The sequence below is a fragment of the Phodopus roborovskii genome, unplaced genomic scaffold (genome assembly GCF_943737965.1).
Source record: "Phodopus roborovskii unplaced genomic scaffold, PHOROB, whole genome shotgun sequence".
Classification (NCBI taxonomy): domain Eukaryota; kingdom Metazoa; phylum Chordata; class Mammalia; order Rodentia; family Cricetidae; genus Phodopus; species Phodopus roborovskii.
The window spans coordinates 1-125,274 of NW_026125207.1; the positions used below are offsets into that span (position 1 = coordinate 1).

The window sequence follows — 125,274 nt, forward strand, 5'->3', positions numbered from 1 at the left end:
AATTCCTCATGATTCAACCCATTATTCAAGTTCTTTTAAAATAAATGACACCATGAATTCAGAAAATGAATCACAAGGATAACTGGGTGGCCAGACAGTTAACCCAGCCAGGAGGAGAGGAGGACTCAAGTAAGCAATTAGACATAGAAGACATATTGCAGAAAAGTTAGTTTAACAAATACCTTCCCAAAGTCACCTGCACCTGATTAGCACATCAAAACACATCTTTTAAACATTCTACAATGGAGAAAACTTTAATCTTATGATGCAAATAAGTATTCAGGGTTTCTACATTTTTTTCCTAAGAAAATTTTTTGTTTTTAGTAAGAGTGAATGAAAATACTCTTACAGTTTATCATTTCTGGGTGAGAAAGGGTGTTAGTATGCACTTGGGAATGAGGGTGCAAGTATGCATGTGTGCACACAGAAGCCAGACATCTTCTGCCGGATGTCTTCCTCAGGTGCCATCATCTGAGTTTGGTTTGGTTTCTGCAATTGGGGTCCCTCGTTTGTCCTGGAGCTAACCATGTAGGACAGGCTAACTATAAGTGAATCTCCAGGAATTTACCTGGTCTCGGATTCCCCCAAGCTTGACATGCTGTCCATGCTGGCTTTTTCTACATGGATTCTGGGGCTGGGAACCCAGATCCTCATGCATAGATGGAAAGTGCTTCCCTGACCCACAAACTATCTTCCCAGCCCCTACCATGTGTATGTGAGTACTAGGTGCTAAAGAACTATATTAAGTCCTTCTATAAGCATTATAGATGCACAAATTCATTTAACCCATCACAACCCTATCTAATGTAGACACAGTTCCTATTTGAGAGCTAAGAAAATAAGACCTGTTAATGATGTATCACACCTCAGCTAAGCAACAAAGTCAGAATATTAATCTGGATTTTTTTTAATCTTCATAATGCCAGTTTTGAAGTCCTAATCTGTATAATCTCCCAGAATATAATAATACCTAGATGTAATTTGTGTTGGTCTCCATTACTGCACAACAAAGTACCAACACTTCATTGTCTAAGAGAACAGCATAATTAATTTTGACCACAAGCCCACCATTAGAGAAGTTCTCAGCATGGATGGATCATTTGTGCTCCATGCAGAATCATGCAGAATTAGAATAGTTCAATGGGATCCAGATCCCGCCCCACAGAAAGCTCCCCAGCAAGGACAGGATAGGTTTGCTGTTGTTAGATTGGTCAACTGGCCTCAGTTCCCTTCCACTGGTCCTCTTCAGGCATTTCCTGAAAGGAAAAGAGATACACTCCAACCCTGTTGTTTGGGTCAGAAGAGAGCTGATAGATGGGAGAAGTGGGGTCCTTGTGGATGACCAGTGGATGGGGTTGCTGACGGACAATGACTGAAGATGGAAATGTGATAGACTATTATTTTAAGGCGTGTGACTTTTGTTTTACGCTGCATTTGTTTAACTCAGTGTAGCTGTGATTCTTTGCCTGTCCAAAACACCTGATTGTTTAATAAAGTGCTGAATAGCCAACAGTGAGGCAGAAGCAAGGATAGGTGTGGCTGGCAGGCAGAGAGTATAAATAGAAAGAGAATCAAGAAAGAAGAGGACCAGACAGACAGACAGCCGTGAATAAGAAGGAAAGTAAGATATACAAAAGTAAGAAAGATAAAAGCCCAGAGAGAGAAAAGGTAGATGGATTAATTTAAGAAAAGCTGGCTAGCAACAAGCCAATCTAAGGCCGGGGGCATTCATAAGTAATAATAAGAATCTATGTGTGATTTATTTGGTAGCTGGGTGGTGGACCCCTCAAAAGGCCAAAGAGTAAAAAAACTAAACTTTTGCAGTACAGTGAAATCTGGCAAAAATGTGAGGATTTGAATCTCAGAACCCATGATACATCTAACGAGAATACACCAAACTCAGACAGAGAATGCCACCTGCAAACTTGTGCTGTTGCCAGCCAACAGTGGCACTGAATATGCTCCTTAAAATGCACACCTGTTCCTGTTTGGGAAGGGTTAGGGTCCTTCCCACCTTTAAACGACGTTATCCAAAAAGGGTCCACAGTAGTGCCTGTAGGCATACATCTGTGCTGTGATTCAGAACCTGAGTTTTCAGGGTTGTCATGTTAACTCTTCTGTGTGAGTGACTGATGTTCAGAGACGCTAACTGCCTCTTAACAGTGGCAGAGCTGGATGAAGACACTGATAGAAGTCAACCACAGTTCTGACTCCAAGGAAGGTATTTCCCAACACCACCATGGTTACAACAAAGGACTTTCAGTTTTCATGCCTTCATTCAGAATTTTGTCAGTCTCTAGGTAATTTGAAATACCAAAAGAATTGAATAGTCAGACAATTTGAATTGCTTAGTTGGACAGTGATTGTCAGCCATCCTTGATTTTGAAATTAATGAGGCTTTGTTATAGTTGTCAGCAAATAGGACTCATAACCAAGACATCCAGACTGCCTTTTTACACAGGGCATAAAGAATATTAAGACAGAAGTTGGAGAGATCAGCAAGACATTTTCTCTGCTTATCTCCCAACCATTGATTTTGCTGTCTCACTGTTTTTCAATGCAGCGGCATTTCTCCACCCTTCCCAACTCTGGAAGGCTAGATTGATCAAGGTGAGCACAAATCTGCTGCGTAGCATGGGGGATGCACATATACTGTTACCATGTGAACCCCACACCTTACCCCAAGCCCCTCCCATCATGATCCTCACAATGCACCACCATTGCATGCAGCAAAACAAAATTCACAGGAGAAAGAGCAACAAGAACATTGCAGTCTAGATTCCCAGATTTGGTCTTGCCCAACCCACATGCAAATCTAACCTTTTGATATTTCAGCATTATAAACACAAAGATGGGGTTTCAGCAGGAAAATATTTACTAAAGGCTTTCTCCCTTATAATCTATTGATTTTAAATATCCCTACCACTTTGGCTGAATGTCAGTTTTACCCTGAGGACTACTATTGCAAATTTGAACACAATTTATTTATTTATGCCACTCAAAATATTAGCACTGGGAAATGAATAAAGTTTGAGTCTTGCAATGTTCCCACTTCAAGTTTATTTTCTGATTTGAATAATGCTGGTAATTTGTTATGGTAATCAGGGCCAAGAGGCAAATGCAGGCAACTAAAGGCAAAAGAACACAAGGCATTTTGTCTTCTGTTTGTATGAAGTACAGAAACACGCAGCTCATTAAATGTGGGATGTGGGTCAACTTTCACACTTAACCTTTGGAATGGCGAAGCACCTGATCACTATCGTTTAACAAAAAGCCAAATCCTCTCTCCTGTGACTGCTTCTTCTCCAAATGTCCAGTTTACACCAATTTAATCATTAAAAGCTTCCATGCTGGGTCTCTCTAGATCTGTGGGAATCTAGGTCTTAAAGAAGGCTGACAGGAGTCCCTCAGAATCTATCTCAAGAGCCCCCTGCTCTACCACCACACCTCAGCTGCCAACATCTATCCTGGTGATGGAAGCCAGGGCTGTTTCAATGAGGTTTCATGGGGCGCCTTGTTTCTCTCTCACTGTATGAATGTGTACCCTGGGAGGCCATGAAAAGCTGTAGAAGACACATTAACCCCTCCCATGCTATCAAGGGACCCTTTAGCAAGCATTTTCTAAATTGCTAAATCACCAACAATAATGAGTACAGCTGGATGGCTCTCTTCTCATATTTAATGAAGAATTGATATGGCAAATTGTTGATTAGTCCCAGCTTTTTGGAGCAGGTTTAGCATCTCCCTATAGAAGTGATCTCTGTATCTCAGAGAAGCCTCTCCCTGCCTCTGTCCCAACTTCTCAGGCCCTCACCTGTCCTCTGGGAAGTATGCTTTCTAGGGATACTGTATAAAGAACTCTGTAGCGACCACCCCCCTACTCAGTTATTCAAACCTGGACCCAGACCCAGACTGCATAGGTAGACGTGCGTGCCTGCATGCGTGCATGCATACAACTACACATGTGTAGATGTGTGTGCGGGTACAAATGTGACATGTGCATATGGAGGCCAGAGATCAACCTTAGATAATATTCTTCAGGAGCTGTCCACATTGGTTTTTGAGACCTGGTCTCTCACTGAGACCCTGCCTGATGTTTTACTGACCAAGTTGGGCTAATTAGCCATCAAGCCCAGAGAACCCATCTGGCTCTCTGTTATCCCAGAACTGGTTTTAGGAGCTTTAAACCACCATATCTTGCCTTTTTTCTGTTGGTTCTAGAGAACAAACTCATGTCCACGTTTAAACTGGAAGCATTTTATTGGCCAAGCCTTTCTTTCTAGTTTTGTAGGATTCACACTGTGTGATCAATTCATGGAATAATCTCAGAGGAGCATCAGATAGTGTGTTGATAGCCCACAGCTCAGAACTTAGACAAGACCACTGCATTCTAGCCTCAACTACCCACTTGTTTATAATTTTAAAAAATGTCAGCCAAGCTACCATTTATACCATATATATGCATCCATATAAAAAAGACAAGCAATCCCCAGTGACACAGGTGGTGAGAAGAAATGATACTGAAGTAGTCCCAGCAGAGTTCTTGTTGAAGCTCAAGAGTCTAGGAAGAATGATGCACAGTCACTGCTGAAGGGACAATGAGTGGCAGGCGGCAAGAGCTACAGTGCAATCACAGTGAAAGGTATTAAGTTCCCCAGGCCAGTAACATTCTTGAGAATTCATCTTAAGGAGGCTGAAAATAAAGCAAAAGTGAAAACTGTGCATCACACAATTAACCAATGTGCCTAATTCATATAATCTGCAAGACATGCATAATAGGTCATATATCCTGTGGTTAAAAATCCACAAATAAGAATAGAAAATGATGGTGCAACTTTTAACCACAAAATAGTTTGTGAGGATCAAGAGCAAAAACTGTAGCTAAAGAACTTAAAAAAGCGTTTGGTACCTGGTAAACTGAGTGTCGGTTGCTAATAATTACTGTTAAGCAACACAGACTCAATTAAAATATTAACTACTTGTCTGCAAGCGCTATGAAGCATTGTGCATATATGACACAAATGGAAGGCAGAAAGATACGGATATAAGCAATATCAAGAGTGAGTTCAGCTTCTAAATCCTACAAGAGTCTGGAAAAGAGACCACTGAACACCAAGACTTCCACATCCAAAGTAGCATTTATAAAGGGACTGGTAATTCAACTATGGTGAGAAACAAGAATAGGTTTGTTTCTTACAGTTTCTATGTGAAATACTCCCATAGGTACATGTATTTGAACACCCAGTCACTAACTGGTAGTACTGTTTGGGGAGGTTACAGAAGCCATGAGGAGGTTCCTTTCCTGGCTGAGATAGGTCATGGAGGAAAGCCTTTGGAGGTGTAACCTGAGCTCTCTACTCCCCTGACCTACCATGCCTTACCTCCTGTTACCACAGACAGAGCCAGTCCAGCTGTCACACCTCTCTGCCATAGTGGACTATATCCTGAACTGTGAGCCAAAATAAACCTCTCCACCCATAAAAGGCCATGTCACATGTTTGGCCATAGCAATGAGAAAGGATAATCAGTATATCTATCTCCTATTATTCAAGTTCAAAGCTTGAATGGACAGAAGTGACAGACATTGTTACAATCACCACAGTTGTTACTGCACAGACTTGTACACAGACAGAGGCTATGAAACAGAGGTGCATGTTGCTCATAATATACAGTGCGGTGTCTTTATCCTCCAAGTAAGTTGAGGTGCCTTATACTAAGCTTCACTTTATCTTTACATTGTTTTGTGCTAAATTTATGCCCATTTATTCACAACAAGAGCTTGAACAGACTCCAGGCAGTACTATAAGCATACCTTGGAATTAAAATTTACAAAACTAATCAGGGACTACAGAAAATGGTTTAGTGGACAAAGCCTTTTGCATAGCATCTGTGAATTAGAGTTTAGGAAACCTGCATGGGGGTGTGCATGGTGACCTGCTTATAATTCAGTACACAGGAAGCAAACTGGCTAGCTAGACTGAGGAAACCAGTGATCTCTAGGTTAAAGAAAGACCCTGACTCAGTATCTAGAGAGCAATCATGAAGGTTTCTTTATCTGGCCCCCACATGTATACCCCGACATGTGTAAGCACAAAAACCCATATGCACACACTGCATGTATATGTACATACAGAAGATGACTAACGAATGCTAGTTGAAATCTGAGCACTTTAGCTGCTTCTAGTGTAAACCAGTTGTCAGGTGGGAAAGCAAATGAAATCGCTGCAAGACCTGTTGAGTGAGGTTTTGCAGTAAACAAAAGTTGACTACATTAGCACTATGTAATTACAATGATGGCTGAACGCTAGTGTCCCAATTGGACAACTATGTTTCCCCCATAACCCAAATTTCTGTATTGCTTCTAAGCTGCACATAATCAAAACTAATGTCAGTTGCATCACACAAATTCAACTACAAAAACTACACACAGATGCCTCATTTAAAATAGCCACACTATGGGAGACAGCAGACACGTGAAGGGCTTTCTAGAGGAAATGGGAAAATAGAAGGATGAAGACTAAAACAGCTCAGGCTGAAGAGATGGCTCAGAGTTTAAGAGCACTGGCTACTCTTCTAGAGGTCCTGAGTTCAATTCTCAAGCAACTACAAGGTAGCTCACAAACATCTATAATGAGATTTGATGCCTTCTTCTGGTGTGCAGACATACATGCCAGCAGAACACTGTATACATAATAAATAAATAAATAAATAAATAAATAAATAAATAAATAAAATACTAATTGAATTTTTTAAAAAGTAAAAAAGCTAAAAGCCATGATTACTCTGGACTTCCCTAAAACCAAACTCCCCCCAATGATTCTTGAAGGTCTGAACATAAAATTATTTGTTCAAAACCCAGGAAAACCACATAAACTATAAAAAAAAAATAAGCATTCTGTCAAGTTATCCTTTGCAAAACCCATTTTAAAGTGCTGTAAGGGTTGGAGTGCACAGGTAGCTCAGTTAGTAAAGTCCTTGCCAAACAAGCATGAATTCAGTCCTCAGTATCCACCTAAGATTCCAGGTACAATGGTACAGTGCTAGGGATGCAGAAAAGGAGGCAGATCCCTGGGGCTTTCAGGCTAGTCAGTCCTCCAATACCAGTGAAGTTCCCTGTCTCTCTTCCCAGTGAACAGTGGTGAATGTAGAAACTCATGTCTGCACAAGGTGTAGCAAATACATGACAAATGAGAGTTCAGCCCTAAATAAGCCATATTTATACAACCCATATAAATATACCATCTCCTCTAAGGCTTGGGAATGTCAAGGAAGAGTGAGACAAAAAAAAAAAAATAGAGCCATAAGTAGGGAGAGGAGTGGAGAAATGTCATTTTCAGGCAAGACACAGTCCTTGCAATAATGAACTTGTTGCATCTGGGGAGGCTTGCACTGAATCTGGACAAGAATGAAGCCCACAACAGTGATGTATAAAACAGAAAATCCAGGATGAACTATATGTTAATGATAGATTTAGGAAGCATGGTTGCCTTTAGTTGGGTATCCACTGATGACTCCATCAGGCTCCAGTGGAAAATTCCAACCCCAATTGTCACATAGTGAGCCCTGGAAACTAAATGAGTCACAAACAAAAACCAAAACCATGTGAATATGAGCAAGCAACTAATAGTGATGCGTGAGAGTTCACAGTGATGGGAGGGAGATAAGGAGACCCTGGAGTTAATGAATAAATTTGAGTATAGCTCCTGGAGAATGACACCTGAAGTTGTTCTCCAACTTCCATGTGTATGTGCCTGCATACACACATACTTAGCTACACATGTGAACACACAAATGAATAAATGAGTAAATAAATAAAAGTGACTTGGGCCAATCACTAAAATGTGCATGTTTAAGCCTTGTACGGTATTACATGCCTGAAATCTCTGCAACAGGGAAGCTGAAGCACGAGTTTAATGCTAGTCTGGCTGCACAGAAAGACATTGTCTTAAAAAATATTGTAGATCAATACTTACATACTTAAAAAAGACAAAGAGAATGAATAGATGATAGAGAAAGAGATAAGACAGATAATTGCCAAACACAAAGGTAGTGTAGGTCTCTGAATATTTAAAGTACTAAGTGAGCTGGACCCCATGGTTCAAGAGATAAAGGATTTGAGCCCAAGAGTTTAAGACTAGCCTAAGTCAGTACAGTGAGCCTCCACCTCCAAAACAAACAAAATAAACGGCAAATTTGTCCTGACAGAATGAGGAGGATAAGAATCCATTATGAACATGACTAAAGAACAACACATTCTGGTAGCATTTATCAGGGGCAGATTCAAGGACTTTAGGAAGGTGGGGCATTAGGGAAGGTGGGGTTTAGGGGGAGGTGGGGCATTAGGGTAAGTTGGGCATTAGGGGAGGTGGGTATTAGGGGAGGTGGGATATTAGGGCAGGTGAGCTATTAAGGGAGGTGGGATATTAGTGGAGGTGGGATATTAGAGGTGGTGGGGTATAAAAGGAGATAGGGTACTAGCAGAGTTGGGGTACTAGCAGAAGTGGGGTGCTAGGGAAGGAGGGACATTAGGGGAGGTGGGGCATTAGGGAATGTGGGGTGTTAGGGGAGATGGGGCATTAGGGGAGGTGGGTATAAGGGAAAGGGGGTATTAGGGAAAGTAGGGTATTGGGGAGGTGGGGCATAGGAAAGGTGGGGCATTAGGGGTGGAGTATTAGGGGATGTGAAGTATTAGGGGAAGTAGGGCATTAGGGGAGGTGGGGTATTAGGAGAGGTGGGGTATTAAGAGAAATAAAGGTTACCAGTAGAAGTCATCTGCTTACACTTGTTATAATTTTCAAAGGGGTGAAGAGTCTCATGGTGGAGCCATAAACAAGACTCATTAAAGTAATCACAGAAAGTAGCTCTGGTTAAACATCAAAGAAATAAATCTTAATGCACAACTGAAAGGCTTTCTTTGTTTTAATGGTTTCACCACTCAAAGTAAAAAAGGGGAGAGGAATCCTTGATTTGCTTTTCTTTCCTTCTTCTCCTTCTGCTTCTCCTTCCTTCTTCTTCTCCTTCTTCCAATCACCTTTATGAAACATTTGTTAAGAAACATGCTTAGTATAAAGTGTATGGATTCCCCAAAGTATTTTTCAAAATAACACAGAAGGAAAGGTTACAGCAAAGGAGATTCTAAGTAGGGAGTGCCCTCACCGAGCCTGCTTGGGCTGAAAACAGCAGATGTCATGTCTGCTCCAAGTCCTTGCCCCAGGCATGAGGGGTTAAGACAACCACAGTCTGTGCATCTGTCCTGGCTGCTCCTGAGCCCCAGCTGATGAGATACAGAGCAACATTCAATAGGTGTTTTATCAAGGATAACTTTAGACCCAAGTTAGGGAAATCTCTAAAAACAAATCCCAAGCCACTCAAATTCTCTTTCTACTGGTCCAAGGTCATTTGACACACAGAAGAGAAACACCCCATGCTTTGTGTCTCTTCATCCATGTGAATCCACAAGGTATAAATTAAAATTCCATACAAGTGAAGCTTCCATAATACCTACTTTCATACTGAAAATGCTCACAACTGGCCAGCAAGAAAACAGGGAACCTAGTCCAGACCATCCAAAAGAAACTGTCTCTAGTACTGAAGACATCTGAACTTGACATGAGATTGAAGTAGGTAACCCTCCACAATTACCATGCTAGCTGTGGTATCTAGCTCATTGTAGAGCCACCATAGGTCAGCAAAAAATCAGCTGTGGATGTGCCATAGCAGCCAGCTATTTTCTACTCACAGTGTTGTCTCTATGGTGTGGAGAGCAGATGAAGTCCTGAGTGAATGTATATCATTGACATGAATGACTATGTCAAGAATCCCAACGCCTCACACCTATAAGAATGGCAAGACCTTCCCTGGTGAAGCTCCAGGGACTAGCAAAGCCTTCCCATGGTCTGAGTACTAAGGGATGTGGACATTGTGTACAGAAAAAACCAACCACAGCTTCATCTTCTAGATGACTATAACCTTAGACGGCTTCCTATAGAGACCCCTGTAAAGATTAGTTAACCCACCTCCTCAGCCAGCTGTATGTAATTAAACACACTGGGACGAAAAATGTGTCTCCAACAGTGACCATGGTTCACCTGTTCCTGGATATTCTGTATGTATGTCTATCACTTCTTCATTCTCCATTTCATCAGTCAGTTCAGTCCCAAGGCTATACAGATCTCAGCAATGAGGACGACTCAGTTTTCTTGAGCTTGATGTTTAGGTTTTATTTGTCATTTTATAATTCATTCCTTTTTTCCTCTAATGTCCTTACTAGAAACTACAACCCCCATATCAGTGGTTTATTATGAATTAAACTATATGGTTTACAACATGTGAGTAACATTGCCTCTTGTCTCTAGTAACAGTATCATGGGAACATAACCTACCCTAGAGGAAGAAGGGAAAAGAGAAACATGAGTAGGGCTAAAAGAGAGAGAAAGACAGTATATAAAAAGAGCTATAGAAACAGACAAGGTGCATCTCTTAAGCATTTGAGGGTTTTACTTACTTAAAATGGTAAATATCATTTCCTCCAACACTCCAAGTCAGTCCTAGTTAACATGGCTCCACAATGCTAAGGAATAAGGAACGGCCATATGTTAAAGAAGGAGAAAACATTCCTGTTGGCACACACCATCCCTGCCAACCCTATTGATCCCCCTTGCTTTGGGTTCTAATTTATACAGCACAAGAGTAATTGGTATGGTACACCATAACTGTCAGACTAAGGCATAATAGATGGTGTTGTTTGAGAGAGTTTGTATTTTGAAATATGTTGTAGATGAATGCCTCTATCTTCTTTAAATCCATACATTATTATTATTATCGAAGTGCCAAATGTGACTGTACTTGGAATGATTATTAAGGTTAAATAAAGTCACAGAAGTATGGTCCTATAAGAAGCAAGCAGGTGTGACTATCCTAATATCTAACAAGTTAGAATTCAAACCAAATTCAATCAATAGAGATGAAGATGGTCATTTTGTATTCATCACAGGAGAAATGCATCAGCACAAAGTCTCAATTCCTGAACATCTATGCCCCCAAATACAAAGGCACCCACATTTGTAAAAGAAATGCTACTAAAACTCAAAGCTCACATAAAGCCTCCACACTCTAGTGGGAGACTTCAACACCTCACTCTCACTGTTAGACAGGACCACCAGTCACAAAATTAACAAAGGAAACAAAGACCTAACAGAAGTTATGTCTCAATTGGGTTTTAGAGACATCTATAGAACATTCCATCCAAACACAAAAAAGAACATACCTTCTTCTCTCTGCTCCACATGCTAGGTAACACTAACCAAACCTCAACAGATTAAAAAAAAAATGGAATAGTCCCCTGTATCTTATCAGACCACCATGCTTTAAAGTTGGAATTCAATAACATCACAAATCGCAGAAACCCTACAAACTCATGGAAACTGAATAATGCAAAATTGTACCATACCTGGGTCAAAGAAGAAATGAAAGAAAGAAATTAAGGTCTTCCCCTAAAATTCAAGGGCTCATACACACCCAAACTTATGGGACACCTTAAAAGCAGTGCTACTGAGGAAGTTCATTGCACTAAGTGCCCATATTAACATAAGGAGGGATAGTCACATTAGAGCATTTACAGCACAAATGAAAGCTTAGAACAAAAAGAAGCAAGCTTACCCCAGAGGAGTAGATGCCAGCACATAATCAATTTGAGGGCAGAAATCAATAAAGCTAGAAACCAGGAAAACAATACAAAAAAATTAATGCAACAAAGAATTGGTTTTGAGAAAATCAACAAGATAGGCAAACCTTTATCCAAACTAACCAAAAAGCAGAGAGAGAGAGAGAGAGAAAAGAGAGAACATGCAAATTAACAAAATCAGAAACAAAAATGGGGACATGACAATGGACACTGAGGGAAATCCAGACAATTTCCAGGTTATACTTTGAAATCCTGTACTCCACAAACTTTGAAAATTCAGAAGGAAATGAACAATTTCTGGACAACTATCACTTACCAAATTAAATCAAGAACAGATAAATGACTAAAAATAGACCTATAACCCCTAATGAAATAGAAGCAGTCATTAGAGCCTTCCAACCAAAAAAAAAAAAGCCCAGGGCCAGATGGCTCCAGGGTAGAATTCTACCAGAAATTCAAGGAAGAGTTTAATACATACTCCTCAAATTGTTCCACACAATAGAAACTTTTTACGAGGCCAAAATCACCTTGGTACTCAAGCCACACAAAGACACAATTAAAAAAAGAAAACTACAGACCAATATCCTTCATGAAAATTGATACAAAAATACTCAATAAAATACTGCCAAACCGAATCCAAGAATACATCAGAGAAATCACCCACTGTGACCAAGTAGGCTTCATATCTGGATTACAGGGATGGTTTAACATGCAAAAATCTATCAACATGATCCACCATATAAACAAACTGAAAAATAAAAACCACATGATCATCTCCCTAATGCTGAAAAAGGCCTTCGACAAAATTCAACACCCTTTCATGATAAAGGTCTTGAAGAAATCAGGGATAATAGAAACATACTTAAACATAATAAAAGCAATATACAGTAAACCAACAGCCAACATCAACTGAATGGAGAGAAGCTTAAGGTGATTCCTCTAAAATCAGGAACAAGACAAGGTTGACTTCTCTCTCTCCATAGCTCTTCAATATTGTACTTGAAGTTCTAGCTAAAGCTATAAGACAACAAAAAGGAGATCAAGGGATCCAAATTGGAAAGAAGAAGTCAAACTGTCTCTATTTGCAAATGATATGATAGTTTACATAAGCCACCCCAAAAAACACTACCAGGGAATTTCTACAGCTGATAAACAGCTTCAGCAAACTAGCAAGATACAAGATAAACTCAAAAAAAAAAAATCAGTAGCCCTACTTTATTCAGACAACAAAGGGGCTGAGAAAGAAATCAGAGAAACATCACCCTTTATAATAGCCACAAACAACGTAAAGTATCTTGAGGTAATGCTAACGAAACAAGTGAAAGACCTATATAATAAGAACTTTGTGTCTTTAAAGAAAGAAATTAAAGAAGATACCAGAAAATGGAAAGATCTCCCATGATCTTGGACAGGTAGGATAAATATAGTAAAAATGGCAATCTTGCCAAAAGCAATCTACAGATTCAATGCAATTCCCATTAAAACCCCAGCACAATTCTTCACTGACCTTGAAAAGATAATAATCAACTATATGGAAAAACAAAAGACCCAGGATAGCCAAAACAACCCTGTACAATAAAGGAACTTCAGGAGGCATCACCATCCCTGACTTCAAGCTCTACTACAAAGCTATTGTCCTGAAAACAGCCTGGTATTGGCACAAAAATAGCAAGGGGTACACCAATGGAATCGAATCGAAAATCCCTGATATTAACCCACACTCCTGATTTTTGACAAAACAGCTAAAGAATGCAATGGGAGGAGGAAAGCATCTTCAACAAATGGTGCTGGCACAACTGGATGATGGGTGTGTAGAAGACTGCAGATAGACCCATGTCTATCGCCATGCACAAAACTCAAGTCCAAATGGATCAAAGACCCTCAACATCAATTCAGCCACACTGAACCTCTTAGAAGAGATAGTGGGAGGTACCCTTGAACAAATTAGTACAGGAGACTGCTTCCTGAACATAATTCCAGTAGCACAGACACTGAGATCAACAATTAATAAACGGGACCTCCTCAAACTTAGAAGCTTCTGTAAGGCAAAGGACACAGTAGACAAGACCAGTCAGCAGCACAAGAATGGTAAAAGATCTTCATCAATTCTAGACCTGACAGGGCTAATCTCCAAAATATACAAAGAACTCAGAGAAACTAGTCAACAAAATGCCAAATAACCTATTAAAAAACAAGGGGTACCAGAACTGAATAGAGAACTCTCAATAGGGGAAATCAAAAAAGGCTAAAAGACACTTAAGGAAGTGTTCAGCATCCCCTTAGCTATCAGGGAAATGCAAATCAAAACAACTTTGAGATACCATCTTACTCCTGCCAGAATGGCTAAAATTAGAAACACCAATGACAACTTATGCTGGAGAGGATATGAAGAAAGGGGAAACACTCCCTCCACTTCTGGTGGGAGTGCAAACTTGTACAGCCATTTTGGAGATCAGTATGGTGGTTCCTCAGGAAAAAATGGGAATCAGTCTACCACAGGACCCAGCAATCCCCCTGTTAGGGCATATGCCCAAATGATCCACATCCATACAACAAAGACATGTACTCAACTATGTTCATAGAAGCATTATTTGTAATAGCAAGATCCTAGAAGCAACCTAGATGCCCCTCAACTGAAAAATGGATAAAGAAGATGTGGAACATTTACACAATGGAATACTACTGTGCTGAAAAAAACAATGGAATCTTAAAATTCACAGGCAAGTGGATGGAACTTGAAGAAGCCATCTTGAGTGAGGTAACCCACTCAGAAAAAGAGGAACATGTTGTACACTCACTCATGTATGGATTTTAGACAAAGAGCAAAGGATCACCAGCCTATAATTCACACTGCCAGACAAACTAGGATCAAGAGGATTCTAAGAGATTCATATAAGGTCCATCACAGAAGGGGAAATGGACAAGATCTCTAGAGCATAAGGGGAGTGGGCGGGCGAGGGGGCAGTGAGTGGAGAGGGAACTAGGGAGAAAGAGAAGGGGAGGAGAGGAAAGCATGTGGGACTGAGGAAGATTGAGTCAGGAGGAGGAATTGATGAGAGGGGGGGGAGAGAGAGAGAGAGAGAGAGAGAGAGAGAGAGAGAGAGAGAGACCTTAAAAGAGGGAGCCATTATAGGTTTGAAGAGAAAACTGAACCTAGAGAAATGTCCAGAGATCTACAAGACTGACCCCAACTAACAATTTGAGCAACCATGGGAAGGCTACCATAAATGCCCTTCCCTGATAATGAGATTGACAACTAACTTATCCACCATCATGGAGCCCTCATTTAGTAGCTGATGGAAAGAGAAACAGACACCCACAACTAAACACTGAGCCTCTGAGGAAGTATGCAAAGTCAAACATATATTAGGGCCCTGATTCCATGGGTTAGCATCCTTAAAGAAGGCACTGGAGTGCTTGCTTCTTGCTTTCTCCCTTTATCCATGCAGGAAGAAGGTGTGTGAGCACACAGTAACATGGCAGTGTAGAGAAGATGAGAGAAGAGGCATCTAGTCTAGACTCCCCTTTGTTCTTCCCCAGCATTCTCTCTGCCCCAAAAACCCTGCCTAGCTATTGGCCATTTAGCTTCTTTTAAAACCAGTCACAATGACATATCTTTACACAGTGTAAAGGAATATTTCACAACAGGGTATTTCTGGCATTCTAAGAATTGGTGGTCTGTAGACATGAGAAAAGACATCGAAATACTGCAAACAAAAATTTTGGATTTTTACATTTTTATTACATTTGTATGTATATATCCATGTGGGGAAAGGTATACATCCATGGTGCACATATGGGATCCAGAAGACAACTTGTGGTCATTGGTTCTGTCCTTCCATCATGTGTGTTCTGAGAATAGAACTCAGGTAAACAAGCTTAGAGGTAATTAAAACCTTTACCCACTGAGTCATTTCTCCAGTGTCTAGAATTTAAAGGACCACAGACAGAGTGGTGTATAACAGATTAATAAACAGGTATGGCAGCCCGGTATTTATGTGTGTTGAGGGGGATGAAGCCCCCACCTACCTGCCCTGACAGGGGATAGTTACTGACAGCCTTGACCTGGCCTTCCCAAGACTGAGTGTGGAATGCCAGGGTCTGTAGTCTAATAATTGGGAACTATATCTCAGGCCTCCTGGAGGTAACCAGATAAGGGAAACTCCGCCTGCACAAACTGTCTCACTATGCTGTTTTTCTCAATCCTAAGCCATCTGTGCTGGCTAGAGGTCTCTGTCACTCTGTGAATAGCACCTGAAGTCCCATCGGCCCATGTGCTTTGCCAAACCAAGTGAGTCGAGGAACCCATCATCTGTGGAAATGCTGAGATCCGAACCAAATGTGATTTGTTCTGCTTCAGCATTTCCTCAAATGACTCCATTAGGGGGATCACTGCGGCTCAGGGCTAATTAACTCATAATGGGTGCAAAGCATCCTGGGATACCAGCCCAGAGGGTGTCAAGGGATCTTGGGCCTTCTGTGTACACCCCAACCCTCCTCACAATGACAGTATAGATTCAGTTATGTCCAGTTACAAACAGGGTATGCAGATAGAACTAAGTCTGTGGGAAGTCTTAAGACATGAATCTTGCTTCTTGCTGGAGCAATTAAGTTACCAATTTAGCATGGAAAGCCTCATATTGGGAATGGAGGTTAAGTTCTGTGTCTGTCACATCCTGGCCAGGTGACTTAGGTGGCATCACTTAAGTAATTAAATGGGATAAAGACGGTACTCTTTTTGGAAGGATTAATGAGATGATACATACAAAGGCTCCAAGTCTCTGTAGTCTGTTTGTGTTGCCATCCGTAAGAGACACAGAGTGATATTCAGATTTCCAAAATGAAGTTGGTCTTTCTATAATTCAGTGTTTGGAGGGAATCTTGTGCTGGGTACTTCAGCAGGAGCTCTATCAGGCACATAAAAAAGAGTTAAGAAATGTCTCCTGGTAGGCCTTGTTATCATCCTTGAACCCTGAAATATTTCAAGATTGAAAGAAAGGACAAATGAATATGCTGTTTTAAATAACTCTAAGGAAGACACAATGCCCAGTGCCAAGAAAGAGATCTTAGAGAAGACACAAGCATGCTTTGCTCTTTGAAAGACTTGGGAACGAGATTAACATGCATAAAAAATTAGAAACTGACTCCCAAGATAAAAAGGCAAATGTCATGTGGAGATGCCAGGATGTGATTGAGGTCCCTGGGGTAGGAAAAGGCATTCCCAAATGATGGAAGTTCAGGACACGTGTGTCAGTAGCATATCTACTGATGTGCTCAAGGGTTGAGCGGAGAAAGGAGAACAAATACATTTTCTTACTTGAAAAATAGAAAATTGAGGAAGGAAACACTAGAAATCCTACTCTCTTCCTTCAAGTTTCAGTTTACATCAAACATCACCTTCAAAGCCCTTCTTCAATACTCTGACCAGATGGGAACATAGGAATGATCTTCTACCAACACCCTCCAAGGGAGCACAGCCCTTTGATATGTGAACCTTGGGCCCCGGCCTCCAGAACTGTGACTCACTGAGATTCTACAATTCTAAGGCCCCAGTTATAGTTATTCCCCAGCACCATGTCTTAGCACACAAAGTGTCTAAAAATGTAGACTGTGGCCCTCACTCTCTAAGACATAAAAGGACAGGGCATTCTCAAGCCAATCCAGGATTATTGCTAAAATTCTTTCTGGCAAACCCCTGGCGGTCATGGTCTCTCACCAAGCAGCTTGAATGAAAGAGGATATGGGAAGAAACTATCTAAAAAGAAGTTCCAGAAAATTTAGGGCTTGCCTCTTCCTTCCCTACCCAACACTACAGCCACTTAAGGGAAGCCCAGTTTGCGGAGTATCTTTCCTTTACAGTGTTTCCATAGTGATTTACAAAGCATTTCAAAACACAAGCACCTGCCATGACAGTAACAATAGAAAGGAAAAAAGGCCTTCAAATCCCAGAGGCTATGCTGGGAAAAAGAAGTCCTAGGCCCTCCCTATTGCCCTGCCTTTATCAATAAAGAATTGGGCAGGAAATGTCAGGTTATTTGTGTGGGCAGGATTGCTTCCTTAGGCAGCCCCATTTGCACATGAACACATTTTAGTACATACAAATGAAATCTTTAACCTGCCAATTTAACTCTTAGTTTTATATAACAGATGTCTAAACACCAGTTGCCTGCACAATTATCAATGTGCACATGACAGAAGCAATAATATCCAAATCACAAAAAAAAAACAGCTGATTTGATTCTTGATATTTTTATTTGGTTGCATAAAGATTTGGTCAATACCTTCAAAGACAAGGGACAATAATAATAACAGTTGCAGCATCATTATTGAGCACTTACCAAGTTTGATGCACTGCACTAAGCATCTAAGAAGTGATAATCCACTTAATTGTTCCCAAAACATGATCAGATGAAAACTTAAAAGGATGACCTTGTAAACTGGTTAAATGGAGCTCAGGGGTTTTGAATGACTTATCCCAGATCATGGGCTTCAGATTTGGGATTTCAACCAAGTTTCTACGCTGCATGTGACAGTCACACCATGCAAGATTTCCTAATGAAAAGACATGGAGTTCCATAATTAGAATGCATGATTGCAGCTGCAGGACCTAGAGGAGTGGTGGCCACAGAGTCACACTTTCTAGGCCTTGCTACTTACTGTGTACATAAGCTGCTTTAATAGAAACGTGAGTTGGCCTTAGGATAAGTTAGGTGTGTATGCACTTGTGTGTATGTGTGTATACACATGTGCCTGCTTGTGTACAGTACTCATTGCATATTGTGAATACATGTATATTTGTGTGTACATGTGTGTGCATGTGTATGCTATGTTTACTATGTGCTATATGTGTTCATGTGTGAATACTTGTGTTCTTGTGTTCATCTGATCTGCTTTTGTTTTTCCAGACAGGGTTTTACTGTATTGTTTTAGAGCCTGTCCTGGAACTTGCTTTGTAGACCAGGCTGGCTTCATACTCACAGAGATCCTCCTGCCTCTGCCTCCTAAGTGCTGGGATTAAAGGTGTGTGCCACCAACGCCCAGCTGTGTTCATCTGTTTGAAGGTAAGAGGAGAGGTTATGACACAAGCTGTGGTGATCAGTTCTCCAGAAGAGTAGCCTGAGGGGTTCTCACACTTAAACACTGGTCTCTGATTCTAAAACAGTGGTTCTCAATCTGTGGTTCACAACCCCTTTGGGGTCATGTATCAGATATCCTGTATATCAGATAGTTACAATACAATTCATAACAGTTGGAAAATTTCAGTTATAAAGTAGTAACAAAATAACTTTTTGGTCAGGGAGGTCACCACAACATGAAGTACTGTATAAGGGCCATAGCATTAGGAAGGTTGAAAACTATTGTCTAAAAAGAAAACAAACCAATATAATGAATACAAATCCCCCTTCAATTCTTTCAGGATGTCTCCCATCAAGTTTCACCTGAATGTCTCCTCTGAGATTGCTGCTTTGTGGAACAAGGATAGGAAGGAACTGTATGTTTTCATGTAAAGGTTGCCTGCTCAGTAAAGGGCACAGGGCAGGGACCTGCTCAGACACAGGGTAGTGACCTGTTCAGACACAAGGTTGGGACCTATTCAAACATGGGGTATGGACCCGCTAGACACAAGGAAGTAACCTACTCAGACCCAGGACAGGGACCTACCAGATGTAGAGCAGGGTCTTTCTCAGACAGGAGGTAGGAACTTGCCCAAATACAGAGGCACAATGACTTCCAGTAAAGGCAATGCTGGGGGTTAATTACTCACATGCAACTCCTTCCTAGCATCCTGAACCAGGGAGAAGCAGGCAGCAGGCAAGTGGGGGCTCCCCCTGGAGGACTATGCAAGGCAGAGCTGAGGAAAGGGGTGTGCAATAGCCAGCTGTCACAAGTTGCTTCTGTCCAGCGCATCAAAGAGCACTGACGCTTGTGTCTTACAGGACTTTGCAGACTCTGTGGCCCAGCTGGTTACACAGAAGTTCCGTGAACTGACAGTCGGTCTGACGTCTGTGTATGCCCGCCACAAAACACTGGCAGGAATCGTCATGACAAAAGGTAACTACCTTTCTTTTCCTGTGGGAATTTTTGTCTCCACAGAAAGAAATGTTAATATTAGCCTGGTCCCTGGAGTTGAAGGATGCTTCCTAACACATGGAGATGGACAAAGGAAGACAATGTAGAAATCAAAGATATCAGTGGCCACTGTTACTATCAGAACAACCACACTGGCAATATTGTGAAGACTTTTGATACTTCTCTTTACCCCCATGAATTCCATAAGGCATTTATGCATAACTTCACTTTCAAGAATGATGCTGATATTGATAAAATGCTTGAACCAGAGGCCAGGCTACTTGAAGCTGACAGGATATGGAGGTGCCCTGCTTCTCTGACACTTCTAAGGTGTCTAAGACTGGTGACTAATGATATCACTCATACAGAATGAGCACACTACATGAGTTTATACACAGAGCAGAAAGATGGAGCCAGTGTGTACAAAAGAAGTCAGGTGTGAAGGTGGACTGCTCAAGGGATGTTGGCTGTCAAAGTATCTTGTTTTCTCATCAAAGAATGCCAATGGGCCCTTTTCAGTGTACACTCTTCACATTGATTCCCACCAGTAGAAGGCTGTGAGAAGCAATGGAGGGAACACCAAAGGGGCATAAGGGGATGCAAAGTGACACAGTAAGGACAAAAAGAGACACAAGAGAGAGTGAGGATATATGGGAATCTAGTCAGGACACAGTGCACAGCAGACACAGAAACATGGGGGACATACAAAGGGACATGAAGGACAGGGGAGGACATGGAGAAGAGTGAAAGACACAGAGGGATACAAGACACTGGAGTACTTTCAAAGTAGCTGCCTCCTGAGTTTAAGGTCCTCTTGCTGGGGTATACACTACTGGGTGAAAGTCCTCCTTCTTATCCAGACTCATCATTCCAATCTGCTCTCAGAAATGCAATTCCATTCCAGAAAACAAGGATGACAAGATCTGATAGGAGGTCCCTGCTACTATATGCAGGGTAGGTAGAAAATGATGACTGGATCTGAACTGTCAGATTTCTGAAATTTTCTAATTACTGAACAAAGGTAACTAATCATCTAGTTGTGTAAACTCAACCATTTTTATCTCCAAAGCAAAGAACAATTATCATAACATAAAATTTATTTGGGAGCAACAAAAGGTTCACAAAAATACATGACTTTGTATAGGTAGGCAACTTCTAGGACTGAGAAACATTATGTGGTGTCCACAATTATTAATAGCTAAAAATAAGAAAAATCAAATAATTGTCAGAGTTGTCACTCTAGACACCTAGGAATCACTCCAATACCCAAGAACAAATAAACAGGAAAACAAACCCTCAGGTCCCATCATATGCCTGGCACAGTGTACATGATCCAGCCTTTCCTATTCCCCCATCTTAGCAAAGTGGAAATCCAATGCTTCCTCACAGTGTAATTTGTAAGATAAAGTACATCAAATGCTTTAAAAGGTGAAAATCACTTTATAAACAATATTCTGTTCTAAAGCAAAGCATATCACTTTTTTCAATGACATTATATGTGGTGTCATGCATACACCTGAACCACTATGAGGGCTACCAACCCCACCCCTTTCACACACTGAACAGCATCTGTCTCTGCAAAACAGGAAATGCTCTAAATTCAGGGCTGAATCAACCTTTGCCAAGACATTCACCATTAGGTACAATCTTGTATCTACCCAGCCACTAATTCTCTTTGCAGTCACCACCATTCTACATGAAAAGACTCAACTATCCAATCGAAAACTAATCCAGCTCCATCTACAGCTAGCTTTGTGACTAGAGGCAGGGGTACTTGGCATCTCTGGGACTTGGTTTTCTCGCTCATAAAAATAAGATCAATATGAGGAATACCTACCTAGTAAGGTTACAGAGAAGGTTAAAGTGTGTGTGTGTGTGTGTGTGTGTGTGTGTGTGTGTGTGTGTGTGTAATATACTTGGAAGCCTTGCTGGTTAGGCTTTACTGTCAACTTGACACATCCTAGATTCACCTGGCAAGAGTCTTTATGTTTTTGTTGATTTATTGAGAAGTTAATACAACATAGTTTATTCTTTTCTCTACCCCATCTCCTCCCAGATCCATCTAACTTGATGTTTCTTCATCTCTCTCTCTCTCTCTTAAAAAATAAAGCACAAAGCACACACACACACACAAGAAACATGGAGTATGAATTGTGTTGGCCAAGGGTCTTAATAGCAGATTATCTAGATCCTTTAGGCTTGTCTGCGTGACACTGTCTTGATTTTTAATTGATATGAGAAGACCCAATCCATTGTGAGAGCCTCCTGACAGGGGCTCCTAAACAGTATAAGGACAAGAAATTTAGATGACATCAAGAAGGTAAGGAATTAGGTCCTCACACACGTGTGTGTCTCTACCTTTTCTTCATTGTGAATGTGATGTAACAGCTTAAGTTCATGCCTTGACTTCCCCTCAATGATAGAGTATAACCTGAATTGTAAGCTGAACAAATCCTTCTTCCCCTGAGCTGCTGTTTGCTAAGATATTTATCATAGCAACAGAAATGAAACTAGAAGAGTTACAATCCATAGTAAGAAACTTGTAATGTTCATTAGTGATCATGCTATCTTCAATGCACAAGTTATTAGCTGAGTGCCAACAATACTAAGGTTCTGAGGAAACAGCAAAAAAATAAAATTGGCCAAGTGTCTAATCTTGGGAAAACTGATAATCAACTGAGGAAAGTGTCATTTAGAAACAAAATAAATAAAGCATACAACCAATACAAAATAATCCTGAGAGTATCATCCACAGAGTCTCAAAACACACAAACAAAATTTGAACACTTTTTAAAAATGTAAAGTGTCTCATAGGTTTCTATCACAGGTTGCTGCCAGAACAATTCAGCAGGAAAGATAAGACAGACAGACAGACAGACAGAGAGGTACTCCACTTCTCTTGTGTAATACATGTCCAAGTCCAAAAGTCTACATGAGTGTGACTCTGTCAGTTGATTTTCAACTTTTTCCAGCTCTGAGTATCTTTCAGCTTTCATAGGAAACTCAAAAATGGCAATGTTTGGAAGCTGTTTTGAGATTTTTGAGACTTCATATTAAAAGCAATTGTATTTTACAAGGCCTTGTGAAAAGATAATGCTTCGGTTGCCAGCAAATGCACTATTTTCTATACAGGTGATTTATTTATTTATGTGAACTAAATTCATTATGTGAAAGAGAGTCTTTACAAGGTAAGGCTTTATAACTAGTTGTCTGTGAACCCTGGAGTATCAATTGCTGGAATTTGCTTTCCTGTTATAAAGGGTATAGTTAATGAACTTTGATTTAGAAAAGATTATAAAGAAATATGCAAAGTAATGAATAAAATACTTGTAAATATTCATTTACTCTAATTTGATGTGTCATGTGATCTTAATTCAGGTTCAGTTATTCGAGAAAATGCCTGAGGAACACTAAGAGATAGTGGTGTGTGTGCTATACCAATTACAACGCCATAAATTAAACTGATTCTGAAATAAACTTCATTCTATTTTCACTGTTTGCAAAAAGAATATTATTTTTTAGCCATTATAAGTAATACTATTAAGAAAACATATACTTATGAACAGACTAAGTTTATGAAATCTTCATCTAATTAACCCAATCCTATTATGATAAAATTCAAATATGAAATAACTTATGAATAAAAACTAATACTCCCCAATTTCATTGTTCACCTTTTCTACCCAATTGAATTGGTTTTATTAATCCTTTGAGAAGTTCTACATACACAAAATATATTTTGATTATATTCATCCATAACTCCTTCAAGATCTTATCCCATTGTAACGAGTAGGGTTTTTCTGCCTACCACCGCTGGTCTTGTCCCGCTGCCGCGCCAACCCCAAATAATGCACAGAGACTCTGTATTTGATACAATGCTACTGGCCAGGTACTAGTTTCTTATCGGCTGGCTCTGTCTTAAGTATTAACCCGTTTCTGCTGATCTATGTATTTTTCTTACCGGGAGCCGGCCGGCATACTGCTTTCTCCAGACTCTCCATCTTGACTCCTCCTTACTACTTCCCTCTTTCCCCCCCTTGTCTCCTAGTCCCGCCTATCTTACTTTCCTATTGGCCAACAGTGCTTTATTCATTAACGCAGTATGAGAAACATATACAGAATGACATCTCCCATCATCTCCTCTTTTCTGTCTAAAATAAAAAGAAGGGTTTTAAACTTAACATAGCAAAATATATCACACAACAGTTATCAAATAAGAATCACAGTTAACAATATTTAGTCCATTAACATTTAGCAAGATTTAAGAAACTATTCTATCATCTATCCTATATTTGTGAGTCTAAAGTCTAAGTAACTTATCTTTAATACTAAGGAAAACTATAACCATAACTCTCTGTCTTCAAGTCCCTCAAAGACCACAGAAGGATAATATATAAACTCTAGAAATGACAGAGACAACTCACTGCCTGATCACCCGAAGTTCTTTTTGTAATCTTCCATCTTCAGCCCATAGGCCATAGTGTGTCTGGCAGACTCTTCAGCAAAGCGGGAAACTTTAATCTGTCTTCTTTTATTGTCAGCTTGTCCATCATTTTTCTCTGTGTCCTGCAGACTGTCTGGCAGACTCTTCCATGAAGCAGGAACTCTGTAGCAATGTCCATCTTGAATCAGCAGTCACTTTTCTGTGGGTCCTGCATGTCCAGTTTATACACCATAAAGTCAAACAGTCCAGACAAGAGCAGTATCTTGTCCAAATGGCTAGTCTTGCCATATTGGAAGTAAACTCCATAGAGTTTCTTCAATGTCCATCTTTCTTTCTGACACAGGTGGTGTTGCCAGGAGCAATTATGTCTCATTGTCAATAAAAACCCTAAAACATTTTAAATGCCATATTCTGTAGGTCTTTGAAAGGTTTGAAGAAAGCCTATCTATCTCAAATACATCTCTGTGTATCTTGAAAAACCTAACTAAACTCTAAGCTTTGAATATCACAGGTAATTATCTATAATCTGTACTACATTATACATTACATTTCTAAATGAGCTATATAAACACAATACCTAAACAAAAGGAGAAATATAAACATCACAAAATTGACCTTAAATTGTATCAATAAATGAAAATCTGTTTCAAAACAAAGTATTCATATCTATACCATAATGCCCTTTTTACCTTTAAAAAGAGATTGGTTGTGGTCATTAACCATTTATAACCAAGCCCAGTTACATGAAAACAAACATTTATAAACACTATTTGGGAATTTAGGCATCGTTCTTTCCAAACTACTTCCTGCTGATAGGGGACGCTGTCATGGGGATCCTAAGAAGATGCAGAAATCCTGGCTATAGTCTGCAAGGCTGGCTTGTTCAAGCTGTTTTGAATGTTGGATCACCAGGAATGCTGTTTCAGGGGGTCTGGCTTGCTCAAAACCACATTAGTCTGAAAGGAATCCACAGCTTTTTATTTTCTAAAACCCTTTTTATTTTAAACAAAAAAGAGGAGATGATGGGGAGATGTCATTCTGTATATATGTTTCTCATACTGGTTAATAAATAAAGCACTGTTGGCCAATAGGAAAGGAAGATAGGAGGGACTAGGAGACAAGGAGGAAAGAGGAAGTAGTAAGGAAGAGTCAGCATGGAGAGACTGGGGAGACCAGACGCCTGCCCCACTCCCAGGTAGGTGAAACCACATGGAAATATATAGAAATGGGTTAATAATTAAAACAGAGCTAGCCTATAAGAAAGAAGTAACTGGCCAACAGCATAATATCAAATACAAAGTCTCTGTGTATTATTTGAGGCTGGCACTGCAGCGGGACAAGACTTGGCGGTGGGCAGAAAAACCGTACACCTTACATCCCATTCCCAAGTTCATGTCCATATTTTTTAAACTGCTAAGTTCAATTTGTGATACACATATATGCATGGGTATTGGGCCATCCACTGAAGTGTGATCAACCTACTAGGAGCCATACCCTTCAAAGAAAGCTGACCTTCCATTTCCCAGAAGTTATTAGTTGTCACTAGCTCCTCGGTAGGAGTAGGGAACTCAACAGCATCTTCCTACTACATGCTTGAATGTTAACTGGCTTGATCCTGTGCAGGTCTTGTGCAAGATACGGCATCTGCTGTGAGTTCATGAGTGCAGCAGCATCCAGTCATTTCAGGAGACACTGCTTCATCCTGGTCCTCCCTTTTGGCTTTTTCAGTCTTTTCACCTCACCCTTGCACAATATTCCCTGAACCTTAGGGGGAGGGGGCTATGAGATAGATGTCCTCTTTATGGCTCAGCCCTTCACAAACACTATCTTTGACTAGTTGTGAGTTCCGTACACGAACCACCATCCATTATAAAAAGAAGCTTCTCTTGTAAGGACTGGGAGTGGCATCTATATTCTGCCAACTTTGTTAACTTGTTCTCAGGACTCCAAATACTCCATTGGCTCTACATTTCTGTATTTCTAATTCTAGCTAATATTTATTAAGCAATGTTATTGTAATCTAACACTCCTTCGTCTGTGATATAATTTTTTGACATTAATAAATATGTGTTATTTTATTCTATTTGGATTGTATGGCTTCCTATTCTGGTAGTTTACCCTGGTAGCCACTCAGCCTTTTACTTACTAGCCAAATTCTCATAACTATATTTTTTAATATTAGGCTCATAATTGATAATACTTATATTCTAGTTAACTCTTCTATATTTTGAGTACTACTAAGAGTTGAAAAACAGTAACACAACATCTGCATAACTAACTAGACACAGATCCAGGCTGTGACCTTGAATTATAATTCATTCTCTACCAACACAATTCTTCTGAGAGAGAGCAACTATCTTATCCAGGTCACAGACTCTCACGTCTACACTAACACAAAATACCATCACTTGTTTAACTCATGTTCACGGCTAGATCGTCTCATGTAGATTTTCAAGTTATGTATCTTTTTCCTGGTGTCTTAATTTTCTTTTCTCTTACTTAAAAAGAGAAATAAGAATAATGAATCCTTAACACATTTGATAAGTCATGTAGCGTATTAGTCAGACTGTCCGCAGAATCAACCCACTTCCTCCACTGACAATGCCTTCAGAGCCCTGTCCCCAAGGACCCCGGCATACAACTTCTTGTCTTTCATCTGTACCACTTTCCTTTGTGGCAGGCCATCATCAAAAAAGGAAATTCAGAGCGGAATAAATGGCTCAGTGTTTTAGAGTACTTGTTCCTGCAGAGGATCCAGGTTTGGTTTTCATCACTAACATAGTGGCTCATAATCATCCATTAATTCCAATCCCAGGGGGTCTGGCAACCTTTCCTGAAATCTTCAGGCACCAAGCATGTACATGGTATACATACACACAGGCTAAACATTCATACACATAAAATAAATTTTAAATAAAAAACAGAATGTCTTTAAAATATGCACAGGAAAGCAAAATGTAATGGTTCATACCTGTAACCTCCACATTTAACAGATCTAGGCCAGTGGGGTACTGTGAGTTTGAGAACAGTCTGGACTACATAGTAAATGCTACACCAGCCAGGACTACAAATCTGTCTCAAGACAATAAATAAATACAAACATGGGAGAGGAACTTTGTGACTAATATCTTGAGCTGGTTCTCTCATGCTACCTTAATAGCTATTCTGAGCAAGGTGACTTAAGTCTCAACAGCATAAGTTGGTCAAACAGGCAAGGGCATGGCTTCATGAAGTAAGTCTAGTATTTCCCTAATAAAGTGGCTCTTGAAAGAGTAATCAATCACAACTGTTTTAAGTCCTCCCTGAAAAACAGCCAGGGCTGGTTTAGTGGGAAAACATAAAATTGCCACTAATTCACCAGTTAAAAAGAAAAAAATCCTGATTTGTTTCAGGTTCTAATTGTAGAGTGTGTTTTACCTGCATGCATTTGCTCTGAACCTAAAATGAGCATATAAGGTAGAGAAATCTGCCTGCAGTGTCCTCAGTACATTTCCAGCTTGGATAGAATCTCACTAATTTATCCAGCCAGATAAAGATGATATTTAAATGCCACTTTCCAGTTTTCACTTGATAAATTATAAAAGTTCAGACATATCTGCAACTTCTTCCATCACAGAGCATGTGTGTACATTTGCCTTCACAAGGGCCTAGCAGAATCATGACATAAGAAGTTTATTCTCCAAGCATCTCAAAGCCTCTTCCTTTCCATTTTCTCCCATAGGTGACTAGAAATCACTTTAATTTTGAAATTAAGCGTAATCTTTTCATTTACATCCAGTCAAGCATGTGGAAGATAAGCTGAAACAGTGAAACTAGACTCAAAACAATAACACTAAGCAGAAACCTCATAGCAGGATGAAAGATGGTAAATTATCATTTTGGTTTCTCAGAATTGATCTTAACTAGGAGTAAACACATACAATACAACATGGAGTTGACACTAGTCTTTGTGACCTATTTGGGTACATTAAGAATCACAGATGCTGATATCCCAGAACAATAAGAACTGCTGATGGGCAATTGATTTTTAAATTTTTGGTTGAAACTGCTCAGACCACAAAATGCAGGATAGATTTTACTACCTCTGTGGCTGACCCTTGTGTAGCTTGAATGACAACCCATCATACTAAACATCTCTCTTTAAAATAAAATCAGAAGAAAGGAGTCCCTGACTGGATGTTTATCCCAGCCCAACCCTACTCATGGCTCATTTAGAGATAAATTGTTTAATTTAAAAATAATTCAGAAGGTGCTGATGAAAACCCTCAAAGCTGAAAGGGAGAGCTGTGTGTCTAACCATGAGCTACATCCTTCTGAGATGCTTGAATTTATTCCTTCTCAGTAAGGAAGAGTTTAGGGAGGAAACATGGATTTTGTCAAAAGGAAGAAGAGGCCTGGAGAGATGGCTCAGGTGGTAAAGTGCTCTCCTTGTAACAATCCCAAGAACCCACATTTTAAAAGTTGGGTGTGGTGGTGCACCCTTGTAATCCAACAACAGGGAGGCAGAGAAAGGAAGACTACTGGGGCTTTCTGGACAGCCATCCTGATCTATTTGACAAGCTCCAGGCCAGTGAGAGACCTGTCTCAAAACGCAGGGTGGAGTGGACAGCACCTAAGGAACTACAACAGAGGGTGTCCTCTGACCTGCACATTTGCACACACATGTGTGCACATGAAGAAACATGTCTGCTTTCCTGAAACCAGGCGCTTCCATCAAAGCTGTTCAAATGTTTCTACATTTTTCTGAACATCGGCTCACAACTGAGCATTCAATTTCAACTCTTCTCAAATGGCCCAAAAGCTTTCACTTACTAAGACAATCCAATACTGTTGTAGCTCAAGACAATAAAACTGGAATCTCTAAAACTACGATCCTGCTTCTCAATGGAACCATAACACAGTTTGTTGATGAAGGAAAAAGAAAAAGACACTGACATCTATTTGTTGCCTAAGTGCCAGGCAGTATTTTCAAGTGGTTAAAGTTATCTTAGCCAGTATGTTAAAATTTAAAAAAAAATCATTCATCCCAATTCTCTCTCTTCCCCCTTCTCTGAGTGAGTGTGTGTGCTTGTCTGTGCCCACAAGTGTGTGCATGTCTGTGTATGTATGTACGTGTGTTAGAAATGATTAAGAAACAGATGTGAAACTGGTCAAAGCTGCAGCCCTATGAACTCCCTGTGGGCTTTCAAATACATGCACTTGGTGTCAAGATTCAAACTCCTTTCTTATCTAGTTGACCTTATATTAAAATTTTTGAGATTTTTTCTGTCTTCATTATGTGATGTAAAAAAAGAGTCGCTATCTTGTAAACATTGAAGAAGGAAGTGGTGACTTTCTAAACAGTTCTGTATGGGGGTGGGGTGTTCACATTACAGTGTACCAAGCAACTTTGTGTCACTATGGTAAAAACCCAAGATCATCACATTATAAACAGAAAGATTGCTTTGGGCTCACAGTTTTGGAGGTTCTAGTCTATAGCTCCTTGATCCAAATACTTTTGGAACTGTAGCAATGTAGTCACAGCAATAGCATGTGATAGAACAAAACCATAGGGCAAAAAGACAGAGGGAGAAAATGGTCCCAAAATTCCCTTTGTAGCACATCCTCAGTGACTTAATATTTCCCCTAGACTCCCACTTCTAGACATTTTCACCACTTCCCTGTAGAACCAAGCCATCAACACATGAGTCTTTAGGAATACTGAATGCCTAACCTTTAGCACACAGCAGAACAACACCCTGCTGGTTTCTTCCCTAGTGTCTTTACAATCAAGACTACAATGGTGACTTAGCTTTGGAGTTGTCCCGGTAATGGTCAGCTACAGAAGTGAGCCAAGAAGACAAAGGGAGTAGAGAAGAGAGGAGAGGAGAAAGTGAAGTCTTGGTGGTGAGCAGCTGAAGAGCAATGGTCTCCGATCAGTGCACACCTGTATTATTCAGTCAGTAATCACTGAAAGGTATTTTGATGACCAACAAGATTTGAACCAAAAGCAAGTCACACAGCTGTCAAGAAAGAATAGTTGGGATTAGAAAGCTGATAGAATAAGTCAGAAGAAAAACTGAGAGCCTGAGTAAAATTTTCCCTTTGAACTGTTTTGAATACAATCCTATATCCATCTTCTAAAAAACAGACAGCAAGAATAGAGCACACGTATATGCATGCATGTGCATGCGCCACACACAGCAGCATGCGCACACACACACACACACACACACACACACACACACACACACACACACACACACACACACACACGGAAATATCAAGTGGTTGCTTACAGACACAGAAAGCACTGCCACTTAAAATGTTTCCTCCGTGAATTATGCATGAGCTGTGGCTTTGTGCTCTCATTATTTCTGGGTTTAGCACCAATGAGGAGACCTTGTCAGTTATCTCTGATGCAGGGAAGAAAAGACTTCTCATCGATCAGACCAGGTGTCACATAGCTGCTCCTTTGATACAAAAGAATGAGTTACTAATGGGGCGAAGAGCACGCTCAGCCCAATCCAAACAGGGAGATAAATAGATTCTTCAATCTATTAATTGCAAAGGGTTCATTGTCATTCTACTTCTTTCCTAGAGCTAGGATGAGGCCACTGAACACATTCACTGAATAAAAAAATTACCATATTTATATCCAGTGAAACTTCATAATTTTGATGTTTGGAGACATAACAACTGACATCCTCATAAGCTGCTCTCTCTCTCTCTGTGTGTGTGTGTGTGTGTGTGTGTGTGTGTGTGTGTGTGTGTGTGTTCATGTGGATGTGTGTGTAAGCATGCATGTGGGAATACATGCATGTATGTGCCTGTACATGTTTATCTGGAATAAGGAGGTTGATTTCAAGTGTCATCTTTAGTTGTGTTCCACCTTGCTTTTTTAAGACAAGACTGATCAAGGCTGTACCTGAAGTTCACCAAGGCTTGCTATCCAGTGAGCTACAGGAATCTTCCTATATCTACCTTCTCAGTGTTGGATTATATACACAAGCTACCATGCTCAGGTTTTCACATAGATTCTAGGGATTGAATTCTGCTCATTGTGCTTGTAGAGCAAGCACTTTACTAACTAAGCCATCTCCCCAGAACAAATTCTTTTCTATTAATATAATATAACTGACAGACTGAACAGGCTTGACTCAAGCCTTTGATGGTTCCAGGGTCTGCCTAAAGTTCCCTCAGCCCATCTCAAGACTATTTACTGTAGATATCCCTGTCAGGCCAGAGCAGAAAAATGAATGTGTCCAAAGGGAATGGCATTACTGGGAGGTGTGGCTTTGTTTCAGTGGGTGTGGTCTTGTTGGAAGAAGTGTGTTCTGTGGAAGCAGGTTTTGAGGTCTCATATATGCTCAAGCCACACCCAGTGTCCCAGTTCACTTCCTGATGCCTGCAAAATGTAGAACTCAGCTCCTTCTCCAGCACTATGTCTGCCTGCAAACCACCATCTGGGACTTGAGATATGCATGGGTGATGATTCCTACCACATCTCCCTTAAACTCTCCTGTTTGGCCGGTGCAGAAGACAGAAGTTAGTACCAGGAACTAGGATGCTGTTGTGATCTGTTGTGATAGACCTGACCATGATTTTGTCTAAAATAATATGGACTTTGTGAGTTTGGGTTAGGAAAGCAGTGAAACATTTAAATGCTTCTCAATAGGCCACACAAGTAAGAGCATGGAAGACATTGGTGCTAAGATTTTGAACGGTGGGGGCCTGGCTCAAGAGGTTTCAGAGGAGAATATTAATATGTGACCTAGAGAACATTCTTATATTTTGGTAAAGAATGTGGCTGCCTTTTGCCCTTATTCAAATAGTCTACCTGTGCTAAAGTGAAGAGTTTTGGATTAATTCTGTTGGCAGAGAAAATCTCAAAACAGCCTAGTATAGATTCTGCCCTGTGGTTATTAGTGGTAACACTAATGAAAATGTACAATGGAAAGGAGCAAGCTGGGCAGGGTAAATTGCAAAATGTAAAATTTGAAGAGAAATGGAGCATTGGAAAGTGGAATGGAGCTAAATCCTCAATTCAAGGAGATAAACAAATTAAGAAATAGAATAAAAGAAGCCAAGTGGTGGTGGCTCACACATTTAATCCCAGCACTTAGAAGGCAGAGGCAGGCAGATCTCTATGAGTTCGAGACCAGCCTGGTCTACAAGAGCTAGTTCCAGGACAGGCTCCAAAACCACAGAGAAACCCTGTCTTGAAAAACGAAAAGAAAAGAAATAGGATAAAAGAACTGGTGACCTCAGGGCAAGATACCAACTAGCTATGTTTCCAACTTGTAAGAAGGAATTAAAGAAAAGGTATGATGGTGCATGCCTTTAATCCTAGTACTTGGAGGCAGAGCCTGGCCGATCTCTGAGTTTGAGGCCAGATTAGTCTACAAAGCCAAGCTTAGATGGTGAAGGAAACTATGGAAAACAGAAAGCTGGTGAAGATATAATTAAACAAGGGGATGATGTTCCAGCCCCAGCAAGCAGCATAACTTGGTAGCTTCAACTACATGATTCTGGACTTAAGTATAGGGGGAAAAAAAGGGATTCCATAACTAAGGAAAGCCATTGAGGCCAGACATATGTCAGGGGGTGTCCCTGAATGGAGACCTCGTAGAGACACCATTGGGTAAAGCCATGAAGTTGAAGCCTGGATTGCTTGGAGATGGCAGAGCCATGAGATACCTGCCAAGGAAATCTGCCAGCAGGGAGTGTGACTAGCCCAAGATGCTAGCTGGAGTTACCAAAGCTAAAAGGAATTAATTTTCAGTATTTCTTTGGTCCAGTATTTCCTTACTATGCTTTCTTCCCTATGTTTTGGAATGGTAATATATACCGTGTGCCATATGTAATCTGTTTTTCTACTTTGATTTTATAGGAGATTGAAGTTAAGAGATTGTGTGAATCTCAGAGTGACTTTGAACTTTAAGCTTTTAAGCACTGTTGAGACTGTAATGGACAATGGAGACTTTTGAGGTTGGACTGAATGCATTTTTGTATTATGATATGGCTACAGGCTTTTGGGAGACAGGGAGTGGAATACTGTGCTTTGAAGGAAAATGGCCCACAAAGGGAGTGGCACTGTTAGGAGGTGTGGCTTTATTACAGTGGTTGTGGCCTTGTTGGAGAAAGTATGTACTGTGGAGGCAAGCTTTGAGGTCTCATACATGCTCAAGCCACACTCAGTGCCTCAGTTCACTTCCTGTTGCCTGCAAGATGTAGAACTCTCAGCTCCTTTTCTAGCACCATGTCTGCCTGCATGCCACCATGTCCTGCCATGATGGATAATGGACTTAACTTATGAATCTGTAAGCCACCCAATGAAATGTTTTCCTTTATAAGAGTTGCCATGGTCAGGGGCCTCTTCACAGCAACATAAACCCTAAGACACTGACTCAGTCAAAAAGGAAGAATCTTATTTTCAGTCCCTATAGCAAAACCAAGAGAAGAGGGAACCATTTTGTTCTAGTGTCCTTTCTATTGCAATGATAAATATCATTGACACAGGGAAGGGAGGGTTTGTTTGGCTTAAAATCCCAAGTTACAATCCATCATTCAGAGAAAGTCAAGGCAGAAACTCAGAAAGCTAGACACATTACCCATTACCTTCACAGTTAAAAGCAGAGAAATAAGCATAGCCTTGTATGCTTTCAGCTAGCTTTCTAATACTATTCAGAACTCCTGCCTTGAGAATGGTAACACCTACAATGGGCTGGGTCTTCCTACATCAATTATCAATCAAGAAAATCCCCCAAACATTCTCCCAGGCCAACCTGATCTGGATATTTCCTTAGTCTGATTTTCTTCCTATGTGATTCTTGTGTCAAGCCAGCAGTTTAAACTAACCAGCAAATAAATGTTTGTTAACCCAATAGGTAGCATATCAATGTATGTATTCACATCTCATTGAACCTTTAAGTTCCTTAGTAGTTTTAGAAACTATACTGTGAAATAACTCAGTCATTAGCTGTGGTGGGAAGAGTTGCAGAAAGGTCTATGGCAGTGGAAAGGACTGTTGAGGCATCTCTATACTCAGTCTTAGTTGTTAAAAATGGGAGATGAGTGTCAGCCACATTGTTTTCAAAGTCAAGTCTAATGGTTGAAATATAATTGTATTTATCTGCCTGCACACTTCCCAAATCAGATTCCACCTTAAACTTCCTTCTGAGGTGCTATTAATATGTATACTGGTTCATACTGTCACTTTGACACAACCTAAAGTCATTGGGAAGAGGAAACCTCAGTTGAAAAATTGTCTCTATCACACTAGGATACAAGGAGGAACCAAAGAGATTCATACAAGGTCCCTCACAGAAGGGGAAAGGAACAAGATCTCCTGAGAAAATTGGGAGTTGGGGGGGTAGCAGTGAGTGGAGAAGGAGTTAGGAGAAAGATAAGGAGAGGAGAGGAAAACTTATGGGACTAGGAAGATTAAGTTGGGGACAAATAGACAAGGCGAAAAAAAAAAAAAAAAAGATAGCATAATAGAGGGAGCCATTATAAGTTTGAAGAGAAAACTGACTCTAGAGAAATGTCCATAGACCTACAAGGATGACCCCAACTAACAATCTGAGCAACAGTGGAAAGGCTACCTTAAATGCCTTTCCCTGATAATGAGATTGATAACTAACTTATATGCCATCATAGAGCCCTTATGTAGTAGCTGAATAAAACAGAAGAAGACACCCACAGCTAAACACTGAGCTGGACTCCTGGAATCCAGTTGCAGAGAGGGAGAAGTGATAAGAAAAGCGGTCAAGACCAGGCTTCAGAAACCCACAGAGACAGCTGACCTGAACAAGGGGGAGCTAATGGACCCCCAGACTGATAGCTGGGAAACCAGCATTGGACAGACTCAGTTCCCCTGAACATGGGTCTCAGTTAGAAGGCCTGGGCAATCTAAGGGACCTCTAACAGAACCAGAATGTATCCCTGGTGCACAAAAGGACTTTGGGAGCACATTCCCCATGGAGGGATACTCTCTTAGCCTAGAGGCAGGAGGGAGTGCCTAGTCCCTACTCCAAATGACTTGACAGATTTTGATGATCCCTCCTGGAAGGCATCATCCTCCCTGTGGAGTGGGGGGGGGGGGTTAAGGTGGTATGGGAGGGAAGGAGGGAGAGGGAACTGGGATTGATATGTAAAATAAGATAAATAATAAATACATAAAAAAAAGAAAGAAAGAGAAAGAAAGAGGGGGAGGGAGGGAAAGAAGGGGGAGGGAAGGAAGGAAGGAAGAAAGGAAGGAAGGAAGAAAGGAAGGAAGGAAGAAAGGAAGATTGTCTTTATCAGATTGACCTATGGCCATGCCTGTGAGATCAACAAGTCAAAATTGTCTCAGCATCATGTCTAGGATATGCCAGCTACCTTTCTCCAAGTTGGACTCTACCTGGATAGATCAGTGTGTATAATCAGTGTGCAAACCTAGTCCTCACAACGTTCAGTACATGCAGTGCAATGGCTGTCATCCATGAAGCAAAAAAGAAAACTTCATAACAACGTACCTGAGACCATTATATTGCCTATTGAGACTGCATGTGAATCCTAAGCCCCTGGCATTTTAGAAGAAGAATGTATGGGTGCCATTAGGATAGAAGATGCATTCACTATTAGCATCCTCAAATCAAAAATGGTGGACACACATTTAAGCCCAGCATTCAGGAGGCAGAGGCAAGCAGATCTCTGTGAATTAGAGGACAGCCTGGTCTACAGAGTGAGTTCCAGGACAGCCAGAGCTGTTACTCAGAGAAACCCTGTCTCAAAAAATAAAAACAAAAAAAAGACCTCAGATGCACTGGCCCTACACTGTTTGTTTACCAGGATTCCTACCAAACAAGCTAGTATTCTTCCTAATGATAGTGTCATCAATCAAAAGGGAGAGACAAGCATATCCTCCAGAAGCATCTTTTCTTTATTTTCTGTTTTATTTTTGAGATAGGGTCTTATGTATGCCAGCTGGTCCTTCAGATCATTGTTTACCTATGGATGACCTTAGACTTCTGATACCCCTGCATCCACCTCTCAAGTGCTGGGGTCACAAGTATGAGCCACAAGTGCCCAGTTTATGTGGTGCTACCATTTGAACCTGGGCAGCATTCTACCAACTGAGCTCCATCTACAACCTATACTTTTCTCTCTTTAAAGGGTGGTAATGAGTCTGTGATTACAGAATCTTTCTAACAAGTGGCATGCTAAAGGATGTTATCAGGTATGTAATTACTATAGTTACTCTAACAAGTGCTATGCTGACACTTAAAAAGCTGGGCTCTTGTGGCTGAGTCACAAAGTCAGCATCAGCACTTAAGATTCACTGGTGAAATGTGAGCACTGAGGCAATGGTCACCATGGTATCGGGGGTACCAGCAGAGTCAGGGGTACCTTGTAGGTATCCTGAATCCTTTGTGCTCCTTATGTGTGTAAATCTCAGTGTGAGATAATCTGCCACTCGTGGTCAGTAGTTTCTTTACTCAAATTGCTTACCCAATCCAACAAAAAAGAGCCTTTTTCTTTCCTTTTATTTCTTTCTTTCTTTTTTTTTTTTTTTTTTTTTTTTTGTGTGTGTGTGTGTGTGTGTGTGTGTGTGTGTTTTGATTTTTTGAGACAGGGTCTCACTATTAAATAGTTCCAACTGTCGTAGAACTCTACATACATCCTGCTGACCCCAAACTCCCAGAGATATGCCTGCCTCCACCTAGGGAGTGCCGGAATTCAAGGTGTGTACCACTACACCCACCTTTAAAAAAAATAAGAAAGAAAGAAAGAAAGAAAGAAAGAAAGAAAGCCTTTTACAAACTGTACCTTTGACAGCTCATAACCAATAAGAGAGATGAAAATTCTGCCTGTGTTTTATCTGTGTATTTGTGATCCTCAAATCCACCTAGCCACAAGCATGACGTAGAAACACTGCTAAAACACAAACTTTCAGGGCCCTAATGAAGGCATATTGCACAGTTCAGCCTTGTATCTTGACAAGAAGCTCATGTGTTTAGTAGTGACTGGGTTTCTCCTGATTAGATCAGCTCAGGAGAGGGGCATTAAGTACTATTAGTTCCAGCTGTGATCCATTCTGCTTCAGGCAGTTTATGTGGCGCTACCATTTGAACCTGGGCAGCACTCAAGGTGCTGGGATTGACACAGGCTGGAGCCCCACAGCATCCTCATCATAGTTTCATACTCCATCTGACCCAATTGACACCTACAGAATCTGATAGCATCAGACAAACCCCTTCTCCTAAGCAGCTCTGTTCCCTCATTCATCTGGAGACAACCCTTCAGCACAGGCAAAGCTTCCTTGTCTCCCCATCTCTGTCAACCACCTACCCTTCCCTCTCAGATACCCACAGGTCTGTTATGTCCATATTGTAATTCCTTCTCTCCTACCATGCCAGCCTCCTTATCCAACCTGTGAGTGTGTGCTGATGACACAGGGTTCAGGCCCTGGAAACATGGGACAAGTTCTATATCCTCACTTTCTGGAGAAATTCAATACTCATCATGTGGATAGATGAATGAAAATAGATAAAAATGTGCCCTTGATACTACCAATACTTTTCACTGAATTTTCACCTCACCAGTGCCAACTCACATTTATTTTTAAGATTCTCTTGAATTGCCTTCCTTTCAGCTGCTCCAAACCCTCTTGTTCCTGTATGAAGAACACACAATTAGTTGTGGATGTAAGCAACAACAAGACACGTGATTTTTTTTTTCTTTTCTTTTTTTTTTTTTTTCTTTAAATTTGAAACAAGGTTCCCTCACCCTCCCATCCTCCCCTATCATCACCACCAAACCCCATCCCATCCCCTTTCTGCTACCCAGGGAGGGTGAGGCCTTCCATGGAGAGTTTCCAAAGTCTGTCATATCATTTGGGGCAGGACCTAGGCTCTCCCCCATGGAACACATAATTTTTAATGTTGTTCCAACTATGAAAATCAGAGAAAAAGATAGGTAAATGTAATTATATGGGAATTGAAACATATGTCACAGAAACAGTTAAAAAGTACAGTGTTCCAATTTTTAAACTTTGCATGATTTTCTTTAAATTATTTTTCCCCACAAGGCAATGGAGTTAATTGAATTTAATGTAGTTAAATAACTTGGCCAGCATTTCAAATAAGTAAGAAATGAAGTTATTTATGCTCTCAACCTCTCCGATGTCTCCTACTTACACTGTACTGCCTGGAGTCCATATCAGGTGTACTGTCTGAAATTCACAAGACATTGACATGCAACTTACTGGATCCACTAGTGATATCTAGAGAATAAGAACACAGAAGATACCGACCTCTCCCAGTTTCTAGAGTTCACCATCAGTTTGCTGCTGAAATAAAAATCTCCCCACTAGAAGACAAACTTTTCCAAGTTCTAGCCCAGTTACACCTCTAGATCAGAAATGTCCACAGTGTTTGCTTTTGTTTTTTGTTTTTGTTTGTTTGTTTATTTTATTTTGTTTTGTTTTATTCTGCCTGATTTTGAATTAATTAGAAAAAAAAGGGTGGAAACTGAAAGTTAAGAAGAGACAAGAATTTATTACAGAAAAAGCTTGAAAATAAAACAGATATTAGCTAAATAATGGCTGGAAAGTAGGATTACAGACAGACTGATACCCTCTTCAAAAACTCAGGATACAAAGCACAAAGAGGCTGGGAGCTTTCACACACAAAACACCAGCAATAAAATGGAATTGTGCAAATGATCCCTGGGGTTGATTACTGATGAAGTTTTCCCAATGCCTAGAGCCGATACATGTGAAAGAGCCTTCCTCAGGAGACAGGTGCAAACCTTATTATGGAGTCATCAGACTCCATGAGCATGATACGAGAAAACAGAATCTTTGGGCAGTTCATGTATATGATAAAAAAATCTTTTATTTCTGCCTCTAATTTCGATAGCTTAGAGATTTATTTCTTTAACACATATTGATATTATTTTACTCTTAGTTTTATACTTTAGAAAACTAGTGGTGTTTTCTTCCAGAGTCAAATATAGTGTTATGAAACTTCTATTTAAAAACTTGAAATAAGAATTATTTAGTTCAAGTTAAATAAATAAAAGTGTACTCCCAGAGACTGCCTGGAGCTGGGTAGATAACAGTGTACCAAAGAAATGCCCACTTGTGCTACTGTAACAAATAATGTCTTTCTGGGAAGTCTATAAACAGAATTTTTCTGGCAATACTAGAGGCAGGGAAGTTCAAGAGCAAGGACATTGTGGCAGCTTGCAAGCTTTGTAAATTATAAATAAAGCAATTGTAAAGCTTCAGATGGATTATTTGGTATTTCACATCCAGTTTTAATCCATTTGACACCTGCCCTGGTGAATGATGGAAGATGAAGAAGCCACTTTAATTTTCAAATGACGCTTCAGTTATGAGATGCCGTTAACTAGGTTCTCTTCACTCTCATGGATTAGCGGGTTATCTTTATCCTGTACTGAATTCTCCTGTGTATTTGGGTTATCTCCGCACTTGCTCCTTTGTTCCACTCTTCTCACAGAATGCATCCACTCCACTGTCATTTGTAACAAGCTTTTGCCACCAACATGCTACCTGTCAGTGTTTGTTTCCCAGTATCAGTCAGTCCTTTGCTCCACAGTATTCTCTGAGTTTCCCTGAAGGATCTGTTTTTCTGGTTAAATAAAGAATAATTGAACTACATTTTAACTACGTGTTGTCTAAAATAAAGCACTCATGCTGTTTCTGTTAGCCTCATAACCTTATAATCAATTGGGAGAAAATTCATGGGGCTAATCTTCCTAGTCTAAGATGACAAGGTACCTTTCTGTGTGTTCTAATATTGCCAAAGCCCTTCAGTAGAGGTGTTTTATTTTTTTAGTTTAGGGAGTGCCATGGCACACCCGTAGAGCTCAGAGGACAACTCTTGGGAGTCAGTTCTCTCTACCACATAGATTCAAACGATCACACTCAGGTGATCCAGCAAACACCCTTACCTGTTTGATCCATGTCTCCAGCCCCTTTAGCAGGTTTAAGAGCTTTGGTCCCCAAAGTCCATTTTCCTTTCCCTATCACCTTGTTTGTGGCTATTAGAAACAGAGATGTTTTCACTTGATTGTTTTTCTCTAGTGGTTATGTGAATATATATGAAAACTATTGATTTGGGTGTATGAGCTTCGTTCCCTCTCATCCTATTGAACTCCTTCTGCTTCTAGTAGTATTTCTTCTGGACTCTCTTAAGGGTGTTGTGTATGAGGGCCACCATCTAGTCAGACGGCACTTGTATCACCTGCTCCTTTCAATTATCATACCTCTAATTTGTTTCTCTTGGGCTGAGTGAGAGCTTCAACAGATACCAAAAAAAAAAAAAAAAGGAACTATTCTGGGCATTCTTCTAAAGGCAGCAAAAGTGTTTCCATGTTTCCCCACTTAGCTGTGTCAGACACTGGCTCCATTTCTCTGACCATGATCATCTTTCTCCATAGTATTGCACACACAATCTACTTTTGTATTTTATCTAAAGTTTGGTTTTTGTCAGATCCTGGCTGTGTCCATGTTCATAGTTATCATTTTGTATTGTAATTTTGCATACAGTCTATGTTCACATTTCTGGAAGACATGAGCTATACTGTATATCTAGTAAATAGTAGTTTATTTAGAAATTTTTTAAATCTCTGATTTTCTTTCTTGTGTAGTCTCAGTCAAGTATGTATTTTCCACATGGTCTGAAACAATTTGAGGCTTTCCTTGCTTTCTTGCATTCCATAACATTATGCACCGCCTTAAATCCAGTGCGTTCAACAAACCTTAGATGAGTCTTGGGGGGGTAGGATATGCGACTTTTTCTGTTTGCTTTATAGAAATCAGAGTGTTTCTGTTTTCTATAGTTCTTCATCATGATATTCTATAGGGTATTTGTAAGGATTCGGGCATGATGTTGGCCTGCCCCTGTCACCTAGCAGAATGCACTCAGGTAGTACCCTGGTCAGCCCAGGTACAAAGGACCCCTTTAAAAGAAAGACTTGCACTCGCTTACCTCCCCCCCTTCTGCTGTTCCCCTGGGGCAGACAGGAGTCTCCTTCTTCTGTCCTCTCTGTCTCTGTGTCTCTTTACCTCTTTTCTACCCCACCCCATAAAACTTCTCACTTAAGCTCTGTCTGCCTGGCATGTTTGTGGTCCCCACCACAACCACAACCACCACTCCTAACTCCCCACCCCCAACCCCTCCTCAGTCACCCTCTCTGCCATGGAATCCACCAAGGTTTCCCTTGTGCTTTATCATAACAGTATTACTTTTACTCCAATTTAGATTGTGCCTCTTTTTTTGTTTGTTTGTTTTGTTTTGTTTTTTGAGACAGGGTAGCTCTGGCTCTCCTGGAACTCACTTTGTAGACCAGGCAGCCTTTGAACTCACAGAGATTCACTTGCTTCTGCCTCCCAGAGTGTTGGGATTAAAGGCATGTGCCACTACAGCCCAGCTTGATTGCACCATTTTCTGATTTATTTCATGAATGTTTTGGTTGCATGTATATCTCTGTACCACAGGTGTGCCTGATGCCTATAGAGATCAAAAGAGGGTATCAGATTCCCTCGAATTAGATTTATACAGAGGAGCTGCCATGTGAGTGATAAACCTTGATCCTCTGGAAGAACAACTAAGTGCTCTTTAACAACTGAACCATCTCTCCAGCCATTTTAAGGCCATTTTAAGAGAAAGTAGGTTGACCAAAAAAATCATGTGTCAAGTGATGGTTCCATACAAGTTTTCATTTTATAGACCATCACAGCCTTGTTTGATGGCATAGATGCTGCCCAAGCTCCTCCAGGGCTCTTTCCGCTTGCATTGCTGCTCCATGCACTCACTGACTGGGAACCACTCACAGCTCTGTCTTCTGACAAATGCCTTGGCTACAGGAATACAGTGCCCCTTGGAATATCTATAGCTGATCTCACACACAGAGTACAAAACCTCACAGCCTTGCCTCCAGGTACAATAACCATGTCATATTCTTCATATTTCAAAGTTTTCAGTCAGGTCAGCCTCAGACTACAGCAAAAAGTGAGGATATAAAACTTGTCTCACATTTCCAGGGCCTGAACCCCATGTTATCAGCACACATTCACAGGTTGGGTAAGGAGAGGGTGGGAAGGGTCAGTGATTGACAGAAATGGGGAGACAAGAAACCTTGCCTGTGCTGAAGGGTTGTCTCCAGATGAATGAGGGAACAGAGCTGCATAGGAGAAGAGGATTGTCTGATGCCATCAGATTCTGTAGGTGTCAGATGGGTCAGATGGAGTATGGAAGTATGATGAGGATGCCGTGGGGCTCCAGCCTGTGCCAATCCTAGCACCTTGAGTGCCTTACTCCCAGGCAGAGCCAAGCAGAGCTCTGTGTCTGAGGTCAGCCTGGCCTACAAAACTAGTTCCAGGATAAACAAGGCTACACAGAGAAACCATGCCTTGAGAAGAAAAATGAAACTCTTGGAACCAAAGTATCACATAGGATGTTGGGGGGGGGGGAATTGGGGGGAGCAGGGAAGAAGGGGAGAGAGAGGGAACTGGGATTGACATGTAAAATAAGAAACGGGGACAAGACCAGGCTACAGAAACCCACAGAGACAGCTGACCTGAACAAGGGGGAGCTAATGAACCCCCAGAGTGATAGCTGGGAAACCATCATCGGATCAACTCAGACCCCCTGAACATGGGTCTCAATTAGAAGTCCTGGGCAGTCTAAGGGACCTCTGACAGAATGTATCCCTGGTGCACAAAAGGACTTTAGGAGCACATTCCCCATGGAGGAATATTCCCTTAACCTAGATGCAGGAGGGAGGGCCTAGTCCCTACTCCAAATGACTTGACAGATTTTGATGATCCCTCCTGGGAAGGCATCACCCTCCCTGTGGAGGGAGGGTGAGAGAGTAGTGGGGGGGCATGGGAGGGAGGGAGGGAAGAAGGGAGAGAGGGACAGAGGGAGAGGAAACTAGGATCGATATGTAAAATAAGAAAAAATTTTAAAAAAACTGTAATATAAATTTTAAAAATTGTAAAAGAAGAAGGAAAAGAAGAAGAAGAAGAGAGAAAGAGAGAGAGAGAGAGAGGGAGAGAGAGAGAGAGAGAGAATACAGATCATTTCCAGACATCAGTGGGTAGTTGGTAGTTTCCACCCACTATGCCACCTCATTCACTTTTTACTTATCCGTGGGAACCAAAACTCACAAGACTTAAAGGCTTTTTTTTTTTTTTTTTTTTTTTTCTTCAACACAAGCAGGATCTTCATCTGATTGAAGGGTGGGGAGTACTACATCTTACAGAAATGAAGACTTCTCTGGGGTTATTCTATATCTCATTACTAGAACCATAGAATGAGAGACTTAAGAAAAACTTGTCTTTCTAGAGGCTACAATACAGCTGGTATTTCTAGTCATTTTTGCTTAGTATTTTCGATATTGAACTCTACTTTCCAACTCATAAAAGAATAATGCCATCAAGTCACCCTCTGTGGCATTGGAGGGGAGCAGTAATGACAAATGTCTCTCTTCTGTTCTCCCCAAATTTAGACTGTCAGCTTTGAGCTTAGCTGACCCTAATAAGAATTTTTATAGTTATTTTTATGGTTTTTTACTATGTAATTTCTGAACATTTAATTTCCACTTCTGTTTTAACTTTCCGATTCGTTTCACTCCTTGTTAACTTTTCCCTGAGTTCTCTTTTCTACCCATTTCTCTGATTTAGTGCTCCCTGATATACAATGTCTAGACTCTATACTGCTGCAGCAGCCTCCTACCTATTACCTCATCCTTCTCCATCTGCTCATCCATGATGCTGCACTGAAGCCACTCAGGGACAATAATGTCACTGTCCCAATCAAAGGGTTCATTAACAGTCCCATTGTCTAATGTGTAAGATCTAGTATCTGTCTTAAGGGTAGTACTCAAGACCATCTATCATTAATTTCCACTTGTTTTTCTTTTAAGCCTAACAGCTACCACTTTTGTATACAAATCTCCCAGTGATACTTTTCATTGGTGCGCATACACACACAAAAATTAGGCATACTCTCTATCCTGTCCATGCCTTGCACCACTGTATTCATTCTGTCTAAGACATTCCATCCCTCAGGACCTGCTCAAACTCTGAAGTTCTACTGAAAGTTTCGTAAATGTCTGTGTGTTGGAGAGTAGGAGAATGTGTTAGTGTGTTTCGCTCTCTCTCTCTCTCTCTCTCTCTCTCTCTCTCTCTCACACACACACACACACACACACACACACACACACACGATCTTATTTTACAGACCTTCTGTTTCTACACTGTCTCCTTAAATACATGGGAAAGAATAGGACCCTGTTTTTAGTGTCTTTTGTCTCCAGTGTTTCTTAGCTTGGTGCTGGTACATTGAAGGTGAGATTAATGAAAAGTGAATGAGCAAATAATGCAATTTTTGAGCTGCATAATTGTACTAAGTATAGCAGAGCCTGGCATTGAGCAGTGTTGAGAATTAATGAGGGGCAAAGGGAAAGCAGCTTCTTTTTTTCTACAACTCTAATTTCCATAGAATCAAAGGAAGCCAGGGCCTCAGTAGCCACAGTCCCTACTCTGGAAGAGTGGCTGAGCTAGAGTCCATATGTGCCAGCCATCTGAATGTTGAAGCACACTAAGGAAGAGTTAGAAATGTTAGGGTGCACCACTCGAAATCCTTGCTTTAATGAAGCTGGAGTCTGAAGATGCTTTCTCCATCAAGAAAGTGTCCTCGTTAAGTGTTCCTCAACAGTCCATGGATCCTGTTCACTCTTTCAATTAGAAATGGCCCCCAGGCATCCTGGGAGAGGTGACTAGCCCACTGCTGCTGCTCCTGGTAGCTTTAGCTCCTGCTGACAAACGACTGTCAATCCCCAGTCAGGAGGCAACCCACCTAGGGAAAAACTAAGCTCCAGGATTCCTGGACCCGAGGAAAGCATGCCAGTCATGGCATGTAGTTGTTTTCTGCTTTCCCTGTGGGAATAAAGCAAAGGGCTTTGCTTGTGCTCTCTTTTGCTTTTCTCAAAGCAGGGTAGCTGCTGGCTTGAGAGCTAAACATGTCCTCAAAAGATCACAGAGAAACTAAATCCCACCACAGAGGAAAGAGACAGCAAGTCCTGGACACCTAAGTGCTCTTAAGAAATGAAAGTCACCAGAGCCAGGAGAGCAGTGAAAGTCCTAGCAGTCAGAGAGTGTGTGAGGTGAGGCAGGCTAGCTGAGGAGGAAAGGGCAGACCCAGCTGGGGAGTGTTTCAAAGCTGGGACAACAGGCTGAGGTGCCTATTTAACATACCAAAGTGGACTCCTGCCAACAGCGACGTTCTCCCAGAATCCCTCAGTCCCTGCTTCTCCCGAGGCCCTCCTGGCTCCCAAGCCTGAACTCTCCAGCTCAGGGGGGCTAGGCTGCTCTTCCTGATAGAATCCAGTTGTTTTGGTTACTGTTCTCTTTGTACATTTGGGTCTCTTGTCTGCTGCATCTGGTTTCTCTTTCTGCCCCCTCCCCCTCTCCTCAGATGGTTCAGTCTGGTCATATCCATTCTAGACTCTCCCAGATGTCCCTGCCTCTGGCTATACTCTCCTGCATAAACCTTCTCCTTCACCATACCTAGGAGCAATCATGTTCCTTTTTATTTCTTTTTTCCATCCAGGGAGCTGTCCAGGAGAAAAGGCAGCACAGTTACCATGCAGGTGATACCATGGATAGAGGGTTGACCTTTGCTAACTGTAGCCAATACATATATTCATTTGCCCTCCTTGCCCTCCATCCCTCAGGCTTCCATCTGACACCCCCCAAGCTAAGTATTCTTCCCTTACCTCCCTATCTGTCCCCTGTTTTGTACCACAAAGAAAGATTCAAGCTGGGGATGAAAATAGTGACAGAGGTCACTCAGGCTTCATGATTTAGTTCTTAATGGAGCAATTCTCAACTTAGAACAAGTCTGTATCAAGTGCTTTACAAGGCTCTCAGCACTGTTTGTACTTGGAAAAGTAAATCCTATTAAAAATGGAAGGTCTGCTCCACTGGGGGCCCAATTTGCATATCATTTCTTTAAAGAAATGGTTCATACATAAATTTATCAAAGGATTTAACAGAGTCCAGTAAAATCTGAGGCTAAGTCGGCACTCCACACCGACCACACACCACACAGAATTCAAAACTAGCCAAGTAGCAGTGTGCTCACATAGAGAGCAGAGCTGGGGGGCATCCCAATCACATACCCGGCTTTCAGTTGCAGGACCTTGAAAGTTGGATTTGTATGGACTCTCCAACAGGGACTGGAGCAATCTCTCTAATTACACAGACTCCTAGGGAGCCCCTTCTTAGAGGAGTTCATGAAATTCTGGTTTCTAGTTTCAAGGAATTCACCATCAAAGTAAGGAGAACATGTGTATTCACACTTGTATCCATGAGGGCCAGAGAAAGAATAATCTTTGAATAGTAGTCTTTTGGGGTCTGCTCAAACAACAGTGGTCCTTGTTGTATTTTAAAGGCTTTAAATTTAGAATTTGTTTTCAAGAATTCATTTCCAGGGAGCCATTTTTGTTGACAGAGTTCTTTTGGCTATGAGTAAATGGGCATTGTCTTGTGAAAAATAAGTCATGAAAATGTCCATGTTAGTACGGACAATTTACCAGCTCCTAACAGTTGATCTAATCAACGATGGCAAAGTGGCATAGGATGGAAGTAGCCCCCATTTTTAGGTTGGAAACTGGTTAGTCAGAGAGTGCTCTCTCTCTCTCTCTCTCTTTGTGTGTGCGTGTGTGTGTGTGTGTGTGGTGTGTGTGTGTGAGAGAGAGTGTGTGTGTGTGTGTGTTTGTGTGTATATGTGTGTGTACTCATGCCAAGGAAGACTTATGGAGGTCACAGGACAACCTGAAGTGACAGTCCTAACCTTCCATCTTGTTTAAAACAGGACCTTTTGTAGTTTGTCATTGCTGACTAGCTGTCCTACAAGCTCCAGGCCTCTCTGGTCCTCACTTCCTGTTTCACTGTAAGAGTACTGATGCAGGCAACCACACCTAACTTTACATCAGTTCTGGGGATTCAAACCCAGGACCTCACATTTGCACAGCAAGCAGTTCACCCACTGAGCCACCTCTCTGACACCTCAAAGAGATTTTGTTTTTATGTGGTCCTTCAGTAAGTGTAGTATCAAAACTCTCTGCTCTTGCCACTTACTGAGAGTTTTTAAACAATGTGGTGATAACTGGAGATATTTTACAAATTGCCTCTGGCAGTCCTAGTAGAGCTGTTATAATTCTTTCCTGTGGTCACTAGCAGAAACTCACTTGCACAATTGTATAAATCACTCCATAAAAAAATGCATGCTTCTCAGGGTTTATGGACCCCAAAGATCAGCAGGTGTGTGGCCCCTAAATAGACCAGAAAGGAGAGAAATAATTTGGGGCTCACCTTTGGTGCCTCTATGTAACCTCAGAGATTTGCCTCTCAGACACAGAAAGTGCTAGATGAGAGCAGAAGTTCTACTGCCTGCCTCCTTCCGTCTATCCTGTAGCTCCCCGAGGAGGGGAAAAAGCTTTACAATTTCCAATATGAACCCCCCTCACTTTCTTTGTTTTTATGCATTTGTGACATTATTCTTAGATATAAGATTCAGTAAGTATAGATTATATATAGATGCCTGAAATCATGTGTATATGTGTATGTGTGTGTGTGTGTGTATATACACATATGTATATATATGTATATATCATATATATGTATATATATGTATATGTATATATCATAAAATAGAAGCAGAAGTGTCTAGAGAGACAACAGGCACTAATGTCAGAAAGAGGGACGAGAACAGCGAGGGTAGAGGATATAGTGTATCAAATGTACAATATATGCATACATTAAGATGTTCTTTGTATAAAATGCTGTCTTTTGGGCATGACTTGGCCATTACACAGGTGAACTAATAGCAGCTACAATTGCCTGCACAGGGCCTGCATAAGAGTGGGCCCATCAATAATCCATCAAAGATGTGGGAGAGACTTTAGTAGGTTGGCCCTCCTTGGGAGATATTGGCAGTACATGGCTGCTTGGGGCTGAGAAGTTATTGTCCTGAGTAGGTAGGTTCCTATTGGTGAGTACCCATTCTCCAGTGGATACTCATCCAGCCCTGATTAAATTCAGTGGGTCACAAAACAAGCCAAAAACAAAACAAAAAGACATAAAAGTGGAACAAAGGACCCGTGTAAGAAAAGTGAAGTTGGTGGGGGTCAAATGGGGATTGGAATGTAATATACATATACATGTACATATGTGTGTGTGTGTGTGTCAAAGAAAAATTAGTTTCTTATGTGGGCCAGAACCATGTATGATGAACATATACAAAGAGAAAAGATACTTAAAGACTCAGGGTATGTGTCCCTAAATTACAGTCCCCAGAATAAGCTCAGAGCCAAGCCCAGATCCCAAGCAATTGCCATGGGCACAGCTCAAAGTTCCTTCTCCAGGCTGCAGCCAATTGCAGTAATCTCAGATTGGGACTGGTCATTCTGTCTGCACTGACCACTCATTGCTGAGAAGGTGTCCAATCTTAAACAGGATAACTTACAGAAGGGATGCTCCCCTCAGACTCCACTTCATCCACTCCAGCCCCAGCCCCAGCCTGTGAAATGTGATTGTGGAGCGGACATATTCTGAACATGACCCTGTGTCATATCACAAGCCTTCATACCTCTGTGCCCTGAGACGCCTAAACATCGGCCCCATAATCATGCCCAACTTTTTACTTTGTTCCTGAGGCACAAATTGTACACAACCCACACACTCTCAAGTGTTCCAAACCACTGGACTTTGTTCCAGCTTCAAGGATGACCTCTTCTGAGGTATAAGACTTCAAAAGGCATGTGTTCCCACAATGTTTAAGAGTGTGCTTAGGAAAACAGGGCAGAGTTCAGCAGATCTTAGAGAGAGAAGTATATTTTGGGTAGAAAGTGGAGGAATGATGTCATCTGAATTCCACTACTCAAAGGGATCCTGAAAGCTAGAGAAAATAAACGCCTATGTTTGTAGGCCTCACATTCACACAAGTGCCTACCCAAAACTCTGAGTACTAGTAACTTTTCTCATTGCTACAGCAAAATAGCTGACAAGAATCAATGTGAGAAAGGAAGTGTTTATCTAGCTGATAGTTCCAGGGGCCATGGTGCACAGTGGCAGGAAGGCATAGTGGCAAGAGATGGCTGATTATGCAGCTCTGATCAAGAAGCAAAGAGTGGATAGGAGGTGGGGCCAGCTATGAAATCTCAGTACCTGTCCCTGGTGATCTACTGCCTCCAGTGATGTTTGCAAATGCATGAGCCTGTGAGGGACTTATATTCACATCATACTTTGGGCCACCTCTCCACTGAAAGTACAGGTGTGTCTGCCTGGCAGAGCCCAGGCTAAGAGTCCTTCTCATGCACTCCCTGTCTTCTGTTTACTCCTCTCTTCACACTTCTGTCTCAGTGAATCTCTCAGGGAAGATACAGTCATTCTGGAGGGCAAGGACCTGTGGCAGAATTCCTTGTGGTAGAACTTGGATTGGTAGAACACACAACTAAGAGCCCAACCTCTTCCATTTTAAAGTCTCAACAGGAACCCCTGTAGTGGCCCAGTTTCTCCCCCAGAGACAGATTTGCCTATGACTGTCATTCCTTTCCCTGTAATATCAATGTTTCCACAAGCTTCTGCTACCAAAAAAAAATGATAAAAGAATGGAAGGAAGGAAGGAAGGAAGGAAGGAAGGAAGGAAGAAAGAAAGAAAGAAAGAAAGAAAGAAAGAAAGAAAGAAAGAAAGAAAGAAAGAAAGCCCTTACTTCCCACCAGGTCAGCAGCCACTGGGGCAAAACTTAAGGGTGACCATGCTGCTTCCAGTCTCAGTATCTCAGATTGACACCTGTCAGCCTGGGACTTAACTTTTGAGTGGCTGTGATGACATAGCTAAGAAAAAATGTAAAAGGAGGAATTATTTATTTTGTCCATGATTTCAGTCCATCGTGTCTAGGATGGTGTAGTAGGATAGAGAAACTTTCAACCTAGTGGACTGGGAAACAGTGAAAAGGAGACTATCCGTACCCCACTTTCTTTCTTTGTTCCTTTTGTGCCATGGAGGTCCCAGCCTAAGGGATGGTGCCATCACATCCAGAATGAAACATCTCCATCAATTTCCCTTTCTTGAAACAGATTCATAAATATACCCTGAGGCATGTCTCACAAGTCTCCTAGGTGACTTTATAGTCAAGTTGACAATCAAGATCAATTATGACACTACATGAGTGTGAGCCAGAGAAGCACCAAGGCTGGTGGCTACAGGAAGGTTGAAAAGATCCCTGCAGTGGGGTCCTTCAAGTCTAAGCTCTTCTGATCACTCTCTGTGTCCCCTAGGCTTGGACACCAAACAAGCACAGGTCATCGTCCTGTCCTCAGGAACCAAGTGTATCAGCGGAGAGCACATCAGTGACCAAGGACTCGTTGTCAACGACTGCCATGCTGAAATTGTGGCCAGGAGGGCATTTCTTCACTTCCTCTACACTCAGCTGGAGCTGCACTTGAGGTAAAAGGGCCCCTGGCATGGGCAAGACTGACGCACCTTAACAAGCCAGACAATTAGGCAATGGAAAAGAGTCCCTCAGCCAGCCAGCTCAAAATGTGTCATTCACCTAGCAGATCCCATACTTAGTGACTATGCACCACACAGAATCTATTTTTATTCATATTTAGAGCACCCTTTGAATACCACACAGACACTGAAGTGTTAAATTACCAAATGTCTGCATTACACTCAACACCTCACTCCAGGAAATAGGCAGGTTACCACACAGGTGCCCAGGGACATAGGCACACAGCAATACATCTTGTCATGGCTCATTCCATTTGGTTATTTTTCAATTAAAACATTTGGGCAGCCACTACAACATTCCTCAAACAACAGTTTCCTTTATGAAACTCGGAAATCAACAAGACCACAGGGCACAGCCATCCCTGGATCTAACATACCTTCAAAAAATTATTTACCCAACCAGCTACTCAAATTATAAATGTCAATAGGACAAGACAACATTACAGTTCCGGGAGCCACCTACAGATCACATAGGATTCTTACAAAAAGTGCAACCACCAAGAGGGGAAAGGAAAAGACAGGGAAAGACACAGAGAAAAGAAAATGAAGGTCAGAGAAAGGGAGGAAAGAAGAGAGAGGGAGAAAGAGAGGGAAGGAGGACAAAAAGAAGGAAACAATGAGTTGGCTGTCTCTCTGGAAATAGGAGTCATTGTTCTCTGGAACTGTAATTCCACTGATTGAATGGAAAGAGTGTTTGGTGCAATGTGAGATGACTTGAATCGATGAGCTTGCTCTCTGGTTAAAACCTTCATTTCAGCCATGGAAAGGGGCCAGGTTAACATTGACAGCTCTGCTCAATTCTGACAAAATTGTGTTCACTTCAAGCAGGGCTCACAATTCAGTTATTTCTACAAAGGGTAGAGGGTAACCTCTGCTCGCTGGTCAGTCTGGGTTTGGGAATTTCTCAGCCAACATAGATAGCTCAGGGTTCTTTATGTTTAGCTAGGGCCATCTCTCAGGTGCCAGGCTCATAAATGGGTTGTCATTTTATTTCCTGTCCCCAGTCCTAATCTCAGGGCCAGGATGTTTTCACTGGGCAAACCAAAGATAAACAGCTCTTACAAAATATACAATGGCCATCTTGACATAGGTATTCAATACTTTGTAGGCCTTGTCCTACATAGTCAAGTCACCCTGTCCTTGTGGCCTTCGATCTCCTCACATCCCCACATTACCGAATATGTTCCATTCTCTTCTAAATTTCAAATAAGGAAATGCAACTAAAATCATATACACTTGTGTGTGTGTGTATGTATGTGTGCACATGGAGGTCAGAAAAATAACCTCAGATGTCATTCCTCAGAAGCCATCTACCTTGTTTGTTTTGAGACAGGACCTCTCACTGACCTGAAACTCCCCAAACAAGGCAATCTGATTGGCCAGCGAGGAATAGGCACCAGCCCTGTCTCTCTGCCTCCCTGGCAATGGGATCAAAAGCACATGCCAGCAAGCCTGGATTTTTTTTTAAACATAGATTCTAGGAAACAAACTGGGATCTTCATGCTCACCAACCAAGCCATCTCCTAACCCTGCAGAATACATGTTAACTTGGATTTCTGAGAGTGAAGAGGTACTGAAAAATGGGCTCCCATGCTGGAATTTCTGGTGCCTTTGTGGCAGCCATCAGAAAAAAAACAGGCTGTCACATGAGCTGGAATACACATTCAACTCCAGCAGAGACACAGATAGATCGTGCACATTCCTGACACAAGCTAGTCACAGTAGCTTAACTGCTGTGGGCCTCTTTGACAGTGTTCTTTTCTTGCATCTTCCAGCTGCCCTTTTCTTGTCATTTGAAACAGGGTTCCTAGAATCCACTAATAAAGGCATCTCAGAGGTGCTTTAGTGAATGGCTCATTCACATGAACCTAGTAGAATGTGCAGAAGTCACACAAAGGGGGAAAGCCTTAAATGCATGCCAAACGGACTTGAATAAAGGCAATACCTTAATACACTCAATTAATTTTTCTCTGAGCCTCTGAGTAGCGCATAGCAGCATGATGTATTGCCACATCAGTTCCAGGAGGCCTGGTGAAGGGTCAAATATAATAGACAAGAGCTGGGAATCTCTCAAAATGTGGGGATTTCTGTGGAATACCAACTATTCAGTTGGAAGTTTTTTCCAGCCCCCCCCCCACCTCCTGTATATGTCACAGAAGACAATTCAGCCAACTTTGCCCAGACTTCAATATCTATTAGGCATTGCACAGTTATCTGGAATAGTCAAAGACAGCCACACTCCCACCCCTGCCCAACAGGACAATACCAAAAATTACTGCAAAGAGCCTCGAGAACAAGTAAAGTTTCCCTCAACGGGTCTGGCTCTGCACTAGGGGACCAAGACTGGATGCAGTTGCTCCTAAGGCTATGGAAGAAGATCCCACACATGATGGAGGAGTCCACTTGGGCACGAGGAAGGAGGTGGTAGCACATGAGCATAGTAGCCTTGGGGCCTTCCTGGGGACATAATGTCCAGTCTGCTACCTATGAGATCTCAAGGCCCTACAACACAGAATCCATCACCAATGGGGCAAAACTTGTACAAACAGCAAGAATGGCAGAAAGAAGACTGCCAGGGGCTTACAGAAGGATCTGGGAGTGAAAACATAGCTCAGTTGTTCAGTTCCCATTGTGGTATCATCTCTCCTGGGGAAGGCAGGGCTGCTCAGATGTGGGGTTAAGGACTATAAAGAAGAGGATATAAAGCTCCAAGGTTAGGAGGCATGAGTTTGTTCTAGATCTACCCTGGATGATAAGAAAAGCCAATTCTGCATTGTTTGCTGTTTCCACCTAGTTTGTTGGTAGCCAAGCTCAGACACTGTTTAGAATCCCCTTTCCCTCTATTGCACTGGTGCCCACTTAGACTACTTTAGTCAGTATTGCTCCAGGACACTCCATGAGTGGGGCCTCACCAGCACAGAGGATTATGGTTTTATAGTGCTAGATACTGGGTTGTAAAAGATAAACCTAAAACATAGTGGTTGGAGAGGAGTTTGTAAAGTGATTATCATATAGAATGAGCACCAGAGTATGACACTCAGAATTCATGCCTGATAGATGATTGATAGATAGATAGATAGATAGATAGATAGATAGATAGATAGACAGACAGACAGACAGACAGACAGACAGATGCCAGGCATAATGACATATGCATATAGTCCCAGAGTTGAAGAGGCAGAGACAAGCAGATCCTGAGGCTCACCAGCCAGCCTAGCCTACATGATGAGTTCCAGACCAATTAAATACTCTGAAAAGAAAAAATGGATGGATGGTACCTGAGGAATATCACCTGAAGTTGTCCTCTGACCTACACACACACATACACACACACACACACACACACACAAACACACACACGTGTGTGTGTGTGTGCACGCATGCATGTGCAATAGAAAGAGAGAGAGACCTAAAGAGTGAATGTTCAGGAGGGTGAAGAGGGAAATGTTTCCACAGATTGTGCTTATTCCCAGGTAGCTTTACTGTGGCTTATTTCCAAAGTGTTCATGCAAGGGGCAAATAGCATATGAACATACGAGAGATAAAAGCTGGGGAACTGCTAACTCCAGGAAACAAGACAAAAGCAAGCACCTGTAGGAACATCTTCATTTGCTCTGTCATAAGTGACCTACATCCTCTTTGTGTCCATAGCAAGCATCGAGAGGACTCCGAGAGATCAATATTCGTTCATTTAAAGGAAGGAGGCTACAGGCTTCGAGAAAACATCCTCTTCCATCTCTATGTGAGCACGTCCCCCTGCGGAGATGCCAGACTCAACTCTCCCTACGAAATCACCACAGATTGTAAGAAACCACATTATTTGCCTTTTGTCAATAAACAATGCCAGACCAGGCTCCCACTGGCTAATCCCTACCCCAGGCCAGCTTGGCCAAAGCATCATATGTGTAGTGTGGATAGCTAGATGGATACAAATGAATCATAACTATAGTTAGCTAGATACCTCCAAAGCCTCAGTCTGAAATGCTCAGGTCATTGGCAGAAAAGTAGTTAGGAGCCTAAAATTAGCTTTTTAATTACCATAGCACTCTGCTTTGTTTTAATAGGTCAGACATTCCCTATATCCCAGGCTGGAAAATGAAACCACAGAGAAAGCAAATGAGAACTACATGAGGTGAAAGCAAACTCAAACTAGCTCTTTTTGCCTTCATTTGCAACTTGGGTGAGAAAGAAACTCAACCTTTAGCCAGGCGTCAAAGTGTAGTTTCCATTAACTTAAAAATTCCATTACTAAGCCCTTCCCTAGGACTCACAGTGCCATTCACCTCCATCACCACAGTGCATTCACAAGATGGAGGACAAAGGTGGTGTCCACCCCTCTTTGGTGTCATTGATGCCACTGTGTCTTGACAATAAGAGAGACAAATCAAGGACTCTCACCTTCTCACTTAAATTATGCTATATTCTATTATTGTAACATGCATGCATCTTGCACTTATTTGTGTGTATACCACACATACACTCACACTCTTACAAAGTCTTTTTATATTTTCATTCTGTGTGTGTGTGTGTGTGTGTGTGTGTGTGTGTGTACAGACACATATATGACACAGTGCACCTTTGGAGGTCAGAAAGACAACCACAGCATCCATCCTCACCCTCCCCTTTATTTTGAGGCAGGTTCTCCTCTTTGTTGTTCCTGGCTGTATACACCAGGCTGAGCTCAGGGGGATTCTCTTGTCTCAGCTTCTCATCTCACTATTAGGAGTACTGAGACTGCAAATGTACAACACTGTGTCCAGCTTTACATAGTTCTAGGAGTGTGAGCTCAGGCCTTCAAGCATGCACAAAAGTGTCACACACACACACACACACACACACACACACGCACGCACGCACACACGCACACACACACACTTTCTCTTTCTAAAAGCTTTAGAGAGGAAAGTGCTGTTCTGTGTGATCTCATGTAGCTTATTCTATCCCCATTTTCCTTGGGTCCAGGCTGTGTCTACTATCATGTTGGCCAGGATACCACTGCCCACCTCATGCTCTTGGGTGCAGTTCCTGTAGTTTCTCTGATAGTGTGTTCCCTTTTCTGATTCTAGCTTCAGTTTGCTTTCCCATTTACTTTCTAAAGCATGTGAAATGTAGGGAATCCCTACCAATGCCTCTCTTAAAAGGAAAGCAATGGAGCTGACAAAATGAAAAAGAACATTTTTGAACAAGTATCCAGTCTGAGGGCTAGATAAATAGGCTAAACAAATATGTGTTTAAAGACCCACTACTTCTTCCCAATGGCTTCTTTGTCTTGGGCACCATTCTCTACACAAGCCTGGAATACATCAGGCATTTGCTGATATTGATGATTAGATCATAAATGTAACCTCACTTACCAAAAAAAAAAAAAAAAACAAAAAACAAAAAAAAAACAGAGGCTTAGAACCAACCCTTAATAACCACCGAGTGTGACATGTTTCCCCTGGAGAGTTCTTCTGAGCACAGGACACATTTGATAGTTCAATAACTTTATTAGAGCTGGATCCCTTTTATATACACATATTACTTTTATTTTTGCCTAAGTATTTTATGTTTCATTTAACTCAAATGAATCCCAGGAAATGTTAACTGTGCTTATAATAGAAACACATACATACATGTTTAGTTTCACTGTCTGTGCTGGGAGAGTTTTCTAGGCCTGTGTGTTGGTTGTTCGCATGTTTGTTTTCAGAAGTGTCAGACCATCATGACAAGTAGGGCATGGGAGCTGTTCACATCATGGTTACCAGGAAACAGAAGGCAGAGATAGAACAAGAAGGCTTTTATAACCCCAAGGGCATATCTCCAGTGACTTACCTCCTCCCAAGGCTCTGCCTCCTGTTTTCCACCACTCCCGATGATACCAAAGTGTTTCAAATGCATTAAGAATTACTCCAGTAGTCAGCTCACAGCCCTTACCAGCTAATGGTCTCTAGAGATGTGCTCATAGAAACTTCCAGGGTATATCCCACTGACCTAGATGTTCCTTAATCTAATCATGTTGATTATCAAAATTTGGGTGGGTAAGGAAGTGGGGAGACTTGGGAAGAGTTAGGAGGAAAGTGAAAACATATTATGCAAAATTCTCAAAGAACTAATAAAAAAATGAGAAAAAAATTAACCAACGCATCATGCTTCTTTGGCCAGTCATGGTGACTCATGTCAGTAAGATATGCTGAAGAGGCAGAAGCAGGAGGGTCCTGAGTTTGAGGCCAGTCATGGCTACACCTTGGGCTGGAGAGATGATTCAGTGGGTACTGTACTTGTGGTGCAAGTGTGAGGGTCTCAGTCTGAATCCCTGTGAACAAGGAAGCCAGGAGCATCTATAAGCCCAAGGTTCATGATGCTGAGGCATACATCTACACAAACACAGAGGGAGGGAAGGGAGAGGGGAAAGAGGGTTGGGGAGAGCAAGAAAGAGACTAAAAAGGTAAGGAAGGAAGGAACTAATTTATTTTCTTAATAATATCCACCAAGGTAGATCTACATGATACTAACTTACTCTAGGAATTTGTGAAATTTGGTTCATTTCCCAATAGCTCTTTAAACATTTGGAGTCAGCTCTAATTTATTTGGTTTCCTCCTTGGCTTGTGTACCCCCAGCAGGAGTTAGGAGAAGGCTAAGTGAGGACCACAAAAATGTCGACCCTGCCTGAGGTCTCGGGTCCCCTGTGGGGACCATTCTGGCTCATTGGGTTTCCCGTGTCTCTGTACATCAAGCACCAAGTGTGGCTTCTCAGCCCTCGGTTCTAACTTGCAATGTCAGTGGTTTGAGAAAGCAAACAAATGCATTCTCAGAGGCCCCCTGAGGTTCACTTCCACACACAGATGTCTTTTATTTCATGGTGCTTTTGAGAAGTGGCAGGTGCTGGTAGGAGGAGGAAAATGAAGCCTTTCCCTCACAGTGTTACTACAGATATGGCAAGCAGAGGGAAGATGCTGGTGCCTGCATGCCTCTAATTTAAGCTGGTGTCTCCCTACCCACTGGGGAGTGCAGGGAAAGTAGGCACTTGCAGTTTTGCAAAGTGGACTCATCAGCTAAAAGCCATGCATCATTTTCCCCTCATCACTCCATAAGGGTAAGAAAAGTCAACTACCTGCTGCCCTCAGAGGAGACTGCTCAGCATCCCTGTGCCTCCTGAGGAAGGCAGCCACTCTCAGGAGCAGCTTCCTCAATTTTCACCTTAGAGAAATTGCTACAACTCTCCCTGCTGTGCCCTCATACACTGACTTTTTTATTTATTATAATTGTTCCTCTTTAAGGAGGGCTGTACTGCTGGATAATGAAATTAAAGTGATCAGATCTTTGCTTTTAGGGGTTCCTTCCAAGACCAGCGATGGACCAAAGACTATAGAGACAATTCCCTGTAGGAAGACTTGCAGAGAGACTCTGGGAAAATTCTGGTTAGTGCTAGTTGCTGGGGTCCGCGAGCTGACACCATCCACTCCCTTCAACTTAATTTGCACAAACTCCAGCCTCACTGCATAAGCAGTTCAGGGTCCGTGTTCCTAAATGAAACACTGGGAGCCATCTTTCCTGACCCTAACTGTCAGTGTGGTGATGTTATGCCCAGAAGCCGAAGAGCACAAACACACTCAGCCAGCTCCACTGAGATCTTCATCTGGGATTTAAGAGACATTCCAGAACAAAGTAAGCTCCAGGATAGGGTTCTGTCTTCCTGAGCTTCTGTCACTGCTGGTCACAGTGACTGATCACTGAAGCCCTTTGTCGTTTTACTTCCACTGTCATTAAGTCTAATGTAGCTATTGCACAGCTCCTCGTGGAGCCTGAAGTATGCGGACCTTTATCAACTAGCGACTGTGGCAGGACCACTCATTCTCTCCCTCATGCATATATATATGCATATATATGCATATATATATATATATATCATGCATATGAACAAGCTTACCTAAGCTCACGTGTATATAACCCATAACACATACTTGCATAAGCCCATTTGCCCACCTGTTGTGATTTATCAGAGTGTACAAGCACAGCTACAACATGACTCCTACTCCAAGAGCCTTAACTACATGCCATAGATTGTTCTCCTTCCTTTTAATTACTGTAGGAACACAGAGCAGGGCAGCCTAAGGAAAAAAATAGTTTAAGGTTTTTGGAGTGTGCTGTGTTTGCTTATTGGAGTCTTTGTTGTGATGTTGTTTGGCTTGGTTTGGTTTGTTTCCTTGAGACAGGATCTCATAAATCCCAAGCTACCCTCTAATTTGCTATCTAGTCAAAGATGGCCTCAAACTCCTATCCTCTGTCTGTTTCTCCTGGCCTGCTGGGGTTACATGAGTGTATACCACACCCAGTTAATGTGGAATATGCTGAAATATAGCTCAAATATTCATTCATGCAGGCAAAAACTAGACAAACAGCTACATCCCCAACAGTTTCCAGAGTTTTGAGCATGACTTTAATGCATTTTAAATGAAGACATAACTACATCACTTTCCTTCTTCCCTTTTATCACTCCAGACCCTCCCATGCCCCTTCCTTCTAACTCCTTCCATATCCATCCCTACACTTTCAAACTGATAGCCTCTTTTTCTTGACTATTACAGACAGACAGATATTATCTTCTGAGTCTGTTTTTGAACAAATATATAAATAAAACCTACTGGTTATATTTTTATTGTTTATGTATGTATATGGTTTTCGGGGCTGACCACTTTGTATTGGATAACCAACTTGGGGGAAGGGATGCTTATCCCTGGGAGAAACTAGTTGTTCTTTCAGCCGTCATTAGTTGCCTATAGTTCTCTGTCTAGGAGTGAGGCCCCATGATATCTGCTCCCTTCCATGTTAACATGTCTATTGATACTGTCATTATTTCGGTCTTGCTTATGCAGCCATTTCTAGGAAAGGCACTCTCACAGCAGACTTACATTCTTTTTGCCTTCCTCTTTTGCTATGTCCCTGAGGCAAAGGTGTAGAAGCTGTGCTGGCTGCTGAGTCTAGGGTACACACGATCCATTCTCTGCATTGTGTCTGGTTGTGGTTTTCTCTAATGGTCTCCATTTGCTGTACAGAGAATCTTTTTTGGTGAGAAGTGATAGCTACACCTATCTGTGGGTGTAAAGATAAGATTTAAAGTGTAGTTGGCAATTATGCTAGTCTAGCAAAGTGGCAGTAGTAGATTCTCTCCTAAGATACATGATCTCACTATCCCCAGGGAGTTGGCTAGGTTTCTAGTAACAGAGATGATTTCCCTCCTGCTGAGTGGAACTTAAATCTCCTTCACCATTGCTTAGTACCAACACGTGAATGCCACTATTTCACCTTTATGGATATCTTGCCATGCTTATCATTGTTGTTCATAGATGTCATGGCTATCGGTTGCTTCCCTCACTTGACAGCATAAGATGAAGACTTTCAGTTGGATGTAGCTCAAATCATCCAAGTCCTGCATCCTCTGTGTGTAGTGTCTTCAGCAGCAGGTGCTTACCTTCAACATGTGAGATGCAACCAAGGGCAGCAGCAATAGCCCACATGGCCTCAGGGGTCATTCGCACATAACTAGAAGGCCCATGAGAGAACACAGCCTGACTTAGAATTTCTAGAAGGACATGTCCAACTCCCCAACACTACAGAGTAACTTCCATCTACCAGAGACCTTTCTAGGTCACAGCTCAGGAGGTTTCCTGGGTCCCTACAGCCCTATAGGTCAAACTCTAGGTCATCCAAACTTCCTGAGGCCATATGTAGGGTTCCCAAGTCCAAAGGACAAGACAAGGACCCTGGTAATATATCAACAAGCCCTGATTTCCTGGGATGTCTGAAAATTTTCTATGTTAAGTAGCACAAATTCTAACTGATCTCAATAATAAAAACCTAGAGTCAGATATCTGGATAAATACTGAAAGATCAGAGAAACAGAGCAGCCAGCCACTAGTTCTTACCTCCACTCAACCCTCAGACCAAGGGGGCGATCCTATCCCTATGAATCCTCAGACTGAATGCTGTCTCTATAAAACCTCAGACTGAATGGGCAATCTTGTCTCTAGGAATCCTCAGACTGAGTGGGCAATCCTGTCCTTACTGTTATCATCCAGGCAAACCTGGCACACTCCTAAGGAACTTGGCACAGTCTGTCACCCCTCTGCATATGGCAAGCAGTACCCTTGCTCAACAGGCACAGGAGGTCCCTTTAAGATTAGAGCTCCACCCCACTCCAGCTCTCTCTTTCTGCCATTTCTCTGAGGAAGCAGATCTCTGTCTCTCCCCCCTCCCTTCTTCCTTCTTCCACTCCCTTCCCCAGTAAAACTTCCTTCTTGTGTAAGTTCTGCCTGATGACGTGTTTGTCCCTCACCGGCCACGGGATCCCATGCCCTGCATATCATAACATCTGCGTAGTCTCAGAATGAATGTTGTCTCTACAAAATCTCAGACCAAATGGTCGATCATGTCTCTAGGAATCCTCAAAGTGAATGCAATAAGCTCCTGTCTCCTCCCACCTTATATTCCTCTCTCCATCCAGCCATATAGCTCCTGTCTCTACCTCCCTAGTGCTAGTATTAAAGGCATGTGACTCCCAAGTACTGGGATTAAAAGTGTGAGCCATCACCTCCTGGCTCTGTTTCTCTGTTAGACTAGATTAATCTCATATAGCCCAGGATAACCTTGAACTCACAGAGATCTGCCTGCCTTTGCCTCCTAAGTGCTGGGATTAAAGCTATGTACCACCACTGCCTGGCCTCTGTGGCTACCTAGTGGATAGATCTGCATGCTGATCTTTAGACAAGCTTTATTTGTTAAATCACAAACAAAATATCACCACCATGTTTTCATGTTTTACTTTTACCCCACTATCTGTATAGTCTAAAAGTCTTCAGGTACAGAATCAAATGACATGGCTCATGATATTTAAGGAAGTGTGGTGTCTGCAAGCTTGGGAATATACTGGGTTCAGTTGTTTCCAACCATGGTTTACCTATTAGATCACCCTAAAAGTTTTTCAAATTTTGGTTCCTGTCACTTGGCCAAGATTCTGTTGCAGCAGAGGTGAATCATATCATCAGTCATGTTTCAGGTCACTGGCTTAGAACTGCCTTATATCACACCCTGACCACCCAGGTCATTTGTTTTTTAGTATAGAGGCCAGTAAGGAGAAAACAGTGGGACAGGCTATCTGCCAAGGCCACACAGTGCTCTGTGCAGAACACGTGACTATCACCTTGATATGCTATATGCAGCCGAAGGGAAAAGTTGCCTCAGCTAAAGCCTCTGCATACCAGAGCCATGTGTTCCCCTCAGAAAACTCAAAGCTGCTCAGTCCTGTGACACCCTGTGGTTCTAGGTTGGCCAAGTTCCATCAAGGTGGAAACAAATATATGTATCACATATCTGATACCATACAGGACTGCCAGGTCCTCTAGCACAAGATAATGATGAGACCGATCAACTATTGATAGGAAATGTGCTAAACACATCAGAATTTCATAAAAACAAAGCAAAACACCAAGTAAATAGCAAAAGTTTGGAGAAAAATAGTTTTCCATTACTTGGCAACAAGCCAAGGAAATTATAAGGAAATATCCTACTTGTTCTTTATAAAACCAAATTCCACTCCTGCAGGAAGTAACTCAAAGAGTACACAAAGGAATGAAATCTGGCAGATAGATGTGTTCCATTTTAGGCAAAAGCCACTCCTAGATATGAAACCTGTGTGAGATGCACAACTGCAGAGACTTTCTCCCATTATGTGAGCTGTCCCTTCACTCCCTTAACTCTTTCCTTTGCTGTACAGACTTTTGACTTTATGCGGTCCCATTTGTTAACTGTTGCCCTTACTTCCTAAACAACTAGGGTTCTGTTTGGAAAGTTCTTGACTATGCTGTATCTTGATGTATTTTTACCTGCTTTTTTTCTCTGACAGTTTCAGAGTCGAGTCTCATCCAGTAGTCTTTGACCCACTTGGTTTGATGTTTTTGCATGGTGAGAGATACTTTCATTCTTAATTTGATGCTTTTGCAAGGTGAAAGATACTCTCATTCTTCTTCATGTTCTCTCTCATTTATGGTTCCTGTTGCCACATAAGACCATGCATATATTTATTAAATGAAAATGTAAGTGGAATCATCTCAGGGAATAAAAGGGGCAAATTCATTATGTAAAAGGGCAGAGTACAAAACTGAGCCACAATCCTGTAGACAGTCAGGGATCTAAAGCATGGATCCTTAAATTCCTACCTTCAGATGTCCTACTGAGTCACAGAAACATGTTACATAGGATCATGTTTACACATTGTAATACATTTTCATAGTCTCATAATATAAATAAAACAGATCACCTACATAACTACATGGTAACTAGTAGATATTTTTATTATAGTAAATGATGGGCTACCTCACAAATACACATTCTAAATTAAGTTAATTGAAGACAACTTTCTTCCTTTCTTATACCTTTGTTGGGGGTTGGGGATTTTTGTTAAATTGTTAGGTTGCTAATTTTTTACTTTGATATATATATATATATATATATATATATATATATATTCCTCTCTCTCTCTCTCTACACACACACACACATACACACAAACACACACACACACAGTTATACCATTGGAACAACCATAATATTTAATTAGTTATGTTTCACCAACCCTTTGAGCCGACCTCCTAAAAATTAATATTCATCTGAAGAGTTTCTAAAGCATACTACCAGTCTAATTTCCTTACTATCAATCCAAAAAAGTTAATAAACTTAACAATGAAGCTGATGGTCTCTGGGTATAAGAATTAGAGTAGGGAGTTCTAATGAACTTGGCACTGTCTATGCATACAGAATAGGCAGGATTTTAAAGTTCTACATCTTCATTGTTTCAAGCACACATTCACTCCATTTCAGATTATTTAAAGTCAATCCCCTGCAGTTGCTGGTTAGATTGGCATTTCATTATACTTGAAGTGGCATCTTCAACTCCCTCCTGCCTCTTGTAATTAGCCAAGAAAAATCCAGAGCCAAAGGAAATGGTTTACAGGAGTTCACCAGCTCTTCAGTTCACCCTGGAACTAAGCAAACTCACCAGGGAACACACTAGAAACAGCAAAGAAAACACACGTAGGTGCATCTCTCACACCTGGCTCTTGAGGAGAAATTAATCTAACCTAAAACTTTGAGTTGACTCCTAGAAAATATTGTAACTCAATCCAGGCTTTTTAATTGCTTGACATTAACAGATGGTGAAAATTTAGAAAGCTTTTAAACTATAATGGACAACTTTCAAGGCCTGGAAAATGTTACATAGTATCTTTGGAGAATATAAGGACCATGTAATTGATAGAGCTATATGGACATAAAGTACTATATCCCCTGAAAAATCTACCTCCCAGGTGGGATAGTAAAGTTCCTTATCTTTGGACAACACTATAGAAGCTGTGAGTATTGCTAACTTCCCTATTCCCAATGTTACCGGCCACAGAAAGCTAATATTGGAAAAGACCCCCCATCTGAATTGTGTTAACTTAAACCCAAGTTATCTCAAGTGTTTTTGAGTCACATGAACTATTTTCATTGTGTTTGGTTTTATCATCAGTATAATTGTCATATTCATCATCATCTCCACTGTCATCATCACCACAGCCACCTTTATCATCACCATTACCATATCCACACTACCAGTTGCAGCACCACCATGATTACCATACCACCACTACTGTTATCATTAATACCTCCACAGTCACTACCATCTTCACTGCCATCATCAGCATCTTCCAGTTTGTAGTACCATTCACGTTTGCTTATTGCTTCCAGGCTCAGTTCATCACCTTGGTTTGTCTTTCCATGGGCCATAAGCTGACCCAACAGCCTAATCCTAACCCTAACCTGTGTGTGTGTGTGTGTGTGTGTGTGTGTGTGTGTGTGTGTGTGTGTGTGTGTGATTGCTGCACAAAATAGTGAATTCTGTAATGATGTTTTACACATCTGTATCATTGAAGTTTGCTCATATCCACTCTCATCCTCCCTTCCATTCTTCCATCCTACTGGTCTCCTTCCCTCCAAATAATTCCCCTTCTTTCTGCCATATATATAAATCTGGATTTCCTCATAAGGGAGAAACGTTCAATATTTGGCTCTCTCCCCACATCACTACCTCTTGTTCCCCCACATAACCCCTTTCTACTTCCATGAGCTACATATTTTTTTTTTTTAGATCTGGATTCTGCATATAAAAGAAAACACAATGTTTATTGGGAATTTGGCTTATTTTGTTTAGCATGATTGTTCCAGCTTTATTTCCTACTGAGGTAATAAAAGCAACTTCAAGGGAGGAAAGCTTCAAGGGAGGAGCAACTCCTGGTTCCAATCCTTCACTGCAAGAAAGTTGGGGGAGGAGCTTGAATGAGCTGGTCACATTCATAATCAGAACAGAGAGATAAAGAATGGATGTGTGCTTGCCTTTTAATTGATACCAGAGTCAGTCAATATTAATTATCAATGATGACCTCCAGTTCCATCTACTTTCCTGAAAAGTATAGATTTAGCTCTTCTTCATAGCTGTATAAACTTCCTTGTCTATACTACACTTTCTTTATTCATTCCTCTGCCTGTGGGTATCTAGACTTCACCAGCTTTTTCAGACCTGCTGGCTTTCACAACTCTTACAGTCTAGTGGCTAAACACCATTGAAGACCCTATTTTAAGAGGAAGTACCCATGTCACAGTGACGTTAAGTAGCTATCCCACAGTTACTCAGCTAGTAAGTAATGACACCAGGATTAAAATCTAGACCAGCTTGAGAGGCAAAACCCAGGCAACACCTGTTTCTAATGACCTGAAAGCTAGGTGTGGCTTTATAATTGTTAGTGGCTGGGAAAAAAGTGAAAAGACATTTCTGAGCTAAGCCTCCCAGACCATGAGCAATTATCCCTCCTGTAGGATTGTAAATGATTTGTAAAATTTTCTTTAGAATCTACATATATGAAACATTATGGTCTATGCCTTTCTTTCTCACAGTTACCCCTCTGGGTTGCATCCATGTAAACCTTGAGCTGGGAACTATTCTTCCCTTTTCGTTCATCCTAGAAAAGTTTATGTAAAACTGGTACCATTATATCCTTAAATGTTTGGTAAAGATTATTTTAAACAAATCAGAAAAACTGAAAAGAAAAATACAATATCCTTGGGTATTCCTGGGGATTGTTCAGGACTCCCCACAGAGGCATCTCCAATCCCTTATAAAATTGCTGTGGTGTTTACACATAACCCATCACATCTTCCCATAAGCTCTAAATCGCTGCGAGGTTACTTATAACACCTAGCACAATGTAGATATGCTTTTTAAAAATAACTGCTGTACTATATTGCTTAGGGAATAATAACAAGGACAGATGCAATTTTTAAATCAAATGTTTTGAACCTCGGTTGGTTGAATACATAGCTTCAGAACCTGTACATACTATGATCTGACTATGATTCACAACTTATAAAAATTACACATTTAAATTTTGATGTCCAAAAAATTGAGTGTTAGATTGATTCTTTTGGCTTTGTACATTGAAAATAAAAAGGTAAATGGAGACAGTGTGGTCCCCAGAGTCCCTGAGACATTTGCCCTCTGCCCTTAACAGGATATCTGGCCAATCCCAGGCTAAATCTGCAGCTCAGATCTTAACCATTTCACTGTTAAGAGTAAATTCCACTCTGCCTTCACTTCTAAGACTTGTCTCCTGTGCCTGGGCTGCTTAAATCGGTCACACGTCTTTCTCTGCCTCCACAAACAAACCCTTGTGTCTCTGGACCACTATCCCTGCCATCTTTCATGGTCAATTCTTCTTTCCTAGTGAACAGCACCAAACACATCGTTAGGAAGTTCCGAGGCCACCTGCGTACCAAGATTGAGTCTGGGGAAGGGACAGTCCCTGTCCGGAGCCCCAGTGCAGTCCAGACGTGGGATGGCATCCTGCTGGGGGAGCAGCTAGTCACCATGTCCTGCACAGACAAGATTGCCAGGTAAGAGCCCAGTTAGTTGTTCTGTTTCAAAAATCAGCTATAGATCTCAATGAGGACAACAAAACAGCAGGTCCAAACTAGATCTTCGTATTGAACCCACTCAAAGAAACATGGTGTTGGTCATCAATGACTCAGGTGCCTGAGGCATTGGTCTCACACGTGGATGCATGTTGTGTAAGTGCACACATGTGGGGGTGTTTGATGACCAGAAGCCAAAGCTCAGTGCCTTCTTCAGTCATTCTCCACTTTGTCCTTTGAGATGGAGTCTGTCCTTGAACCTGGACCAATTTGGCTAGACTGGCTGACCAGTGAGCCCCAGGGGAATTTGCCTGTATTTGACTCCCCAGCACTGGGATTACAAGCCCACACCACCACACTGAGCCTTTATGTGGGTTTTGAGGTGTCAAATTCAGATCCTTACGGTTGAACAGCAAGAACTTTACCAATGAAGCCATGGTCCTGGTCCCCACCCATTTGTCATTCCATATGCTTGAGGAAAAAGCACCTTTTGAATGAACATACCTAGCAATTTCAAGTTGACACAGCAAACATTCAAAATCTCTGACCCAATGATTGATTTTTCTTCTGTTACAATGTAAATTGTAATAATTATTTTTATAAGGGGAAAAATAAGCTTAGATTTGACATCTCTGGATGCTGTGATCACTGCCAGGGACTGAGTGTGAAGCAAAGAATGTTTTTCTCTGCCACATCTCTTACTGTGCACCAAAGGTTTTTCAAACACCTCCATAAGCTGTTCTCATCTAGGTAAACAGGAGACAGAATTTTCAGGAAGGGCATCTCAGCATCCTACACAACTCCTGATGGTTGAGAAAGGCCTAAGCTGGGTGTGAGTCACCCCACTCCCCTTAGCTTCATCATCATGCCCAAAATCCACTCCCTGCCCCTTGCCCACCTCAGTTCTGATCCTCAAAGATGCCACACACTGCAGGAACAGTTCCATAAACCACGTCTGGAAAATACTTTCAATATATGCATTGAGGTGAAGGGTCGTAGCAGCCTGAATTTGGCTGAAAGAGTCATAAAGTTCCAAGGTACCCCAACCATAACATAAGATGATTAGAAGAGAGAATAAGAGTGCACTGGAGACAGCTTGGTGGTTAAGCACTCTTGCTGCAAAATTATGAGAACTGGAGTTCTTATTCCAGTGCCCACAAAAAAATGCTGGGAGTAGGAGAGATGGCTCAGAGGTTAAGAGCACTGGCTGCTCTTCCAAAGGTCCTGAGTTCAATTCCTAGCAACAACATGGTGGCTCACAACTATCTGTAATGAGATCTGGTGCCCTGTTCTGGCATGCAGGAATATATGCAGGCAGAACAATGTATACATAATAAATAAATTAATATGTAAAATGCTGGAAGTATTGCAAAGGCCTGTAATTACAGCTCCAAGAGATCTTATATCTTCTTCTGGCCTCTCTGGAAGCACAGACACATGCAGCCATGCATATACATATATAAACACACACACACACACACACACACACACACTAACATAAACTCAAGCATGCACACACATAAGTAAATAATAAATAAAAAATCTTTAAAACTGAGTGAATCAGAAGCTCATTTGGAATCCATGATAAGTGCACTGATCTGTAGTTTATAAACTAAGTGGACAGAGGAACTGGCCATTTTAAGCTAATGTAGTCTCTAAGCAAGCACATACCCAAATATCCCAACAGTTTTGCTGCCCCCAAATTTTCCTATGTGGGTGTGTCTGCAGCCGCAGCTAGTTCAGAAATGAGAATTCCAGTCTTGAATGGAATGGAGAAGAGCTGGAGAGGCTAAAGAGAAAATCAAGGCCAAGGACCCAAGGAAAACAGGAAGCATCTTACACACAAAGTCCTCAGCTTCCTCCCACTAATACAGGATCTAGAGTCTAAGACAAGCTGTCCCCTACAACCCTAAGAGATCCTCCAGTAAGTTAAAACCCCAGGAGGCACTGGGCTGTGTGCCTAGTACCTATATAAGACTTGGGGTGTCTTATGTGCTCAAGAAAGGTACATGAACCAACTGAGCTATGCTAACTTCTGCACCCTGAAGGACTGCTCTACTAGGTGTCTTTTACTCTACTAAAGAGAACACAAAGCCAGGGGGCAATGAGGCTTAAGTTCTTCTCACATTTCAAGGTGGGAACATCAGACACCAAACAGTTCAAAGTGCCACCCCAAAGTCCAGAAGCCAGCACCCCAGGTCTCCTTCTCTACCCTACTCTGAGGATTCTGAGGCTACAGGGCTTGGAAAACGTGAGCCTCTATCGACAGTTATTCCAAATTCTCATGGGAAATTACCAAGTAGCTATAGAAAAAGAGACCCATTTAGGCCCTGGCTTTGATTGCCCCTGGCTTGGCAGAACAAGGAGAGGGCTAAATGACCGTAAATCAAAGCACTGATTTCTGCATTGCCGGGAACAACCTATAGTCTTCAAGCAGCTCATCTTTGAAGAGAAAATGTATTCCTCTCTACAATATTTTCATCTGCTCTTGGAGTGAAAGGGAAAAAAGCAGCAATTTTCACTTTAACAAAAATCCTCTTGATACCCTCAAATAATGCTAGTTTTCTAAGTTAATTCTATGGCTCTCCAGAAAAATGAAGTAAATTAATGCTACAGAAATGAAATCTTGTCTCTGGGATCTTAACATCAATAGACAGTAAATTAAACAGGGGCTACAAAACCCACCTTATATTGGTTGCTGGCAAGTCTATTGATGGTAATGCTCATAAGACAAGGCTTTATCTTTTTAATAAAATCCCCTTTAAAAAAAAACAGCAGAAGTCTGTGTTACATCATCTCCAAGGATAATCAAATGATATCCTGGATGGAAAAACATTCTAGACTGTTTCTCTTGATATTTTTGTTGTAGCTGTTGTGGTGGTAGTGGTGGTGATGCTATTGTGGTGATGGTGGTAGTAATTTAGGAGTTTTGTTTGTTTATTTAGTTTGATCTGGATTTTAGATTTTTTTTAAAACCAAGTGTTTCTGTACAACCCTGCTGTCTCTGAAATCCTGGTTGTGTAGACACCAAGCTAGTCTTGAATTCAGATACTCACCTGCCTTGGTTTCCTGGGTGCTAGGATTGAAAGTGTGTGCCAACTCAGCTTTTTCTCAGAGGAAATGCTGTAGGAAACAGTAATGTCTCTGCTCCAGCTAGCTACACAGAGACCAAGAATCAATCCCCTGGCACCAGGGGGGTTCACATCACCAGTTCACACCATGCACCCACTTAGCTCCTCCTTGCTAGACATAGTGATGGTAGGAGGAGACAGGACAGACCAGAGGGGCTTGATGGAGGCCAGGGCTTAGAGGTGTCCTCACACCCCTTTTGTGTCCCCTTGAGGCCACTTCCCAGTTTCCTTCTTCTGAGCTTCACTTCCTCTTCTGCCTCCCTTTCTTTCTCTTGTTCTTCCAGTCTCTTCTCTCCTCTTCCTCTGTCTTTCTTGTTGTCTCTGTCCCTTGTCTGTCTCTCTATCTCTCTGTCCAGCCCTCTCTCTCTGTTTCTTCTTCCTTCTATTTCTCTGTCTGTCACTCTCCATATCTCTCTGTACTTGTCTGTCTCTCTCCCTTTGTCTCAATATTTTCTGCCTCTCTCATTTTCTTGCTGTCCATCCTTTTCTCCCTCACTTTCCTCCCTCCTCCCCAATCTCATTACTGCTCCACACACACTCCTCAACCAATGAATTCTGAGGCTCACAAAAACTGCTTAGCTTCACCTCCTCTCATCACCTAGTGTGGCATCATTTCCTTTCCATGCCCTGCAGGGAATGCTGGGAAAGTTGCAGCCTAACCATCCTCAAATTCCATCCCAACACACATCCTGTCTCCTACACTGAAATGGCAGGGATGCGGTACCTAATGCTGTTGCTTGTGTCTGGGCTTGACCTTCATGGGATCATTGATGCCACTTGATTTGCATGGTGCCTGTCACAGTGAGATGCACATGATGGCTCTTGATAAACAGTGCTTATATTGATAATGATGATGAGGACAGGGCAATGATGACCATAACAGTGACAGAAATAATACACCCACTCTAAACAGACCTATCTGAATCAGGCTAAAGCTACTGGCATAGAAACACTTCCTTTGGCGTGGAAGTGCTTTGGCTCCTCTACAGCTGACCCTGATCATAAGATATGTGTATGAGGGCTCATACACCATCTATTTCAGAAAAGAGGCACATTTGCTACTTTTGAGCAGGAACATATGTTATGATAACGGTTCAAGACCAATAGCATCTGCAGTGTGCATTATTTGTAGAAAGGCCTCACAAAGAGACAATCTGATAATGTATGTGTTCATCTGTTTTCTAGCCTGTACAAAAACAAAATTTCAATCTTGGGCTTAAATAATGCTCAAAACAGAGGGCTTTCACACACCAGTACAGATAAACTTTCTAAGCGAATATATTACAGACACTCAGTGCTCGGGAGAGTGAAGCTGAGTACACAAAAGCACAGGAAACATAGTATATAAAATACTGTGAGGGCACATTGGCTGCATAACCTACAACACATGATATACTGCACCCAGTATTACACCACATTGGAACCAGCTAGATTTGGGAACTTATTATTACATTTTCAAGCATTTTTGAAAGTCAGATGTTAAATACAGTCATTACTAAAAATGAAAATACACAACTTACAGCTAAATTTAAAAAGTAATAAACACTCCAAATTTGCCACTTCAGAATTATCTGACCAATACATGTGCTTTTGAAATTATTTACAGCTCTATTTCCTATAAACAGCTTTATAAAGTCATGAGCTGCTGGACAAACCAGTGCACCTCCTCCTAAGTCTGTACTCAGTAACCTGAAACTGTCGGCTTAAAATTGGTCAAATCATAGCATTTATACCATGGGAGCTGGCATAAGCTACAAGTGTGCTGCTTTTGAAGGGAAGGAACTAACTGCTACCAGTATATCATAAGAGCAACCATGTAGACAGACTCTAGAAATAGCTCATGTAAGGTTGGCAGTGTATCTGTCTGTTTTAAAGAATCTTCATTCTTAGAATTTATCCCTGAATAGGCACTCTCTCTCCCTCTGCCTCGTGTGTGTGTGTGTGTGTGTGTGTGTGTGTGTGTGTGTGTGTGAGCACACGAGTGCACACTCGAGCGTGCATATACACGTACACATGTGTTCAAGGACACATGTACATGTGTGACCTCTGTAGAAGTCAGAAGTTGGCATCAGATGTCTTTCTCAACCACTTCTCCACCTTTTTTTTTCCTTTCTTTTTTGAGATATCACTGAGCCTGGAATTCCCTGATTCAGCTAAACTGACTAGCCAGGACCCCACCCCCACCCCAGTGCTGGTGTTACAGGCACATACTACCATCTCTGCTTTTGTTTTTATATGGGTTGGGGTCTTCATGTCTTAGCAACAAGCATTTTACCGACTGAGCATCTCCCCAAGCCCGTCTTTATCAGCACCACAATCACTGCCTGCGTATAGAGTTTATGAAAGAAGGAGAGCCTGTCAGGAAGGAGGGTGAGAAATACCAATCAGTGAGAGGTTGAGGTATTACACAAGGCCAGATAGCTTCAGATCTCCCATTAGCAAGTTCTCAGAGTGCCTTGCTAAGTTGAAAGGAAGCTTACAGTGAGTGAAAACACTAGCCCAAGACTAGCAGACACAGCCCTGTGATTGTCCTTATTGCTGATGTGTTGTGGCCTTTCTAGGGAGATATAAAATTTACCACTGTCTCCAAAGGGATAGCACCAACAACTGAAAGTGGTTTGTCCAAATTCATTCTGAGGGGTAAAATGGGCTTATTAGGGTTGCTATAGAATGTCCATCTATGGACAGCTAGATCTCCTCTCTACTCCAAACCCCCATCTAGAAAATTCCTATTTCATATGGGCCTAAATCCACTGCAGAATTGACAAAATATAGATACAGAGTGCTACTTAGAGGTACTACAGTAGTGGTAACTATAGACTCAAGCAACATTAAGCATAAACAAAACCAGACTCTGGGAAAGACATGTTTATATGTGCTCCATCCTTGTCCTTATCAATGACTCTGCTGCTATCAGCAAATACTGCCTAGCCATGGGAAAGATGGTGTGCCCAGATTGCTGCAAGATGAAGTTACTCTAGCCAAGATTCAGAGGGTTAGTCTTGCTACGTGATTCCACTAGATTCAAGGAACCAACTCACTGGTTAGTAGTATAAGTACTACTGAGACTTATATTAAGAAGACATTTGAAACATCATGGAGAGAATCTAGCAGAAGAGAAAAGCCCAGGTTCTGACATCATGTTGCATCGTGTTGAGTCACAATGACTCTCAAACAGCACCAAGTGGTGTGCATGGGGGTCAGTGGTTGGTGAATATCTACTAGTTAAATAACTGAAATATTTTCCTTTGTCAGAAAATTCAAGTTATAAAACATTAATATATGCAATGCAATTGAGTATGGTATAGAAACTAATATTTTATTGTGTATATCATAGTAGTGTAGGTGTGTGTGGTGTATTACATCTTCATATGTGTGTATGTGTGTCCATGCAATGGCATATGCAAATGTGGGTGTGTGAATGTGAAAAGTAGAGGCCAAGGTCTGGTATATTCTTCAATCACTCCCCATCTTATTTTTCAAGACAAAGTGTCTCCCTGAACCTAGAGCTCACCAATTCAGCTCAGCTGGGTAGGCAATAAGCCCAAGGAGCTGCCTGTCTCTTCCTCCATGGCAGTAGAATTGCAGACATGTGCCCTGTAACCAGCTTTTTATGTGAGTGCTGGGGACCTGAACTGGGGTTCTTGCAAGCACTTTTGCCAACTGAGCCATCTCTCAAACACTTGAAAACTAGTATTCTAAAATATTGTAATCTTCCCATCAAAGCCAATACATGATTGTCCTTATTGCTGATGTGTTGTGGCCTTTCTAAATATCAACCAAACCTACTGATTAAGAAAATCAGTCTTACTCTGGAACCCAGTCTTACATATATCTCTCTTAATAAATGCAGTTCTGTTTGAGCACTATAAAAAATGAGTCTGAATGACTTTTTCTCACCTTTTATATCCTGTGACTTTCACATGTTAAGATGAACAAAAAAAAAAAAAAAAAAAAAAAAAAAAAAAACCAATAAAATAGCATTCCTAATTAAGGTGGAGGAAATAATACATCCTCTAGACAAATCTGTGGTTCACTTTGAAAGTTCCCTGAATATTAAAATGAAAATGAACTGGAGTCTGGTGTATCCAAGGATCCAAACAATTATACAGCTGTTTCATTTCCCACAAGCAGATCCCACAAGTATTACTTGGGCTTCCCTATCTGTGATCAATGGCACCTACATGACAGACAGTATTGCTAAGTAATAACAGCCATTCTTCCAGGCACAGAATTTTTATGAGTAAAAATTGATTTAATTTTACAGTGTTAGTGTTATGATCAGTTTACAGGAAAGCAAGAAAATGATACAGAAAGCTTGAAATTCCTGCAGTGCTTTATCATAAACCATAAAATAACTCAGAACAAAAAAACCTTTAGTTGCCAATCAGCTAATGTTTGAAAGTATCCTTCCTTCTGTTTAGAGTTTGGGACTTTTACTAGAACTCCATCCTTCCTGCAGTGTGTACAAGGACAGTTAGTACCCAAGATAGACAGTAGTAGCTCTAATTGTGGACCACTCTGATGGTTCTAATTCCTTATTGAGGGATGAGATCCTCATTGGAACATCAACTAATTCCCTTGAGGACCCATTTTATAGTTCTTTTTCATGAGACCTTAATGCTCCTCTAGGAAGCATCCAATAAAAGAGTCAGTCAATTTATATGTTAGGAGGGGGGACTCTTACCCATTACCTTCCACCCACTGCACTTTTTTTCACATGTATGTACATGCAGCATCTGCACAAATACACATTGACCCACATAGGAACACTCACATAGATACATACACATAAAAAATAAAAATAAAAAAAGTTTAGCCAAAACTCTGATGCTAAACAACATCTTGTACATGAAGGCTGACTCACAAGTTCTATGTAGGTAGAACTAACCCCTTATGAGTGACAACTTTCACAGAAAAACAAAACTAAATCTCTGACCTAAGTGTCTCTGGAATCCCATCACTTGGAAGGCTGGGCCAAGAGAATCCCAAGATCAAGGCTATTGTGACTTATATGGGAAGGCCCTACCCTGTGAAGTCAATGCCTAGGATTACAGTTCAGTGATATTCAGGCTTTGGGTTCCATCCTCAGCATTGCAATTAATAATAATAATTTAAAATCCCCCACGTCAAGAGGATGACTCAGTCAAAAAAAAATGTCAGGACATTTACATATGCTTTGTGATCTCAGTTCTCTAGAAGATGAGACAGGAAGACCCCATAATTTTGAGAAAAGCCTAGAATACCAAGGGAGACCAAGACCAACCTGGACTATATAATAAAGAAAAATTAGGAAAATATAAAAAATGTCAGCTAAAATTCCAACTGTCACAGAGAGCATTCACTAACTCTATGTTCCTGTTAATCTTTTTCTTAATTTACATTTTTTCCTACATCTGGGATTTTGTTGTGTGTACAGTTGGCTTACAAGCTGTTCCTCAAAACTACAACCATGGCTCTTGGTTAAAATAACAAGCACTTCAATGTGAGTGTATTACTGCTAGTATTTATGCTATCAGCTGCTTTACTTCCTGTTGCTGAAGGCATGATGTATTTCCAGGTCATTACTACTATGAGGAGTGCTCCCCCAACCAAAACAAACCTTTGTACAAATACTTTGTTCTAGATGTCAGATTTCCTATGTAGGATCTGTGACTTCTCAAAAAAGGACAAAGGGCAAGATGGAATCACCTAGCATGTAGGCAGCTGAATAGACACCTCTAAAGATCTGTGCCATTCCAGAACCTATGACTCCAACTTTAAATGGAAGGATTAAGTCTGAGAGACTAATGGAAGCATGTATTCTACCTCAGTTGGCTTCTAAGTGCAACAGCATGTGTTCTTGTAAAAGAGATGCAGAGAAAATGTAGGGACAAGCACAGGAGAATATTCATGGCAGCAGGCAGAATTTGGATTGGTACAGACACAATACAAGAGCACCAACAATTGCCACCAGCACCTGGAATAGTTGAGGATGTATCCTCCCCACAGCCTCCAGGGGACTTATGGCCAGGCAGGTTGACAACTTGAGTTCAGATCTTTGATCCCCAGAACGATAAGAGAGGTTCTTCTGCTGTTTGGGGGCCTGTGGATGCAGTTGTTTGTTATGGATGCCTTAAGAATGCAAAACATCATGAGAAAAATCACTAATTAATTCTGGAAACTCATGAAGCCAGATGAAAATTGGAGTAAACTATGTTCCCAAAATCTAGACTCTAACAACACCTTAAAGACTGAGTGAATCTACAGAAAATGGATTGTTTCATCTCATCAGTGAAAATTGACCTTTATAACCACAAAATTAAAAGTAGCATGTCACCAGCCTGCAGTAGTCAGAGGAACAGGTGAAAGCTGTAACCATCACATCCATGTCCCTGTAGAGATGGCTTGTTTTCATACTCTGAACAGCCATTGTCACAGGCATGGCCTCCTTAAAGGACGGGGAAAACAGAGCAGTTTTGTCTCTATGAAGCAGACATTGAATAGCTTATGCAAATATAAATCTTCTGGAACTAATGTTCCTTTAGATATGGCTTCTAATTTTAAGTACCTGATCCTGGTTATTTATCACAGTGTCACTAAATGAAGGGATTTAAACTTTCTCCATTAATATATATATTTTTTTTTCTGGAGAATCAGGCATCTGTCTGACTGTCAGACTTGGAGTCTGACAGTGAATAGGATGCTCACCTTCCAGGCAAACACCTGTCATTCCACATTCATTCCAAGCAGCTCCCTCTTCTCTGCACCTAGGCCCTAGGGAACAGTTCTGACTTCCTTCCTTCTTGACTTATTGGCAGGCTCCTCCTCTGTAGCACATTATCAACTCCACAAAATTCAAAGGAGGTGACGTGACATTTTCTCATTCCATTTGTTTGGGTGGGCAGTACTGGAGATTCAGTCCAAGACTTCATGCATGCAAACAAAACAAGTTCTCTATTACTAAGCTACACTCCAGCATCCCCCATGCCAGTTTTGAGACAGGGTCTCTCTATGTGGCCTAGGGTGGACTGGAACTTTCCTTATAACCCAATTTGGCCTTGAACTCATGATCCACCTGCATCAACCTCCCAAAAGACTGAAATTAAAAATCATGTACCACTCCACTAATCTCAAAAATCTTTGTACACATTCTTTCACAGAAGTTCATGGCACTTTTTATAACACCCTTTAAGTAAGTTTTGTACAGTCTCTCATGATGAAAACAGAGTGATAGAGTGGGTGATGTTTATTGCATACCAAAGCAATAACACAAATCAAGGACAGTATGACACCTACCCAATCCTGTTACTACTACAACCACACACTGAGGTGGCCAGAAATGCCAGATTAGTACCCCAGAGGCACAGGTGGCTGCTGGTTTCCAGAACTCTGCTCAGAGGTATGGAAACAGCAGAGGACTGAGAAGCCCAGTTCTGTAAAACAAAAGTAGCTACCCTAACCCTAACCCTAACAATGAGTAAAGACACTGTGGAAGTGAAAAGAAAGCTAAAGAGTGAGCAAGCATACTCTAAAAACAGTCCTAGATGTCCTACAAATGATTGGCAGGAGGCATAATGCAGGCTGTTGGTTGGACCTGATGCATCCACATGGGGGAAGGTACATAAAGAAAGCCAAGAGGGCAGGTGGAACACTCAAGCGGAGCCCTTGACAAGGACATAGTGGTATGTAGCACAAGCAATAAGGCAAGCAGTGTGACTATCATCTTTTCTTTCTGTGAGTATACTGTGGTTTGCTTTGCATTTATGACAGTTCTGTAAAGACTGTCCTGATACATATAGCATATATTCTGATACTTTATTAGACACACAGAGACACACACAAAACAGTGGAAAGTGGTTAGTCAACTGAGAACACATTGGCCAAGTGACTCTGGCTTCATCTTATCAGTTGTCTTCATAAATGTTGAGGGAAAGTGGTGTGACACTAGGGAAATATGTGGTGGAAACAAGGACTAACCCCAAGATGGATGGAAAATTGATTTCCTGTAGTCTTTCAATGGCTTGGGAAGCAGAAAGTGCTAGTGTGAGCATATTCCAATGGAGACAGGCAGATATCAAAACTCTAGCAGCACCAGAATCACCTAGAAAATCTATTAAAAACACAACTGCTTGAATCCACTCCAGAGGTTCGTATTTGGCATGCCTAGGATGGGGACTGAGAGAGTCTGTGCTTCATTCAAGGGTCCAGCCCTGTACACTCAGGTACCACACTTAGAGGACCACTGAGTAGACTGTTGCTCAAAGCAAAAAGTAGTTCAGGATGGCCCAAATGGCCAGTCTGGATTTGTATTTCCTTTGACATTTTTAACTCCAATTTTTTCCTTAACTACTGGAGTACTAAGTTTCAGCATTGAATGACATGAAATAATTTGGCCAGAGTTTTAAAAAAAATGATGACAATCAATCTTACAAGAATGTATTTGGGGATTGTACTAGTTAGTTTATGACAACTTAACAAACTAGTGTCACCTAGGAAGAAGGGATCTCAAAGAAAGACTTATCATCAGTCAGACTGACCTACAGGCATGTGTATGGGGAATTGTCTTGATTAATGATTGATATGAGAGGGTCTATCCTACTGTGAACAGTGTCATCCCTGGACAGGTGGTCCTGGATGCTATAAGAAAAGTAAATGAGCCAGCCATGAGGAGCAAGCCAGGTAGCAGCATTCCTCTGTATTCTCAGCTTCAGTTCCTGTCTCCAGATTCCTGCCTAGAGTTTCTACCCTGGATTTCCTAAGAGATGTCATGTGACTTGGAATTGTAAGATGAAATAAATGCCCCCCAAGTTGCTTTTGGTCATGGTTTTTATCGCAGTAATAGAAAGCTAATTAGGGTGAGAACCAAGGTGTGTTCTTAAAGCTTCTAATTGGTTCATCATGCAGGCTAAGTTGAAGAGCATGGTTCCACCGAGGTCTCTGAGTATCATCTGCAGATTGTGACTACTTGGTTCCCTCAGTGTGACCTTCACAGGCTCAGACAAAACATGGAAATGTTTGCAGTTGATGTGGTATTCTGTTCAGAAAACAGGCTCACCAAAGAAAGTAGATGTGTATATCTTTGGAAGGATCTCCAATGCTGCACATTTACAATTCTGTATCTTTCCAGGACCACATCATGATGCTATAAGTAACAGGAAGAAAGAGAAAATGTCAAAAATACACATCACCAATGGATATTCCCTGTCTATACTTCAAAGCACACTCCTGTGGGGAGGGCCTCATGCACAATGAGCCTCATCATTTTCTCCCCTACCTTGGAGGTCACAGTTCAAATTCAGTGAGGAGATGACATCCCTTGGCTAAGGAAAGGCAACCTTTTCTAAAATCTCTCCCTCCACTTATCTGTGGTATTTCTGTGAGTGACAAACAGACAAAAATATATTTATCTAGGGATTATCTATATTGAAAGCTAGGCATAGGATTTCTGTCTCTGTCAACATTACAGGCATATCAGCTATTTGAACAAAAGGAGAGGTATTTTCCCATTCAATCCCGAATGCTAAGGATTCTTCAGTTCATATTCAGAAAGACATTTGGTTTTATTGATCGTGTTAGCTGAATTTGTTTAAACTCCTATAGCCAGGCAAAGAGGAGGTTGATTTTTCTTTTTATTGTAAAGGTTATTAGGGGGAACCAGATATAGAACTTATTTGTCTTTAGACAATCCAGTGGAATCAGAACACTGAAATGTATTCTACAAGTTTTGTTCAAAGCCAATATTTTGATGGTATCAAGAATTACTGTATCACTTCATGGGAATTCTCATCTTATGATCTGAAGCTTAGCTTATTTGAAAAAAATGCCTTGTTATCATGGGATATTTATATATTATCCTGCTTTTAATTGATAAGACATTTCTAAATGTTACCAACAGTCTGAAAGTTGCAAGCCCTGATTGTGCCATTTGTGATCCCTTTGCTTTACACATTGCCTCTTGGCAGACTTTCTTAGCATCCTTTGTTACAAACCTTCCCTTGGAATGCATGCCCACCATCTCCAAATCCAAAAAGAATATGTCTAAAACACTGCGTGGTAACAATTCTGTTTTATCCCTCCTCAGTATCTATCTCTCTATCTATGTATTTATGGGGGTGCTATTCATTTGTATCAAGACAAGTCTTAACTAGGCTGGCCGCCAACTCACAATTCTCCTGCCTCCGTTTCCCAAGTACTGGGACTAAAACAAGAGTGTGGAACCATTCTTGGCATTTGCTTTAAAAAAAAATGTTACTACATTTCTTTTATTTAATTGGAGGGATGTCCTGCACATGCCATATAGCACATGTGGGGGGTCAGCGAACAAATGTCCTTCCACCCTTTGGGTTCCAGAGATTAAACTCAGGTCTCCAGGGTGGGCAGCAGACACCTTTACCCACTGATCCATCCTGTCACACCTCTTCCTAGTTTTTCATTTCTTTATGTTACTTTGTTGCTTGTTTTTATTTTATGGGTTTTTTGTTTTGTTTTGCTTTGCTTATATTTGAGAAAGAGAGAGAGGGAGAATGAGGTTGAGTATATATGGAAATGGAGATATCTGAGATGAGTTGGGAGAGAAAAAAAATGACCAAAATATATTGTGTGGAAAAATAATAATAGAATTAAATAAATAATAAAATGACAAAAGAAAAGATGTAAGGGAATGAGACAAATTCCTCCAACACAACTCAAAACCACCAACACTCTTCCTCCCAGGAAGAGTTCAGTTATCACAGGACTCCTCTCCCAGGCTTTGTAGACAATCTGTAACTCATCAGTGAAAAGTGAGGGCATTAGAGGGACCATGGTGGGTGTGTCACATCATAGTGAAAGTTCAGAAAGAAGCAGGAACCTTACAGCCAAAAGACACCAGGAATGAGGACATCTACTCCTTCCAGACATGTCCTTTGTCTCAACCCATTATGATATTTACACTACAATAAAGTGCATGTGTCCAAGGACAGCCCTTTCTTTGCTGAGAGGACTGGTGTGACTTCTAGAAAATGACCACAATATTTTTAAATGAAGTTATGCAAATCTGATAGTCTAAAGTAAATGTTTCATAAAACCAATGACTGTTTAAATCGTAGGACTAAATTGTTTGTATATAAATATTACCTTTTATATTCCATTTGAGTTTTATGTAGATGAACACATTACTTTAATGACCTGCATTTACGGAGGGAGAGAGGGAGAGTGGTTCCTGAAATCCTTGCCAGCCAGATGGCTGCCTTTTCTTGCATGAGATTAAAAGATGTTTCTCATTCACCATGATGCTTCTGAGGCAGATTAATATCTCCAGCTAAATTGCTTGTGTTTTCGGAATAAAATTTAAAGAGAACTTTTTAAAGCAATTGGTGTCACCGGTTCTTGGAGCAGATTGCTCTCCAGGTAGAGACACATTCGGTAATTAATGGAAAGAATTCTGTGTTAATTGACTGCTTCGGGAAGAGAGATATAATGACCCCTTATTAATCATCAAAAGAGTTGTACAGCATGGAGGTCCCACAATAATTGCTCCAACAGTGGAAAAAATGTTAATTAATGAAAAAGAACAATGATGTAAGAAATTAGCTACATAATGCCTGCCTCCAATAGCAGTTGCATTTTAAACACACTAGAGTGGAAACCACAGAGTGTTGCTTTAAGTAACAGACACACCGAACTTTCTACCATGAATTTAGGTCGGGGGATAAAAAAAAATGTTTTTCACAGTACTTCTGTCTTGTCTGCTTGAAGAAGTAAGAACTTTCACCCAGACCTATATTTATTTCAAAGAAAGGGCCTTTGTCAATCATCGCTGATCTAGGCTTTTTAAAATAAAAAACTGTTCCCAGACCAAGACAAGGTCATTTATTAATGCCCTTTGATTTCAGCACAGTAGGTCATTTTGACTGGTAAGGACAAAGGGAATGGAAAACAATGCTCTTCCCCAAATGGAAATCAGTAAATTCAGTTTCTGAATCTTTTCCAGACAGTATACAAGAAAAACCTTCAGATTCGCTTGGGGAGCCTAATTTCAAGTCTCTGAGAGAATAGCACTCCCTGTCTCTCTAACAACTTGTAGAAAAGGAAACTGAGTTTACTGAACATGTGAAGACACTATCAGAAGTCAGTGCTAGGCCCCTAGAGTGTAGCAGCAGCATCAGTGGCCACTCTGGTGACCTGCCTCTGAGAAATTCCCAGGCCATCCTTCCCCAGGCTGGAAAAGGGGACACCAAAAGGATCAGGCAGCTGAAGAACAGAATGACACCAACATCGCTCACAGGTCCAGCCCCCTGAATGGACCGTGAGCTGCCAGCACTGCATCCCGAACAGATGCAGGAATTCCACTGACTTCACCCTTGCTTTACCTTCTAGCTGGAATGTGCTGGGACTACAAGGCGCACTCCTCTGTCACTTCATCGAGCCTGTGTACCTCCACAGCATCGTTGTGGGAAGTCTGCACCACACTGGCCACCTTGCACGGGTCATGAGCCACAGGATGGAGGGCATCGGCCAGCTGCCTGCCTCATACCGGCAAAACAGGCCTCTCCTTAGTGGTAAGACAGCAGTCTCATGACAGAGACCTGCAACCTCCTCCTTGTCTGTGGGCTGCTGAACACAGGTCCCATGGTTGCAACTCTTGTCTGATTGTATTCATGTTGACAACAGTAATTTTAAACTTAATGAGTAAAATGACAATGAAGAAATTCAATATGGACAAGTGTGTGTGTGTGTGAGAGAGAGAGAGAGAGAGAGAGATCACGGCATATCGAATAATAAGCAACATTCAACATGAATTCATCACACGTCAGTATCTTGTTTTCGCTGCAGTGTTTAAAGTAGCTCACACAAAGACCCTATTGATGTAGGGAGGCTTAGCTGCTCCTGCTATGTGAGAACCTGAGTTCGGATTCTCAGAACCCATGTAAAACTCCTGAATGTGGTAGTGCACATCTGTAATTCCAGCACTCTTTTGGGGTGGTGGGAGCTGGAGAAGAATCCTCAGAAACTCACTGGCAAACAAGAGACCTATCTCAAACAAGGTGGAATGCAAGGACTGACACTAAGGTTGTCCTCTGAGTTCTCACTATCCATACTCACACTGTAACACACACACACACACACACACACACACACACACACACACACACACTAAATAAATAAATAAATAAATGATGAAAGTGTGTCTGCGGAACCTAGGACACCCTCTGTTACAGGGCCTGGAAGGCTGGCAGGAAGCACAACTGGGAGGCAAACCCTGAGCAAACTACACTTGCTACTCCCCATAAAGCCTAGATGCTGTTAGGGGAGCTGGACATGTCAGCCAACCTAGCAACAGTTGCTTGCATGGGTAACAGGTCACATAGCCATGGAAACACTGGAAGGTATGAAATTTGTATACTGTCGGAAAGAGCCAGTGAGAAGTCTCCAAGGCTTTGGAAGGGTGACACTTATCCACTGGGACCATTGGACTTCTATATGCATTGTAAACTTCCAGACTTGTGGGAGACAACCAGAGCAGAAGGAAGAAGCATGTGGGTTTTAATCCTGTCCTGTTAGCCTTCTGATGAGAACCTGTTGGAAAACTCTAGATCATTAGTGGGTTCCCCTTTGTGTACTAAGAGGGTTCTCTTGAGGAACTACTTGTGGCAAAATCAGGAAGACACACTGAGAAACACTGGAACTCCCTGTGTAGGATCAGGCCTGGCTCTGCCCCAGGAACTGGAGGCAGGCTTTCACAGGCTTGGCTGGTTTGCTTTTAGCTTGTGCTGTGGTGTGAATGTGAAATGCCTTCCACAGGCTCGTGGGCATTAATAGGTAGTCCCTGGCTGGTGGCACTGTTGAAAAGGTTGTGAAGCTTTTACAAGACAGGTGCTTTAACCAGCTAAGGCATGGAGCCAACTGCTATGGTTGTGAAACTTTTAAGAGGTGGAGTCTTACTAGAGGAAGTAGGTGTTATAACCTCACTCCCTATCTGCTTGGCCTCCTGACTATCAGTGCAATACAGTTAGCCTCCTTTGGCTCCTCCATGATGAACAGTATCTCCTCAAACCATAAGCCAATGTAAGTGCTTCTTCCCTTAAGTTCTTTCTGACAAATAATTTGATCACAGCAAAGTCTCAGGAAAGAGCAAAGCAGTAAGACAAAGCAGTTGGTGTGTGTGTATATGTGTCTGAATCTGTGTGTCTGTGTCTGTGTGTGTGTGTGTGTATCTGTGTGTCTGTCTGTCTCTGTGTGTGTGTGTGTGTATGTGTGTGTGTGTGTGTGTGTGTGTGTGTGTGTGTGTGTATGTGTGTGTGTTATCTGTCTGTGTGTATGCTCTCTGAATGTCTGCATTTCTGTATGTTGCAATTGGGCCTAAAATTTATTCCTAGAGTTTTTAAATTGCTCCACATCATAAGATCAGGTGTAGAAAGGAGCCTCATGGGCACTGTGGTAGGGGTAAATGAAATAATTCATGCAAAGCACAGAACTATGCTAAGCAAATTCTTAAGAGAAAATGCAGCCATCACAGAAATGAATCCTTTTATTCATTTATTCTACAATGTTGATCACTTAAAGGTTATGTAAAATAAGATCACAGATCTAAAACGCTAAAACAGAGACAGTGGAAAAGGAGTTCTCCTCCATGGAGAACTGGTCCTTTACATGTTAAAACACCAGGCAATTTAGATGCTGTCTATGCAATGAGGTCCTTTCATAAGAGTCTCTTTCTTTTAGCAGTGAGGACAGTTCATGGCACTAGAACAGTGAGCTCAACTCTAGCTCATGAAGCTGAGTATAGTGACACATGCCTCTAATTTGAGTATTCAGGAAGCTGAGGGAGGATTGTGGGTTCAAGAACAGCCTTGATACATAGTTAATTACAGACTAGCCTCATATGGAGAGACTAGTGTCATTATCTGTTCAAAGGCACAGGACTTATTTGATTATTGCTACATCCTGGGGTTCCAGATATGCAGCTAAGGAGAACTTGTATTCAATTATTGGTCAGTCAGCAAGGCTACCTCACACAGAGTGGTACTGCTTTATCTAGGAATGTTAAACAACTGTTTGTATTAAGACTTTCCGTTATTTCACTGTAAAGAGTTCTGGGCTACTATTGAAGGGGTAATTACTTCATCTCCAACCTGAGGGCTGAGCTAATATTAATAAGGCTGGATTGACACCCACAGGCAGTGGGGAGCCTACTTTCTGTGTGCTTGCTCTACTTCTGCTTATTACATCACCCCTAGATCCCTACTTTTGTTCCCAGCCCATTGGCTGTCTCCTTAGCCCTCAACACAGAATGTGTGATGGATTCTTAATCACTAGCTAGTCTGTGACATACCTAATGGATGGAGTTTTAGTCACCTGAAAGGTCCAAGCTATGAAGGCTACCTTTGGGATCTATCTAGATTGCAGAATCCATAACTCTAACCATAGCAACTCTTGGAAAATGAACAACTTATGGGTAGTATTCTTGGGGACAGAAAGGAGGCAAGAAGAAGGGTATGTTCTGATTGGTACAATTATAAAGTTCAGAAGTATCCAGGGAGTGGCAAATCATTCAGATAAATGAGACTACATTTCTTGAACCTTCTCTCAATGTTGACTTCATGGCATGAATCATCTCCATCAACAACCTTCATACCAACCAAAAACAAATACTTGTCTCTCCATTTTTTGTGTCAAAGGAAGGTTAGGGAGCTTTCTCAGTCTAAAATGTTTGCCTTGCAGGAGTGAGGGCCCTGATTTCAAGCTCCAGGACCCACATGAAAAGACCCAGCATTGTGGCTTGATGTCCAGACAGTCTAGCCTACTTAGAGACTGAGCCCACTGAGGAGCCCTGTCTTAGGAGGTGGATGATGATCCTGAAGAATGGTGCTGGATGTTGCCCTCTGACCTCCACATGCATGTGCACACATGTGTAACCTTCACAACTGTGAACATACATTAATTAATTAATGCTGAAAGAGACTCATGTAAATTCAATATATTCCTTAAGATGTTCTATTTAACCAAAAGGAACAAGGATTTAGACCCAGATCTAGTTGGCTTAAATTTTAAAGTCTTCTGATATGTCAGATTATATCCTGTGGCAGTGCAGTACAAGTTCTTAGATGTCTATTTTTTTTAACTGCATAAAAACTAATAATGCGAAACGAGGCTAGCTAAAGAGGCAACGACATCTAACTACCAGAGAAGTGGTGTGGGAGCAATGAGCCAATGCACTGGAGTGTGTCCAAAACTCTTAACTGCCCGCTGTTCTCACAGTCACTCAGACAGCACTGAAGACTCATCTATCGCCAAGCACGGAAGTGAAAGGTTTGCCCCGAGGTCTAGAAAATTATATTTATTTTTTAAATGGCCAATAATTTCAGCAATTCTGAGAAAATGTTACTTGGGGATCAAAAACTTCCTCTTTCTTGATTTCATTTTTCTTGTTTCTCTTTATCCTGCCTTTCCTTAAAGTGGCAAGGACTCACTGTAACAAAGTAACAAAACTAGCTCAGAACAACCTTGGAAAATGGCTAGTTTGAAAGCATAAGAGAATGTCACCATACTAGATGTCCCCAGATTATGATATAGTTGTTAGATTTAGTGTAGGTTAAATTTAAGAGTCTTTTCGTTTATTATGATGGGTTTGCATTCTCTCTTTTTCAGAGCTCCTAACTCTTTGAGTTGTCCTCACTCTTCTGCATTTATCTAAGTTTTTTAAAAAAAATGATTTGGGGATGGGACAGATGGCTTATCAGTTTTGAGTGATTGTTCCTCTTATGTAAGACCTGAGTTTGGTTCCCAGCAGCTTACAATCACCTATAACTCCAGCTCTGGGGTATCTGATCCCTGTGGGCACCTGCACACACATGCACATACCCACACAGAGAGATGTACACATAAAAATAAGTCTTTTTAATAATGACTTAAAATGAACAAACGCTAAGAAATAGAAACTACAATACAACCTCCTTATCAACCCACTGGCCTCTGTCCATCCTCTAGGGACCAGTACATCCCTTCTTGGACATCCAGTCTTATATCTGTACTTTTTATAAACAACATGTTCATCTGGGAACATGGCAACATAAATAAAATGTTAACTTTTTGTTATTGTGGCTGTAGAGATGGCTCAGCAGGCAAAATACTTGCTGCACCAGCAAAGGGACCAAGCCTGGTGCCCAACACCACCAATGAACAACCCAAGCCCAGCAGCATGCTGGAAAGGGCAGAGACAGGAAGATCCCTAGAACTCACTGGTCAGCTAGTCCTGCCAAAATGGTCAGCTTCAGGTTCATTGAAGTGGCCCCATTCTAAAAAATAATGTGAGGGGCCACAAGATAGCTCAATGGTTTACAGCATTTGTCACACAAGCCTGGCAACCAGAGTGTGATTCCCCCAAACACAAGTTGAATGAAAAGTTACATAGACAGTGTCACAGCAGAAATAAGAGAAACTCAGTGACATAAAAGGAGAGAATTAACTTATGGAAAGATGTCATCCTACCTCAACATGCATGGAGCATGCATACACACATATATAATAATGGTGATAGGCTTGTAATGATAAATATACAGAATGAGAGAGGAAGGTGCCCAGAAGTCAGCCCCTGAATTTCACACACACATACACACATGAATACAAACAAACACATATGCACACGCAAAGAATTTTAATTGTTAAGTGTGAAACCCCTGACGAGAAAAAGATAATTAGAGAAATCCAGGGCCATTATCCCAACCCATTAGGCTTGGGATAATGGCACAGCCCCTGAGACACTTTGTCTTCTCCCCCAACCCATGTGGCATCTGCCTCCCCCACAAGCAGTGTGGTCTGACTGAACCCATCAGTCTGTACTTAGAATATGGTTTTCATTACTGTCAAGGTGCAAATTAGACTAAAGTTTGATATCTCACCTACTGAAAACCCCTAAGCAGTAACTTCATTGCTTTTGATGGACATTTGAAAATGAGTCATGCAAATTTTGAAAAGAAATAATTCTAATTTCTAGAAGAAAACAACAAGAAAGGGGAGGATGAGGTCTGGCATAAGAATAATGATAATAAAATCACACTCAGACAAGCAAATGAACTTCCCTCAAGGTCAGTTTGCAGAGTCGCCCTAAGAGGTGAAGCTCATGCATTAGTAGAATGAAGTCCTGCAATTTAGATATGGCTAAATCAGTTCTGGGTTAAAAAGAATCAACCAAGCTGAAAAGGATACCCTCATTGCCACGTGCACAGGGTGCATAGTAATGTCTCAAAGAGAGGTTTGAATTGTTATGCACAGGGTAAGCTAAACTGGAGCCAGCTTCAGGACCAGAAATCTATGAGTGTGCTGAGTTTTGCCCAAACCCTGAATCATTGGTGGAGGGGGTGAGGGAGGATAGAATTGTGTCATCACCTGAAAGAGCTACCCTAAAGACATCTACCAAGGAGCTTTCTTGTGAGGTAAGGTAAAAACAAAATAGTGAGACTAATGACTAGTAAAATATCTATGCTTTGAATACTCATGTTTTCAGGGGGAAAAAAGTGATATAAATTGGAAAGTGAGTTTGGGTTTTGACAGCTTGTCCTACCAAACTGACAATACATATTTCTTTTTTATTTTTTAATTTTTTTATTATTTTACATATCTATCCCAGTTCCCTCTCACTCCCATCCTCCCATGCCTCCCCATTCTCCTTCCCATCTCATTCCCTACCCAATCCACAGGGAGGGTGAGGTGTTCCAGGAGAGACCATCAAAATCTGCCAAGTCATTTGGAGTAGGGCCTAGACCCTTCCTCCTGTCTCTAGGTTAAGGGAGAATACCTCCATGGCAAATGTACTTGCAAAGTCATTTTGTGCACCAGGAACACATCCAGGTTTCACTCTCAGAGGTCCCATAGACTACCTAGGCCCTCCAACTGAGACCCATGTTCAGGGGATCTGGGTCAGTCCAATGCTGGTTTCCCAGCTATAAGTCTGGGGTCCATGAGCTCCCCCTGTTCAGCTGCCTCTGTGGGTCTCTGCAGCCTGGCCTTGACCCCTTGGCTAATCACTCCTCCCTCTCTACAACTGGACTCCAGGAGTTCAGGTCATTGTTTAGGCATGGGTGACTGCTTCTGTCTCCATCAGCTACTAGATGAAGGCTCTAGGATGGCATATAAGTTAGTTATCAATCTCATTATCAGGGAAGGGCATTTAAGGTAGCCTCTCTACTGTTGCTCAAATTATTAGTTGGGGTAATGCTTGTAGGTCTCTGGACATTTCACTAGTGTCAATTCTCGTTTCAAACCTATAATGCCTCCCTCTATTATAGTAACTCTTTTCTTGCTCTCTTCTATTTGTTCCTGGACTCAATCTTCCTACTCCCTCATATTCTCCTCTCCCCACATCTTCTCCCCTTCTCTTTCTCCTAACACCTTCTGCACTCACTGCCGCCCACCTGATCCCAATATGCTCAAGAGATCTTGTCTCTTTTCCCTTCTGTGGGGGAGCTTATAGGACTCTCTTAGGGTCCTCCTTGTATCCTTGCTTCTCTGGCAGTGTGAATTTTAGGCTAGTGATCCTTTGCTCTATGTCTAAAATCCATATATGAATGAGTACATACCATTTTCCTCTTTTTTTTTGTGACTGGGTTACCTCACTCAGAATGGTTTCTTCCAGTTCCATCCATTTACCTAGGAATTTCAAGATTCCATTGTTTGCTTGTTTTGTTTGTTGGTTGGTCAGTTGGTTTTTGCCTTTTTTCTCACTGAGTAGTATTCCATTGTGTAAATGTGCCACATCTTCTTTATCCTTTCTTCAGTAGAGGAGCATCTAGGTTGCTTCCCAGTTCTTGCTATTACAAATAATGCTGCTATGAACAGTTAAACAGATGTCTTTGTTGCATGGATGTAGATCATTTGAGTATATGCCTAAGAATGGATTGCTGGATCCTGTGGTAGACTGATTCCCATTTTCCTGAGGAACTGCCATACCGATCTCCAAAATGGCTAAACAAGTTTGCACTTCCACCAGTAGTGGAGGAGTGTTCCCCTTTCTCCACATCCTCTCCAGCATGAACTGTCATTGGTGTTTCCAATTTTATCCATTCTGACAGAAATATGATGGTATTTCAGAGTTGCCTTGATTTGCATCTCTGATGGCTAAGAATGTTGAGCACTTTCTCAAGTGTCTTTTGGATTCCTCTATTGAGAATTCTCTATTCATTTCTGTACCCTACTTTTTAATTGGATTATTTTCTGTTTAGGTGACTAGTTTCTTGAGTTCTTTGTACATTTTGGAGATCAGCACTCTGTCAGATGTGGGGTTTGTGAAGATCTTTTCCCATTCTGTGAGCTGCCGTTGGGTCTTGTCAACTGTGTCCTTTGCCTTACAGAAGCTTCTCAGTTTCAGGAGGTCCCATTTATTAATTGTCGATCTCAGTGACTGTGCTACTGGAGTTATGTTCAGGAAGCGGTCTCCTGTACCAGTTTGTTCAACAGTACCTCCCACTTTCTCTTCTAAGAGGTCCAGTGTGGCTGGAATTATGTTGAGGTCTTTGATCCATTTTGACTTAAGTTTGTGCATGGCAATAGACATGGGTCTATCTTCAGTCTTCTATACACTATCATCCAGTTATGCCAGCACCATTTGTTAAAGATGCTTTTCCCCTTCCATTGTATAATTTTAGCTGTTTTGTCAAAAATCAGGTGTTTATAGTTGTGTGGGTTGATACAAGGATTTTCTATTTGATTCCATTGGTCTACCTGTATTTTTGTGCAAGTACCAAACTGTTTCAGGACTATAGCTCTATAATAGAGCTTCAAGTCAGGGATGTTGATGCCTCCTGAAGTTCCTTTATTGTACAGGGTTGTTTTGGCTATCCTGGGTCTTTTTTTTTCATATAAAGTTCAAGGTCAATTAAAACTTGTGCTGGGATTTTGAGAAGGATTACATTGAATCTGTAAATTGCTTTTGGCAAGATTGCCATTTTTACCATGTTTATCCTACCAATCCAAGAGCATGGAAAATCTTTCCATTTTCTGGTATCTTCTTTAATTTCTTTCTTGAAAGACTCAAAGTTCTTGCTATATATTTTCACTTGTTTGGTTAGCATTATTATATGTTGTTTGTGGCTAATGTAAAGGGTGATGTTTCTCTGATTTCTTTCTCAGCCCCTTTATCCTCTGTATATAGTAGGGCTACTGATTTTTTTTTTGAGTTAATCTTGTATCCTCCCACTTTGCTGAAGGTGTTTATCAGCTGTAGGAGTTCCCTGGTAGAGTATTTCTGGTCACTTATGTAAACTATCATGTCATCTACAAATAGTGAAAGTTTGACTTCTTCCTTTCCAATTTGTATCCCCTTGACCTCCTTTTGTTGTCTTATTGTTGTACCTAGAACTTCAAGTACAATATTGAAGAAATATGGAGAGAGTGTACAACTTTGTCTTGTTCCTGTTTTTAGAGGAATCACATTAAGTTTTTCTCCATTTAGTTTGATGTTAGCTATTGGTTTACTGTATATTGCTTTTATTATGTTTAGGTATGTTCCTGTTATCCCTGATCTCTCCAAGACCTTTATCATGAAGGGGTGTTGGATTTTGTCAAAGGCTTTTTCAGCATCTAGTGAGATGATCATATGATTTTCTTATTCAGTTTGTTTATATGGTGGATTATATTGATAGATTTTTGTGTGTTGAATCATCCCTGCATCCCTGGGAAGAAGCCTACTTGGTCATGGTGGATGATTTCTCTGATATGTTCTTGGATTCTATTTGCCAGTATTTTATTGAGTATTTTTGCATCAATGTTCATGAGGGATATCAGTCTGTAGTTCTCTTTCTTAGTTGTGTCTTTGTATGGCTTGGGTACCAAGGTACCCAAGGTAATTGTAGCCTCATAAAAAAGAGTTTGGTAATGAACCTTCTGCTTCTATTGTGTGGAACAATTTGAGGAGTATTGATATTAGCTCTTCTTTGAATTTCTGGTAACTGCACTGAAGTCATCTGGCCCTGGGCTTTTTTTTGGGGGGGGAGGGGTTTGGGAAGCTTTTGATGACTGCTTCTATTCCATTAGGTGTTATAGGTCTATTTAAATTATTTATCTGTTCTTGATTTAATTTTGGTGATAGCTATCCATAAATTTGTTCATTTTCTTTGAATTTTCGAAGTTTGTGGAGTACAGGTTTTCAAAGTATGACCTGAGGAGTCTCTGGATTTCTTCAGCTCCTGATGTTTTGTCTCCCTTTTCATTTCTGATTTTGCTGATTTGCATGTTCTCTCTCTGTTTTTTGTTTTGTTTTGTTTGTTTGTTTGTTTTTGGTTGGTTGGTTGAGGGTTTTTTTTTTCTTGGTTAGTTTAGATAAGGGTTTGTCTATCTTGTTGATTTTTTTTCGAAGAACCAACTCTTCATTACATTGATTCTTTGTATTGTTTTCCTAGTTTCTACTTTATTGTTTTCAGGCCTCAAATTTATTATTTCTACTTCCCAACTCTCTCCTCCCTGCTCCCTTTCTACTCCCTGGGTGTAATTTGAACAGCCAGCTGCCTGCTTATACCTTCATGCCTTTCCTACTGTTGACATATCTTCCCTGCCATGATGGGCTCTATCCCTTTGGATCTGTAAACCAAAATAAATCCTTTCTCCTCTAAGTTTATTTTTGCCAATACATTTTATCACAGTAAAAGATAACCAATATAATAGTCAAACTCTTTTTATGATAATAACATATTGAACAGATGTAGTTTTTATACATAGTTTATACATAGTGTGTGTGGAAAAATGCTTGTGGAAGTCAGGAGACAATCCACAGGATTCCCCTTCTACTGCATGGGTCACTGGAACTGAACTCTGGTCATAGGTGAGACAGCAAGTATCTTTATCCACTAAGCCATCTCACTGGCCCTAGATGTGGTTTTTAATCTTGACTTTTCTAAACCCACACTGAAAATAAAACTATGATCATTTATATAGTATAAAGCAAGGTTATAGCAATGATCAATAAATCTGAGACCAGAGAATTGATCATTAGAACCTTGAGTTGAAGACCATTATTTCAGTTTCATGTGATCAACACTGCTGCATCTCTAATAAAAGAGAGACCCAGTCTCAAAAGAAAAATAAAATGAATGGGATATTTTGTCCTCTTGTCATTGGCCCAAGGAAAATAACTCCATTGCCAATACATCTAATTCATACAAGTTTATTCACATCATTCAGGTGTTTATTTAATTCACTCAATCTTAGGTTGAAGTTGGGAGATGCTAACCATATCATTCAACAAATAGGAAGTAGTAGTTACTTATAAGTAGCAGACACAGTGCTACTGTGATGGCTACATAGATATGAGCTTGAGAAATGAGAGAATGGTGGATGGTGAAGAGGAGTAGGAAGCAGAGGAGGTGGGAGAGGAAAATGGGAGAAGGGTTTCCAAGGGAGTTTAAAGGTGCAAGCTGTTCACTGGCTGCAGTCTAGGGAGACAAATGAGCTCTTTAAGAAACACTGTTGTTGGCTTAGTGCCACCTTCCCAATGTTTGAGAAACTTAATCTTTAACTTGATTTTGTTTAAAATGACTGTTCAGTTCTGATTGTGAGACTGGGTCACAACAGTCTTTTCTTTGGGTGTCAAAGTGTCTGTAGAGTAAATAGGGGGCAGGGTAACCATAAGATACCTTAAGTCATCTTGGCCCTGGGAGACAGCCTTATAATAGCTTACCACACAAGCATGAGGACCTGAGATCTATCCCAAACAATAGAGAATAACCCATAGCCATGCTAGGCTTCTACATAGGTTCTACAGATAAAAACCTAGGTCCTCATGCTTGCACAGCAAATGCTTTGACACACTGAACTACCTTCCCAGCTCCCCTTGGTTTATCTTTTACCTACATTGAAAACTTGTTAAGATAATCTCATCACACAGCATACCAATTGCCCACCCCTCAGTCCCACCACATTCTTCAGGCTCCACACACGTTAAATATTTCCCACTGAATATGCTCTATTAAGACAAAAGGGTAGCGATAAAATTACTGGCAATTATGATGGTGTTCATGTTAATAATAATGAATAAAATGACATTAATATGATAAATTTACCAATTCTGTTTCCATTATAAGTGTGTGTGTTTGAGAGAGAGAGAGAGAGAGAGAGAGAAAGAGAGAAAGAGAGACAGAGAGAGAGAGAAAGGGAGAGGGAGGGAGAGGGAGGAAGAGAAGGAAAGAGATGATAACACAAGGTACACAGGATCTGGCAGTATATTAAATATTAAATTCAAGAGGCCCATTCTATCCCTGCAACTTTATGATTCCATGCATGCCTGGAAGCATGCTACTCCATTCATTTTGCAAAATTAAATGTAATGCTGCCCTGTATTATAGACTCGGCTCACTTCATATAAAAATTACATCCCTGAAAGGTCTTGTGTAAATTTAATTTGGGGAGAGTGAATTACATTTTAAATATAGTAGGCTCACCAGCTATTTAAAGACATGCTGTAATGTCTCACTTATATAATGCCTTTTAAAAAAAAAATAAGGATTTCTTTAAAGTAAGGCATCTTTACATAGATGTGAGCCATCATAAAGCTAATTTTCATGGAAGAACCTTGAATAGTCTGCCACTCTTAAATAATGATGGAACTAAGAGCAGTGGCCATAGTACCTATTGTAATAATCAAATTCTGGTGAGAGGAGAAGCAGGAGTAGGTTAATTAACTTACCAGAGACCAAACGACTAGGAAGTCATAGAAGTGATATTTGACCTTGGCCTATTGCTGAGCCTACCTTGTTAACATAATTGTGTGAACTGAAAAGACAAGTCAGACAACCACATTGAGTGTGCCCCACCACACACACACACACACACACACACACACACACACACACACACACACAATCAACCTCCAGAATTTTGGAGGCAAAGGTGGTAGAGACTGTCTGGTTTTCTATGCAGACCTACTTTGGAGTAAGATAGGCCCTTTCAAAAGCTTTACCAAAGTCAATTAACCCAGTTACAAAGGTCACATCTCTGTGTTGAGTACCAGACAAAAATGCATTAGCATTTGTCTGTTAAAGATTACTTTGGTAGAGAAGCTATTTAGGTTGGGAAGGGATCCCCCCCCTCCATGACGTTCAGGAACAATTACTAGGGGAAAGGTTGTAGTTGATTCTGGCCCCATCCCCTCACTGTTCTTCGCTTTTATACATGTTTCCAAATCAAAGAGCCTATTTCATTAAGAGAGACCCACTCTGACATGTGTGTCCTTTGTTTATTCTGAACACCTGAGAAATGACCAGCTACTGTTAAGGTATCTGGCCATAGTCCTCCACCAGGACTAGTACGGCTGAAAGCAAGGGGGAAGGACAAACAAACTGCCCCAGAGAGGAGACAGCTAACTCTCTCATCTGTAGATCTATCCTTTTGTCAATAGGTGGTGCCAGCGTGTGGGCTCATTCCAGGAAATTATGTTTATATTTGGAAAGGGGCCCTTGCAGTTTTGATTAAAGTTCATGAAATGGGGAGATGGGAGCATAACTCATTTCAGAAAGCTCCCATGCAATAACATTTGTTATTATAAAAAGAAAGTCACCCAAAAAAAGGCCTGTGTTGGCAGAAGAAGAGGTTGAAGTGATGCAGCTATAAGCCAGAGAGTATTTGCAGATTCCACAAGATAGACAGGTCAAGGAAGGCTCCTCCCACAAAGTCTCCAGGAAGTATGGCCCTACTGACACCTTGACTGTATAGATTTCTCACCTCCAGCACTGTCAGGGGGAAAGTCTGATTGTTTCAAGCAATTAACTTTATAATAAACTAAATACAATGCTACATTGTTAAAGCATAATTTTCTCAATTTTAGAAACCATATTAAACTATGTGCTATTGTTTCTTCATTGCAAAATAATTCATTAAAGGCAAATGTTTCTTGGAGTCTTTACTGGATCAATTTCAGTTTTATTTGTATTGGTTTGTGGATACTAAAGACAGAGTTCCTAGAATCTGTGGTCAAGATAGTCTGCAAAATAAGAAACATGACACTATGTGTCTTAGTTAGTGTTTCTATTGCTGTGGTAAAACACCATGACCAAAAGTAACTCTCCAAAAGTAACTTGGAGAGGCAAAGATTTACATCTTGTTATCAGTCTCAAGTCAGAATCCATCACTGAGGAAAGTCAGGTTAGGAACATAATACTGGAGTCTGGAGGAGGGAACCAAGGCAGGGCCATGGAGGGACATTGCTTACTGGCTTGCTCCCCTTAGCTTGTTCAGCCTGCTTTCTTATATCATCAGTGACCATCTGCCTGGGATGGTACCATCTCCAGTGAGCTGTGCCCTCCACATCAAACACTAATCAGGAAAATGACCTACAGCTTTCCCCCACAGGCCAATCTTAAGGAGACATTTTCTCAGCTAAGATTCCTTCTTCTCAAGAGACATACATGGTCCCCTGGAGAAGGGGAAAGAGACAAGATCTGACCAAGCAAATTGGGAGAATGGGGGGTGGGAGAGGGAGTTAAGTGGAAGAGGAGTGGAGAGGTGGGCATGAGGAAGCAGGAAGATTGAGTCAGGGAAAGAAGAGAGGAGAGCAAGAAAAGAGATATCATAATAGAGGGAGCCATTATAGATTTAAAGAGAAATCTGGCACTAGAGAAATAGCTACAAGGATGACCCCAACTAACAATCTAAGCAATAATGAAGAGGCTACCTTAAATATTCTTCCCTGATAAAGAGATGACTACCTTATATGGCATCCTAGAGTTTTCTAGTAACTGATGGAAACAGGAGCAGACACCCATAGCTAAACACTGAGCCAAACTCCTGGAATTCAGTTGCAGGGAGGGAGGAGTAATGAGAAAAGGAGTCAAGACCAGGCTGGAAAAATCCACAGAAACTGCTGACCTGAACAAGAGGGAGCTCATGAACTCCAGTCTGACAGCTAGGAAACCGGCATAGGACCGACCCAGACTCCCTGAATGTGGATATTAGTTAGGAGGACTGGGCAGTCTATGGGGCCTCTGACAATGAATCAGTATTTATCCCTAGTATACAAATGGACTTTGGGAGCCACTTCCAGGTAGAGGGATACTCCCTCAGCCTAGACACATGGGGGAGAGCTTTGGCCCTGCTCCAAATGATATGACTTACTTTGAAGACTCCCCATGGAAGTCTGCTCCCTGGGGAAAGGGGATGGAAGACAGATTGGTGGGGGGGAAGAGGGCAGGACAGGAGGGTGCAGGAACTGTGACTGACATGTAAAACAAGCTTGTTTCAAATTTAAATTTTAAAAAAATTATCAAAAAAGAAAAAAAGATTCCCACTTTGCAGACATGTCTAGGTTTGTGTTAAATTGGCAAAACTCAACCAGCATACCATGGATTCCATCAACTTAACCCCAGTCATTTGCCCACAGTCCTGGGTTTCTGAATATCAGCTCTTCACCAAGGGAATTCTTTTTCTTGGACTACAATCATCACAATACTCATTTTTTTCAAAATACCAAATCTATTTCCTAAATCTCAACTGGAATTAGGGTCCAACGTCAACTAGAATATTCTGATCTGTGGGTGTCTGCCACTGGAAGGAAATTTCAGAATAATCATGAGGGATTTAATACTGTAAACTGGGGGCAATTGGCAATATCATACATGTTTAATATTCTGGATTATTAGGTATGTGCTAATGTATTACCATGAAAGTATCATGGGGGTGGGTCTTGGCAGGACATATTGTAGCTTTCCTTTCTTGTGTCCTTGGGGGTTAGTTTTATTTACTTCATTACTTTTCAAGACTGAGTCCTGTATAGCTCATTCTGGCTTCCCACTCACTATCTAGCTAAAGATGACCTTGACTTTCTGGCCCTCCTGCCTCCACCCTTCTAGTGCCATGATTATATGCATGCCCCACCACATGAGTTTTATGCTCATTCATGCTAAGAATCAAACATGGGACCTCATATATGCTAGACAGGTGCTCTACAGGCACATTCCCAGAGCACCAAGTGACTTGATTTTAATGTTAAAGCTTTTCATGTCACCTCATGAAAAATAATTTATTTAATTTATGATATTTATATCTATATCTCTAATCATGGAGATGAAATTAAGCATGAATCAGTCTTCCCTATCCATGCCTGAGACCATGTGTCTTCATCTTATCCAGAAAAATCTAAAACTTGTATTAAAAATAGAATTAAACAGTATGGTCCCTAGTGGCTTTAAACACTTTAAACTAATCTTAATTGGCCTGAAAGGGGCATGATACCTAAATTAGAGTGAATGGATAACCCATAGAAAAAAGCTTATGTCTAGAAGATGGCTTGGTGGATAATAGGGCTTGCTATGTAAGCCTGCAGATCTGAATCCAAATCTCTAGCATCTACATAAAAAAGCAGGCATGGACAGCCATGCATGCCTGTAACCCCAACATTGGGCCACTGAGATTGGAGGATCCTGAGAACACACTAGCCAGCCAGCCTAGCCAAAATAGTAAGTTTTAGGTTCAATGAAGACCATGTCTCAAAGGAATAAGGCATAGAATATAGAGGAGGACACTGACATCTCTCCCTGACCTATGTGTGTGCACAAATACCATACACAATACACACTTAACACAAAAAGCATACACTATGTACACACATCACATACACAAAAAGAAAGGAAGGAAAGGCTGAAGTGAAAGAAGGAGAGAAACAAAAAGGAAAGAGGGAAGGAAATAAAAGAGAAAAAAGATACAAGCTGTATAGAAGATTTTGTTTGTGTCCATATCCAGGAATACCAAAAAGGTACCTAGAGTATTGGTTTAAATTTACAAAATCTGCATGTAGTGAGTGAACTCTTTTTTGTATGTGTGACAAAGTTTTCATAAAAAACCAAATGTCTTTCTAGGGACCACAAAGCAGAAGAGTCTAGGTGTCTCGTAATCATCTTATTAACATATCTTCAAAGGCCAGTTCACATCAGAGGGATTGTGTATAGGAATGTGTCAGGGGGCGTTATGGGGGTAGGGCAGGGGAAGGTCAATGGAAAATGAAAAGAATCACCTAAAACATAAGAAAATGCAAATCAAATGAGAGAAGGACACATCAGAAAGCAGCCTCTTCATGGTGACTCAGAGGCCATGCTCAGAGTTTCTTCATCATCATGGCACCAGAGGCCTTCCTGTGGGAAGAGGTAATCCGGTACTGACCAATGGCTAAGTAATTAGACTCTCCCTCACTCCAATACAACACCCAAGACACTGCCTCCTGACAACTGTGCATGTTGCCTACCCTTGTAGTGTTTGCCCTACAGAAAAGGATTGTGGAGCCAGACTGCTGTGACTGTTCTGGGCAGTAATCATATGTTTCATTGAACACTGGTAAATCTGCACATTACATTCAAGTGAGTCTGGCACACAGCTCCATCTCCTTTACTATAATCAGAACCTGATCATTAATTAGAGCATTGTCAAAATTGTCCTTCTGGCACTAACAGTTAGTAAACATTGCAAGTGATAATATTTCTTTGTGGTAAATTTTTTTCTTTTTCTTTTCTTTTTTTTTTCTTATTTTACATATCGATCCCAGTTCCCTCTCCATCCCTCCCTCTCACTCTCCAACCCTCCCATGCCCCCCAACCACCCTCCCATCCCATTCCCCCACACACACACTCCACAGGGAGGGTGATGCCTTCCAGTAAATTTTTTTAATGACATGGATTTCCATGCCCACAGGTTGCTTTGGAGAGGATTTTTGTTCTTGCAGGAAAAGAATAGGATAAAAATAATCCTTAAACTAGAGCCTCAGAGTATAAATAGACAATGTTAACTCCAACAGAGGTATTAAAATTAAATGCTGGACAAATATATAAATGTTCAAAAATGTATGTTTTATATAAAAATAATCCTGACTTCTGATTATTGGTTGGTCACTCCATTCCCTGGAACAATTAGGTAACTAATCACTAAACTAGATATGTCTTCTGTCCTATAACTGAGCATGTTTTGGCATGCGGTGTGGAGAAGACTAAGCAAACTAGAGATGACCTTCACATCTTCCTTTAAATAATGATTACTATAGCATTTGATTCTTAGAAAGTGCTCGTTTCTTTTTCATTTCTTCTTCACTTAACCTTATGAAATGAAATTGTCATCATCAGAAAGCAAAAGAAGAGAATGTATGATGTGTACCAAGGCCAAAGACAGGCTGGAAACCAAGTCTCTCTGGTTCCTAAGTCCCAAGTCTTGTCTTCACATTGAGTCCCACAAGAGTGTTGGCCTGTGGCTTCCGTCCATTGAACCCCTCAAGTTCCTTCTTTCCCCCAGAATTCCCCACGTGTAGACACAAGAATGCTCACGGCTGCTTCCCTGGCATTGTCTGGTCTTTGTGAGTCTGACAGCCAAGGGTGTTAAGGGCAGCACTCAGCCAGTCAACAGCTGAGCCGTCTCCAAGGCAGGTGTCTGTTTGCTGAGAGCCAATGGCAAAGCTCAATGCTGTCTCCAGGAAAGCAGTAATAAGAAGAGAACAGGGGCGGGGGGTGGGATGAATTACAAGGTAGTAGGCAGGTTGTGTGCTGACATCAGACATTCGAAGGCTTCCTTCTGAGTTCAGAGTTTAGGATTTTGGAGAAGCCCCAAGTGCATGCTTCAGTGGTCAACCCCAGCACAAATACCAGAGGGATGGGAGACAGGGAGGGGGAGGAGAGAGGAGCCTGCTGAGATGGAGGAGATGCCAGGCTGCTGAGCCTGATTGCTCACAATTCCAAAGCAGTGATCACATCTCTTTGTACCCAGTCGTCCCTGACCTCAGCAGCTGTCTCTTCCCGCCGAGATGGTCCTTGCCCAGTAGGACAGTCTATGGCTGCCAATGGGCCAGATTGTATCCCCTGCCCAGCTCTCGGGTTGGGTAGCCACAAGAGTGAATCACTTCTAGGGAAAAGAATTGACATGGATGGAATTTGCCTGAATGTCCAACATTGCCCAGCCATGACCAGAAGGTCACAGGGTGACTTTCAGTCTGAGAGCTGGACTGTTAAAGTGACAACTGGCAAAGCTAAATGCCCATGTACTGAGAGAGCATGTCTCAGTTCTATCCAAGATTAGAGTTGGAGCTGGGGACACAGGAGGATCCTGAAGTCTGTGACTGTGTAACTCACAGTTGAAGAGATCGTCCGCTGAGATAGGAACTACTCCCTTACTTGGAGTTGAATATAAGCCCCTGAACTCCCAGTGTGCCTTCCAGTTGTGATTTATACCTGTAATGCTTCCCAACACATGGCCTTCTCTACTAAGTATAGCACATCCTGAGGGCTCCTGAGTAGCCATCCCATTGAACTAAATGCAGTGCTCTTGCAAAACACTGGTGCCTCCCTGCAGCTCCACACAATTCTGTGATAAATGGGCAGATCTAGGAAAAGCTCCCAGATATGTCCATCCTTTCAAAATTTTGACTCAGTGTTTTCATCTACAAAATTCAGTGGGAGAATCACACAAGTTACAAATAAATAGCAAGCTTATGTTTTGAGTGTTGTGACTTGAATGTGAAATGTTCCTCATAGATGCATGGGTTTCAGTATTCCGTCCCCACCTGCTGGGGCTGTTTAGGAAAGTTGTGGAACCCTTAAGAAGTAGAACTAAAGGAAATGGGGTTCGGACCTTGAGATTGTATAGACCAATCTTACTTCCTATTCACCTTTTACTTCCTGTCTGTAGAGGCAATATGGCCAGCCTGTTTCCCACTCCTACTTCTTGCCATGCCTTACCCCATCATGCTGGAACGTGTCTCCTCCAACTGTAAGCCAGGGAAAAAATTCTTCCTTCCTCAAACTGCTTATTGTCAGGCATTTTGTCACAGCAATGGATTAATACAGTAAGTTAATGATTTTGTGGTGGGCTGCATCCATAGCTATATCTTTGGCCACATAGAGCTGGCTATGGGTTGAACATGTCTGTTAGTGGGACCATCTGTCTAATGTTCAAGGCTAGAGAAACAGAAGAACACAGAGAACTGGATAGGTAACTTTCACACAGTAAAACTAGACAATAGGAGTGAAGTCCATCTGGGCTGCCTTTGGACCAGGACTTATGCAGTTCCTGTGAAGCTGCAATATTATGCAGGTGAAGCTATTGGAGCTGCGGAGAATGAGAGATGGATCTAAGAGGCATGGAGAGAGAGAGCAACTGACAAGGACTTCTGGACTGGAAACCAAACTTTCCAGAGCATGATTGAAGTGTACAGACCAGAGATTTAATTCCTTGTCTGCTTTCTCTCATAGTGGATCCCTGAGACTCTGAGCAAAGATTGGGCTATACCATAGACAGTGCAGAATTTAGAAGGGTGCCATTGGTTATGCATGGGATTGCTATGGAAACCATCTGGCAGTATTTATCTGAGCCATGTGTCTACAAACTGTGTTTTTATTTAAATGATCTCTCCCCAGAGGTAATGGATCAGGAAACATAACCTTCGAGAAAAGCTATAAGAGAGACAAATAATGAGAAATCACCAGACTCTTGGCTGGGTTGGGTACTTGGTGTGATCAGGAGGGCAAGTATTCACTGTAGTTACCAGAAAGCTCACCCCAACCTTTCCAGGAAGTCCTGAACACAAGGAGGAGCACTGCAAGACAGCCAGACAGGAGGTGAGCTGGAGCTCAGAATGTAAGGTGGAAAGCATAAAAGGCCATGCTGAGCAGAAAATAGCACCCAGAGGACTTTGTCCTCTGTTCTGCTGTGTAAGTGCCATGTCCCACCTGAACATCAGAGTACATGATCCAACTGGGAAGGAGATGTGCACAGTAAAATGAGGGTTTTTATGAAAATTCCTGGAAGCCTCCCTAGACAATACCAGGTTCTTCGAGGGTCAAAAGGGGCATACAGGTACCATAGCTTATAAAAACCCAAGCTTGGTTTAGTGCTACACTGTCATCTTGAGAAATGGTGTTGCTATGCTCAGAAATGCTGCTGGGTTTTTGCATGTGCTAGGCAAGTGTTCTACTCCTGTGCTGTATATACCTAAGCCTCTTCTTGTTTCTTCTTTATTTGGAAACAACATGCTCCTAAAGTTATTCCAGCTGTTCTTGAATGCAATTTATAGTGCAGGCAAACCTTGAACATATGATCCTCCTGCCACAGCCTGCACCACAAGGCCTGGCTTGGAGTTCTTACTAACTTTGCAATAAAGGGATTCGTATTCTTATTTTGCTGAATCTTTTCAATGCTCTTCACACGTGAATTGTTTGATTGTCCTAAAGACATGGCTCCTTTATTAAATCCAGGGTCTCTTCCTCATAACCAAACCATAAGCCTAAGAGTCTTTCAGGAATCTTGTGTTTTGTGTGTTCAGTAGGTGCCCAATAAACTCACATTCCTAGAATTTTCAAATGGCTCTGTTTGCACATTAATCCATTCAATAAACATTCACAGAAGAGGGGAAAAAATCTACCCATAAAATGCTTCCAAATAAAAGGTTAACAGCAGGTCCCAGCAATGAATTCCAATACAAGGCTCTCATCAGAGTTGAACTTGGTTTTCAACATCCAGTCAAACAGGTAAAACCATGACTTCAACGTGACTAAATTTTAAAGAAGAAAAGCAAGACAGTATTTATATGGATGTCTCACCCAAGCTCAAACGCAAGCTTTAGTTCCCATTATCTGCTCTCACGGGAGCCCTGCTTGAGCTGAAGAATATGAATGCTTGACTGCCTCCTATTTCTCTCTTGACAGGTGTGAGTAACAGTGAGGTCCGGCAGCCAGGAAAGTCTCCCCACTTCAGTGCCAACTGGATCGTGGGCAGTGCCGACCTGGAGATCATTAATGCCACAACCGGCAAGAGGAGCTGTGGAGGCTCATCCCGGCTCTGCAAGCACGTGTTTTCTGCTCGGTGGGCACGACTACATGGTAGGGTAGGTCGCACCGGTCCTTTCTGGGAAGAAAATTAGCTGTATCCAGGTTCTGGTTAAAGCCCAGAGGAAGCTCCAGGGAAATGGGATGTCATTTTGTCTGCAGTAACTATGAGACAGGACATGCAAACTGATCCCCAGGGTTACTGCCCTTTCTCCAACTAACTGCCCAGGAATTTCCTCCATGCTCTTACAGCTTTGCTACCCAAATGTGCTCCTCAGAGCTTGAGGAGTGTGTCTAGTGAAGTCAAACAACAAAAAGAGTATATTGTTGGATCATCTAATCCCACCAGACACTGTGCCAAGCCAATTGGTTTACAAAGCATGTCATGAAAAAGGTACATAAAAGGGCTGGAGAGAAGACTCCATGGGTTAGGTACAATTGCTCCTCTAGGTGAGACCAGAGTTCAGTTCCAGAAATCTTGTAGCCACACACAACTTTCTGTAGCTCCAGTTTCAGGGGATCCACTGCCCTCTTTTGGCTTCTGCTGGCACTGCACGCATGTGGCCCACACATATACATCCAGGCCCACACATATACACATAAAATAAAATAATATAATAAACCTCTTTTTAAGACATTAAAAAGAGAAAAAGAAATTAATATTATTCAGAAAGTAATAAGGATTGGCAAGGTAGACTAAATCGACAAAAGCACTTGCCAGCAAGCTTGAAGGACCCAAGTTCAGTCCTCAAGACCTACATGGTAAAAGAAGAGAATTGACTCCTGCAAGTTGCCTTCTGCCCCCCAAATGCACGTTTATGGCATGAACACACACACACACACACACACACACACACACACACACACACACACACACGAGGGTGGGAAGGAGGGAGGAAGAGAAAGAGATGGATGGGGAAAAGGGAGACAGGGAGGGAAGGTGAGATGGAGGGAGGGAGGGAGGGAGGAAAGAGAAGGGAATTTCCCACTAAATTTCAAAGATGGTAATTGTCTGAATTAACATTTTCCCCAACCCAGAGGGCTACCCATTTCTACTGCAGCAATGTTTCAGAATCTTCTTTCCATTCATAAATAGATAACTACATTTGTGGAGGTTAAAACTCAACTGCAGGCTTTTGTGTAGTTTGAAAGCATAGGCAACTATAATAAAATACAGATCAAAATTAAATCAATGAAGAAAAAGTATTTTGCTCATTTTTTTTGTATTGGGACATAGCTCATCCAATGAAACCTTTGCTATGAAAGCACAGGAACTTGAGCTAAAGCCCCAGAAACCACGTGAAAACACTGAGCATAGTGGCCTATTAGTTCCCAAAATGGGGTAGGCGAAGACAGGCATATTCCTGGGGCTAGCTATCCACCAGCCTAGACTAATCAGCAAGCTCTGGGCCAGTAGGAGACCTTGTCTTAGAGAAGAGATGGGGACAAAGTTGACACCTTCTGAAGAACATTACTCCTGAGGTTGGCCTCCAGTTGCCATGTTCATCTGCACACATATGTGCACCCATATGATATATACATCCAATAATAGTGTTTGGACTGGTATATTGACCAGTAGAATAGCAGATATACAAATATTTAAGCATTTCTGTCTACTCAGAGAATGTTGAAAATAACAGTCACCTAAGAGTTTGGCAGTAACCTTCTGCCTCTGCCACAACCATGCAGATGTGGGTGTATGGCACCATACGCTTCCAGTTCTGCTTAGAATTCTCTACCTCTTTTATGCCCACTCTGGCCCCTTTCCCCATGCCCTCATCACTTCCAAAGATTTTGGAAGGTCTGGGAAAGCACCGCTCTTCTTGTCTTACATGTTATCATGATCGTGGTGGCATTGGCCACAAACCCTCTGGGAAGACCCTGTCATGTTATTTGAAGCTCACCTACCACAGGCTTGCTGCTGCCTTCTGTTGGGGGGACTGAAGACACAGATGGATATGCTCTCCCTGCCCTACATTGCTCTAACTTTTGCCTCCTATGACCCAGAAGCCCGATAACATCCCATTTTTACTGCCTTTTTACTTAACAAACAGCATAACTCAAAGCCCTCTTCTCTTCTGCCTGCCATGGTACCATTAGCACACAGACCTACCTTGGTAATCCTTCTCCAAAAAGAATATAAAAAGCTATGGTTTATTATCAGTGCTGTTTCTGTTTCTTTCTGGGTTGCTGAGATTTTGTTTGTTTGTTTGTTTGTGTAGGGGTGTTTTTTTGTTTGGGGGGACTGGGGGTATTTTGAGTCAGTGTCTTTCTATATATCCCAGGCTGGCCTTAAACACACAGCAGTCCTCCTTATTCAGCCTCTAAAGTGCTGAGATTACAGGTGTGTGTCATCACACTCAGCTAAGAAAGCAGTGTTAAATTCTTAATAGGATGTGAGTCATATGTCATATTATACATTTGTTAATCATCTGCACTTCTGATGAAACAAGCAAAGGTTTTTGTCCAGATAGCTGCACTTTGGTTGTTGTGTTTTGTTAATGTGTATATTTATTTATACATACAGGAGGGAGGGTGCATGTGCACGAGTTTGGAGGCCAAACGTCAATGCTGAGTGTCTTCCTCAATTGCTTCTCCAAGAAAGCCACCTCCTCAGGCCCTTCTACCATACTGCTAAAGCAATGGAGAAGGAGATGCAAGGGTTGAAATCAAGTGTATTTTGTTAGTGAAAGTCTTCATGTTACTGTGACAAGTTGAATTCACTTCCCCTTTTTTCCACAGCTAAGCACTGGATCCCCAGCCATGGAGACACACCGTCCATGTACTGTGAGGCCAGCTAGGGGCTCACACCTACCAGTCTGTTAAACAGCAGCTCTTCAAGGCTTTTCAGAAAGCTGGTCTTGGCACCTGGGTGAGAAAACCACCAGAGCAAGATCAATTTCTTCTAAGTCTCTAAGTCACTAGACTCCTTTGCTATTGGACCAGAATGAAACTCCTGGAGAGGATGGTGTGGTGTGTCCATCGGTTCTTGACATTTGTTCTCCTTCACTGTTCAGGAACACATGTGTTCATGTTTGGATGAGAGACTAGATTTGAATTTGGCTCATGCTGCTTCTCCCTGGGTTGTTAGTTCCAACAACTCTGTCCACATAGCTAGAGGTAAAGCATTTTTGCATTAGTCCCATCCCTTACTGGGTATCAAAAGGAAATAATCTGTTCAGATAAAGGGATCTTAGAGGCAAGATTGAAAAATCAGTACTGAAGTATAGCCTCATACTCTGTCCTCTGTGCTTCCTTCCCCTTCAATGGGCCTCTCCAGTGGTGTGATTGAGTCTCACCAGCACAAGTTATATGACTTCAAGATAAGCCACAGGTGAAAAGAAAAGCCATGGGCTCCCCAACTCCAAAGAACCCAATAGAAATGCTATATTGTTTTCTTTATTCATTCAGGCCTTTCTACCTTCTTCCAAAAAGGATTTGAGATGACACTGTTAAAGAGAAACTAAAGTACATGAAAACCATGTTTATGACACAAAGAGATAGTTACCTATGACACAAAAGTCATGATCTGTGATCTAAGAAAACAACTTTTAAATTGCCCAGTGGTAGAATGTTTCAAACAAACCCAAGCCTACTCACTTGATAACAACCTTTTCATTACTTTTCATAGATAATGGCAGCCATGGAACTGCAGAATGGTTAACTACTACCCAATAATTTCTATATTAGGTAATAGTAATGAAACTGAGCCTTAGATCAAATTCTGAATTTCTTAAATGGATTTTTATTATAAAGAAAGCACACACACACACACATAAAATGCTCAACAAACTCTTTAGGTTTAAGGAGCTTCTCACTCTCTATCCCTTTAGGTTCCTTAATCATCATCTTGCATGAATAAAATGATAATAATTATAACAATAATAATGATGGCTTAGCTGCCAAAATTAAAGAGAATAGGCATCAAAGTTCAGAGTTAGACACAGACCACTTTAATATTTAGCCTATATCATCATCCCTACACAGAGAAGATTCAGACAAAGGGAAACATGTCACTAACATAGTTTTAGTCAGCCCATATTTCTTGAATTATTTTTTTCTACTTGGAGCTCATTTCTAACATTCATCAAGCTAGTTAACATGTGTATAATCTTTTTATTTTAAAAAAAAATCCCATCTGATGGGCTGTAGAGATGTAGAGAGGACTTGTTACTCCTAGAGAGGATTTTTGTTCAATTCCCAGCACCCACATAGCAGGTTACAACCATCCATAACTCCAGCTCCAGTGGTTACAATATCCTCTTCTTGTCTTTGAGGGTTCCATGCACCCATGCAGTACACTTACATACATGTGGGAAAATTACCATACACATAAAACAAAACTTAATAAATCATTTTTGTCTCATCTGAACTGCATTGTTTTGTTTTTGTTTTAAAAATTGTAGGAGGAACCACAATTCCTAGTTAGAATTCCAGCTCATCAATCATCAATAAAAATACAACAATTACATCATGATGTATATATTCTGACATATATTGTAGGTATCATAAGAATGAGGCAAACATGAAATGCATTGAATTGTAGCTATCTGACACAATAAAAAGAAGAGGGGATATATTAATTCCTTGGACTTATTATGAGGCCACATTTATCACTAAAGTCCTTTGAGAAAAGAATATGAGCACCACTGTAAAGACATTTTCAAGATAAACTTTCAAATACATGCAAATGTTTGCAAATAAATGATTTATATTAATCTTTTACAAACACTGAGGAAATGGAATCTTCACTACAATCAAAGGGCCAGCTTCTAGTAATCTCTGATAACTTGATGTATAACTAGGAGGAAGGTAAGAAACCTTGAGAGCTGATTTGTGGCTTAGATGTTGTCTTCCAGCCACTAGGTACAGTTACTTCCTGGCTGAAATCTAAGACCCTCCTTCAAGTCATTTGTATTCTGAGGGGTGGAATGGAGAATGCAGAGTACTTGGTATCAGTGTGCTCCAAATAGTGTTGTTGGTTATAAAAAGATTGGCATTAACTGCAGGATCTTAAACATTACCATCATGTGATGGAAAGAGGAAGAACAGGACACCTTTCATGTATTCTCAGTAAATGCCACCACTTCGGCCTATGCAAGAGACATAGAGAGCAGTTGCTTACCCAATAGTGAACACCATCATGTGCAGTTATGACTCATGGTGTCTAAGGTATGATTTTCCAGAAACAACCCAAACTTTCCTAAAGATGAATATCTCCTGGGGGGAAAAAAACAGGTTAAATTCATTCTACCCCTTAGCACTAATGCAGAGATTTACTTATTGATTTTAAGTGTGTGTGTGTGTGTGTGTGTGTGTGTGTGTGTGAATGTGTGTGTAGGTGCCTGCAGGAGGCTGAAGAGGGTGACTGAGCCTCTGGAGTTAGAGTTACAGGCAGTTTTTAGACACTGGGTGCTGGGAATCCAACTTAGGTCCTCTGGAATATGCTCTTAATCACTGAGCAAACTCTCCAGCCCTGAGTATTACTCAATAAGTCAATAGGCAATAATAGGAAATTCCTAGAAAGGAGAGATAGAAGATCCACATATGTCTATAGCAGTATAAGATGTTTCTGATGCTACAAATGTGAATTTAAGAGACTATGGCTTTTCCAAAGAGACGTCATGGGAAATGCCTTCTTTAATAGTTGACTACCTTGCGAGATCCTTGTCAAAGCGAATGTGAAATAAGATAGAGATAGGAGGAAGGAAGCAGAGGGTCCCCGAATCTGTACAATGAAAAAAGAGTTGCTGAAGTTACCTAAAGTGAACCCTGCCATATGCTGAGAAGCAGAGGTCAGGAAAAGGCAATCTTCCAGAAACAGGAAAACACAAAGAGGCATTATGAGGGAAGAATGAAAGGCCTGTGACATTTATTATCTGGAGCAGGCAGGTAGCCACATCCAGATTTCGCATCTACAGCATACAGGGACATATGTGTGCTGCCCCTCACCTACAGAAACCCAACCCACTCTAGAAGTAGCTGGTCACAGGCTCTGGCATACATGGAATAAACCCTGAAAGAGTGAATAGGAAAAGTCTAAGAGTTTTTCTCACCTTGGTATCCACAAAAGCATCCCAACCCTACTTTAGGCTGTCCTGCATTTTAACTACTGAATTAGTGTCTTGGGAGTGGCTCAGAAACACCTCATCTGAAGTTTCTATAAGAATGAAACACAAATAGGTCATTTTTCTTTTCATCACCCTGGAAACAAATACAATAGAACTAACCAAAAGAACATGGATAGACTATAAAGAGGACATGGAGGTATCTTAGCCACCTTGGATGTTCCTTGTCCACCTGATTTATCTCAAAACTAACTCCCATATCTCTGATCTTTATACCCTTTGTTTTCAAACCTTCTGTCTTAGTATGGATACACATTCAGTCTCACTTCTAACGTCCAAATAAAAGTCAGAAACATCTTTATCTTCCTCCAATACACATTGCTTTCCTATTATTGAGTTAAACAATTTAAAGTTTCCTGCCTGGCTCTCAGTCAAAAAGCCAGTGTCTATTCATTTGTGAGCCTTTTTCACAGGACTGAGCCCCATGGTAAATTCCACGAGGACACAGAAGCTCTGCTCATCCCCCTCCAGCAAAAGATCTCACAACAATGTATAATATCAAGTTACTGAACTTAGGATTTCTTTGGATTTTGTTTGTTTGCCCAGGAAAAGATTTGCAAGTCTCTGACAATCGCTTCCTTTTGACTTCTGTGATCCCTCTTTAACCTGTATATATCTATCATGTCACTATTGGTTTTTTGATGTTGTATTGTCTCTTACAAATGTCAGGCTAAGTTACTTTTCCAAAAGATGCATAGCTCATTTTTTCCATATAATTTCCTTTTCACAGGATGGTTCTTACAAATAAATTTAAATGCTTTTTGTATAGTGTTTACCATATTTGATGAGCCATAAATAGTAAATACATAGTATATCAATGCCCAGAATAGAATAGTTGCAGTATTTTGATGAAATCCTATTTTTAGATTATAAATTTCAAGATGAGTCTATAGTATCTTGTTTAAAAAAACTTAAAAAGAAAATTGAAATTTAAATAGAGTAGACTTTTTTATTTAGGGAAATGTCTATGATCATTTTAAGAAGCCATTCTAATAAAAATGACCTAATTGGCCCAAAAAAAAGATAATAAATATCACTTTCTAATAGCAACCAAAGGAAATTTAGAAAATTCCTTTCTTTTTATGTACTACCAGTTGACAGCTGTGACCACCTTTTCCAGCCAAAGTCTCAGCATTCAGCAAAGCCTGTTTCTCCATCACTCTTATTTAGGACAATTTTCAGAATTCCGCAGTATCATATAGGATTGTGCTGAACATTTTGAAGAACAATCATAGCTTTGAATGATTGCAGAACTCATGAAGGAGTAGAGAATGCAAAGTGCCGCCCCAGGAAAGGGTATAACACCAAGAATCAACCTTATCTGGGCAGCGGGAAGAGGTGATATAAAGTTGTTAAGGATGGCATGGGTGGGGGCTGCACGAGTGGGCACTGAGGTTCTTCAATGGAGGGCTTTGAAAGGTTTGGGCCCAGGGCGCTGTCCGTGGTTCTGACTCATAGTTAAACATGGAAACAACTTTTTCTGGAAACGCCAGGGTATCCGTGGCTCTTGTCAAAGTGCTTCCACAAAGTTTGAATCAGATAAGTGATGGTGGAGAAATAAGGAAACAAAAACAAAACAACATATATCTAGGCCACCAGAGAGATGTCATGAAGAGCAAGCAGAGCATTGTCCCACATAGTTTCACCGACCCCAGAAAAATGGAGTTGTTCATTCTTCCAGCAATTCTGCTTTCTTAGATTCTTTTCTCATCCCCCAACACCACATTCCTCTAGTTTGTGCTTCCCTCCTACCAAACTTCTGCTCTTTTCGTTCTGGTTCCCCACTATACCTGAGAGGAGTGAAGTAGCAGGCAGATTGGTGCTCACAGTCAAGAAGTTCCCTATGTGTTCATGTGATAACATGATTACAGGGATTTACAACAATCATCCTGAACTCCCAGAGCATGTCCATTTCAGCTGACCTCCAACCAAAAGAATCACAGATGTACACATCTCAAAAAATTTAAAGCGAACAATGTCACCCCTTCAGGGAAATGTACAGAAATAAACCTGGAGAAAATACCACCTTATTTCCCAACTCATCATTTTTAAAGGGTTTGGGGAGATGGTGTACCCTTTTAAAAAATAAATATAAAATTATCTGGATTCTAGTGCCTCTTTCACATGGGTACCTGATTTCTATCACCTGTAAGTCTGTGAATTAGTTTAATCAAATTTTTCCCAGCGGTGCCCAGCTAATTTTCAGCACTTTTTAAGTAAAATGGACTTAAAAAAATACTCATTCTTAGTTGATGGTATGTACATTAAAAAGCATGATCGAATGGCAATATTGTATCAATGGATGTATATTTGTAATATTTGTAAAATAAAAATCCAAAACCTTACAATATGAATTTACATATGTTAATTTGCCTCTTCTGAGTTCTGTAAATTGCACTTTGGTGATACCTGATAAGTGAATGTTTCTCTTAAGTGAATAAAAATAGCAAGTAAAGTTGTTCTTTCCTGGGTTGTCTGGTCTTTTTTCATCAAGCTGAGTATTAGGGAGTGTCTGAAATACTATAATGGACAGGACTTAGTTAAAGCCTGAGGAGGGTCCACCTTCCTCAAAGAAGTAGAATATTTACTCTAAAACTTTGTTCTTCTAATAATAATGTCAGTTATCAGAATATGCCAGAGTAACATTTGCTATCTCAGATGTTGCCCTTTTAGAGTTGATATAATCAAACTAGTTAAATTATCGTGGAACTAGGAATGAAAATACTTGTCAAGCCTTGAGACAGTGACTTATTTTACCTGTGTGAAATGGAATGAGTGACTTCATGCATAACACTGAACCTCCATCTTCTCACTGTTGAGTGCTGGAAACAAAACATATCTACAATTCCACAGGATTTCCCAGGGAAGTCAAAGATTCAATGTGTCCAATTCTCCACACAAATTTCCCACAGAATATAAAGAATAGCAGTGATTGACAATTATACTGTTAAACACTGATCCTAGTAGGTACCAGGGCATAAATAACTCTAAAACTTCACTTGGGGATGTTTACAGCCTCAACTCTAACTCTGCATGGACTGAAGTTCAATATATCCCAATAGTACATTTGCTTATTTCCAGAGGCATAAGCTTGAACACAAATATATTCAGAAGGGGGCATTTGCTAATGAAAAGAGCTTTGATTTTTCTCCCATTGCCCTAGGTATAGACAAAAATTAAAAGTATCCTGAACAGAGGTCTTCTATACTATCATTTGAAAGACTGAGTAATATATTTTGTCAAAGTATTCTTACCTTAAAATGTATCTGAAATTCTACTACACATGCCCATTAATCTGGAGTAAGGATTTCTTTCTTTTTTTTTTTCAGTTTATATTTATTTTACATTAGCAAGAGTAATCATGAGAGCACATGATATGTTAGGTAAAGGTGGAGGCAGGGTCTGAAAAAGATTATGAGAAGACTGGCTTCCTCCATTCTCAATTTAGTGTCAGTGTTCTGAAGAGCTTCTCCCGGGGTGTGCATGTGTGTTACATGGATGTACATATGCATATGCATGTTCAAATGAATATGGGCACAAAGCACTCAGGTGTAGACCACAGGTTGATGCTGGATGTCTTCCTTGATCATGAACCATTTTATTTATTAAAGCAGGGTCTCTTGCTGAATCCAGAGCCACAAGATGGCTAGTATAAGTAGCCATCTTGCCACAGAGATCCTTTGATCCAAAGGGTTGTGATTACAAGTGGAGCACAACCTCCACCTGGCTAGTTAGTTACCCCTAGTGGAGGGGATAGAACAAGGGTAGGATTACTACTAGGAAATAAAGGATACCATTTGAGAGCTAGGGATATAATTCAACAATATTGCTCTTACCTAGCATGAATAAGGTTTAATGCCCAGTACAAAAATAAATCTGCACTGGAGAAATGTTCAGTGGTTAAGATCGCTAGCTGCTTTTTCAGAGGACCATGGTTTAACTCCCAGCACTCATGTGACAGCTCATGACCATCTGTAGTTTTATTTCCAGGGACTTTGATGTCCTCTGTTTGCCTCTAAGGGGATAGGGCAGCATTGTGATACATAGCCATATGTGTGGACAAAATCCTGTTCTCATATAATAAAACAGATAATAAAATTTAAAAACCAATAAACACGGAGTTTTTAAAGGTACACATGATGGTTCACACCTGTAATCCAATACTAAGAAGCTGAGGCAAGAGAATTGTCATACCTTTTGGGGGCAGTGGGTGTTACATAGTGGCAGCTTGTCTCAAAAAACAAACAAAAGAAAAGATGTTTGAAAGTGTGACTAAGAGGTGTTCAAGATAGTTCTCAGGTGCTCCTGAAGTCAACCTGTTGGCATTACCAAGCTTCAGGAATTTGAGCATCAGCTGTTTCTCATATACAGCTGAGACTGGTCTCTGAACTAACATATATTATCTCCCCAGAAGTAACTTCCAGCCCCGCTCCCTGCCATTTAATATTGCTCACAGCAGAACCCTATTACAGGGGCAGAGGGAATCTATCGTGTTTGGAAATGAGTGGTCAGGGACCTGGTAACCTCTTTAAATGGTTTTACATACATGCCCAAAGCATTCTTCAAACCAGGCAGGCCACTGCCTACCCTAGCCTAGAGCAGAGACATCTTTCTTGTGGCATTTTTCTTTCTTGTTGAGACTTTTTTTTTTTTTGAAACATGGAACATGAAGTGGATGATATATTGTCTTAGTAAAAGGTTTTAGCTAAGCGTCTGTTCCCAAGGAAAAGACCTAGAATCTGTTCCTACTCTTAAAATGTGATCAGTACACATGAAGGTTGAAGGACAAAATGGCCACAGCAGTGGATGTTAAACCCTGTGATTGATCACACCCTTGTCTGCTTTGGAGCTATTAAATCAAGTTTCCATAGTCATGTTTAAAGTGATGACAGAAATACACTCTTTCCAGTGAGGCTCAGAAAACAACCATCCTTAAAGGGCCAGCTTTATGGAAAAACACACTAGAGATGAAGCACAAAGGAGATGGGGATGCAGCTCAGTTGACAGCATCCTTGCCTAACATGAATGAAGCTCTAGGTTAGATCCCAATACCACATAAATTGGTCTGCTAGTGCACTTAAGAGGTGGAGTCATGTGGAGAACAGAAGTGTAATGTCCCCCTTGACTGTATATTGAACTTAAGACCCACCTTGGCCAGAGACCTTGTCTCAGAATGAAAGATGAAGTGTGAATGAGCCAAATATAATAATAATAGTGATAGCTAAGTACTAACATACCTCAAAGCAGTCATACTCAGTCCCCTACTCTTTCATAAAAATTTCTTGACTAAACTAAAAATTGAATTCAGAAGTAATTCAGTGGACTGCATGTGTGTGAACATGTTTTTGTGTGTGTGTGTATGTATGTATGTATGTATGTATGTATATGTACATACATGCATGTAGAAGTCAGAAATGGCCAGTGAGCCACGTGTCTCTCTCCCCAGTGCTGGAACTACAAGAGTACGCTACGGATGCCTGGCCTTTGTTTTTAATTTTCACTGAGGATTGAACTCAGACCCTCATGCTTACAAAGCAAGCACTGTACTGACTGAACAACCCAGGACCTAACATTACTGTTTTTAAACACAGTCCCCTTACTTGTCCAGAACTTATACTGGCTGCAGAATTTTGACAAATGTCTGGCCCTCATTATTAGAAAACCAACATCGTGAACTCTTCAAAAAGAGCTGGATTTGCTTCTGTGGGGAAATGGGCTCAGGTGAAAGAATGGAAATGTGATGTCCTTCAGAATCAGACAAATGGATTTCTAATCCTGACTGGGTTGTCAGTCAGTTCTGTGACTCTGTCAAGTTGCACTGTTCTTTCAGGGAGTGCACCTGCACTAGCAGGTAGCTCAGGTAAACTGCTTTCCTTTATCCACAACAACTCTTAATAATACCATAATGTTTTAATGACAAGAGCCTATGAGTTGGAAAACAGGACAGGGATTTTAACTCACAGAAGGTAACAAGTTATCCCATAGAAGAACAAGGTGATGTAATTTTTTGAGTCTAAGGGGGAAAAAACTGTCAAGAAAGTGATTAGTCAAGGATAGAACTCAGAGACAGAGCACTTGCCTAGCATGCATAAAGAAAATAGCCAATTATTTATAACCAAGAGAAATGGTGTGTGAGTGTCAAAGTAAAGATGTCATTAGGCATTTTGACATAGTAAAGTAAGGTGAGAATACAAGACTATGGAGACAGTAAATATGTGTGGTTCATTAAGAGACTTTACTAGAACAAAAGCAAGACAGAGTAGTAGACCAGAGGAGACTGGTCAACAGGAATGTTCAACAGATAAAGTGTACTCAGTGTCAAGTATGGAGTACTCAGAATAAAGTGAGAGAATCTGCCAGAGACCAGTACAGGCAGGAGAAACCTCTAGAGATGGCCTCCAGTGTGACCTTGTTCTTGAACCCATCTCATCTTAGGCACAGCCCGATATCATTGGAAAGTCTTATAAAAGGGTCTTGGCCAATATGGATCTCTACTAAGACCCTGATTTGAGGCTTATGGCTTTGTTCTAATTCTGTGCTAATGCATCCTCAGTGCTTCACATGTAGTTTGTGTTTACTAACTATGTGTAAATAAGTGAATTGTAAATGAAAGTTTCTGTCCCACTCAGTCCAGCTGCTGTTTAGTCCGAAATAAACACACAGAGGCTATATATTAATTATAAACTGTTTGGTTGATGGCTCAGGCTTCTTATTGGTTAGCTCTCTCTAACCAACAACCCATTTCTATTAATCTATGTATCTCCACGTGGTCTTGGCTTACCGGAGGATTCCCGGGCCCTCTCTCTTCCTTGGCAGATACATGGCATCTCTATGGCCACTCACTCTCTCAGTTCCTCTTCCAAGAATTCTCCTAGTCTGGTAGTCCTGCCTATACTTCCTCCCTGGTTCCATCTTGCCTGTTCATTGGCTGAAACAGCCTTATTCATCAACCAATAAGAGAAACATATATTCACAGCACACAGAAGTACATCACACATCAGTGAATTAATATGTATTTCTATTGATTAAGAGGGGCACAAGGAGGTGGGCAGCATAGAAAAAAAGATGAGCAAAACCAGGAGAATCTTTTCAGGCACTCAGCACAAATGCACACATTACTACCTAGTCATTTTGGCTTTTATAAGTTGGAAAGTGCTCCAACACTCAGCACTAAATAACCCTAAAAATGTTTCCATCTTTCCCTCTGAAACCATGACCTAAAACTGGAAATGCTCAGGAATGTACTCCTAATGAGCATACTCAATAATGTGCCTGACCCTAACATAAACACACCAAGTAGAGAGGAAAGGCTGTACCCATACACTCATGGGGGAGGGGGGCTTCTAAATGAAATCCCCTTGCTTCCTTTGTTCAGGAAAGTCATTATTTGGACATAGTGCCCATGCTCTCCTTACCTGCTGCAGGTAATAAATATTTCACCTCTTTTGTGCTTCCTGAATGAATTTACTTTGATTTTGCAACCACCACCACCTAGACTTACGGTGTTTGGTTCCATCATCTCCCCATCCTCAGGGGAGCCAACAACCCAAGACTGACACAGAAGACAAAAGTTTGCCCATCTTGCCTTTGGGGGGTATAATTATTTCTTACAATCTCCCTATGGGATCCAGCTGAAACTCAGGCTATCCTTGACACTCCTCTTGCTGCCTTTTCTCTGACATGCAGGTTCTCTACTGAGTAAGTTCATGCCTACCCATCTAGCTTTCTTGGGCTCTGCTTCCAGCATAAGCCCAGGTGGGAAATTTCTCCAGTATAGAAATGTGTCTGGAAGCTTGACATCCACAATGAGCATGGATCTTTACAAGGAATCTTTTTGTGACATTTGAAAACAGAAATATTTCTTCCTGCTCTTGAAATTCTTTCTTTGTCTTGGTTATCAGAATAGCAAGAGTCGTGGATAGGTCACTTTTGTTGAGACTCAGGCATATCTAAACATATCTAGTCAGTTACAGAGTTTATAATAATCTGTTTTCAAAAGAGACTAAGGAGATTTCCTGGCCAACACTTAAGCTAAACTCTACTTAAGTCTTCAGAGTGAAGTGAATGTACATCCAGCATGAAATCAGACCCCCAATGTCTGTCCTATGAGCTCATCATTGTGGAAGTCATAGGCTGGATAAAGAAAACGGAAGGGAAAGAGGGGCAGTTGCTTTTTTCATTTAAAATGAGTTTGCATAACATTGGACTAAAAGGCAATGAACCTTCATTTCTACATGAACTCAGGAGGATGTAGAGTACAGGGTGCTGCAACCCTGAAGCCCAGCTCTAGGGAACCTCCAAATGACAGGAGTGCCCCCCATACCCCCATGCCCCCATGCCAATATGGCTCCTAATTTCTCAAGCAGGAAACCTGAGATATTACTGCAATTATTTATCTGGAATGGTAAGAAGAATGATGTCACCTCACCTTGGTATATGAAGGTTTTGGAGTTGCATTTTCCAACTTAGCATGTGTGGCAAGAGTCTATAAACAACATTCATTATTGCTAAAGGGCCATTCTAACCTACTGCAGGGGAAATGTGCCCTCTACCTTTCTTAGGGCCTCTTGTTTCTTAACCTTCTTGTCCTCATAGGCCCTGAGCTCTGCATTCTTTCTGACAGGTTTCCCCTTTGAAGGAAATCAGTCTAGCTCCTTACTGCATAAATTTAACCCAGCTATTAAGCCTCTTTGCATAAATATCAAAGGCTGGTGTCTTGAAATTCTCTCTTCCCTGAAAAGAACTATTTGCATTTCAAAAGAGCCAGTACTATCCTGAAAGATCACTTGTGAAGACAGGAGCCACTTTATGGGTGCATGGTCTATTATCAAGTCCAGATCATGTCCATCCATTCAAAAAGAAATAGGTAAGAAACATCTGAAGACTGAAATTCAGTTTGCAGCTTTACCCTTAAGTGAGTTCTGTACTGAATTGGGCTGCAGAAACCCTCTGTTCCTTTTCTTGCCCCATGCCAGTTGTTCGTGTGAGGGATTTTCTTTTTGTCTTGTGTTGGTTTTTTTGTTTGTTTGTTTTATTTTGGGGGTTTTGTTTTGTTTGTTTGTTTGTTTGTTTTGTTTATATAAAATTATTGGCCTGTTACTAGCATTTCTTATTGGCTAGCTCTGTCTTAAATATTAACCCATTTCTATCAATCTAAATATTTCCACATGGTCTTATCTTACCAGAGAGAGGGCCGGCATTCTTCTCTCTTGGTCCTACATCTTGAATAACCTCTCTACTACTTCCCAAATCCTCGTTGTCTTCTAGTCCCGCCTATCATGATTTCCAATTGGCCAACAGGGCTTTATTCATTAACCAATAAGAGGAACATATTCATAGAATGACATCTTCTGTCTAAATAAAAAGAAGGGTTTTAACCTTAACATAGTAGAATATATTTTAAAAAGTTATCAAATAAGAACCATAATTAATAATATTTAGTCCATTAACATTTAGCAAGATTTAAAGAAAATATTCCATCACCTATCCTATCTTTGTGAGTCTAAAGTACTACATGTAACTTATCTTTAATCCTAACTAAGGAAAACTATAACCATAACTATCTGTCTTCAACTCCTTCAAAGACCACAGAAGGATAATATATAACTCTAGAAATGACAGAGACAACTCGCCTGGTCAGTCACCAAAAGTTCTTCTGTAATGTTCCATCTTCAGCCTATAGGCCATAGTGTGTCTGGCATACTCCTCAGCAAAGCAGGAAACTTTAAATTGTCCATCTGTATTTGTCAGTCATTTTTTCTCTGTGTCCTGTAGACTGTCTGGCAGACTCTTCCATGAAGCAGGAACCTTGTAGCAATGTCCATATTGTATCAGCAGTCACTTTCCTGTGGGTCCTGCATGTCCAGTTTATACAGCATAAAGTCAAACCATCCAGGCAAGAGTAGTTTCTTGCCCAAATGGCTAGTTTTGCCATGTTGGAAGTAAACTCTGTAATGAGTTTCTTTGATGCCCATCTTCCTTTTTGACGCAGGTGGTGTTGCCAGGAGCAGTTATATTGTGTGAGGGATTTCCTACATTGAACAGAAGTTGGTTCCACAAAGGCTGGCATCAAGAGCCCTCTGTACTTTCAATAAGCTCCCCTTATCCTGCACCTCCAAGTCTTTGCCTTTTAATGGATAGTAATACCTGCATTAAAGGAACATTATGAGGAGTAAATGAGATGAGGTTCTAAAGACAAAGTAAACAAAAAATAGATAATAGTAATTATGGGAGTTACAGCCAAGACAGGTAACTTTCTCCCCCACTTCTATCCTCCTCAATGATCCCCTTTTGCCCACACTCCTGGAACATCATCTGGTCATTGATAGGGATGACTGAAGGTAATAATCCCTGTTAGCCCTTAACTCTCTAAAACTCTTTAATAAGCAAATATTTATTGATCCTTGCTGAGAACAAATCACAAGACTAAGTACTTGGGAGATAACAAAAAGCAAAGGCACTAGCCTGATTAACTTTTAGCATCAGCATGACCTAGAATTATCTGGGAAGGACTCTCCATTGAGAGAGTTGCCTGGTCTTATTATCCTGTGGGCATGTTTGTGATGGATTGTCTTGATTGTTACCTGATAAATGTAAGAGTTCCCAAACCATTTTAGCAGCTTATATTCTAGGTGTAATCCTCAGAGGGCATTTTTAAAAGCCATTGTAGGGGCTGAATACATAGCACATCAGTTAAGAGCACTAGATGCTCTTCTAGAGAACCAGAGCTCAATTTCCCATCACCTCACTTTGGAAGTTCACAACCGCCTATACCCCAAAGCCAGAGGCTATGATGCCCTCTTATGGCCTATACAGGTACCAGACACAGGCACAATGCACAGACATATATGAGGCAAAACACTCACACACATAAAATTTTGTTTTAATTTTTTTTTAAAGAAAAGAAAGAAATCAGATAATTTGCTAGCCTGCCTGCTAGCAGAGACCACATCCTCCATGATTTCTGACACATTTTTTTTTGCTGTGGGTGGGTTTCTTGGTCATAAAGTAAAGCTGTGTGAAATAGCAATGGGGGTATCTTCAAGTTCCTGCCTTGACTTCCCTTATTATTAGACCTGGAATTGGAGCCAGTTAGACATTTTCCTCTCTCATATTGCTTTTGGCCAAGCTATTTTTATCTGCAGCAACAAAAAATGAAAATAAAGCAGGTACTTCTTTGATATCAGGTATCAAGAAGTTGACAGATCTGTTGATTAAATAAATTTGGAAGCATAAAGAAATTAAGTAGTGAATATGGCGTAGAAATCGTATGAAAAAGTGTAGTAGCATGGGCGTAATGTGGAATGTGTAGCAAATGAGAATAAAAGAGCATCCTCAGAGCCTTTTGAGCTAAAACAGATTGGATCAGTGACTGGCAGGTAGAATCTGAGGAAAATGAGGGGATATAAGTTGGAGAGGAGTGTGATAGCAGAAGAGGTCTAAATGGAAAGAAGCAAAAAGCAGTGGTTTTCATTTTTAATTATCTATCAAAGAAACAGGTTTCATTCATTATGGCCAGGAAGAAAGAACTGAGAAGTGCAGGGCCCCGGCATGGTTACATAAAGCATATGAAGTCAGGACCCAAATTCTTAGCGGTTAGTTGTCACTGTGAATGGAAGTTCTTGGGATAAATGCTGTACCTCCCACCAAAACTTCCACAAACCCTTCAGCGATGGATTGATCATGGAATGTCAGCGTACTTTGAGTGCTTAATTACAATTTACCTTGGTCCCTGGCTATAAAACCCAAAGTTCAATCTAACGACCCCACTTCCTCAAAACAGCTCCACATTCTACAAGGCTCTACAACCTCCCCAAAACAAGCACCTACCAGCTGGGAACTAATTACTCAAACACTGGACACTTTCCACCTCAAAGCAACCCACCCATAAGCTAAGAGATGGTGCATCAGTAGAGGTCCAGGTCTGTACAATTGAGCACTGTGCCTCAAATCTTCTGAAAATTCCATCTGTCAGGGTTCTCCCACTCAGGCATCCCTGTGAAAACACCCAAGTTTATTATCAGTGTCCACCATAGTCACACTAGGCTCTACAACTTCCAGCATCCTACACTGGTCAGTGAAGAAAGCAGCCTTATGAGATGTTTGTCACTCCTTCAATACTATTTGTATTAAAATATAAAAACAGAAAAGAAAAGAAACAAAACACTCTGCTTTTCAAAAACTGAATATCTAATACTTTGGAGTCAATTGATTTTATTAAAATATTGCATGTTAATAATACGTATCATTCACAGTGTTTATACTGCACATTAGGAATAATTCTTAGGATGAATGTTTCATGCCTATGACAGCAGTTCTGGAGTCCACATGCAGACTCCTCCACATGAAATTTGGTATTAAAGTCTTCGTTTGCTGTTTGTTGGCACCAGCAAACACACAACCAAAACCAACATTTCAGCTTACAGTTTATGGGAAGGGAAAACAGAACACCGAACTCAAGGCAGGAACTAAGCAGAAGCCATAGAGGATTGGTTACTTTCTGTGGCTTGCTTCGTTTGCTTTCTTTATACCTGCCCTGAAGTTGTACCACCCAAAATGGGCTGGAGCCCCTCCCCCTCTAGTTATTTGCCTGAAAATGCACAGTGGCTTACCTATAAAGAAATCTCTAGGTAAAGGTATTTTCTGTTTAAAGGCCACCTCTTAGAATATGTCTAGTTTTTGTCAAGTTGACAAAATAACCAATCAGGACAGTTGAGAAATCAATCCAGTCTGTGCTTTGATTCCTTATCAATCAAATAAAATCAATTAACATATAGAGAAATTGTGACAATGTGCTCCAGTTCTAACATGCCTTCACACAATAAGCAGTCAACATGCATCAATGATGTCAGGGAGTTGACCTCAGGAACTTCTTTCCATGTGCTACATCTAAATTGCATCAGTCTATCTTCTAAACATTTCAAGCTTCTTATGGTTGACCTCTACACAGCACAGCCAGGGCAGTTCTGGCAATACTTCAGATCTTACATGAGTGTGCTCTGAACAAGGAAGAATTGCAGTCATGTGACCCCAGAGCAACAGGATTGCTTTAGTCTTCTGATACTACCAGACCATGGTTTATGTCCCAGTGGACAGTGTCCCACTTACACCACCCACAGAATTGCTCCCCTGCCCCTCCATGTGACATACAAAATCACACCATTCACCATTCCACAGCTGACTCGCATTGGATCATTTTTCAGAAAATAAGGCAAAGTGTCAGGGCGGAGTTTCCAAAATTCCCTCTCAGACCTGGCAAGCAATGGCTTTCAGGAGCTCCCGAAGGTGTGGGAGGAGGCCGAGCAGGAAGATGTGGACAAGCAGTGCTGGACCATTCTGAAGGTTGAAATTAATCACCAGATGGCCCCAGAAGCTCATTCCCTTTTACAAGAAGAGTGGGGGTACTATATGCAAAATCTCAGAAAGCAAAAACAAATGAGCACTTGAAGTAGCTCGAGGGTTTCATGGAACAGTAATAGCTGCCTCCGATATCCAGGGTCAGGTGCATGTTGCTGGGAGGGTAGAGATGGATGAACAAGGCAGTCTTTGGGTAGCACAGTGTTCTACTGTGAAAATGGGCAGGTAGGTTTTACTAATGATGGAAGACCTCAGGGAAGAGCGTCTTTTGTCTGCTGATATACCCAAGCCCCAGTTCCCTATGATAGGTAAATGCTTCTTTATATGCTTTAACTTCAAGAAAGGGACCTTCATTAGCCTGTCACTAGAAGACACCAGATAAATCTGCATCCCAGAGAACTAGGTTGTGAACTCAGTCATACACCCCAGAGAGAGAGAGAGAGAGAGAGAGAGAGAGAGAGAGAGAGAGAGAGACTGAGTTTCCTAGAACAATCCAGAACAAGAGAACCATTGTAGTCACTAATGCTGGGAGTGCTAGCACAAGTTTGTAATCACAGATCTGTGAAACAGAAACAGGAAGATATGAGGTCTTGCTGACCAACCAGTCTATGCTTCGTTGGTAAACAAGGCAATGAGAGATTTTAGTGGGTGGTGTTTACCTCCTGTAACTCCAGCTGGAGGGACCCAACACCCTTCCAGCTTTTAAGGACCCTAAACTCACGGGTACACTCCCACATACAAGAATTAAAAAGTAAAACCAATAAAACCTATCTAAAACTGGACACAGTGTTTCTTTAATGAGGAAAGCAAGAGGACAGGCAACAGACAACCTCCGCCATTGGAACCAGGGAAAACAACAAACCCAAGTTTCTCTCCTTGGGTTCCTAACTGGTCCCCCATGAGCCTCCTAGCACAGTATCTCAGAAAGCATGCTCAGGCTCCTCCTTCACCTTTGATAGTGTATGCTTCAATTTCCTTGCAAAACTTTTAGTTACCTTCCCCACTGCTCTGACAAAAACGACTTACAAGAAGACAAGGTTTATTTGGCCCCTATCTGAAGGCACAGCCCACCATGATAAGGAAGATGATAAGTTGGAAGTATGATGCAGCTGTTCTGGTGACATCTCTGTGGTCAGGATCCTAGCCATAGCATAGCACTGCCCACACTCAGCATGGCTTTCCCTCCTCACTTAAATCTTTCTGAAACACCCAGTGACTGTCTCCTAACCCAGATTCCAAACCCTGATGCAGTTGACAGTGTGTTAACCTCAGAGACCTGGGAAGCCTTTGAGTCCTCTGCATACTCTTTCTGCTCTACCAGCTGTGCTTAGATTTAAAAGATATCTGTCTCCATCACTGTCTCACTTCACTCCTGGCTTGCACAGACATAGACAATGCAATGCAAGAGCCTGTTGTGACACGTAAGTTCCCTTCTCAGAGTGTAGCTGTAGCTAGGTCTTACAGTTAAGTCTTCTTCCTTTGCAGGGATGGGCTCTCCCAGGTCTCCTGGAACTTGCAATCCTCCTTGCTCCACCTCCACAGGCCTTGGATTGCAGACATGTTTGCCACCTAACCCAACCTGAAGAAATTCTCAAGCCGCATTTTTTTTTCAGTGTTTGCTGGTGACTGTGGTGCAAGCAGAATGACCTAGAGATACAGGGCTTGTCCACTTAGGTGGCAAGTCCTTCTTGTTTATCTTCTTCCATTAAGGGACAGCCACTGTAGCAGCCTCCTGAAGATGCAGATCTACCAAGGTCCCCTTGGAGATGTGATGATACTCTCTGGGTCTCTGCATACGGCTTAGGAGTTGCTCACTTAGATGTGTGTATTGGCAGATAACAGAAGGGGAATTTTGTTTCTCCAGAAGGCATCAATGGATACTCAGAGAAAATGGCGATTTTCCCTTGCAGTAAGAGAGTGCACATGCACACATGCATGAGCTAACACACACACATGCTTTGCTAAGCTTTTCTGAGTCAGCTATGCAGAGAACATCTTTTCCTCTCCCCATTTCTGCTCATAGAACAGATAGGTGACTTACATATGTTTGTCCTAAACAATCTTCTATTTGTTAAGGAAAGTCATCGAATGCAGTAGCAGGAGTGCTTGCCATGGCTCAGAAGCTTAAACTTGGCGCCACTTGTTTGATGAATTTGTTCTGTGCTTCTAA

The 125,274-nt window shown here is 41.2% G+C and overlaps 1 protein-coding gene across 1 annotated transcript; it reads left to right on the forward strand.

The window, feature by feature from the left end:
• Positions 1-19,620: 19,620 nt before the first annotated feature.
• LOC127226945 (double-stranded RNA-specific editase B2-like) lies at positions 19,621-103,904 on the forward strand (the record flags this gene model as incomplete). The annotated part of the gene is made up of 6 exons (XM_051191120.1): positions 19,621-19,735; positions 50,542-50,710; positions 54,428-54,579; positions 66,569-66,737; positions 82,226-82,407; positions 103,501-103,904. Coding segments are annotated over 6 exons (1,002 nt in total), but the record flags the coding sequence as incomplete, so codon positions are not given.
• Between the last annotated feature and the right edge of the window lie 21,370 nt (positions 103,905-125,274).